At 51.6% G+C, this 121,896-nt stretch overlaps 3 protein-coding genes and 1 long non-coding RNA gene across 5 annotated transcripts in view; all 4 read left to right on the forward strand.

The window, feature by feature from the left end:
• Positions 1 to 6,640, forward strand: part of Sun3 (Sad1 and UNC84 domain containing 3) — a 22,462-nt gene extending 15,822 nt beyond the window's left edge. Inside the window, exons 7-10 of the mRNA XM_063233687.1 lie at positions 2,066 to 2,181; positions 3,312 to 3,479; positions 5,775 to 5,867; positions 6,390 to 6,640. Of these exons, the coding sequence (XP_063089757.1) occupies positions 2,066 to 2,181; positions 3,312 to 3,479; positions 5,775 to 5,867; positions 6,390 to 6,509 (497 nt within the window). The 3' untranslated portion in view covers positions 6,510 to 6,640. The remainder of the gene's footprint in view (positions 1 to 2,065; positions 2,182 to 3,311; positions 3,480 to 5,774; positions 5,868 to 6,389) is intronic.
• Positions 6,641 to 21,469: 14,829 nt separating this feature from the next.
• LOC134472392 (uncharacterized) lies at positions 21,470 to 22,171 on the forward strand. Its single transcript, XR_010042197.1, has 2 exons — positions 21,470 to 21,681; positions 21,988 to 22,171. It is a non-coding gene; the product is annotated as an uncharacterized LOC134472392 (long non-coding RNA).
• Positions 22,172 to 26,173: 4,002 nt separating this feature from the next.
• On the forward strand, positions 26,174 to 35,714 carry Hus1 (HUS1 checkpoint clamp component). Of its 2 annotated transcripts, none has more exons than XM_003465777.5 (8): positions 26,174 to 26,309; positions 26,765 to 26,892; positions 26,981 to 27,157; positions 28,697 to 28,804; positions 30,565 to 30,639; positions 32,366 to 32,465; positions 33,217 to 33,336; positions 33,777 to 35,714. In XM_003465777.5, the coding sequence occupies exons 1-8, from the start codon at positions 26,258 to 26,260 to the stop codon at positions 33,863 to 33,865; spliced, it is 849 nt and encodes a 282-aa protein (XP_003465825.1). In that variant the 5' UTR covers positions 26,174 to 26,257; the 3' UTR covers positions 33,866 to 35,714. The 2 variants fall into 2 exon arrangements, with proteins under 2 accessions (XP_003465825.1, XP_013003662.1); XM_013148208.3 differs by lacking the exon at positions 26,174 to 26,309 and adding an exon at positions 26,316 to 26,522.
• A 13,272-nt stretch (positions 35,715 to 48,986) lies between these two features.
• Positions 48,987 to 114,458, forward strand: Pkd1l1 (polycystin 1 like 1, transient receptor potential channel interacting). Its single transcript, XM_063233622.1, has 48 exons — positions 48,987 to 49,479; positions 52,123 to 52,293; positions 54,677 to 54,796; positions 55,056 to 55,224; positions 55,980 to 56,219; positions 56,910 to 57,042; positions 60,730 to 60,936; positions 62,660 to 62,841; positions 63,955 to 64,176; positions 64,435 to 64,595; positions 65,925 to 66,069; positions 66,377 to 66,687; positions 66,836 to 66,895; positions 68,135 to 68,320; positions 68,828 to 68,905; positions 71,117 to 71,259; positions 72,057 to 72,177; positions 74,940 to 75,051; positions 76,976 to 77,171; positions 78,321 to 78,377; positions 79,323 to 79,538; positions 81,275 to 81,517; positions 81,712 to 81,822; positions 81,927 to 82,084; positions 83,521 to 83,621; positions 83,912 to 84,104; positions 85,088 to 85,171; positions 87,583 to 87,790; positions 89,256 to 89,362; positions 89,755 to 89,971; positions 92,097 to 92,270; positions 93,234 to 93,353; positions 94,580 to 94,742; positions 94,861 to 94,996; positions 95,584 to 95,668; positions 96,130 to 96,318; positions 97,295 to 97,417; positions 98,671 to 99,065; positions 103,502 to 103,610; positions 103,852 to 103,935; positions 104,498 to 104,691; positions 105,420 to 105,779; positions 107,751 to 107,922; positions 108,334 to 108,474; positions 109,860 to 110,000; positions 110,903 to 111,139; positions 113,073 to 113,363; positions 113,980 to 114,458. Exons 1-48 carry the CDS (start codon positions 48,987 to 48,989, stop codon positions 114,214 to 114,216), a joined length of 8,496 nt encoding a protein of 2,831 aa, XP_063089692.1. The 3' UTR covers positions 114,217 to 114,458.
• The last annotated feature ends 7,438 nt before the right edge of the window (positions 114,459 to 121,896 follow it).

A 121,896-nucleotide genomic window follows, 5' to 3' on the forward strand; every position in this document is an offset into this window, starting at 1 on the left:
ACTCGAGAGGCTGAGGCAGGAGGATCGTTGTAAGTTTGAGCCCAGCCTGGGCTACAAAGTGAGCTCAAGAACAACCTGAACTGCACATCGAGACTCATACTTCCTTAAATTTCTTTATCTTTCTGGTAATCTTGGAGGGAGAAAAGTAGTAAGTCTCAATAACAAGGAACAAATTAGAAGTGGTTGTCCTCGAGTGCTTTCCAAAGGTGACTCTTGGTGCACACACTGCAATTTAGCAAATGTCTGAAAGAACCCTAAGGAGGCTAAGGTGACAGCCAGAGCCTGGGGAAGGTATAAAATCTTATATACCAATCACAGACTCGAAGGCCTACGCGTCAGAGTGAACTAAATGTATTATTCATGACTAAACAGCAGTCTTTAAGGCCTCATGTAAAAAGTCATTTTAAGAATCAAGTAATGTTCTCAATATTTTCCATTTAAAAGTAAGCCTTAAGAGCTTGGGCTGTAAATCTTGCACCTTAACCATCTCTGATGGGAAATTTACATTTATTAGGGAAGATGAATATATAGTTAAAATCTTCCTTGTGGGAAAAAAAAATGAAACTCTTAGGTTAGGGAAGTAACTAGCAGTTAGGGTTAGCCCTAACTACAACCACAGGAAACAACCTATTCCCTAGATGGGCAGCCATGTTCAAAATGGCCGCCACTATGAGGAAGGAACATCCAGTGCAGATGGATTTGTGGAGGCAGCACTGTGATTGCCTAGGCCCAAAGCAGGGGATTTTGGGAAATGTAGGGAACTGTTCATTGCTATGGGCTTCTTTGGGGGCTAATTAACTATTCTAAAGTTGCAGTACACTTTTGATGAGTTAGATGTCTGAATTATTTAAAAAGTCGATTTAACAAAACTGAATGAATAAAAAAGTTAATATGTTTAAAGTATTTAAAAACTTCATAATGAAGCTGGGCGTGGTGGCTCATGCCTGTAATCCCAGTGCTCGGGAGGCTAAGGCAGGAGGATTGTTGCAAGTTTGAGACCAGTCTGGGCGACAAAGTGAGCTCAAGGCCCGCCTGAACTGCATAGTGAGACCCTGTCTCAAAAAGACAAAAAATAAAATAAAAGCCTCATAATGCAGTATTTCGGGACAAGCTTCCATGGGGGTTATGTCTCCACATTAGTATGTGAAAAATTATTTCCTGTCCAATCAATTGAGCAGGAGTTTTAACTGGGTAAGCAGATAATACCAGTCTCGAAAAATAAGTATGTTTCATAGAGGTATTGTGTAAAAGAAAGAATGCTTCATTAAATTTGAATTTTAGATGAATAGCAAATAATTTTCCTAGGATACTATGTCCTAATTATTGCATGAGACTGGACTATTACTAAAAAGTTAGTCTTTATTTATCTAACATTAAATTTACAGGAGAGCCTAAAGACTAAATTTTTAGCAAGCCTGTGTTCAGATTTACTATTTCAGGCAATCTTACAGAAAGTTCTGGAAATCAAATTTTGGTCAAGTACATATGCTTTTAATATTATATTGCATTACTCAAATGAAATTTGAGGAAGTGGTTACTACTGGGGTATAAAACACATTTTCTTTCTAAAATAATCTGAAGGGATATTAATTATAAATATATTTTATATTTATTTGATTAAAATCATAGTTCAGTAAGTTGTTATCAATGTAACTTGTAGGTCATTCATGACATTTGGTTCACTGTCTGTTTTTAAGTGAACAGGGATGCAGGAAATCTTCTTTATCACATGAGCTGTGAAAATATAGAGTACCATATGTATTTTTTGATAATAATCTGTATACTATTTCCAGCTCCAAATTAATTGTTGCAGAATTCGAATTTTTATCACAATATCGATTTATGAAATTTGGTAAAATTGTGCAAGGCCCACAAGACCTGCTCAATATGACAGAATTTCTGTGGAAATGAATAGTCATCTTTTCCCTCTGATTCCGCGACTATGAATTTTGCCTCGTTTATAATTTTCCAAGCAATAATTTTTCCAAAGACAGCATTAAAACCCAATTGATATATATTGAGCTGTGTGTGTTTTTTAAATTTTAAAAAGTGTTTTATATTGTAGGGGCCTCCATTGTTGAATCTGAAACCTCGGAAAGTTACATAAATAATAAGACAAAACTCTATTGGCATGGGATAGGGTTCCTGAATCATGAAATGCCTCCAGATATCATTCTTCAGGTAAAGAATGAAATTAACTCATGTCTATTTTATGGTTTCATTATTATCTATCAGAAAATATTAATGCTTAAAATGCAGGTACTATAAGAGCATCCAAATATGAAATACTCTTGTATTTTTGTAGTCATTACACCATGTGGATTATTTCTTATTTGATGACCAGTAAACGGTGATTGGTTATTCTATCATTACTTACTCTTTAAAGATCTGTTTCTCAGAACATACACATCCCACACCTTCCATTTACACTGCTTCTGTGTCCTCCCTTATAGACTCAAAACTTCAGTCATTCTGCAGACACTGGAAGTGCTGTTCCTTTAAGAGCCAGTACTGTGTTAAGTGCTACTCAGGACATACGGTTTCATTAAGCCAATTATAGCAAGAACAATTTCCAGATAAGATTTCAACAGAACCTTTGGGTTCAGTGCCAAAGGAAGTGGGAAACACAACAGTAGAACACTTCTTAACTAACGTTGATGAATGTGAAATTGGTATGAATTTAGAAGTCACCATAGGGACAAACCCACACTCCTGTATCAGGTTGTACTCATAGTTTAGACCTGGAAAATGGAAGGGCTTGCTTTTCCTCCACCATCATTGTCAGCTCACACACCACCAGAACCATCCTCTCTATTGCCATCGCCATCACCATGGTTACCACCACCCAGCATAATCAGCACCACCACCACCACCATTATCACAACCATCTCATCACTCCCTCTACCATCACTTCCGCCGAGGCTATGATCACCGCCATGACTGTCACCATCACCACCACCATCACCATCGTCATTACCATCACCATTACCATCATGGTCCTCAGCAGCACCAACAGCCTCACCACCACACATATCCTCCAGCTGCACCTAGCAGCTCGGGGTCCGCTTCAAGCCATGAAGGAAAGCAGTGCTCACAGGATAAAGGTCTCCAGCTGACAGAGGCACAAAGCACTCTGGCAGATCAAAGCTAGGGTTATCATGGACACACTTCCTGTGTCGTAATGGTTCCAGAATACTGCCTGTATCTTGTAGGCACAGACAGCCCTGCCAGCAGTAGTGATTAGCTGACTAGTGTTCTGACAGTGGATTTGCAAAATCACGCGAGAGATTCATTCAGTCTTTTCTTTCCAGCCAGATGTCCACCCTGGAAAGTGCTGGGCCTTTCCGGGTTCCCAGGGCCATATCCTAATCAGGCTTGCCCGGAAGATCATCCCAATGTCTGTCACCATGGAGCACATCTCAGAGAAGGTGTCACCATCGGGAAACATCTCCAGTGCACCCAAGGAGTTTTCTGTCCATGTGAGACACTGTCTGAGTCGGGCACTCAGAGGGGTGGTGACAGGTGGTGGCCAGTGCTGGGAGCTGGGCCCTCCTAGTCCTCCACCACATGGCTACTTGCTTTCTTGGCCTTTGCTGTCATCTACATAGTGAAAGGGTTAGATGGCGGGGCTTCTGGCATTTAATTTTATTGTTTGCTTTTGTCAAAGTTTTATACACACAACACAAATGCTCAATATTCCTTGAGGTTTTAATGGAACAGAGGATCCTGTCTCCTGTCCCTCTGTCCCCATTGTCCCAGCACTTCCTCCAGAGACAGCTTTAGCTGCACGTTTAATATTTGCCTGCGTATTTGCTTTCACCATTATTGCTTCAGTGTTGGTGGAGACGCCCTCAGTGGCAATGAAGATGAGTTCCCTTCCGTGCCCCCCCCCCCCATATTCCTAATACCGTGGTAGCTTTTTCCAAAACCAGGCTACGGAGAGAATTTATGTAGCATTCTCTCACCCACATGAAGCGCACTGTTCAGGGCTCTGTGCATTTATCCCACCATCAGTTTGAGAATTTTTTATCAGTACCGGGGATCGAACTCACTACTGCACGCTTGCAAGGCAGGCACTTATGCTGCTGAGCTAAATCCCCAGCCCCCAGTTTTAGAACTTTTAATGTCTAGCACAAAAAGAACCCCAAGCCCCTTAGCCGTCACTCTTATTCGCCCATTGCACCCCAGCAGCTAGCAACCCCCAATCTACTTTGGCTCCACAAATATTACCCCGTTCTGCACTTTTTTTTTTTTTTTTTTTTTTTTTTTGGGCACTGGGGATCGAACTCACGACCTCGCGCTTATCAGACAGGTGCTTATGCCGCTGAGCTACATCCCTGGCCCTTGTTCTGCATGTTTTATATAAATAAAATCATCACGTGTGGCCTGCTATGCATGGACAGATCTTTTCAGTTAGTGTCATATTTTCCAAATTCACCCATACTGGAGCAAGCGTTAGTAGCTGTGTTTGTTTTTCTGTTATGAATAGATTAGCTTGTACATTTGCGTGCAATTTTTGCATAGGCTCATTTGTGTAGAGTTCTTTGGTGGAGTTATTGTGTAGCTATTTCCAGCTTCCTGCCTATTATGAATGATGGTGCTGTGAACATTTGTCCGCAAGTTTTTGTGTAGACTTGGGTTTTTAGTTCCTGGGGTTAAACACCTGAGCTCAGACTTGCTGGGCCTCATGCTAAACTATGCTTCCCATGTCAAAGGAGCTAGGAGCTTTATCTTCTTTCTGTTTCAATCATATTCAGCACTTCTGTGGTGAATGTGAACAGTATTGTTCCTAGTTGAGCCATAGGGTATATTTGAATATTATTTTTAATGTAATTTTTGAAGTTTTGGAAAATAGTTGCTTTTTTTATTTAATTTGCTCAGTTTTACTATATTTTTCACACTAAAACATTCCCAGTCTTTTCATCAAAAGTGTAAATAGTCTCACCTATGTCTCTTCTATCTTTTCCTATCTTTCCCTATAATCTTTCTTTCCACATTCCTGTCACTTACTGTCTACCTATCTTCTCTCTATATATTATCTATTTTTCTTGTATCTTCCTAGCACCCATTTATTACGTGTCTCTGTTATCATCCGTCTGCTTACTTACCCAGCTAGCTAGTTATCATCCACCTGGTTAACCAGCTGACTAGACATCACCTGTCCCCTTGGTCCTATGACCAGTCCTCAGTCTCACTAACCCCCAAAGTTCATGTCTTTGTGGTGTACTGGCCAGCCCTGGCTCTAGCACAGCCCTGGCTCCTGGTGGGCACACAGTATCATGTGAGCCACAACTATATCCATTTATATTTTGTTACAATTTTTTTATTATTGTACCAATTTTATTATTGATATAATTTTTTTTTGTACCAGGAATTGAACCTATGACCTCATGCTCGCCAGGCAGGCACTTATGCCACTGAGCTAAATCCCTGGCCCTTATTGAGACATACATATTGATCACATTCACCCCAGAGGATTTGCACCTGTGCATGAAGCATCTTGGTGCCTCTTTCCTCCCCCCCCCACCCCCTCCCCTCCCTTCAACATCCATTATTTTTTTTTTTTTTTTTGAGATGGGGTCTCGCTATGCAGTTCAGGCTGGCCTTGAGCTCACTTTGTAGCCCAGGCTGGTCTCGAACTTGCAACGATCCTCCCACCTCAGCCTTCCAGGTGCTGGGATTACAGGTATGAGCCACCATGCCCAGCTGACATCCATTTATTTTAAGTGAAAATTTACATATCACAATCTTGTTACCTGTTGGTTTCCTTACAGGGTCTTATGAAAAGATGTGAAGGAGAAGAAGTTTTCCTAGGTCGGTTCATCTATAACAAGACAGAAGCCACCGTCCAGACATTTGACCTACAGGTAATGAGCGCCCCCGGAACTGGTAAGATGTGATCAGCTCCCTCGCTGGGGCGATTTCAACCTCATGAGGAGCTGGGGAGGGAGAATCTGGGGAGGTTCCATACACACACTATACCATCCTGGACCCAGCATCTAAGGACTTGGCTATCAATGGGGGCCCTGGAAGTAATTCCTGCAGACACCAAGATGAGCACGAGTGTTAGAATTGAACATATCATCCAAGTGTAACATTTAATTGCCTTTCCTACACACTTGGGCTCACCCATTTGGACTCACAGTTGGTTTCATAGATTGCTCTCCTGTAGCATGGTGACCATGGTGGAGAGCAGCACCAGGGCATCTAGACCACTACTCTGTCTTCCCCACCACCGTGTTCCTGCTGGTAGTGCACTCACTCATCCTGTAGACAGGTGTCTGGAAAAGCCTGTGTTAGAGGAAGTTATGAAGTAAGATTCACTATCCACATTCACTATAATTCTCTGAGATGGATTCATTATCACTTGTTTCTTTTCTTCTTTTCAGCATGAAATTTCTGAATCCTTATTATGTGTGAGACTGAAAATCCTTAGCAACTGGGGACACCCACAGTATACCTGTCTGTATCGGTTCAGGGTCCACGGCATCCCCAGCGACCACACCTAAAGGAACCGGGCCAAACACAGTGGCCATTCGTCCAGCACACTGTAAGATTCCTAGTCCTAGACTAGACTGCGCCCCTAGGAATGGAAAATGGGGAGTGGAGAGAAACCTCAAAGTGGTTCCTATTTGCCAGTAAAAAGTAACCAATTTTACTAATAAAAATATGAAAGTAAATCCAACCTTCTTGCAGTTTGCTTTTTAAGGATGCAATCATGTGGTTAAAGCACTGAGAAGTAATTTTGTCCCTAGAAGAAGATGGTTTTATTTATTCAACCTTCATTCTCATAATAGCACCTGTACCTTCATTTCTGCATCCTTCAGTTTCATGGATCTTAGTCACTTTCTTCATCTCTGAGCATAATACCTAATACCCACAACTTAGAGGAGGAGAGGGTTATTTTGGCACACGGTTTCAGACCATGTTTGGAAGGCTTAAGCACAGAAGCAGCATCGCTGCTCACATCATGGTGGCCTGGAAGCAGAGTGAAGGGAGGAGTCAGGAAAGACCTTTTAGGTCATGCCCCCTAATGATCCACCTCTTCTGACCAGGCCCCACCTCCTACCAGCAGGTCAGCTGCAGGGGTCCCATGACCCAGCTGTCCCACAAGCCCTGTCTCCAAGAGCTGTTTGGAGGAAAGATCCCAGACCCAAACCATACCACTAGGTAAGGATGTCAACTGTCACCACTGCTGTTGACGGTAGTTTGTTGACACTGTGAATGCACACAGAGATAATTTTTCAATAATTCCTTTTAAGCAAATGTATTTAGAGTATATGCCTTAATTCTATCCACATAACCAATCATGAAATACCTTGTACTTCCTGCTTGTAAGTTGTATTTAAACTGAACCCCAAACTGCCTCAGTGCTGATGATTTGGAACTGAGATTCCCATCAGCCCACTAGCATAGTAAACAGTTGCCTTCTAGATTCCTTGGTGCAGAGTCTTCCATTTGGTTTGATAACAGTTTTTCTGTAACACTCATAGCAAGGGACATTGCTTTGGTTGCAGGGTGACCCTGCATTTTCTGCATTGGACTTGGAATCTGGCTATGTAGAGGTCAGGGTAATTCTCACCGTCCCTCCTCCCCAGGGAAATATCAGACATGAATTAACACTTCTGAGGCTGTGCTGCTTCTAGATTTTCACAGAACTGTGATATCCATGTGCTCTGTTCCTTCAGACTAACACTAATCCTGAGGCCTGCAGCTCAGTCAAGCAGATTGCAGTGATGATAAGAGAAAGGTGGTGTTGGAAGAGCTGAGTAATTACACACATCTTTCGGTGTGACCGAAGATTTTTTCCATTGGTGAGAAGTGTTAGTAGATGTAAAATGAGTGAATTAAATGTTTGCAATTTATCTATCACTGTTGTTATTTCAGAACTGGTGTGAAACACTGCCATGCAATATTTGAAAGTTTTTCTAATCTCTTTATTTGACCTTGCATTTTCCCTTCAGGTTAGAAGACTTCTGGAGACAGACATCCTTTCCATTGGGTTTTCATTGCCTACTTAAGTTTCTTGAACTGTTTTTATGACAACATATCTGCTATGATTCATATCTAGATATCCCCTAAAGCTGCATATACACTTACAGGTGGAACTTTCAGGAAGTGATTGGATCACCAAAATGTGACACCCCTCGGTGGGCTGGAGCACTGATGAGTTTATAGCTAAATGTGGTGTAGGGAAGAGAAGCCTGTGGAGGAGGCAGGTCACTGGGGGTGTGGCCTGGGCGGGTCCATCTCCCACTCCTGCTGCCCAATTCTCTCCCTGCTTCCTGTCTCCCATGCCATGGGCAGCTTCGGGCAGCTTCCACCTGCCATGCCCCTGTGCCACACTGCCCTTTCTTAGAGCCAGCAAGAACTGAGACTACTGAAACACGCAACAAAATAGACCTTTCCTCCTCTAAATTGATGGTGTTGAGTACTGTGTCTGTGTGACAAAGAAAATAGCTATGACTATGTCTTCATTCCAGAATTTCTCAGATTAACATTAAGTAGACACTGGATGTTCTCTTCTTTCTAGAAGCAGAGAAATTTCTAACCTTTGTGTATCCTTTACACTATTAATGAGGTGAGAGGTCATTAGAATTCCACACAGAACTTCAAAAATTATGAAGTGGAGCTGCTGCATCTACCTCAGAAGGTATCTGTTACTCATCCAGGAATAAAGCCAGCTAGTGAGAAGTCATACATGGAGTTCTGTTTGGAAATCCCTACATCCAGGAAGAAAACTCTGAGAACCTGGTGGTCTGTCATCAATTTAAAAGACCCCTCTGGACCATTCAGAATGCAGAGGATAAATAATAAACCCTGTCCACATCTTCATTGTGTCTTAATTTTTCTCACGAGTGACATAAACTACCCAGCACCTGAAAGTCAAAGGAAGAAAGGTTTATTTTGGCTCACAGTGTGTAGAGTTTCAGTCCCTAGTCAGCTGTTCCAGGGCACAGAGGGAAAAATGTCCACAGCAGGACAGGCAGCAGGCAGCAGCCAGTGGACCTCCCTGTCCCTTTTATTCCACTCAGGGTATAAACCTACTGGCCACACCCTGGACTATGCTACACCAATCAGTGGACTATTACAGCACCACACACCTTTAATCCCAGTATCATACTTGTAAGATCCAGCAACTCCCAGAAGCCCCACCTACTGCATGAGGCTTTGGGGAGACTACTAGATACAAACTGTAACAAGAGTGACAATACCTGCATGGTGTCAAGAGTGATAAAGGGACCAGTGACATATGAAACACGGACTTAGAGCTGGGCAAAGTCATCCAGGCTGTACAGCCCCATGCCGTGAACATAAATCCACTGCCTGCCTGCATGGGACACACCTAAAATCTAACTGCATTCCAAACAAAGTTATGAAACCCAGAGACATCTATATTCACTAACAAGCACTTAAAGGTCAGTGAAAATACAGTATTAAATCTGCAAATGCTTAGAAGGCAATGATCTCAATCTGTACGTTTTCTCACCTTTACATGGATCCTATAGAAGCTAGAATAGCAATCCTGTGTGTCTTGGTTATTTTTCTCTCACTGTTCAGACAAAATATCTGATGCCCAACAGGAAGGAAGAAAAGGTTTATTTCTTACAGTTTGGAGTGTTCCATCCATACTCAGCTGGCTCCAAGACAGGGTGGAATGACCAAGGGACAGCTGTTCATGGCCACTGCAAACAGCAAGGGCAAACAGGGCAAAAGAGAGAAAACATGCCTTCTTCCCGCCCTTACACTGTATGCTGGGTGGGTGAAACACATCACCAGTCCCAGTGCTGGACAACGAACCAATCATGATTGCTAGACTCAGCCATGTCCATGATTGCATGAGGCTTGTGGGGAGCAACCTAGACACAAACCATAGCACTGTGCAAAAAAAGTATTTTGGGTTTGTCTGAAACGTGGTTGTGATGATGTTTTTATCTTTATAGAATTCATCTGTAAAGTACTTTAGTTTAAAAGTAGTTTTAAGGGAATAGTAGTTGGTTACATTTGAACTACTGCCAAGGAAAATCCAGACTTAAATTCCTGCAAACACAATTAGACCTCTTCATACAGAAAAGTCTGTAAGTTTTCTGCAATATTGACCATCCTCCAAACTACTCAGGGATATAGATTTTTTTTTTTAGTTTTTTTATTAAAAATAGTAGAAATTGGCAGGTAAGTTAGAGTAACACCTGATCTTTCAGGTTCCTTTGGAAATTAGAAGAAAACAAATTATCTGTGCATGGAATACGAGAAGTAGTAGCAAGTACACAATGAAAGATTGTGATCATGAGGATTCTTAAATATCACATCAAAGAAAAATAAGCTTGACTTTGATATATCTTGAAAAAACTATTTACTGGGCCCTCAAGATGCATCCTGGAGAAGATTGCTCTCCACGCTTCTTGTGAAAGTTAAATACCTGAGGGTCGAGGCCCAGGGATTTAGCTAAGTGGCATAAGCGCCTGCCTGGCAAGTGCAAGGTCATAAGTTCGATCCCCATTACCAAAAAAAAAAAAAAAAAAAAAATACCTGAGGGTCATTCATCCGTGACAGCAACAAATGTCATCCCCTCTCTGTGTAGGGGACCTGTCTAGAACTGGCCAATGACAATGGCAAGAGGACCTCAGGCACACTCACCAAGGAGCCACTGCATGAAACAAAATTCAATTTCCAGTTACAAGATTTCCCATCTTCCACAACAGAATACTAGTGTGATTTTGGTTTGTGACAACTTTTTATTTCGTGTAAGATTCAAAAGACAAAAACAAAAATAAAGTATAGTTTGGAGGACACCATGTCGAAAGATGTAATGCTCACCAGTGGCCACATGAACTGGAAGCCGTACAGAACCAGATTGTGTGCAGCTGAGGTGGGGGAAGAGATCGTGTTCACAGGAGGCCTTCACAAATCAGACTGAAGGAGGGAGTGTGCATTTCTCTTTTGCCCTGAAGGGGGGATTTGAAACAAACTGGAGACTGGTCCCCATGCTCATGCTGTGAGGAGAGGGACGTCTACGTGCGGTCACAACTTTCCAGCGGACTTGGAGTCTCAGGCTGGCGAAGCTCCAAGGCCATTTGAGGACTCAAAGACAGTGTGGTTGTCACAGTAACACTGGATTGGACCCAAGAACCAAAAGCTAGAATCCAAAAGCTACCTGCTTTTATTACAGCATAAAATACGAACAGATACCTAACTATAGGCGAGAAGCTGGCATTGCTGCCAAGTCTGGCCCCAGGGAGAGAAGGAGCCGCCTGCCAGAGAAGTCCAGGGTTTGACATCAAAAGTCTCTTCAGTGTGGGCTCCTCAGGGTCAGGGTGAGGTGGCCTGGGGGAAACAGACCCATCATCTGGATTCAGAGGGACCTGGTGGCCACTGACAGTAGCCTGGACTAAGGGTAGAAAGAAAACCACTCTGGTCACTTGTTGCTTGTTGGGTGCCTTCTGCTTTGCAGCCCGCTGCCCAGCATGGACTGTTTACTTCTCCTTGGTGACCCCCCTCTGCCACGCCACCCACTTTGGCACCAGCTGACTATAAACTAATACTTGTGAGGCACAATAAACCTCTCTTCCTTCCACCATGCGTGTTGGGCTTGTCTCAGCAATGAGAAAATTAAGACAAATGCTAAGCATTTAGGAATTCAGCAAGGGTTTCCTGAGGGCTCTAGAAAACAGCAGTCTTAATTCAGGGTGGCCTTAAACTCACTGTCACCCCGGATGGCCTCAAACTCACAGAGATCCTCCTGCCTCTGCCTCCTAAGTGCTGGGATGACAAATGTGCACCACCTCGTCTGGCTCACAAATTTATTTTGATTATGCTATAATTAATGAATTATCTGTTCTTTCTTATGCACTCTAAATCATAGAATGAAGACATTCTGGGAGTCTTTTCTAGGTGTCTTTAAAAAACTAGAAAAGTTAAAAATTAGGGTTGTTTTTTTTTTTTCATTAAGCAAGCTCTCACAGAAGCTCAAAAATTATAAAGGAAATGTGAGGCATGTAGCTCTGTGGTACAGCATTTGTCTAGCATGGGCAAGGCATTGGGTATGATCCTTAACACCACAAAATAAATAAAAAGGGAATACGCAGACTCTAGGCTAGTAGGCAGGTCACTGAGAGGTTACAGGAAGAATATGTCTCGGGAAATAGTGATGGATGACCATACTGAGGACTGGGGAAATCTACCAAGGGGACTTCAGTCTCTGTGTGACTTCAAGGCCGAACTCTGCTCCCTTTAAGCAGAGGCAGATAGAAGGTGCCATGTTCCACCCCACTGCACTGCCTACATTCAGGTTACCGGAAGTCTTCTCACTACCAGCGGAACTTGAAACAGATGGCAGAAAAGGCCCAGGAGGGCAGCTGTAAGGCAAGGCTGCCAGCAGTAGCAGCCCCGGAAGCGTTGCTGTATTCTTACTCTCTCCCCTTGCTGTTTTCTTGTTCAACTTTACTCTGTGGACCAGGTGGAGAAGGATTTGGCCGTGAAGAACAGGGGTGCAGAGACCCAGCAGAACTGCCACACAGAGGGTATTTAGGAAACAAACCAGTTATTTAACATTCCCGCAGGTGCCTCCTGATCATGCTGAAGCTGGGCTGCTAACAGCACAACGCTTACAACACAAATGTACAGCCCTTGGGCTGGGGATTTAGCTCAGTGGCATAAGCACCTGCCTTGCAAGCAGGCAGTCATGAGTTCGATCCCCAGTATCGATTAAAAAAAAAGGCACAAATGTACAGCCCTTACACACCAAGCAGTATGTTAATAAAAATGACTCTTTTTAAGAACTTTAACTGCTGCCTATGGAGGTTATTCTGCTCCATCACCAGAGTTCTTGGCCAACCCTCATTCTATTTACAGATGTAAATAATTTGTATACAACTTTACCCATGTCAACATCTAGGCTCATCCAAAATTGAGCAGCTGAGTCTGTGCCATTTGCAGACTGCAGGGGAAGAGAGCAAGAAGTCAACAAGAAGCCAAGTCCTTTGAGTTGGCGCCATGCACAGGCTGACTGAAGGCACAGCCAGGTGCCAGCCTCTTCCGGCACACGGGCAGGGAGACAGGAAGAGCCAAGGTTCCCCACCCCACCCCCATCAGTGACCACTGAACCAGAGAACACAGGCCGTGATGACAGCTAGGGAGGTAAACTATAACTCTGAAGCTACATGTAAATACAGCTTGTAGTGTTTAGTGTTTCACTGACATTGCAGGCCTAGAGCTGGTAGTCTGATCATCTTTTCAGAGGATAACAATACGCAATGTACCCTACATTGCGTACCCTACCCTTGTGAAGGTAGTGATCACTGTTGATTGCCTATTATCTTGTTTTGTATCATTGTCATTGCTTTGTGTGGTTGGGTTTTGCTGTTTTATTCAGTTATATTTGAGGGCATGGGCAGGGCTGGAGATTTAACTCAGTGGCATAAGAACCTGCCTGACAAGCATGAGGTCTTGAGTTCAATCCCCAGTACCATGAAAAAAAAAAAAAAAAAGAAAGAGAAAGGAAGAAATAATAGCAAGGGCAGCTATTTAGAGATAACACGATGTATTATGTAGCCATTTTGGATTTACTATTATCTTGTTTTGAAGTCCTGTATTGCATTCACTATTTTGTTTTTATCAGTTCTATTCTGTTTGTTATGATTTTACTATATCTGAAAGTATGGGCAGCTATTTTAAAGAGGCATTACAAGAGGCATTACGGTAACTATTGTTGATTTCCTATCACCTTTTTTTTTTTTTAACTTTTTTTTTTAATTTAAGGAGAAAAGAAAAAAAAAGTGAAAGGGTACAACTTATACAGATTTACAGAAGAAAAAAATGAACAGTAGGAAATCACTAGTTAATGGATTACATATTGCCATCTTAAAAATAATTGTTCAAGTCACAAAATTAAAGCTTGTAAAGTGGACATTCCAACAATGATACTGCAAACAGTTCTGTTCAATGATCCAATAAAACTCTGTGATATCATTTTCTATCTTATACACTTAAATATACATGCAGTTATATAGTTTAGAGCACTTTCTTTTCCTCTCTTTTGTACAATGACTATTACACATTTTGGGTTTCATTGCTCCCACGGTTCTTACTGCTTTTTTGGAAAAGAGTAAAACCAAATGAGATATAACAGGACAGAATCGGTCAAGTCAAAAGGGTGGACATAATAGATAATATAAAAACATAATACAATATCACCTTGTTTTGAAACCCTGTGTCACACCATCTTGTTTTGATTGGCTTTGTTTTGTTTAATTTTGCTTTTTTTCTAAAATACATTTTTTAAAAAATTAAGTTCCCAAAATGTATGCTATTAAATCTATAATTCTTTTGTATAAAAAGAAATGTTGTTTATCCTGCAACAAAATACCAGTAGTAAATAAAATACATACTTTAGAATTTTATCATGTGTTTACTATAGACATGTACATACATGCAGGTACATGTAGAAGTGCATGTGCCTATGTGTAAATATACAGATGTACATGTACACACATGCACTCACATGTGCAATCAGATTTTTAGCCCTTTAAGGAGCTGAGTATCTCTAAGAGGTGGTACAGTCTCCTTAAGACTAGAGACAAGGTTTCACTGCATTTTTCTTTTCCTGAGGATACTTCATTCAACAAAAGCCCTGTCAACCTTTTGACAGCAAAAAGAGTGTGTCATTATCACTACAGAGCTGCACTTCAGTGTGTAAACTACAGTGCAGACTGAGGCATTCTGGTCTTAACAGGCAGACACTTCCCGCTCTGTGGGGGCCTGAATGTGCCCCCACAGAGCAAGCACTGGACATCAGAATGCAGTGTGATGGTGTGGGCTTCTGGGAGCATTGGTGGCAGGGGTCTGTCCCTCTCAGCAGCAGACAGAAGCCTCAGTCCAGAGGTCACAGGCACTGGCCATCACCATGGTGATGCACCAAGAATTCCCTTGCCGGACCCTGACACCCAGATACCGGACTTCAGAACCTTGAGAACTCTTAGGAAACACATTCTCCTAAGTACACTACCCAGTCTGCGGCATCCTGTTACCAGCAGTACAAACCAGACTAAGACACCCGTATAAGGCATCTCCTGTCTCACTTGCTGCAGGTCAGAGAACACTAACACAGCCATGAGATGCTGCTATCTTTAAAAAAAGATTAGAATTCGGAAACACTGAATGAACAAAATGAGGTAACAGAGTATTTTCAAAGAAGAAATCACCTCTTGGTTTCCACCACTGTACCCTTGACTGCTGGTAGATGTTTCCCATCCCGACCGTCCTTTCCTGGCCATTTCCCTCACAGGAAGACACTGACCTGACAGCACACGCTGCAGGTGGGATGTCTGTGTCCTACCGCCCACGTGGATGCTTATTCTCCAAGCTGACAGAACTAATGGGCAGGCAGGGGGCCTTCAGCAGGTGGCTGGGCCAGGAGGGCGCTTGCTGCTGCTGCAGTTAGGACCTCAACATCAAGGGTTTCCAGGGAGCCTCTGACACTGTGGCCCCTTCTCATTCTCCACGTGAGGACATGGAGGGCGCTGAGACCCAGCTCGCAGACACCAGCCTGCCTGCTGACCTTGGACTCTGCAGCCTCCAGAACATGGAGTGAATTTCTGCCGCCTGTGAATCACCCCGCTTTGGTGTTTAGTCATAGTTCAAACTAACAGAAGAGCCCAAAAGTGCAGTATTCCACCAAACCCTCACCTGTTTAGTGATCCCCCATGTGCCAAGGCGTAAAACACTCTTCCGAAAAGCACTCAGCCACCCCTATAAAACAAAGAAACACGGTCATTCCTGAGCACACATGACTGTGTTAGTAAAAATGGATGGATACGTGGTGTGCTGTAATTTTATGGAATCAAAACCATTTATTTCAGAATCACACCTAACTTTACTCCAATGTGGTTTTATTTTTTTGTTTTGGCTTGGTTTTTTTGGTACTGGGACTCAAACTCAGGATCTTGTGCTTGCTAGGCAGACACTGGGCCATTGTGCTATATCTCCATCGAGAGTTTTCAAAAAACACGACAGACATTAAAATCCTAGAGTGGAAAAGGTCCTTAGGGATAATGTGGTTTCTCAAACAAGTTTTGTTTCTGTTGTTGTTGAGCTAGGGTCTCTCTCTGAAGTTCAGGCTGGTCTCATACTTGAAGCAATTCTCCTGCATCAGCCTTCCGAGTGCTGGGATTACAGGCATGTGCTGACACTGGAAAAAGTTTACTTTAAAACTCACTCTGCTCTCATGACAAACCAAGTGAAAAAAAAAAAAAAACTCACTCTGCTCTAAGCGCCTACCTTGCAAGCAGGGAGTCGTGAGTTCGATCCCTGGTACCAAGAAAAAAACGAAAAAGACAAAAGAAAAAATAAACCTCACTCTGCTCATTTGAGAAATGTTATTTTGGAACTGTCTGGCTTAATTTCTTTCTGGACATGACAAAAAATGGAATGGTCGGATGGTTGGTTGAGTTTGTTTTTCCTAATTGTGGTCAACAAACCAGCTGGGAGTCTGCAGATGGGTACGACGCTTCTCCAGCACTGTACTGAACCAACATCACTCAGCACAGCGTAACCGTCACGGAAACGAGAACTGTCTTTTCTACAGATTGCAGATGAGGAAGGAGGAAGGTTAAATTCAAGGCAACTTAACCAAGATGCTGCCTCAAAATAATTCCTACTATAAAAATAAAAATAAAAAGGAGGGCCAGGGATTTAGCTCAGTGGCCTAAGCACTTGGCAAATATGAGGTCACAAGTTGGATTCCCAGTACCAAACAAATAAATAAGTAAAGTAAAATACAAAGGAAAAGGCTGGGGATGTGGATGAGTGGGAGAGCTCTTGCTTAGCTTATGCAAGGCCCTGGGTTCATTCAACGACAAAGAGATGCGCATTTTACTACCGTGATGCTAAGTAAACATGGATTCCATTACTAGCTAAAAGTTACAAAACTCTGTGAATAATATTTGATAGTTAAGTCCTTTGTGTTATTAAACTGGCTTGCTATAACTGAAACACCAACAAATGCTTACCTCCTTTAAATTATACTGTGGAGATGTTAATTTCGACAGCTATATTTCTAAATCAAAGAAGAAAAAAATCAAAAGAAAACAATGTGATCATTCAATCTAATGAAAGAAAAGTCTGATTATATTTCCCTTGCTATCACCTCACAATTATTTAAACAGTGATTTATGCTTTGAAAACAGTGAGTTTTTCTAAAGTAAGGCACAGCAGAAATGTTTCCCAAGCGGCTCTACCACTTGGTAGTCACACCATTGAGGTTATTTGGCCTCCATGTGTCTGTTTCCACCTGAGGATAAAACGAGTTGACTCACGTTAAGCAGGGATGGTCTCTAGCACACAGAATGCCCTTGATGTTATCATTATCATCACTACTCACAGATGACCTGAAATTGATGACTTTACATCAACTAATATTTATTCATACTTTCAATGAATGCAATAAGGCATTGAACTAGTTTGTACAAGAAATGCAAATATTTACATATTATCTGACACAGATAACCAGTTTGTCCCAGAACTCATACTCTTAAGGTACAGATGGACATACATAAGAATGACCCAAGACAGGTAGAAAAGTCTGGCAAGAGACAAAACCATAGTGTGGAATGAAATGGGTGGGAGATTAACACACTCAAAAAGCGTTTAAACAAGCTTCACTCTGGATGAAAGCAATTCCTCCTATCAACGAAAGCTGTCAGAACACAGAATAATCAGGAAGCAACAAAAAGCAGACTTGAAACAGACGATATTTCTACCTTGACTGACTAGGAATATGAAGCCAGAGATAGTCTGAGGCTTCCCACCTCTCCTTTGTTATTGTCCCCATGATTCCACAATTCCAGAGTTGACATTCTTCATCAGGAATGTAAAAGGGACTAGGAACTCACAGATGTGAGAGGCACTTTCTTCACTCCAGATCTAACTCATGATCCAAACTGGCACTCTGCTTAGTAGCTATGGTCGCCTGTCTACTGGGGTAGTATGTATTCAGTTACCTGCCACTTACAAGACAATCTCCCATTATCAGTGATAAAATGCTTAAGAGATTTACATTTTAGAAAATTTTTGAAAGTAATTGCTTCAAATTTCACCACTCTGTAAGATAGGCTTTTTACCTCCAAATGGCAGGTGAACTGAGAATAATGAATACAAAATCCTAAGCATCAAAACCGCATCCCTCCCACTAAGCTGAAGCACCTAACCCTGATTACTCTGTTCCATGTCAGAAAGTGCCCCTGTGACTTGCAATTAATTTAAAAGCAAAAGCATCTGGAAACAAATGAAGCGATCTAAGCGTGTCCCAGCTTTGTCTTTCCTCTAGCACCCTTAAAGACCCCATGTTTCAATTCCTTCAGGGATGCCATCCTAGGCCTCTGACCTTTACCTTCCTCTGATAGACTATTAGACCTCCTAATTACCCTCCATACTACTTAATAAGGTGGGAATTTACAAAAATATTGCAATCATTTATGAGTCTTCCCTGATTCTAAGCTTCATAAGAGAACTATTCCCCATTGTATTTGTTACATATGTTATATCCCTAACTTCTAACAGTTAATTCATGAAAAAAATAGATAAATTCTGGTTTACTTTTTTCCCCCACTTTTTAATACATGAATCATAATGAGTAACAATCTTTCTAGGTTGGCAACAAACATACTGTTGGTTTTGTGTTAAAGTCTTGTTCAGCAGAGCAGGACCAGAGCAGGCAGGACTCCCAAGATGTTTTAAGAGTGGTAATATGGAAAATACTGACAGCCCTAATGTCATAAAACACGACTAACTTAAACATAACATGGACAATACGGCTCTAATAATAATCTAACACCATTTGAAAATACATGAAACAAAAACAATTTAAACAAAGAGTATACATTAGTAATAATTTTAAAATCAATAAAGTTAAAATAAATGAACAAAAAATGTTGATAAAAATAATGCAACGGTTATTAATTAGGAAAATGTTATGAAGCGTTGTCATAAAATATGAGGCTTAAATTAAAACCAATTTATTACAGAAAGACACACTGCCACTAATCCCCCTCAAAATACTCCCCCTCACTCTGAACACACTTGTCCCACCGCTCTTGCCACTCTGCAAAGCAGTGCTGGAAGTCCTCCTTCGTGAGTGTGTCCAGCTGTGCTGTCACAGCTTCCTTGATGTCCTGAATCGATTCAAAGTGTTTGCCTCTCATGGCCGCTTTGACTTTGGGGAAGAGCCAGAAGTCACACGGCGCCAGGTCTGAGGAATACGGCGGGTGAGGACACACGGTAATGTTCTCGTCAGACAGACACTGCTGTACCAGGAGTGACGTGTGGTAGGGTGCACTGCTGTGGTGCAGGATGAAACCACTGGCCCATTTCTCAGGCCGTTTCACACACACATCGTTGATCAAACGCTCTAACAAGCCCTTGTAGTATTCAGAGTTCACTGTTGTGTTCCGAGGTACGAACTCAGCTAGGACAATTCCATCAAGGTCAAAAAAAACAATCAGCATCACCTTGATGCTGGATCCCGACTGCCGTGCTTTTTTGGCACGAGGAGCACTGGGTGACTTCCACTGAGAACCCTGAACCTTGGTCTCAGGGTCATAACCATAGACCCAGGTTTCATCTCCTGTGATGATGTACCTTAAAAAGTCAGAATCCGAAGCGGATCGCTCTAGCAACTCTAATGAAATCGACAGGCGCTGTTGCTTTTGTTCCTCTGTCAAAACGGGTGGGACAAATTTCGCAGTCACTTGCCTCATGTTCAAATCTGTGGTTAAAATGCTTTGAACAGAACCGTAAGAGATGTTCAGATCCTCAGAAATCTCCCTGATAGTCAACTGCCTGTTCGATCGAATTATTTCACTTACTCTTTCTACGTTCTCTTGGGTTTTCGAGGTGGAGGGACGCCCCGATCGCTCATCTTCAACCGATTCACAGCCACCACGAAATCTCTCGAACCACTTGTACACAGTCTTCCTGGTCACTGCAGCATCACCATAAACTAATTTTAGCATTTCGTGGGTTTCTTTAGCGCTCTTTTGAAGTTTGAAACAAAATTTCATGTTAATGCGCTGTTTGTAATCCATGATTTACAGCACACTTTCAAACACACTTCTCAGCTGTGGCTCACAGCTGGATGACTGCACTAACAAACTGGGACTTGTCACTCACTGTTACCAAAGCTCAGTGTGCCACTTCTCATAGTGAAGATTCCTGTCTTTCCATGGGATGACACTCAGCAGCGACATTCATTATATTTTTTAATCAAACAGCTGCACAGCAAAACCCTAAAATGAGAGCAAACATGAATTTCAACCTGTTACACACTTGTACAATATATTAACGGATCAGTGTACTGTGTAGGAGGGGCAGAGCCCGACAAAATTTTCAAATCATAAAGCTTGGTGAAAGCAAAATTCAAAGTCTAAAAAGCTATTACCTAAACTCCACACCCTTAGGTTTGAATCTTTTAAGGAACAAGGTAATACATTTTATCACACAGGTTCTTCCAAGACTCTCTTATTTAACAGAGACGCCAGAGAGTTACTAGTAATACGCCAAAGGGGCCAGCATATTTATACTCTTACTTCCGATGCTCAGAATAGCAGTCAGACATTGATTTGAATCTGTCTACAAAAAGTAAACCTAAGTCCCTGCTTCCCCACTTAGCACGGGCAGTGGACAATTCAATAGAATAATATGTATGAAATATTTAAGGTTTCCTAGGAATTCGGTAAAAGTTCTGGGACAAAAACACAGTAATGACTATTTACTCCGCAATATACTTTGTTACTGAAACCCACCGGTCTTAAACTTCACGCAGTCGTGGCTGTGATAAACCGTAAGACCTCTTTGTCCAGAAACATGCACACTACACTGCGCTCAAAGCCAGCGGCGTGCATCCAAGAATCCACCAGGGTCTCCCGATTAGAAATCAGGCAACCTCTCCCATTTTACACCACAGGACTGGTGCGGGGGCCAGGACTGAACAACAGTTTTACGAGATGAGATTGCAAGCGCGCACACATGGCGAAAGGTCACCATTTCTCACTACAGCGGGCGGCAAAGGCAGAGAGAGGGCGCATCCATATGGAGGGCCATAGGGAGCAGAGCCCTGGGGTCGCAGCTCTTCTGGGCCTGGGTCGGTGTTCCCAGGGAAGCCGTGACAGTCGCTGTGTCGCGGGGGCTCTTTCGGCAGACCCGCCGGCGAGGCCACGGTCTCCGGCCCCAGGAGTCACAAAGGCGTGGCCGCCTTGGGTCGCACGGCTCACTTCGGGGGCCCCAGCGGGACGACCCTTACCCGCCCGCCGCCACTGAAGATGACAGACACGTAGCACCTCCGCGGACAAAGACCCACCGGAACCGGAAACCGGCATTTTCCTACAGCCCGCCTATTCCTCCGTCCCATTGGTTCTTTCCACATGGACGTCATTGTGCACGCCCACCCTTCTATCTCATTGGCTCTTTTCTCGGAGGCGTAAGTGTGCAGGCGCAGCGAGCCGGTTGTCTTAGTAGCTCCGGAGGGGGCGTCTTGGAACCCTTGCTAGGCTCAGTGTTAGGCGTTCCTATTTTGTTTCAGTCGCCTTAGGTTCCTCAGCACCTCATCGATCTCATCTCACGCTGTTCACGTTGACAGCAAAAGCTCCCTCCGGCCCTTTGCAGCTTCGTTGTCCAATAGCGGCGTACTAGGTCAATCCCCACTGATGATGGATTTGCTGCTAAAGTTGCTGGTTCCTGCGGTCCGGCTTAAGTCTAGCTTGGGTCGTGTGCCGCCTTACTATACCTGCTCACTGCATGTGTATAATGCTGTTGGTCACAACGAGACTAATAAACGACAGAATTGTGAGACCGACCTAATTCACAATCGTCTACCGTGGCCATCCACTGTCCATCGGGGAAGATAGCAGGAATGGAACCCGTCGTCTGCATGTGGTTGGATGGGTCCTGGGGCATGCTGTCCGGTATTATATATGGTTTGTAACCTGTTCCTTTCAGGTACTGTTCTGCCCTGCTCCCTGACCACCATGAACTAAGCAGCTTTGCCAAGCCCTTCTGCCATGATGATGTCTCTGCCTTGGAGCCAGCCAATCATGGACTGAAACCATTAGCAAATTAGACCTCTGTTGTAAACTGTGAGCGTTGGGTGTTGTCTCAGCAATAAAAAATGCTATACATAAAATTGGTACCAGGAGTAGTATCACTACTGTAACCATTCTTGACTATGTGGTTTAGAAGCCTTTGGAACTGGTTTGCAGAAGGAATTTTGGAAGATTCCAAGATACAAGAGAAACCTTAGAGTGCTACAAACAGCAACTTAATGAGGGATTCCAGAAAAACTCAGAAGACCAGAATGCTAATAGGAATGTGGTCAGTACAAGCCAGACTCAGTAGATTTCAGATGGGAACCAGAGACTGCACTGGCAGTTAAATTAGAGGCCATATGTGTTATATTCTGAGGAAAAAAAATTCCCATAGCCTGCTTATATCTTGAGATTTTGGGGGAGGCTGTGATTCAGATTGGTGGAAAAATTAATCTGGCAGTGGATGTTTCAAGACAGTATAGCAGGCTGTAGGATGGTATTACTGGCTAGTTTTTGTGAGAGTGTAATGAGTATTAGGAATAAAATGCAGAGCAGGAAAATGTGAAAAACTTAGTTTTAGGCCCACAAGGAACAATGCAAAGTTGAAGCCAAAGGAGTTGTGACCACTAAAGTGATTAGCATGACTAAAAAAAGAAAAAAAAGTATTTTGTACGACCAGAGAGATGCCTTGAGGGCATCTCAGGAATCAGCAACACACACCCATTGCAGGCTCAAGGGTATAAAAGTATCAAATACAAAAGTGCCAGCATTTCATCTGAGAAGAGCATATCTGCCATACCTGTTTGAGAAGGGCTTTCTAATGAATCATAACCCCAGGATGCATTTCACAGTATTCAGCCATCCAGGTACTCAGAGGCCACTGCAGCCATAATCCAAGAGGACCCAGCTACCAGTCCCACTGACAAGACCATGGCATTGTCTATGTGATGCTGGTTTTATGAGCATGCAAACTACAAGAGTTGTGGAGGCAGGGAGGCTTCCACTCAGATTTCAAAGGAAGACCAGGTAAGGAGCCTCTGAGAGGGCAGTGAAGCTGTGGGAACAAATTCCAAAGTTCAGTGAAGCTCCCAGTAAGTCAGAGGTGCCAGGAACATGGAATGTCAGCAAGAGAATGCTACAGATCACAAATGAAGCTAGCACTAGAGAGAGACAGTGTGTATGAGGCCACAGGGTTGGGACTGACCAAGCCCTTTGGAACTCTCATCTCACTACCCTGTGCCTGACGTGCCAAATATGGAGCTACAGAACTTAACTATTTGCTCCACTGCATTTTATTCTTAATTTGTATATGCATACCACAGGTTTTTAACTCATTCTGTTGATAGACACATAGGATTCCATATCTTAGCTATTGGAAGTAGAGATGTATACACATGAGAATGCAGACATCTCTTCAGTATACTGGTTTCAGTTCCTTTGGGTGTATACTTAGCAGTGGGATTGCTGAATCATATGATACTTTTATTTTCAATCTTATGAGGAATGTCTATACTATTAGCTATAATGACTTCTGATTTACACAACTCAATATCACAAGAAAAAAGACTGATTTTTAAAATGTGCATGAGACCTAAATACTCAAAAAATAAGCCATAAATTGGGGCAAAGCATTGGAAAAGATCTGATAGTGGATTTACAATATATAAATAACAGTATTCATGATTAGAAAACAACTCCATTAAAAATACACAGCAAAAAAATTTTGCATGCCTTACAAAAAACCTATACAGATGGCAAATAAGCATGTGAATAGATCCAACATCACAAATAATGAGGGATTTGCAGGCTAATAAACAATACTAATACAAACCTATTAGAATGACTAAAATCCAACAACACAAAAGCAAATGCTGACAGGAATGTGGAGCAACAGAACTTCTGTTCCCTGTTAGTGGAAATGAAAATGGTACAGCTGGGCAGTTTCTTTTTTTTTTTTTTTTTTTTTTTTGTCTTTTTCCTTTTTATCGGTACCAGGGATCGAACTCACGACTGCCGGCTTGCAAGGCAGGCGCTTATGCCGCTGAGCTAAATCCCCAGCCCCAGCTGGGCAGTTTCTTAACAAAGCTACACACAGTTCTCCATGCTACCCATCTACTGTGCACTTTAGAATTTATGCCCACACAGAAACTTTTACATAAATGGCGAGAGAACTTTTACTCATAGTTGCCAGGATGTAGCCAGGATTTAGCTTAGTGGCATAAGTACCTGCCTGCAAAGCACAAGGTCCTGAGTTCAATGCCTGGTACAAAAAATAAATTTCTGGGGGCTGGGGATTTAGCTCAGCGGCATAAGCGCCTGTATTGCAAGCAGGCAGTCGTGAGTTTGATCCCTGGTACCGATAAAAAGGAAAAAGACCAAAAATAAATAAAATAAATTTCCAGGATATACAGGCAAATGATGTCCTCCAGTAGATGAATAAACAAATACTCAAGACAATAAAATATTCCATGCTAAAAAAAAAAGACTGTCGAGCCATAAAAAGGCATGAAAGAACAATTAAATTCTTTTTTTTTTTTTTTTTTTTTTTTTTTTGGTACTGGGGATTGAACTCATGATCTTGCACTTGCCAGGAAGGTGTTTATGCTGCTGAGCTAAATCCCTGCCCATAAATTCATATTTCTAACTGAAAGTAGCTGGTCTGAAAAAAACTGTTGCCAGGCATGGTGGAACACAACTGTAATCCCAGCTCTCAGGAATTTAAGGCAGGAGGATTGCTGCAAGTTCAAGGCCAGCCTGAACTACATAGCAAGACCCTATCTCAAAAAAATTAAAATAATGCGAGGTGATAGTGAGATGTCTGTACTTTCCCCCCTACTCCTGGTTTAATCGAGGTTTAATCCACAGAGGAGCTGACAGAGATGTTTGGGTGCAAAGTTAGAGTAAGTTGACATGTGAAGAGGGCAAGGAGTTCTGACCCCTTTATTTCATGTCCCAGAACATAAACAGAGAAACATGGCTCCTATGCGCCCTTCCTGTGCAACGTTTGATAGGAGCTGAGCTGTGTCCTCCAAGTCACCTGTTGAAGTCGCAATCCTAGCTCCTCAGAATGGGACTGTATCAGGAGGCAGGGTCTTCAAGGAGATGATTAAAGTGAGGCCAGTAGCACAGGCCCTACTCCACTACACTGGGGGCCTGATTGTTCTTTTTGGTAAAGGAAACTGGATACAGATGTGCCAGAGAGGCCGTTAGACCAGGGTTCAGGGAGAAGACAGCCACCTGCCTGCCCGGTAAAACTGAGCTGGTGTTCTTCCTCCAGGATTAAGAGAAAATACACTTCTCTGGTTGAAGCCACACAGCCTGTGAGTGCTTTGTTATTGCAAATCTGGTAAAGCTCATATTAAGACAAAGTTGCAGCCAGATGATCAGAGTGCTTCAAGCCCCTTGTCTTTAATGACTAATCAATAACATGTTCAAAATTTAAAACAATGTTCTGAGCCTTAATCAAACTTCTGAGGTACCAGTACCCTTTTATCATCAGGCTGATGGTGGTATAGAGCTATTTCACTTTAAGGAAATATATTTAAGTCATACTATTGACTGTATAAATTGATTTTTTAATAAAAGATTGATTTCATTGGGATTTTTAAAACGAGTGTGATCGCACACTCTGGTCATCCCAGCATTGAGAGGATGAGGCAGTGGACAAACCTGAGACTAACAGAGACCCAATCTCAAAATAAAACCGTAACAAGGGCTTGGGATGCTGCTCAGTGCGAAGGTTCTGGGTTCAATCCTTAGTGCGAAAAAGGAAAAGAAAAAAAAATGAACGAAAGCAAAACCCAGAACTTGAAGAGGTGTCAAAAAGTACTTGGGGGCTGGAGGTTTAGCTCAGCGGCATAAGCGCCTGCCTTGGAAGCAGGCAGTCGTGAGTCCGATCCCCGGTACCGATAAAAAGGAAAAAGACAAAAAAAAAAAAAAAAAAGTAATTTGTAAAGGTTCTGAACTTGAACCTCCGGCCCACACCCGGGGGTGCAGGCTCCATCACGGTCCAGAGGAGCTGGGAGGGGGACTTGTGTCCGCGGACCCCGGCCCGGAACCCCTAGCTGGCCCTACTGTGGCTCCGGGACCGGAACCTGTGGGCGCGCCGCCGCGTTTCCGGCCGGGACGCTCAGGGACGGACCGAGGCGGCCCGCGGTAGACGCGCCCCCGGGGCCGGCACCGACATGAAGTTCCGCGCCAAGATCGTGGACGCGGCCTGTCTGAACCACTTCACGCGTGAGCTGGGGTCGCCGGCCGGAGCGGGAGCACCGCGAGGAGACCCCGCGGGGCGGGTCTCGGGCGAAGGTGGCGGCGGCGCCACGGGCGGACCTGAGGCTCCGTGAGGGCCCCGCGGTCCTCACCCTGCCCCGGAGACGCCGTGTTCCGGCTTCCCGCCGGGCTGTGCCTCCGGGCTCCGATCCCTGTGCCGCAGCACCCATAGTTTGTGCTGTACGTGTGACAGCCTCACCCCAGTTGCTAGTTCTTCTCCGAGCCTCAGTTTCCCGGTTGGGCGCTCCCCGTGGGAGAATGGCCCGACTCGCGGGGTCGAAGCCTCCCCATCCTCCCCATGGGCGACCGCTGCTTTCCCACTGGGAAGTTGCACCTGCTTGACTAATGTGTTCTAGGTGACGGTGATATCTGGGACGCCTGCCATTCCCGCTGGTGACTCCCGGCCTTATTCCCTGCCCTAGGAGTCAGTAACATGATCGCCAAGCTGGCCAGAACCTGCACCCTGCGCATCAGCCCGGAGAAGCTGAACTTCATCCTCTGGGACCGGCAGCCCAGCGGTGGGGCCAGCACGTGGTGTGAGCTGGAGCAAGTGAGCCAGCCCCTCACCCCCATCCCCAGCCTCGGGCATCACCAGTGCCCCAGAAAGGCCACACAAGCCCTTCTCTTCCAACCCCTAGGAGAACTTTTTCAGTGAATTCCAAATGGAGGGTGTGTCTGCAGAAAACAATGTGATTTATTTAGAACTAACATCAGAAAATCTATCTCGAGCTTTGAAGACTGCCCAGAATGCCAGAACCTTGAAAATCAAGCTGACTAATAAACACTTTCCCTGCTTGACGGTCTCTATAGAGCTGGTGAGTAGGAGGAACAGGGTTTCTGAATGTTTCTACAAGTCCTGGCCTCAAAGAACCATCAAGAGTTCTACTCCTGGCTTTTAAACAGTTTTGTTGATAGCTCATTATTTTGTTAAAGACCTGATGGGTGACTCCTCATTTTCTGTTAAGAGTCAGTTTCTCCTCTTCATGATCATACAGCATTCAACTAGGATGCTGCCTTTTCCAAAGGGTAAAACTTCCAGTGTCAGAAATTTTTTTAATGGTATTGTTATCCCAGGTAGAAATCATGGTTTTTATCCATTTCCACTTTTGATGTGCTTTCCTCAAAACTCTGCTGCTGGGATGCCTTTAAATTGCCAGTCATGTTTCAGTAACATGACTGTCTTAACATGTTACTGCCAGATGAGCTTAGCACACAGCTCCCGTCAGATCTCTCTCTCTCTCTCTCTCTCTCTCTCTCTCTCTCTCTCACGCACACGCACATGATGAAGTTCATATTTCTTAGTGCGTTGAGCAGAACCTTTCACATATGGCCCAACCCATCTGGAAGCCAAATCGTAAGGTACTACCCTGAATGGTCTTCTCTGGTTATGCCCAGTTCTTTCCAAACTCCCAGACAATGTCAAGTCTTCCCCAGGGTGTCTGTCTTTTAAGCCAAAGCTCCTCCTTTACAAATTGCTCAGTGTCAGTACTGGCCCCTCCCAAAAGCTGCTGTCCTTACCTCTCCCCTGCCTTCTACTTTATACACACTTCACACATCTGTGGGCAAGCACTGTTTATGGTTTCAAATGAATTTCTCAACTTTGTAATTTCTGTGTAACTCCGTAGAGAATCTGTTCTTAGAGCTAACTTAGAACTAATTCACTGTCACAATATGAACCTGGAGTTTCTTTACTTTCTTAAGGCAAAGTAGTTAACACACACTTTCTGTGTAAAAGGGCCAGAGGCTTTGGGCTGTGGGGCTGAAAGGAGCCCCTGAAAATAGATGAGAATGGTTTATTCTTCTAGCCGTGTAGGGACCGCCACACACCAAGTGTCCTGTCACTAAAAGAGTGGCTTCTGGTTGCTGTGACAGAGAAAGTCGGCTTCTTCCCATCTCCTGGCTTCCAGACATCCTCAGGGCCATCTGCCTCTCTCATTTTGTTATCATCTGCACGGTCACCCACCCCAGGAGACTTCCCCTGACTTCCCAGTCCAAAGACCTGGTCACAACATGTTTTGTCAAGGCTCTAATGAGTATCACATGCATTTTGTTTAATTTTCCTTACTGGCCCCTCCGTCCCTCAGAGTCCTGGGGACTTTTGTTGCACAGCGCCCTCTATGGCTGTGACACACAGCTAGCTGTGTGGTCCTGCACAGCCTGAACTGATGCCACTGGCACATCAGCTGTGTGCAGAGCTCAGAGCCCAGAGCAGACGCCCTGAATGAATTTGGATAAATGAATGAAGGTCGTTCCATTTAGACTTAATATCTCACCTTGTTTGTCCTCGGGGTTTTAGTTTTATTTTTGCTGTTAATGAGGACAGCATGAAACATTTACCTGTCTTTTTTTGGCAGCTGTCTGTGTCAAACAGTAGTCGCATTGTGACCCACGATATCCCCATAAAGGTCATTCCTCGAAAACTATGGAAGGACTTACAGGAGCCCTCAGTCCCGGATGCCGACGTGAGTGACACTTGCCAGCCTGCCCTTCGTCACCCTGAAGAGCGGTTTCGGCTCCTATAAGGTTTCTCATGGTCTTGTAGTATATTTTATTCAGAAGCTGCATGAGGCCTGCCTGCTAAGAAAGCGATACACAGTTTTAAAGCATACTGAAAGGAAAGCAAACTGTGAAGCACACGGTAGAAATACTGCATTCTTTATGTGTAAGAGAGAGAATGTCTTGCTCAAAAGCAGCTGCTGAGCAGATCAAAACTGAAGTAGCACTGGACATCGGGCGTGTTTGTGACTTGGCCAGTGGCATCAGTTCAGGCTGCACAGGCCCACACAGCTAGTGCGTGTATCACAGCCATAGGGGGCGCTGTGCGACCTAAGCCGGGTGGACACTCCCCTGAGGGGGACCCCAGGGCCACTGAAAAGGAGGAGGGTACCAGGGAGTACTTTGGCTGTTGCTCAGAATTTAAGAAAACACTAAATGTACACTGGGTAGAATGTGGGCTGGACATTCATTAGAAGACATCTGTGGGGGCGATTAAAAATACAGTATTTGTAAAAAAATTTATTTCAGTGACTTGCCATGAATTCCCCTCAGAATATTTCCCTACTTGCTTCAGAAGCATCCCATCGTTCTTGCCACCTTCTTTCCTTCCTTTCTTTCTTTTTTTGTGTTTTTGAGACAGGATCTCACTGTGCAGTTCAGGCTGGCCTTGAGCTCATTTTGTAGCCCAGGCTTGGGCTACAAACCAACCATCCCCCTGCCTCAGCCCCACAAGTGCAGAGATTCCAGGTGTGCACCTCCACGCCTGTCTTCTTGCACTTTCTGAAGCAGCTCTGACGGCCTCTTTCCAGGGCATGATCACCAGTGTGGTGAGTGCTGCTGCCGAGTGCTGTCCCGCGGAGGTTGGCTCATGAGAACACAACGCTGTGTCCTTGTCCACTGGATCTGTCACCATGATGTGACTTCTGGCTCCTCCCCAAAGTCAGAATGACCATGAAAGGGGAAACATTTGAAATTGATTTAGGACACTGAGGCAGCCAAAGATACTCAGGAACAGGGAACTTCCATGCCCGGTGAGGTGATGTATGTCTGTAATGCCAGCTCCTAAGAGGCTGAGGCAGGAGGATCAACACAAGTTCAGAGCCAGCCTGGGCTACACAGCGAAACCCTATCTCAGAAAACAAACACAAAACAGTCAGAGGACTTCCAGACCTGCTTCTGAAAGTGGCAAGAACGACAGGAAAAGTGTGTTGCCAGCCAGGGAGAGGACTTTGAGAGGGATTCATAGCAGTGTATTACAGTCATTTTTTAAACTTTAAATACACACTGTTTCCATCGCATCCTGTCTAGAGACTGGGAAGGCCAGCGTCTTGGGAGCACTAGGAGTAATACAGGGTTAGGAGAGGGATGGTGACTCCCCCTGTGTTTGCACGGAGCAGGGAGAAGGTCCTTGGGTGAGTGTCCCCATGAGGGGCGTCCTGCTGGGCCAGGTTTAACCCCCTCCCCCCTGCTCCGTGGAGCCCTTTGCAGCATCCCAGGGCTGCCATGTGGAGCACCTGAGCCATGCACAGCCCTCGGGGTGTGGTCACCAGGGTAACAGGTGTGTCACTGGGGGTCAGTCCTTCACCTGCTCGGCTGCCTATGAGATCGCCTTCCTCTCAGGGCTGCATGGACCTCGAGTGGGACAGTTAGGAGTTGTACGTCGGAGGCCTCCCGCCTGTGTGCCAGCCTTCTCTCACTCTGCTGCTCTTTCCTATTGGTCCTGCAGGTTTCTATTTATTTACCAGTCCTGAAGACCATGAAGAGTGTCTTGGAGAAAATGAAAAACATCAGCAATCACCTTGTAAGTCATGACTTCCGGGAGGAGCGCTGGGGCTCCGTGGCTGTGGCGCCCTTTGGTTTGGATCTGAAGCGCCTCGTGCTGTGTCCCCAAGCCATAGTGTGGCCTGAGTGTCCCCACTTCCCCCAACGAAGGCCAGTGGGTTTCCTGGCCCACCCATGGGTACATGGTGAGTCTGGAGGCTCCCCCCATCTGGGAGCCCAGGACAAAGGTCCCCACGTCACAGCGAGTCCCACCGGCTCTCCTCAGCTTCTGGCACTTTGAGTCTCCTCAAAGTGTTAGGTGTGTGGTCTCCTGCTATTGTGCTTCACACTCTGCCACCCTGCACAGCAGTGTCCTCACTCACACCTGAGCTCACCCCAGATTCTCCCTTACTCGCCCCTCTTGAGAGGCTCAGTGCCATCCCTGCCCCAGGCCTCCCCACAGTGTCTGTCACCCAGAGCCTCGGCCTGTTCTTGGCCATTATGGGTTGTCCACTGGACAGCACTGGGTTACCGTCCTGTCCACCCCAGTCCATCCCACCCTTCCAGAGAGCTGCAGGGCCTGGGGCTCCTGACTACCTGCCAGAAAGGGGGGCCTGTCCGTTCTTCTCTGTCTGCGCCCAGGCTACTCAGAAGGTGGCATCTGGAAGTAGCTTCAAGGGATCTGTAACTCAGAGGTTTTGGAGCTCGGTTCTGGGCTCCCCTTCCTTGGGGCAGTGCTAGCTTCGGAGCAGGGCCGATGCTGGCCTTGTGGTCTCATTTGGATCTGAGCTCCTGCACCCCAAGTGTGTGCGTCTGCACCGACAGTGGCATTGTGTCAGCAGTTGGCCTGCTGCCTGTGAGCCCCGGGGACTTCCAGGGCTTAGGGGTCTTGACCAGCATCTCACTGGAGGATCCACTTGGTTGTGCTTGGAGTCTGAGGATCGGAGTGGGAAGGTGGCCATTTGCTCAGATGCTGGGAATCGGGGAGAGCACGGGGGCCTGCGTGAGGCTAGAACCGCTGTGGGTTGCTTTGCATAAATACCTACTTGTGAGCCACTGAATAACTTCCAGAGTCATTGCTTTTTACAAACAGTAGGAGTTTTTCAGATCATGCATGCACAGTTGCTTGAAGGCTATGACCCTGAGTCCAAGTCTGCTCTCCCGAGCCCACAGGAGCGGCCCAGCCCTCCCCGGCAGCTGTGTGCAGTTTGGTTTACTCCGGTAGTTTAGTTTAGAAAATGCAACGCTTTTTTCCTGGGTTAATCAAAGGGAGAAAACCTGTTTAAAATGGGTGCTTTTCATTCAGAGAGTTAACTAGCCTATGTGATGAGTGAGTTTGGGGGCTGTTTAATATCAAAAGCTCAGGAATAGAAACTTGCCCAAGTATATAAAAGAAAATATTCTGTTTTGCTTTGGAGAAAGACGCAGAGTTCCCAGTGGTGAGGATCGAGCCTGAGGATGGAAAACTGGCTTCCTGAGCGTGACACCCCAGGCAGGCGCCTGCAGCATCGGATACCCTTCTGGCCCACTTACGGGTCACCTGTGCTCCGGCGGCCATGGGCACATGGGCTTGTGATCCTGCGGGGCTCTCGCAGCGACCTCTGGGGCCATCCTGGAACTGTAGGGACACTGCACAGTGCCAGCCCCCAGGACAGCAGGAGTAAGGGGGAGGGCAGGAGAGGGGAGCAGCCGCAGCCCTCCAGGAACAGACCAGGGTCTTTCCTTTCATTCCTTTTCCCTGTTTTGAGAGACTGTTGGTTCCACAGGTTATTGAAGCTAACCTAAACGGAGAGCTGAACTTGAAAGTAGAAACCGAGTTAGTCTGCGTCACAACTCACTTCAGAGATCTCGGGAACCCCCCACTGGGTGAGTTTCCTCGTGTCTGATCCACTCTGGACAGTGGCCTGCCTGACGTGGAGTGGTGCTTTGGTGGGGGTGTTGGCACCAGCTCTGAGGGGCTGCAGGGCTCCCTGCTCTTCCGCTGCACTCGGATCACCCTGCGTCACCTGAGCCCTCACCCAGCCTCGGGTGTCCCTGCTCCTCCAAAAGGTTTGCTTCTCACCCTGAGCAGTCACAGAGGTGGCCCAGGGCCTCTGTCTCCTTCTCTTGTGTCCTCAGAGGCCTCTCACTGTCTCCTCCTCCTCTGTCCTCTGTGGTCCCACAGTGAGAGTGGCAGGACGGGCTGGGACTCGTGTGCACGCAGTGATAGAGACAGTGGAGGAGGAGGTGACGCCCGAATGCCAAGTGTGCACAGGGCACAGGGGGAGGCGCAGGACCTAAGAGAGGCAGCAGTGAGCGACTCGGGATTGTTTGTGATCTGCATGTTCCCACACTGCAAGGCCCTGGCTGCTCTGGGACTGTGGGTTCACCACTGTGGCCCTTAGTGTGTGTGGACATAGACACCAGGGTTATGTTGTGAGGATTAATCAAAGTACGCGGTGATGACTGAGAGGCTGCCACACTGTAGGCCATAGCTCTGCAGCCCGCATGGAAGGACAGTTTGTCTTGAGGAACCCCTCAGGACTCCCAGCTCGTGTCCCCAGATGTAGAAGGCTGTGCATTTCCAGTTTCCTGGTTACACCTAGGGAAGTCACACTGAGCCTGCATGTCCCCCTAGCCTCTGACGACGCCTCTCTGGACAGAGACCCGGCAGAGATGGTGGCAGTGCTTGTGGACATCCGGAAGCTCCTGCCCTTCCTCGCCGGGCAGCAGGTGAACCCCACCAAGGCCTTGTGCAGTGAGTGTCGCCTCTGTCCTGTGTTTCCTGTCTTGGGCCCTTTGGTGCCTCCCAGCCTGACCAGTGGGTGGGTGCCTGCTGGCTGGGGGCGGCTCCTTGCTGACTGCTGAGGTCACAATAGCCCGGGAAGCAGGGCTGGGCTCAAAGGGTGGCTCTGTGGAGGAGAGGACAGGATCAGCAGCTCTGTCCCAGCCCCAGCCCTGCTGAAGGGGAAGTGGAGAGAGGGGCGGTGGCACCAGGACAAGGGGCAGGTCAGCCCCAACCCCAGGAAGGACATACATCCTGGAAATATGGAGCCCACCTTCCAGTCTTCATCCGAGGCCTGGTGGCCAGATGCTGCAGCGTCCTCCTGGGGCAGGGGTGACCTCAGCAGGGGCAGAGGACACAACCAAGTGCCGAGCAGTGTGACACAGGACCTGTAACCACGTCTGCCTCCCCAGATGTCGTGGCCGGCCGGATGGTTCACCTCGATGTGCTCCACGAAGATGTGTCCCTGCAGTGCTTCATCCCTGCACTGGCCTTGGCCTGAGCCTGGCTTTGGTTGGTGCAGGCAGTGGCGGCTCTGTCGCCTCCAGCATTGTCAGCTCCACACGGTGCTCAGTTCATCCTCCGCGGGATGTGAGTGGCATGGTTGGGTCAGCGGATGACTGCAGATTGTCTGTTTTTTACTTTGGTTTGAAGACCTTGAGAAGACTATAGGGTTTGTTTCCTTGGTTTTTGTAGCTGGGCCTCTCAGGTGATGAGCTGCCAGTGCCTTCTCCTGGAGGTAGCAGGGTTGGGACACTGGGTGGGATGGTCCTCCTGCCTGTCCATCCTGGGTGCCCCCTGGGCCCTCCTGCAGCTGGAGTGATTCCCATCTGGACCTCTGTTCCTGGTCCAAGGCTGCATCCTCCTGGTGGCTCCTGCTGTCTCCTGGTGGCTGGCTTTGCTCTTAAATCACCGGGTGTTTTCAGGAGTGGAGCCCAGAGCCTCATGCACACTGGGCCACAGTGGCCCCAAGCCCAGTGGCCCTTCAAACAGAACCCCAGGCTGCAGTCTGGAAGGAGCCTTGCATGTGGGGGACCCCCCTTTCCTGCTGTTTCAGAGCAGCCTCGCAGTGTGGGGACGCTCCCCCTGTTCCTCGAGGGCGCCCCCGTCTCCTGTCCCCTAAAATCAGTGCCAGGAAGTGGGCCACACAGACAGCCTCCTGACACCACGTACAGAGCCTGACCTAGGTTTCAGGGTGATGCTCGGAAGTGTAAGTCAGCACAGACTGTGCTTCCCTGTGAGCTCTCTGCATCATAAAAACCAGTGTATTTAACTCTTCTGGAGTTTGATGTTAGTTTAACTGGATCTCGTATTTTGTTAAAGTAACATTTTGGAATCGCATTTGCCTGGGTCTGATGGCACCGCCCCTAATCCCAGCACTCAGGGGACTGAGGCCCAGAGGCCCTCTGTGAGTTCTAGGCCAGCGTGGCTCCATAGTGAGCACGCATTTAAATGTTGCTCCCCTCCTTGGCTTGACTTCCTAAAACCTGAATCACAGTCCTGCAGTCCTAAAACCTGAGTCACACACAGGATGGAGACATGGCCTGGGCGCCGGTCCAAGGTGGTAACTGGCTCTGCAGGGCCTCGGTGCACCTTGCGCTGGCCCAGCCCTGCTCGTGTCTGTCTGTCTGTCTCTGTCTGCCTGGGCCCTTTGTGAGGTTCCTGCACCTCACAGTGATCACCCTGTGGTTGCAGTGTCATGTCTGCAGCAACCCCAGTCTCCCAGACACCGTCTGAGTGGTTTCACACCTGAGCGTGGGCCGTGTGGCCTCTGTGCCAGCTTGTTTTACTTCCCAGTTTCGCTAGGCCCTGCATTCTCCTTGTTACAGACTTCCCAGTTTCTCGGGTTCCCTCCTCCTTGTTACAGATGATTGTGGTAGGTCACTTTAAACAGATGAGGGAGGCCTTCTGACGCGGTTCCACTGGGGACACACAGGCCCCTAGTGACGCCTCTGGCTTAACACAGTGTTTCATCCTCCTAAGTAGTGCTGGGAAGAGAGTGCTGGCGGGCAGAGCACAGAAGGCTGCAGCCAGTTGTAGCTTGGATGTCGAGGTGTCGAGGTGTTGCTGGGGATACAAACACCCCGATTCACACGGGCATCTCAGCCACCCTGCTGCTGGCTTGTTCCTAGTTCCTCTTTGTATACTGACGTGTTTTCTTTCTTTTTTCTTTTTTTTTGTCTTTTTCCTTTTTATTGGTACTGGGGATCAAACTCACGACTGCCTGCTTACAAGGCAGGCACTTAGGCCGCTGAGCTAAACCTCCAGCCCCCCTGACGTGTTTTCTTACAATTTTGTAACCAACTTTGTAAAAAGTATTTTTACAGGACTCAATAAATATTATTTGAGTATGGTTTGAATATTATTTACACACATTTAGCTGGAAATCTGATTTCTTGGACTCGGACTTTAGGCTTCCCTCTCAGCACATCCTTATCTTCACACATAGAAAATAAAATTTCCCATTTGTGGAGCTGAGGTCACACCAGTTAGGGGCTGAGCTGCTCGGAGGTGGAGGGAGATGGACTGAGCGGCAGGAGGGTTTGTTACTTCCCTCTGTGTTTGGGGGCCAGGGCAGAGCAGGGAGAGGGGGAAGGGGTCAGGTTCCCCAGCCTCTGAGGGGCAAAACCAGTGACCCAATACCACCAAGCCTGTGCCATTGGGGACCCACAGGAAAAGCAGGACCACAGAGAGGCGTGAATGGGACGCGATCATGAATAGGGACTCATCCCATCGACCTCTGCCTTGTGCCCTGCTGCATTAGTTACTGGCCGGGATCCTCAGGATGGGTGGGTCAGTTGTCTTTTCACTTAGGGAGGAGAAAACACCCCAGAGTGAAGGACCAAGGCAAGATTACATTTCCCATTTGTCGAGCTGAGGTCAGGTCTGAGGTCGAACTACGCTTGGGGGCTGGGGCAGCCCAGAGATGGAGTGGGGCCAGTGGCACTCTACCAACTCCCCTTGCCGTGGAGTCTGCACCAGCAGTGAGATTAAAGGACCAAGGAGAGGAAAGCAGGCAAGGTGGGGATGGGCACAGGCCAGGAGGACCCCAGAACTGCTCAGTAACCAAGTTAAAACTGACTGAAAAGCATTCCGGGGCAACGGGGGATGTGCCTGGCGATCTTGACGCCTGCATCTAACTTGACCACAGGATTGGCTGTGTGCTGGTCCTGTCAGTCCCCCTCCCTGGGACAAGGACTCCTTTCTCTTGGTGCCACAACCTTGCCAGTCCAAGTTCCCACTTCCAGTGCCAGGCGTAGTAGCAATGGGTTTTCTCTGACTTGAAAATGGCCCCAGAGGTGTCCCTGAAGTCCCTCCCTCTGCCAGGTACTGCAGGGCACCCAGCACTGCAGTGCAGCTACTGCTCAGCCTCTCCAGGGCTCCCACATTTGGTAGCAAATCCGTACCCTTTAGGACAGGTTTGCCTTCTAGAATACAGCCCTGGAGCATTCTGGGAGAGGACCCCAGTGCTCCTGGGGGAGGGGCTGGTTGGGGGAACTGTGATTGGCTGATGGTCCCCAGACCCAGGGCAGGGGACACTCCCTGAGTGGCCCAGGGGTCTACATGCCCAGTGTGCGTCTCCACTTGCTCATTTACCGGCTGGGACTTGGGTCTGAGCAGATGGGCCCATGGGTGCAAGGGGCCTGAGCCGGGCCTGGAAGGCACTAATGGGAGCCGTGGCCCTGTTCCACTTGATGGGGTCCACACTGGGGATCAGCGCAAAGGGAGGTGAGTTCCACATCCCGCCATTTTCGTCCCCAAAGCATTCCCCAGTGGGTGCTGTGTGCTCGGTGGCCCAAGTGTGGCTGTGGGGTGGGAGCCGAGGTTGGGGGGGTGCAGAACGGAAATCAGTCCAAGACTGTGGCCCCACAGGCATCCAGCCCTCCACCCCCCAAGAGGTGCCCACTTCATGTGCCCAGCTGGCCCCCTTCACAGGGGAGAGACCATGGCTGCCCTGCAAAGAGGCAGCTCTAGGGCTGCTCCAGCTGGGACTCTGCCCTGCCCTTTAATTTGGGGCAAAGCAGTGAAATGATTTCTTCTGCTCCTTTTTTCTGTCATTACAAAGATCAGAGGAGCAGACAGGAGCAGCCGATTGTTCACTGTCTCCTCAGTGGGGGGCCCAGGTAGTGGGTTCTTAACAGGGATGTTGTTAGAGGCCACTTTGCTGATTTCACCCAGCATATGCATACAAAAGGGTTCTTTGTTTATTTGCTTTTTTGGCAGTGGCGGATTGAATCCAGAGCCTTTGCTCTGAGTTACTTCCCCAGCCCTTTGTATTATCTTGAGACCATATCTTGCTAAGTTGCTAAATGGCCCATGCTGGGTTTGAACCTTCGATCTTCCCACCTCAGCTTCCCAGGGTGCTAGGGTTACAGGTGTGCACTGTCAGGCCTGCTGTTCTGAAGTTTTCAGAGCTCAGCACAATTTCCAGCTTGCTGGTCCTGTCCAGGTCTCATGCTGTCCTTTCAGAGGAAGGCAGTGTGATCTGGGCTCTGCATTGGACCAAAGGTAGCATGGACTCAAGGACCCTTACTGAGGAGGTGGGTGGCCTGGCCACTCCTCCCCTAAGGGCTGCCACTGCCCACAGTGCTACCCAGCCCAGCCAAGCCACTGGTCTGCTGTTGCTGGGATGCTGAAGCCCTGGGCCAGGATGCCCAGAGCAGGGCGGGGCAGGTCCCTGGGTGGGAGCACAGGTGTGTTTGCTCACCACCTGCTGTGCCAAGTGGAAGGTGTCAGGTGGCCCAGGAGCTGAGAGGCAGAGCACCACTAAACCCCAGCTTTCACACCCAACAAACACAAGGGCTGGGAGGAAGGGGGGTCAAGCCGAGCACCTCATCTGAGGAGGGGCTGCTCCCCAAGCCTTGCCTACCACTGGTGTCTGGCTGGCCTGCAGCCCAATATGAGTTCACAAACAATTCTAGAGTAGAGAGATTCATCTTTGTGGCAAAACGCTCAATGAAAAAAGTAAATGAAACCAAGTTTCATAGTATCTCCAGTATTTCCATCTACATTAAAGTGCTGAAGCAAAAATTAAAGGAACTAACAAGTACTGGTGGTACCCACCTGTGATCAAGCACTCTGGGAAGCTGAGGCAGGATGGTCCTAAGCTTGCACTCTGCCTTGGCAATTTAGTAATTTAGTAAGACCCAGCCACAACACATTCTTGAGCACTGGAAGCTGACACAGGGTGACTGCCTTAAGTTTGAGGCCAGCCTGGACTGCATGGTGAGACACTGCCTCAAAAAAAAAGACAACAAAAAAAACCAATCTCAAAATAGTAACAGGTAACAGGAGGATGTAATTTAATGCAGAAGCCCCGGATTGATCCCCAAGACTGTCAGGGGAGGGTGGGGGGTCTTAGGATGGAGAGGACTCGGCCCAGCCCCAGCTGCAGAAGCACACAGGAGGAGGCCGGGAAGAGGACCAGACAGCTACCATGGGCCAGCACTGGGTCGCCCTGTGGCCTCTTGTGATGAGGGGCTGGTGTCACAGGAAGCCCCCTCCTGGAAGGCACAAAGGACAAACACAGCTGCTGCCAGGTCCCTGGAGGGGAACTGTCCCACCAAGTGTGGTGTTTTCTCTGTGTGCAGCAGGACCTGAGGATGCCTGTGATTAAATAACAAAGGAATCCCTTCAAAACCCTTCCCTCACTAGGGTTGAGGCTGGCCTCAAATTTACTGTGTAACCCAGCTGGCCTCAAGCTCTTGGCAATTCCCCTGCCTCAGCCTTCTGAGTGCTGGCTTTGTGCAGCAGCTCTGGAGTCCTCTGTCCTGTGTGCCCTTAGCCGTGCTGGCCTGGCTGTGCTGAATGGATGCAAGTGCCAACCTTCTGCGCCCTGAGCCCCGCCTCACTGTCTTGCAGGAGGCTGCTGTGCTGCTGACCGCTGCAACCCACCGGCCTCAGGAGTCTGCAGGGACCCAGCACGGTGAGCAGGTCAGGCGAGCAGGTCAGGCACAGGTGGAGCCGTCCCTCCTGGAAGAACCAGCCCACCCTCTGGGTAAAAGAGAAGGGACCCATGGGGGAGGAGTGCACAGGAGTTTGAAGTCTAGCATGGAGCTCCTATGGGGCGGGCTGCAGCCCCTGGATTTGTTCTTCCAGAGGGTCTGCGCCCTCCCTCCCTGAGCTCCAGGGTCAAGCCTGGAAAAGTCACCCTGGGGTTGCCCCAGGGGGCGCCTTGGGCCAGGAGCGAGCTCTCCCCCTGGCCACAGTGCCTCCCTCCCCAGACTGTTTTGTTTGTTTGCTTTTTCAAAATTTCAAAGCCTGGGGGCAGCCTACTTGACAGTCACTCCACTCCATGGGAGAAGGCAATGAGCTGCCTCTGTGTCCCTTGAACAGCACTCCTGTAATCCCAGCAGTTGGGAGGCTGAGGCAGGAGGATTGCAAGTTTGAGCTCAGTTTAGGCAATATAATGGCTTGGCTAAACCCTGTGTCAAAATTTCAAAACGGATGTTCTTTTATTGACACATTGTATCTATTTATTCTCTCCAATCAAGCTTTATTGGTACCTTTCAGATCTACACAATAAACATATTCATTGTGGGGAGTTTGGTCCTGCAGGCGATAGATCTTGATCCCTCTTTTTTCCCATCTCCTCCCCTCCTGTCAATAAAAGCCTTGTTCCCATTCCCCGTTTTTTTAATCCTGCCCCTCTTCCCTTTCCCCGTCCTCCCTGTCCCCTCCCCATTTGAGCACTTCCTTCCCCTTTCCCAATGTCTGTTAAACCTTTTGGTCCTTGCTGACTTCACTTGCACTTTTTATACCAGAGAGACAATGTGGTGTTTAAATGTGTGGGCCTAATTTATTTCAGTTAAAACAGTAGCCTTAAACTGCATCCATTTAGCCAGAAATGTCTCAAGCTTTTCCTTCTTTAAGGCAGAGTAGTATTCCATGGCATAAAAAAAACTCATCTTTTTTTCCCCAGTCATCAGATGATGGGCATTTGGGTTGTTTCCAGAATATGGCTATTACAAACTGTGCTGCTATTAACATGGTGCATAGGTTGCTGTTATCTGATGATTTTAATTCTTTCAGAAGATACCAAGAAGGGGAACAGCTAGGTTGGATGGAACCTCTAGGTTTAGGGGTGTTTTGTATTGTTTTGTTTGCGACCTCACAGGACCTCACCATGTAGCTCCAGCTGACCTTGAATTCAGAGCAATTCTCCTGCCTTAGTCTCCCAAGGGCAGGACTTACAGGGATGGGTCACCCCCACCTGCTATGCTGTTTCTATCAGAGTAGCTCTTGTAGTATAATTTCAACTCAGGGATTGTGATGCCTCCTGCTTTGCCTTTGTTGCCCGGGACTGCCTTTGCTATTCTAGGTCTCTTTTGGTTCCAAGTGAATTTCAGGGTTGTTTTCTCTAATTCTAAATTGGTATTTTGATTTGAATTGCATTGAATCTGTATAACAATTTTGGAAGTTTGGCCATTTTCAGTATATTGATTCTTCCTACCTAAGAATAAGTGATATCTCTCCATTTTCTAATGTGCTCATCGATCTGCTTTTTCAGAGTTCCATAGTTTCCAACATAGAAGTCTACTTTATTTATCCCATCAATTTCCTGGAATTTGATTGTGAAAGGTGTTTCGCTGACTTCTTCCTTAGCGAGTTTGTTATTTGAGCGGAGTGATGCCGTTCACTTCTGAGTGTTCACTTTGATTCTGGCTACACTACTGAATCTGGTTATTAAATCTAGAAGACTTTTTTTTGGTGGAGTTTTGGGGAGTCTCTATGTAGAGTATCATATCATCAGCAAGTAATAGTTTAACCTCTTCCTTTCCTATCCTTATTGCTTTTATTTCTTTCTCCTGTCTAATTGCTCTGGCTAGTGTTTCCAGAACTATATTGAACAGGAGCGATGACACTGGACATCCTTGTCCTGTTCCTGATTTTAGAATGAGAGCTTTCAGTTTTTGACCATTTAGTATGACATTGGCTGTTAAGTTTTTCAGAGATGGCTCTTACCAGATTGAGATAGACACCGTCCAATCCAATTTTCTGCAGGGTTTTTATCATCCATGGGTTCTGGACTTTGTCAGATGCTTTTCTTGCATCTACTGAGATGATCATATGGTTTTGTCCTTGGCTCCTTTGAAATGGTTATTGCATTTATTGGTTTGCACAGTTTGAACCATCTCTGCATCCCTGGGATGAATCCCACTTGGCCATGCTGATAATCTTGATGGTTTGCTGCATTCTGTTTGCCAGTATCTTACTGAGGATTTTTGCATCTGTGTTCTTTAGGGAAGTTGGCCTGTAGTTCTCTTTATTGGTTGGGTCTTCTCTGATTTTGTATCAGGATAATACTTGCTTCCAGAAATGAATTTGGGAGTACTGCTTTCTTTTTAATTTCATTAAAGAGTCTGAAAAGTAGCAGCATTAAATTCTAAATTTCTGTAAATTTTATTTTGTTTTGTTTTGTTTTGTTTTGTTGGTACCCAGGATTGAACTCACAACTGTGCGCTTGCAAGGCAGGCACTTATGCCACTGAGCTAAATCCCCAGCACCCCCAAATTTTTTGTAAAATTCAGCAGTGAATCCATTAGGGCCGGAGCTTTTCTTTGTTAGTAGGTTTTTAATTACATCTTCAATATCACTGACTGATACTGAGTTATTTAGAAATTTTGCATCTTGATTCCGCTTCGGTAATCCACATGTATCTAGGATCTGTCCATTTCTTCCGTGTTTTCCATCTTACTAGAATATAGGTTCTCGAAGTATTGAGGGTCCTCTGGACTTCTGCAAGATCTGTTGTGATTTCCCCCTTTTCATTCCAAATTGTATAGATTTGAGTCTTTCCTTTCCTATCTTTCTTTCTTTTTTTTTTTTTTTCTAAATTAGGTTGGCTAAGAGTTTGTTAATTTTATTTAATCTTTCAAATAACCCACTCTTCTATTCCTTCTTTGTATTGCTTTCTTAGTCTGTTTTTCATTAATTTTTACTCAGTCTTAATAATTCCCTCTCATATGAGCTTTGAACTTATCTCTCTCCTCTTTTTCTAGAAACCTGAAGTTCAATGTTAGGTTGTATATTTGAGCCAACTCTGGTTTTTGCTGTGAGAATTCACTACTATAAATTTCCCTCATAGAACTGCTTTCGCTGCACCCTGTAAGTCCCAGTATGTGGTACTGGCATTAATGTTTAATTGTAGAAATTTTCTAATTTCTTCTTTAATTTTGTCTGTGACCCATTGGTTGTCAGGAGGATGCTATTTAATTTCCATGTATTTATGAAGTTCTTCTGGTTTCTTTTGCCATTGATTTGCAATTTCACTGCACTGTGGTCTGATATTGTGCATGGCATAATTTTAATCCCTTTGCATCTGCCTAGGCATGTTCTGTGAGCCAGTATGTGGTCTGTTTTGGAGAATGTCCTGTGTACAGCTGAAGAGAATGTGTATTCTGATGTTGTGGCCTAGCATGCTTTGTAGACAGATATCTACTAAGTCCATTTGTTCAAAAATTTGGTTCCGTTCTGATATCCTTTCTTGATTTTTTGTCTGACTGATCTATTTGTGATAGTAGGGATATCGGAGCCCCCCATTACAACTGTATCTTTTCATGTCTGCTCATGTTTGCTTTATGTAGTTGGCTACGCTGGCAGTCGGTGGCTGTACATTTCTGACTGTCACCTCTTCCTCTTGGATTGTTCCCTTTACAAGGACGTAGTGATCTTCTCCGGCTCTTTCACCAGTCTTGCCTTGGAATCCACTTGGCCTACAAACAGAATTGCTACCCCTGCTTTTTTCCGGGTTATTTTCACATGGGGTGCTTTCCATCCTTTGATTCGGTTCCACTTCACCCTGAAACTGGGGGTCATTAGATGGAGCCCACGACTGTTCTGATTCTGAGTTCTGTGCTCTGAGCTCAGCTGGTCCCTGTCCGAAACGGTCCTGGCCAGTCCCCCTTCCCCAAGAGACCTCTGAACTGGATGACTCCGCCACCACTGGGGTTCACTGCATCCCTGTTCTGTTCTCCTGGTACCCTTCTCTGTGGGGAGCTGCGGGGTCACCAGCAGTCACCTGTAGGTCTGCAGGTCCAGGCTGCCCCTCCTACACAGTGAGTCAGGGCTTGAAAGGGCTGCTCGGCACCGCCATCTTCTTTGTTGGTGTCTCTCTCCTCGCTCCCCGACACTGGGGGCTTTACTTCTCACTTCAGAGCCTTGCTGGGTCCCTGGGATACAGTACCCTCTCCCTCCTCCTCCTCTTCCTCTTTGCTTTTCTGAGTACCCCCATCTGGACACAGATCTCATAGAGGCCATTTCTCTGCTGTCCACCATTCTACTACTTTCTCCCAGCAGTGGAACCCTCATTTCCTCTTCCATTCCAGACAAAGATTTTTTTTTTTTTGGTCTTTTTCCTTTTTTATGGGTACCAGGGATCGAACTCACGACTGCCTGCTTGCAATAAAGATATTTTTTAAAGAATAGGAATTTAGTTCTGTGTGAAAGGGCCGAGTTCAATCTTCAATACTTCAGAAAAAATTAAAAAAGAAAGTTGAAGAGCAGTAATTGTTGACTTCCAATCTTTTTGCCCATACAGTTCTAGAGCAAATCTGCGATGGTTCTGGAGGTGTGGCCTGCTTGGCCTCCCAAGTCACTGAAGATGACATAAGTGGTCTCACTTGTACAAACAGAGGAGAGTGTGAGCTGTGCTAGGCTCTGAGTCATGGAAGTGGTCTCAGCACGGGTTGTGTGTGGTGATTCAGGGTGTACATGTTGGGTCGTAGCAGCCTGTGAACCTGGCATGCCCGGCATGCATGGTGGATGTGTCAGATCCTCCACCTCCTCTCCATCTCCTCTGTCCCACAATAGGGCCACCATGTAGAGGCCACATGGCTCATAATTATGATACTTGCTCTCTAAGGCTAATGTCGATCCATCAGATGGAGCAGTAGCATTTGAAATTCTGAGATACTTAGACCTTCCTTCAGCCTGGTTGCCTTGACATCAGCCCTGAGGATGGTGGGGAAACACCCTTCTAGGTATGTCTGAGTGGGTCTTGGAGACATGGCCTTGGGGTCCACATCTGGTCCCTGGCTACTTCCTGTCTGACTCTGTGGTCCTGCCCTGCTTCCCGGCCACCCCTTCCATGCTGCTGTTTCTGCCTTGGAGCAGCTGACCATGGACTGAACCACCCGAAACCATGAGCCTATTAAACCTCTCCTCTTAGAGCTGCAGGGATTGAGTTTGTGCCCAACACAATGAACCTGATCATTAGAACTCCTGAAGTAACCACTGTGGCCTAAATCAGTAATTGGGATTATAAAAAGCACAGGAGGAAAGTCAGATGCCACCACACAGACAGCCATGCAGGGCTCTTTCCACCAGGAGCCTGGCATCAGGGTCCAGCCCTGGGCACAACAAGGGCCAGGCTTTGGTGCACACCCGTGCTATCACCTCAGATCTCTGAATGGAAGCTCTCTGTGAGTCAGTATTTAACTGTCGATGGGACTCAGCAAACGGAAGAGGCGGGTGGCCCATCCTTGTGTGCTGTGATCCCTCCCTGCCTCCAGAGCCCAACCAACTGAGGAGTGGCTCCACTTGTCCCCTCAGGGCACAGGGTGCCCCGAGGCCCAAGCATCTGAGCCCTGCAGCCTTCCCCAGAACAGTGTGCTGCTGGCAAAGGCCTCAAGGCCCCTCTGTGACAATACTGCTGAGCCAGGCCTGCGTCCCCTCAGCAGCACAGGGAGAAGGAAGTGGCCGAGTGCTGAAACACCCTTCCGCTGCCCTCCTGGACCAGGTCATCAGAACACACCCCAGGCCTAGGAGGAGCCTCGAAGCCTGGTTCCCTGTTGCCTGTGCACAGGGAGGGGGTGGCCTGGCTGGGAGTCATGGCTGAGCCGCAGGACCCTAGGGTTCAGTGGTCACCACCTGTGTGTCGTGGGGGCATTCAGAGGACCAGGACTTTGTCTAGGCTGGGGTTAATTCACCTTGTAAGGCCTGAGTGGTGGGCTGTGGGGTCTACATGATGCACAGAAGTCAGGTTGGCTCTGTCCGCCATTGTGTCTGCCTTCCAGGTTAATCCTTTCGGATTTGAAAAACATTTATTTATTTATCTGTCTATTTTACTAAGGATGGAACCCAGAGCCTTTGCCCTGAGCTATACCCCCCAGCCCTTTACAGTTTTTATTTTGAGACAGGATCTTGCTAAATCACTGAGTTGTGCAAGATGGGTTCAAGCTTTTGATCCTCCTGCCTCAGCCTCCCAGGGATGAAATGCATCTGCTGCCATGCCCAGTTTAAAATCCTTCAAGTTTTGTAGTAGGACATGCATGGTTCCAAAGCTGTCTCTTTTCTATTTTTTATTTTCTCATTTTTCTGGCCTTTGGAAGAGAAGCACAGCTAAGGATAGACAAGAAATACAGAATTCTCCAGTCGCTGACAGCAGCTTGGCCCAGCTGAGGCCTTCACCTTCGGACACAGCCTCCTCTGCCCTGGTTGCCTCTTTCAATACTGGAGGCCTCATCTGCCCTGCCGTGGCAACCCTGGTATTCCACCAACAACTGGGCTTGTGACTGTCTCAAACACCCAGTTTTACCTCTTTGGCAGCCTTGTGTGTCTGAGAGTACACCTCAGGAGATTTCAGAGATGCCCAAGAGAAGCCAGGAGGCCCACAGAGCCCACCACATGTTCCTGGGCATTACACAGCATGTGGGCCCGAGGCTTACCCCTTACTACTGGGCGACTGCAGTGGGTCCCTGTCACTCAGAGGTGGCACAGAGCCAGCTGGGGCTGCTGCCCCATCCAGGAGGAGGCAGATGTGGGCCCTGGATTCCAGCTGTGTCAAGGCCCTGCGCCTCCACACAGGGCTGGGGCTGGGGGACTCAGGGAGCTGAGGAGTGGGGAGAGAACCACGTTGCTTCATGGGAACAGGTCCTGGAGCTCTGTGGTGTGACAGGCTGATTGTCAGCACACCACTGAGCCCAGCTGTGATTCTCCAGTAGCTAGGCGCCCCCGGGCCAAGCAGGTAGCCCCATTCTTAAAGGCAGCAAGGTTCATTTCAGCACACAGTTTGCAGGGCTGGATTTCCACAGTCTGCCTGCCTGAGGCAGAGTGCTGGGGGAGGAGAGACGCAGCCCATGGCAGCGTGGTGGGCAGGAAGGACTCAGCATTTTTTCTAGCACGGGCGGAGCCATTCTGTCCTATGCTGGCAACAAGCAGAGAAGAAGTCCGCTGTCTTCCATCATACCTAATGAAAATACAAGTGGGGGGCCCTCTCTGGGCTGCTCAGCGCCGGCTCACCTGGGCTGCAGGCACTGAGCACTGTGTACTTGCCGGAGCTTCGCCAGTGGGATTCACAGGGTGTGCGTTCTACCTGTAAGTCCCAGGGTGAGCTGGCTTCTGAGGGCACCACGAGGTAACCTGGGCCCTAGAACAGCACGCAGGTGGGTGGGCCCTGCCCAGGGCCACCCATCTGGGCTCTGAGCCAACACTTGCAGCGGAGCCACAAAGCCCCCTGTGCCCCTGCTCGTGCTGTTCTGGCCACAGCCCCAGTGACCCCCAGACCCTGCCTCCTGCCTCAGCCACTTTCAGGACACTTTAGATCAGAAAACAAATCTAACAAAACAGACGCTGACCATCAGAAGCATATCACAGCTGAAAAGCACTCCTTCCCCTCTTCCCTCCCTTTCCCTGCACCTCCAGAGCCCGCCGAGAGACATCTGTGATGATCATGACTGTCGCGAGCAACAGGGATGTCAGCTCCTGTTGCTGGCAGCAGTGTGCGGCTGGGAACACAGGCAGCACGTTCTCAGGGACACTCGAGGTTGGTGTCGGTGCCCCGATGCTGGGGAGTGGGGTAGGGACCCCGGCCTCTCCTAAATCCCCTGGGCCTGTGCAGGCCTCCGAAGGCATGACTGAAATTTCTCGCTGCAGTAAGGTGACAGAGAGAAAGGGCTGTCCACGAGGACACTGGCCCTCAGTGCCCACTTCAGGGACCTCTCATGTCTGTTATGGGGCCTGAGGGCCTTCGTGTACCCTTGGTGATAAGCCTTCTGGCATTCCTGATGGCAGTGCCCAGGTACCAGCTGGGTGCTCCTCTCACTTGATGGGATGCTGGAAAATGCACAGGTGTGATGAATGTTTACTTTAAAACTTGAAAAAGTTGATCCCAGTAAACCATCCATTGCCATTCCCTCAAAATCTCCCCTCTCTTCGAGCACTCATCCCATCCTCCTTGCTGCTTTCTGCAGCTGCTCTGGAATCCTCTTTCCTGAGGGTCTTTATGAGTTGTGATTAAAAAAAAAAAAAAATCCCCAGTGCTGCTGCTGGGCATCATCCAGCGAGCCTGTAAGCCCATGCTGCATGCTCACCGCCCGATCACAGGTTTGGCACTGTGCGATTTCTGGCTCTTCCCCAGTCAGGATGATGATGACAGGGAAATGTTTTGAATCTTTTAAGACACTGAGGCAACCGTGACAGCACAAACAGAGACATTCAGAAAAGAGGACTCCAGAGCTGCTGCTGAGAGTGGCAGGAACCCTAGGGCGAGGATGCTCGAGCCAGGGGGAGGATTTTGAGGGGACCCATGGCAATGCGCCCTTTCCTGTGCTGTGTACTTTTCTACCACTCCTCATAAGTGACCTCAGTCTCAACGTGGTGCCATCACTCATGCCACAGGAGGTCACGAGAGTGACCCCTGGTCACTGAGCTGTCCTGTTCTAGGAGGCCTCCTCGGCAGCGGCCCCCTGCAGCTGGTGGATGGAGGTTTCCAGCTGTGACTCAGGAAAACTCTGCTCTGCAGAAGACACAGCCAACACCTTGCTTCCTGGGACTGTCACCACAGAGGTCCCCAGTGGAGCAGTCGGATCCCCCCAGGCCAGCACCCAGCCAGCTCTGCTTGAGGGATCATCTTCCAGTCTCCCCACTATTCCCAGGAGGTAGGGGTGCTGCAGCCCTTCTCACCCCAACGTTGCCCCATCTGCTGGGATTTCCTGTCTTCCTTGTTCACCATCACTAGAGCTCTCACGTAGGCCAGTGCTTTCTGAGTGACCACCATGGAGACCATGTCATCAGTATCCCAAGTCACATGGTTCCCACTATTTTCAGATTGGCCGGCGCTTCAGACAGCAGCCCTGTCTGACTGTGTCTCTACAGGGGTGGGCACGGCATATGCACGAGAGGGGGTCAGGGAAGTGAGGCTGGGCCTCGAGGTCACTCAGGTTAACTGGGCATGGTGTGCTCAGCTGGAATTGGCATGCTTAGGAGGCTCAAGTAAGAGGATCACAAGTTCAAGCCCAGCCCGGGCCACTGCATGACCTAGTGAGCCCCTGGCCCCAAATAAGAAATAAAATGGAGTTGAGACATAGCTCAGTGCGAAGGCCCTGGGTTCAAGCCCTGGTACTCAAGGGGTAAAAAGACAGTGACTTCCTGGGCTCCTGGGGAAGTATTTCTCTCTGATCTGAGGGATCTCAGTTGCTTTCCTCATTGCCAAGACAAAATACCTGCTCCTCCGTAACTTAAAGCCTGTCTGGCTCATAGGTTCAGTTCATGGCCCACTGGCACCAACAGAAACGGCCTGGGGAAGGAGCCACTCACACCATGGAGGTGAGGAAGCGGAGACGGGGGAGCTGGGAGGGAGATGAGTCCTTTCAGGCCACCCCCAGAGCCTGCCTCTTCTGCCCATGGCCCTGGTTCTGCTCAGTGGGCCCCGGCGCCAGGCACCCATGGGTGCTGGTGCCACCAGCCAGGGTTCAGCCACCCACTGTGCTTCTCCCCACAGCTCAGGCCGGCTGCTGGCTCCCACGCCTACCCCGTCTGGTGACACGCCTGGGACCCCGACAGATACCCAGAGACTTAGAGGCTCTGCCTCCCCCCGCCCCTGCCTGGGCCTGCAACCTGGTGCCACCCACACCCTCAGCCCCTGTGGGTGCCCATCTGGTCCCCAGAGTCCCCACTGTCCTGCTCCGACTCTGCCTGGTGCCACAAGCTGTACCATCCTCAGCTCCCGGGATGTAGGGGCTCGGGGCCCACCAGCCCTGGGGTTCTGTGTGCAGCTGGCTTTGGGGGAGGCTCTCCACCTGCGCGTGGACTTTGGGGACACTACAGGCACAGAGATAAGACTCCAAGATACAACCGAGGCTGTGGCGGTGACTGCCTTCCACCAGTACAGGAAAGGTAGGTGCCCTGTGCTTCTTGGACTCGAGGCAGAAATACAGGCCTGGGGCAGAGGAGTCGGGCAGGAAGAGGGCAGAGGTCCATTGTCTTTGGACCCCCAGCAGCCTGGTGACCCCCCACACCTAAAAACCTCTGCTTGGGGTCAGGGGTCAGGGGTCAGGGGTCAGGGGACATGGGCCCCTTCCTACAGGCAAATACCTGAAACCATCGCCATTGCAGGGGGCTCCTCGCCGGCCCTTCAGACACACAGCACTGCACACAAATCCTTCTGTGCTCAACTCCCCACATTTCATTTCATGAAAGAAAGACAGGAATGAAGGAGCAGGGGAAGGAGGGGCAGAGGAGGCGGGGAGAGGCGCAGAGAGGGAGAAGGGAGGGTCTCTCGTTACAGATCTGTGGTGGGGACCTTCTGCTTGACCATAAGCCCTGCAGTTGAGAGCTGAAGGAGAATTTGGACGCTGTCTTCAGCGTGGGCAGGGTTTCAGTATTTCTTCTCTTTTCTAATGTTACTTCTGGGGCCTAACCAAGCCTGGCCTGCCGGGGCCAGGACCACACAGCAGGTCTGGGCCCCTGCCTTCCATTTGCCTGGGAGCTCTGGCCCTGCTTCGACTGTGCAGGCAGAGTGTGACATGCACAATGCGAATGAGAATCTGCTGTAATGAAAATAGAGGTAAAATTCACAGTGCGGTCACAGTAGAAATAAATGTGCAGTAAAAGTAATGCGCCCGAACCATCTCCAAAGCACCCACCTGGAGCGGCCTGTGCAAAAATTGGCTCTGATGCCAAACAGGTTGGGGACTGATGTCTGGATTAACTGGGTCTGTCCAGGAGGGACCTGGCAGCAACTGATGGCTTGCGCACCATTTCATAGAGTGCCTGTGGTCCCGGCATGTGGGAGGCTGAGGCAGGAGGATTGCTGTGAGTTCAAGGCCAGCCTGGGCTGCATAGCGAGACCTTGTCTCAAAAAAATAGAGAAAGAAATCGTTACCCCAAGTGCTCCGTAAGTGATCCTTTGCAGGCTGTCGCTAAACCGCTGTAAGCAGGGCCACTGCTCTGCTCTGTTCTGCGTGGCAGGCATCAGCGTGCTGAGGAAAACAATCTGCCCGCGGTTTTACTGTGCATGCCCTTCAGTTCCCCCGCGTGAAAGTGCTAATATGCGGCATATCCAACCAAGGAAAGGGGCACTCTTCTGGACGCTTGGAAATACTTATGTTTCTCTGAAGAGTTTCTTTTTCAGCCCTCCAGGACACTCATTTTTTTATTGCCTAGGGCCTCACACCCACCTTCCCTCCTTTCATCTGTATAATCTTTCTCCTATGGTCAGTTCTTTTGATGGGCCATATCTGTAATCCCAACACTGGGGAGGCTGAGACAGAAGGGTCGTGGTGATTTCCACACTAGCCTCAGTTACGTGACCTGCACAGCAAGATCCTGTCTGAGAGGCAGAGAGCGAGAACTATTATCTCTTTAATCTATGTTTTCAAATTTACTTGTATAGAGACTGACATAGAGTAGGACTTAACACCATCTGCGATTATTTGCTTCTACTTTTTTTCTGTTTTGTTTGTTTGTTTTGAGAAAGGGTCTTGCTGTGCAGTTCAGGCTGGCCTTGAACTCACTTTGTAGCCCAGACTGGCCTCAAACTTGCAGTGATCCTCCTGCCTCAGCTTCCAGAGTGCTGGGATTGTAGGCTTGTGCCGCCACACCTGGCTACCTTTTTTATTTTGTGTTTTATTATTTCTCCACTTTTTCTTGATTAAGCTGAGAGAATTTTCATTCGTTTCTTTCAAAGCTTATTTCTTGATTTTAGGGTTTTGTTCATTCTGTGTTTTCTCCTAGTTTATTAATTCCTACTGTGATCTTTGTTTTCTCCTCTGTTTTGTGTTACTCTTTCCTTGTTTTCCGTGTTGAGTTGGATTCTTGACTTTTTAAATTTTCCTTCTTTCCTCCCCTCCCCGTTTAATGTTTTCCTCTATGTCAAAGTGCATTCTGGCCCTTATTTACACTTCCAGTCCCTCACACCAGAGTAAAACACGGTCAACACTCACATTTGTGCCGATTTATTTCCCTTACGAGTGTAGATTCACGGTGTTGGGTGCTTACTCGACCATTTCCACTGAGGGTCTTTCTTGTGTCCTGGGTCCATTAGTAATTTCTGCCCCTCAAGCGGCGTGATACACAGGTCTTTTCTGTACTACTGTTAGTGAGAAATTCACACAAAAGTCCCACTGTGTGGCTGTGACACGGGGTGAGGGCTGAGGCCATTTACTTTAGATCTGCCAGTCATTCGTGGTAGACCTCTTCTGGCTGGTTCTCTCCCTCCCTCCATGGTTATGGGATAAATCCTGTATTCAGCCTGTGAATATTCATTTCCTTCTGTGCAGGGCTGGCTACCTCATTCTCAGGGACTGGTGGAAAATATTCAGTGCTCCTTGCTTGGAAAAGACAAAACAAAACAGAACCAAACAAAACACCCTTTATTGATTCAGAATTTCAGCCTGCAAAGTACGGGGCCTCCCACGTCCCAAGCAGCCTGTGGGCCATGTGGCCTCAGCTGGCCTTGATGCTGCAGGGATGGGAACCCCTCCTGGCTGCACCCCGCACTGAGAAGCCCTGGGGCTGCTCTCTGTCTCTCCCTTCCAGAGGGCGTCTACACACTCCGGGCGGCTGTTCGTGGGCACCAGGGACATGAAGTAGAGCTCGGGCCGTACTACGTGGCCGCAGGTCACAGGGCTGTGTCTGTGCTCATGAATTCCAGCAGCATCCACCGAGATGAAGTCCTTGTCCTCGTGGGCTCCCACCCCAGGCAGAAGGGTAAAAGCAGGTCTGGGGTGGGGTAACCGGGCAGACACGGCCCAGCTCTCTGTCCCTCTGCTTTGGTGACGGCGGCCACGTTATCCCGATCAGAGCGGGGTAGAGCTGTCGCTGCTCGCTCTTCCCAGGTTAGAAAGTAGTTCTCGAGTAGCTGGGACTACTCGGGAGGCTGAGGTGGGAGGATCGCTTGAGTCCAGGAGTTCTGGGCTGCAGTGCGCTATGCCGATCGGGTGTCCGCACTAAGTTCGGCATCAATATGGTGACCTCCCGGGAGCGGGGGACCACCAGGTTGCCTAAGGAGGGGTGAACCGGCCCAGGTCGGAAACGGAGCAGGTCAAAACTCCCGTGCTGATCAGTAGTGGGATCGCGCCTGTGAATAGCCACTGCACTCCAGCCTGGGCAATATAGTGAGACCCTGTCTCTAAAAAAAAACAAAAAAAAAAAAAAAAAAAAAGAAAGTAGTTCTCACACAACACTGAGCTCGTGAAGGTGCAGTCCTGTGAGGTCCTGGCCTGCAGGACTTTGTCACCTAGGGAAGGTGCTAAGCCACGCAGAGGACAGACAGGACGCAGGGCTGCAGGGTCCTGGCCCACGGCTGGGAGTCTCAGGAGAGGGGCCTCGTGTGCTCTGGGGATGGCAAATGACCTGAGGTAGGAGGTGGCACACGTGGCAGCCGTCTGCAACAGATGTCCTGGACGTTCTCAACAGATAGAGAAGCTCCACCAAGGCCTCGAGGGGTATCAGGGGTCTCCTCCCACCTTGTAAGGCTTAGATCTCAGATGTTCCCAAGAGCTACCTGTGCTCCAGGCAGGGCTGGAGAAGGCAGGGTCTGACCTGCAGCTGGGGGTTGCTGGGCTGTGACCTGGAAGGGTTTGTCTCCCTCCTGACTCCTCTCTTCTCTGCTTTCTGGCCTCCGTGACTTCCTGACCTGGAGCAGCTGGCCATGGACCCAAACCATGAGTCAGCAAACCTCTCCTCGTTGAAACTGCGGGTGTCCGATGTGTTTTCAGTAACAGGAAGGTGACTAAGATGACCTATCCGCCCCTGCCCTCGAGGCTGCATGCGGGTGTGCCGCTCCCTTCCTGACCACCTTGTATCAGAGACCCAAAAGTCAGAGGCCAGTGGGAGGCAGAAGAGGGACTGGACCCAAGAGTTCTAGAGGAAGAGTCTGAATGCCAGAGCCAGAGGGACGTGGTCAAAGATAGCCCCAGAGTGCAGTCCAAGGGATGGGATTGTGGGTAGCATTTCCCAGACACGAGAGAGGAGCGGGGACTGTGGCCTGGGGAGCTCACATCTTTGGGACGAGTTCCACGTGCCACTGGCCTGGAGAGAATCCTGTGCCAAGGGAAGCTTGTTAGCCAGTCCACATCTTAGCAGCCCTGTCTGGCTGAATTTGTCCTCTCTAAACTCTGCGCCAGCAAGCCGCTGTGCAGCCAGGTTCCTGGCCAGGATGCAGAATCAAAGGGTCTGGTTTGCAATCCTGTCCGATAGACTGGAAACTGCAGGAGCTCAGGCAAACCCACAAACTGCACTTTATTCATGGTTCTTTAACTACCAGGTTGGAGCCAGGATTAGTTTTTATTCATTGTTAATGAGATTCTGCCGCTCTTATTCATGGGATAGCTTTCAAAAATTATGGTGCAAGCTGGGCGTGGTGGTGCATTCCTGTAATCCCCGCCACTCAGGAGGCTGAGGCAGGAGGATCACTGGGAGTTTGAGGCCAGCCTGGCCTACATAGCAAGATCCTGTCACAAACAGACAGTTAAACAAAAATTCTGAGTGCCTCAGTGAAGAACCGAATAGTCATTCTACTTTATCTCTTTGTAAATAGAAAAGCTATATAGGAATATTCCACCTCCTTTCCAAATATCCCTGTGGGATAAAGAGGTATCTCCGATTGCAGCCTTCTCTCATGGTCTAACTCAGTGTGTAGGGTCTGCCTCCCAGTACATACATGTGCATGTGTGGTGTGGGTATATGTGTGTGCACACATCCACAGGTGTGTGCAAACTGCAGGGTGACATTTGGAGCACTTCAGTTCACGAGGCTGCTCTTTGGACAGCCGTTGAGGCACCCTGGGGATAAACTACCGAGCCATACCTGGAAGCCACCTGGCAGAGCAGTGAACATGTTCCAAAGGTGTTAACTTACTCACAGCCGGGAGTTTACAAAAAACACCCCCGGGAAGTCTCAGTGAGGGAATTCTGGGGGAAGCCCCTCTTTCCCGAGCCTGTCTGGATTCAGGGCCCATGCACCAAGCTTCAAAACTAGAATAGAAAGCAGGGAGGTTTTTAAACGTTGCTGTGCTGTGTGTGTGATGTGAGGCCTGAGAAAAGTCAATTTTGAAGTTCTTTTGGGCTTCCTATGCTTTCTGTCATTGTAGGTACTGTGGTCCAGCACTGCGTCCCTGGGGTCGCTTCCTATAACGTGTCCTTCCTCTCTGGGACTCAAGCGGGCTGCAGCCAGGCTTGGCCTAGCGTGACCGTTCGGTACCAGATGCAGCGTACGTGTCGGTGCTCACAGGAGATCTGTCCCCTGAGCCCCAGCAGCTCGGCCTCACCTACAGGGATCACCAGGCCTTTCCTGCTCAGCTTCTGGGGAGGGGGTGCCCTCTGCCTGGAAGCCCTTCTGAGGGCTTTGAGCTCCACAGCCCCCTTGATTCCCCCCTGTGGCTTTTGACTTGAGGGGGTCAGGGGTGCTGAGACACACAGTGACCCCAGCCCCACCACAGGGACAAACCTGGGCTTCCCTCTCTGTCACAGCTGTCTCTGTCTACACAAATGGAACCATGTTTGCCACAGACACAGACATCACCTTTGTGGCTGTTACCAAGGAAACTGCACCCCTGGAGTTCACATGGCACTTTGGAGATGGCGCCCCAGTGAGGACAACCTCCAGGAGCATCCAGAGGCGGCTCAGCATCCCCCAGTGGTCAGTGAACCCAGGTGTCATGACACAGGGTCCCACAGTGGTGGTGCAGAGGGCACGGATGTGAGGGCACCCTGCTGCCACTGCTGTAAAGCTAAGGGCATCCTGTCCACTGTGTAACAAGCCACCAAGTACTTCTGCAACCTGGGCTCGAGCGGGAGAATCAGATGCAGAGGCTGAGACACAGTGATATACTCCTGTCATCCAGCTGTCTAGGAAGCTGAGGCAGGAGGATCGCAAGGGTGTTTTTTGGTTTTTGGTTTTTTTGAGACAGTGTCACTGTACTTCAGGCTGGCCATGAACTCACAGTGATCTTCCTGTCTCAGCCTCCTATGTGCTGGGATTACAGTTTGCCACTGCACTAATCAACTGCAAGTTTTAGCTAAACCTAGGCAATTTAGTCTTACTGAGACCCTTTCTAGGACTTTTTTTTTTTTTTTTTTTTTTTTTTTTGAGTCAGGGTCTCACTATGTAGCCCAGGCTGGCCTTGAACTCTTGGCAGTCCTCCTGCCTCAGCCTCCCAACTGCTGGGATGACAGACACATGCCGCCACGCCATTTAAAAAAAAGAAAAAAGAGATTTCAAGCACAGAGCCTTGCTTCTTAGTGTCCTTGAAGTCAAAGGGTGCGGGCAGTCCCATCGGGCAATCCTGAGTCCTGTCTGGTCTCCTCCAAGGTGTCACCCAGAACACGGCCTCCTGCAGAGGACCCAGGCAAGTCCTCTGCAGCTGACTCTCCTGCACCATCTTCCCCTTGCAGGTACCGGGTCACAGTCACTGCTTCCGGTGAGGTGGGCAGCGTGGTCTCTGAGCCCCGAGTCCTCAAGGCCCAGCGGCGGATCGAGGCCAATCGGCTGGTGTCGGCATCCACGGCGCTCGTAAACACCAGCGTGGCCTTCGAGTGCAGGATCAACTTCGGCACGGACGTCGCCTTCCGGTGGGACTTTGGGGATGGTGCTGTCAGCCTGGGGACCAGCTCCACCAGCCACATCTACAGCAGGTGAGGCCCTGGGCGGGGCACATCTGGGCTCAGGCTTCACATGGAGGCTAGACAGGGATGTGGCAACCCAGAGTAGCCGTTGGGGACCTTGTGACCAGGGAAAGTCCAGGAGGGGGTGAGGCACCCGCTGTCTGGGGTCGCCTATTAGGATCAATCTGCCAGGCCTTGAGCCAAGTGTGTGCCCTTTGGGCAGCACTGTCTTTCTGTCTTGGATCCCAAAGTCTGGAAAGATGGTCTGTTTGCCAAATTGATGCATTTCCTTAGCGAAACAGAGCCCCCCAGCGGTGGCACTGCCCGCTGGAATCCCATGCCTCCCGAAGGACTCAAGCCAGCCTGGGTCTGTCCCATGAGGTGGTCAGAACATCTGTCCCTGGGAGCCAAGACCAGAGCAGGATCCAGCAGCCTCTGGGCCGGGATCCCTCACAGAAGGAGACCCTGGACGGCCATGGGGCTGGGCTGTGGCTGCCCGCCGCCCTGTGCCATCGTCTGGGTCTGTCTTTTGGAGTAGGTGACATCCACCTGGGCTTGGCCCAGCGGGGCGGGCAGCAGCAGGTCCACTGACTGGTCAGCCAGCCTGCTGTGCTCCTCTTGCTGGGGCTGGCCTGCTACCAAGGATTGTGAAGACACTGAACTCTGATATTACAAACAAGGCACAGCACCCACCTGACTCAGCCTCCCTGTGCCCTGCAGGGAGGGTGAGTTCACGGTGCAGGTCCTGGCCTTCAATGGTGTCAGCGCGGCCACTCTGAGGACACAGCTGTTCGTGGTGCGCGAGCCCTGCCAGCCGCCACCCGTGAGGAACATGGGGCCCCAGAAGGTGCAGGTAGGTGGGGACCTGTGTCAGGGCAGGGAGGCCTTCAGGACCGGAGGACAGGGGAGCGGCGCAGAGGAGCCCTGTTCCATTCCACCCAGGACAGCGGGGAGGCCTTTGTCACCTTGCACCTCCCGTTCCCACGCCATTCACTTCCAGGAGCTGGCGGCCTCTTTTCTTTCCTTTTCTCGCTCTCTTCTTCTTTTTTAATGGCTTTGAGACCTGCAGTGTTTTCACTAGAAACAAAAACAGCACCAAAATGAAAAGAAAGGGTCAGATGTTGAGTGCGAGCTACAGGTTAGAAACCAGGGGAAAAGGGTTCTGTTTTGCATTATTAAGTTTCTTACATTGCTTGGATTGAAAGTGCCCGAGTCCTCCCAGGGTACCTCAAGTCCAGGCTGCCTGTGCTGGGCAGAGAGCCCCAAGCACTGCTGGCCAGGATTTGGGGTGTGCAGGCAGGCAGAGTGGGGTGGAGACCGGAGCACCCGAGCCCTCAGGACCAAGGCCGAGGCCGCAGCGCTGGCCCCCTGGGGTGCAGGAGGGACTGAGGTGGCAGAGGATGTAGCCAGGCAGGACAGGCACCCACTGTGAGGCTGAGCCTCAACCCAGCCTTGGTTCCTGATTCGTGAGATTTTATGAGTCCAGGTTTGTGGGGTGCCATGGTCGCCCGCATCACAGAGGGCTGGAGCTGGCATGGACTCAGCTTCGTCCTTGCAGCACCCCTGCCCTGCACCCCGCTCGTTCCCTCCCTGTGGAAGGTCTGCCTCCCCACTGCCTGCCGTCTTTTACGTCACTGTTTACCTATGATGAGTGTGTATCTAAATTATGTGTATCTAAAATGCCAATAATATCAGACTTTGTTTTGCACTGGGAACTGAACTCAGGACCTTGCACTTGGCAGGCAGGTGTTGCACCAGGGAGCTAAATCCTCAGCCAACTCTGATTGAAAACACAGTGATTGAAACTGTGGATTCTCTGTGTTGGAGAAACCATGTCGTTCAAAAGTGAGTGTGTGTGACGTCTTTCACCCAGCAGAGTGGTTTCCAGGTGCATCCTTTTAAATCTCGTCTGAATTTGTTTCTCAGCTGATACACAAAGACAGAAAAAGGGTACCTGTCCTGAGTTTGGCTTTTTAATCTATGCAGTGGTTTCATTTGAGTGTTCTCACTTATGAAACCAAGAAAACATTACTGATAACTCGTTTCTTTATATTTCGTTTTATACATTTCCTAAATTCATAAAGAAAAAGGCTGTTGGACGTCTTTATTGTGCCCATTTTCTCCAAGGCTTTTTGGGTATGGGGTGTGTGTATTTGTGCTTCCTGAGAGGGTGCTTATAAAATCCAGAAACACTGCTGGGTTACAGTGTGACAATTTACTCTCTGTTTTAAGTATATATATATTTTTTACTTATTTTATGGCCCTGGGGATTGAACGTGCAGCCTTTGCACTGAGCTACACCCAGCCTGTTTTATTTGTTATCTTGAGACAGGCTCTCTCTAAGTCATTAAGTTGCCTAGGCTGGGCTTAGACTTTCCATCCTCCTGTCTCAGCCTCCCCGGATGCTGGGATCACAGGTGTGCACCACAACGGCCAATGTGGAGGAAGGGCAGGAGGTATTAAGTGAGGTGCACAAATCTGCATCCTTTACCTGGTAGTTTCCCATTTTCCGTGTCTATGAATACCAGGGCAGCACCGGTCTCTGCGTCCATCTCTCCATCCTTCTGCTCCCTGTGGCTTCCCTGCAGGGTCACTGCCAGGTGTCACAGGGCCAGCAGGCGGGCAGCGCTCCTGGGCCCCCAGTCTGGGGATGCCCTCTGCCGTGCACTCCTTAAGTGATGGCGAAAGCCACCAGGGAAGTGCGAGGCTGAGACTCCTGTTAGAGCCTTGAAGCCCTATTTCCTGACTCCTGCAGTCCTCCCCTTTCTGATGTTTATGGAGGTTTCAGGGGACAAAGGTCTGGGTGGAGGCAGGGTGGGACGGGCCCCCAGCCTGGCCAACCTCACTGAAGGACCTCTGGCCCGGCTGGGGGCTTAGGGGCTAAGAGGATGGTGTGTGCCCTGTAGCAGTGCCCTCTTTACACTGCTGTCTGCAGTGCGTTTCACACATCCATGAGCTAGAATCTACAGCCAGCTTTCCATTAAGGAGGTTCTTAGGTGTGAACAGAACCAGAGCAAACCTATCGCCTTCTAACTCTCCACGCGCAAGTGGGCACTTTGAGCATCTAAAGATGAATATCTAGTGGGGCGTATTGAGGAATACCTATAATCCCAGCACTTGAGGGGCTGAGGCAGGAGGGTTGCTGTGAGTTCCAGATCAGCCTGGGCTACATACTGAGTTCCAACCCAGCCTGAACTGCAGAATAAAAAACCAACCAACCAGGAGTGTAGACTGTTGCAACTACTGTGGAAATCAATGTGTAAATTCCTCAGAAAACTAGGATTAGAGATCTTATTTCACCCAGATATTCCCCTTCTGCGTATTTTTCCAGAAGAATGAAAAACATTGTATCCCAGTGATATATGTGCACCCATGTTTATAGCAACACAATTTACAATAGCCAGATCTTGAAAACAACTTAAGTGCCCATCAACTAAGGAATGGATAAAAAAGTGGAGTATTACTCAGCCACAAAGAAGGATAAACTCGAGGCTTTTATAGGTAAATGGATGCAGTTTGAGACCATATTTACTAGTGAACTAAATGAGGCTCGCATGTGTACCTGTTATATTGTCTCCCTAGTGTAAAAAACTGAATGAGTGAGTAAGTTCCGAAATGCACAGTAGGTATTATGAAACTGAAAGGGGAAGAAACTGCTCAAAAGGAAAGAATAACTAGGATGGGGGAGAGGAGAACAGAGGGAGGGATAAGATTATCTATGTATACACAAGACAGATAATTCTGCTACTGATCTCTGTTCATCTAAAGAATGGTTTGTGCTTTCACTGACTGATCATTATTTCACTCTATCTTGTAATCTGAGCAGCTGCTTTGAAGATAACAGTACACAGGTATTAACCGTTGTCAATCTTCTATTATGTTGTTTTGAAATTCTCCATCATCATTTTTGTCCTTTTTTTGTAAAAAAAAAAACACTGAAACACTAAGTTTTTATAGCTACATCTTTGTGGTATTTGGAGGTTAAATGTCATGATTTCTGAGAATGAGTTTAGAATATTTTAGAAAAGAAAAATCGAGTAAATCTCATATATACTGCAAATATTTTTTTTTTAATTTCCCTTCTCATGGTACAGGGGATTAAACCCAGGGTTCTGAGCTGTGTCCTCCAGCTCCCCGCCCCCCCCCCCCCGCAAACACACCTTTTTTGAGATGAAGTCTCACTGAGTAGCTTCCGGTACCCTTGAACTTGCAATCCCCTGCCTCAACCTCCTCAGAAGCTGAGATTACAGGCATGCACCCCTGCACATAGCTAAGTTTTACATTCTTGACATTCAGAAGTTTAAATTTTTATGTAATCAGATCTACTAACACTCTCTTTTGATATTTTTCGATGACCCTTATGCCTGGAAAATGGTTTTCCTTACGTGTATGTAAGTGTAACTGCTTGGCTTCCCCACTGTTGCTTTTGTATGTAAAGTGCACATGGTCTTGGTTTGGGTGCTGCCCTGGCGGGGTCAGCTTGGGGCCTGTCCTCGGAGAGCACAGGCCTGGCTCTGAGCCGCCATCCTGTCCCCCTCAGATGTGGAGGACTCAGCCCCTGCGGCTGGGGGTGACGTTCGAAGCTGCTGTCCTCTGTGACATCTCGAGAGGCCTCTCCTACGCCTGGAGCCTCGTGGATGCCGAGGGGTCCCCCGTGGCCCTGCCTGCTGCTGTCAGCACCCACAGACAGATCCTCGTGTTGCCGGGCTATACACTGGTCAGCGGGGATTACACGGCCATCGCCAAGGTCAGCACGGGGGAGCTCTGCTCCCCTGGAGAGTGTGTGGCTGAGTGTGAATAAGTGTGTGCTGAGTCAATGTGAGAGAGTGTGTGTGTGTGTGTGTGTGTGTGTGCATGCGAGTGTGGCAGCCTGTGTGAGTGGTGTGTCCTAAGAGCCCTCCAGCTTTCCCGACCAAACCCTGGCAATAACCCAGCCCCGTCCAGCTCGCCCAGCAAGGCCTAAGCATGGCAATTCCAGCTGAGCACACCATGACCAGTTAACCTGAGTGACCTCGAGGCCCAGCCTCACTTCCCTGACCCCCTCTCATGCATATGCCGTGCCCACCCCTATAGAGACACAGTCAGACAGGGCTGCCCTCTGCCGGCCCAGGGTGTCTGGAGAGGATTTGTCTCTGTGTTGGGGTTCCAAGCCCCTAAAAGGCCTGGGGCATCCACCAGGGGCCAGGGCCACACGAGAGCCCCCCCCCAGCACTGTGGCATCCCTGGGGAAGTGGAGAGGGGCGTGGAGGTGCGTGTGTCCCAGGGGCAGGCTGTGTGCAACTGTCCAGGCCGAGGGGAGCAGGGTGTAGCCTCCGCCCCAAGTGGATGGGTGCAAGAACAGTTCCTTGTTCCCGTCCCAGGGGCCAGATGGGAGGGAGTGGGCTGGACCTCGCAGCTCCAAAGCATGCAGGGATTCGCTGTCCATCCGTCCGTCCGTCCATCTGTCCATTGTATTTAAGCTTACCGTAAGCAGTGCACAGTGCCACCCGTGGTCTTCTCCTTTGCTGTGACACTGAGCTCTGTCCTCAGCGCTGTCTGTGCTCCAGTCAGGGCCTCCCTGAGTCACTCAGTTACCTAAGCTGGGCTCCACCCCGCCATCCTCCTGCCTCAGCCTCCCAGAGCCCCGGGATCACAGGCCTGCACCACCCTGCCTGGCTAGGTTTCACTGCTCTTCAGGGCTGTTCCTGACCCAGAAATCAGGAAGAGGGGCTGCCAGCATGGGCACGGGGTTCCCCTTCCTCCACCTGCTTCCCGGGTGTGAGGGCACCAGTGCTGAGGGAGGCAGGGTCGAGGGTTGGGGCTGGGCCTGAGCCCTTGGAACCCTTGGTGGTGCTCGCCCACCACCCACCTCCTGGCATGTTTCTGATAACCCCAGCCCTTAGGCGTAGATGGGAGTTTTGATGTTGTGGTTGTTCTGTCATCTCTGTTCCTACGAGGACACTGGCAGCAGGGAGTCATGTGCATCGCTAAGAAAGAAACCTAGAATGGAGCCAGGAGTGGTGGCACCGGTCTGGGATCCCAGCAGGCTGGGAGGCTGAGGCAGGAGGAGGGCAACTGAGCCATAGGTAGACCCTGTCTGGAGGTGAAAATGCTAAAAAGTAGGTGGGGACATAGCCCAGTGCAAAGGCCCTGGATCCAACCCCAGGCCTTAACAAAAATCAGAATGACTTCCACACCCCAGCACAAACCCTACACCGTATTTTTTCAGACTGCATCAAGCTTCTGAAAGACCATGCCAAAAGCCTTCTTTATAAAGAGTCCCAAACATAGAAGAGTTTGTCTTAAATCACATGCACCTTTCCTTGCGTGCACGGTGGGCTCAGGTGTGAGAGGGAATTGGGCCGAAGGAAAGTAAAGAAGCTGAAGGAACAACCCGATCTGGGGACCGGCTGTGGTGGAGCCTGGCTCCGGCCTGGGGTCTTTCCTGGACCGAAGCAGAAGCTGAGCCGACGCCCCTGTCCCCCCCACAGGTGCAGATCCGGGGCAGCGCAGTGCATAGCAACTACACGGTGGGCGTGGAGGTGTGGGCCCAGGCACCTGTTGCTGTCATCTCAGAGGGCACCCACCTCTTTGTCCCCAGAGCTGCTGGGGTGCCTGTCACCCTCAGGGGGACCCTGTCCTACGACCCTGACCACCCAGGGGCCGCTCTCAGGTGAGGCCACCCGGCGGGGCAGCTCTGGGTTCCTAGGGCTCCAGCCCCCCTGAGGGACTCTGAGAGGGAGTGGCTGTAGCATCCCCCTGAGGTACCTGGACGCCCTCCTGCCGGCTCCAGTCACCAGGGCAGGCGATGGCACAGCCATGCCTGTACCCCAAGGGTCAGGGCCGCCCAGCAGCGAGACGCACAAGTGACAAGCCACCCGTGAACGGGTTAGAGGTATGAAAGTGCTTTTGCTTTCAGAAGCTCAACTGTTTGATTTAGGGTCAGATTGCAGGTAATTTAGGAAGGAGGAAAGTGTAAATGGCCTTTTCAGGTAGTGTTTAATGTATCTGTTAAATATTTGGGGCAGGGTGTGGTGGTGCAGGCCTGTAATCCCAGCACTCCTAGAGGCTGAGGCAGGAGTATTCGAGTTCCAGTCCAGCCTGGGCCACCTGGGGACTTGCTGAGACCCTGCTCAGGAAAGCTGGGGTGACAGTAGCAGAGCCCAGTCAGTGTGCAGCCTGGCCTACATGCCCAATACTGCTGTACGGATGCCATTTGGGATGTGAGGTGTCACTGCCACCGTCGCAGGGTCTGGGGGTGGGGAGGACAGTGTCGCACCCCTGTGGGGCCCCACTCCTGACCACATCCACGCAGGCTCTAGCCTTGAGCCAGGCCCCACCCGAGCTATCCTGCCACCCCACCCTGCAGCCCCTTCCTACATTCAGACCATTCGGGCCGTAGACCATCACACCTGAGGTGTCTGCTCCAGACTTCTGGGCCAGTGTACCCGATCATCGCTGCACAGCAAGGCCCGCTCTGGGCTGGGGGCAGCACTGCTCACCTTCCATCCCAACCTGGTGGGCGCACATGTGTCCTGCACTGTCAGACACAGGACAGGAACAGGGCTGCTCCCCAGGTGCCCCAGATGCATCTCCTTCCTGTCTGGGGAGGGCCCAGGGATGGGGCCGTGTGACCCTGGTGAGGACAGAACTGTGATCAGAGAGGTCACATGTGCTGGGAAAGTCCAGTTCCAGTGTACAGTGGTCACCCACATCTCAGGTCCCAGACCCCCGGCCTGCGCTGGAGAACAGGGACCACGTCCTTATTGTACGGCTTCTCCCCCAGCTACCGCTGGACCTGCACTGCAGCCCGTTCGCCCGGGCAGCCTTGCTTTGACGGCATAGGCCCACATCCGCTGGACTCCAGGGCCCCCACCCTGACCTTCACAGCAGAGCAGCTCAACAGGTGCTGTGACCAGTTCCTTGTGACACTGACCGTGGCCAGCAGGGGCCGGAGCTCCTCTGAGGCCCAGGTGTTCCTGTCCACCCGCGAGGACCCGGCCTTCAGGTACCACACCCCGGGCCCTGCAGGTCGCTACCAAAGGCTGCGGGTGACGGGCAGTACAGGCCAGGTGATAGCCAGGTCCTGGGTGGTTCAGGTGACACAGTGTCCCCTGTGAGGCCCTGGGTCACACTGGCCAGGCCACTGCTGTGCACTCACCCAGTGCCAGGCCAGCTCGGCCACAAGGGGCACACAGCACACTCGATGCAGCTAGAGCCCCGATCACCCTTCCGGGCCTCAGACCCGCCCTCCCTGTCCTCCCAGGTTCCTGCGCCTTGACCGGGGCAGTTTCAGGGACACATCCATTAACTGGAATGAGGCATTTTCCCTCCGAGCCGTGTGCGACTCCTGTGGTGAGATGCCGGGGCTGACCTACTCCTGGGAGCTCTTCCTGGTCAACGCCACCGAGAAGAGCAGGGTCACAGGTACAGTGACACAGGCTTCCCCTGGGAGCTGGGGCTCACCCCCGAGGGGCCGAGGTGGCATCGCGATGCCCTGGCGACCACTTGGGCTCACCTTGAGCCTTGTTCCTGCCCTGGGGACAGAAGTGGGGAGCTCCTGATGCTACCCCTCCTCCACCCCTAGTGTGCTGGGGGGGCTGAGTCTCTGTCCCCCAACACCGTAGGGCGCATGTCCAGTCCGGGCTCCAGTTCTTGGCAAGCAGGTTATAGTGTGACTGGTGGCTTTCCATGGGCTAGTGAGCTGTAGGTGGCGCCCCCGCTAGCTCCAGGGTGGCCAAACCACTGACAGACAGAGGCAGCACTAGAGACTGGGGCTTCCAGTCCCTGCTGATCACTGACACATATGGTGTGGTCGGTGGTACCTGTATCCTGAGGGCTTCAGGGAGACCCCAGATGGGCAGGGCTTGGATATGTGGACAGCCGAGGCCCTGGGACCTGAATACTGCCCTCCTCCTGCCTCTCCCCGAAGTGTGCCCTGTCTAAGTGCTTCCCCAGCTCTGCCTCTTTAGGACGTTCCCTAGACCTCCAGAGGTGACCGCGGGGACCCTGGGTTACAGCTGAGTGGGCAGCAACCCAGAAATCCACGTGGGGAGTGGGGACAGTCGCAGGGACCCAGCCCTGCCCAGGGAACCCATGCCGTCTCCCGGAGGACACAGCAGGGACCAGAGGACACAGTGGGGCCTGCAGGACTTGGAGGCCCCTGCTGCCTGTAGCTTGCTGGTGGGGTCAGAGAAATCCCACTCCTTGGGGTCCCAGCCGGGATCTGTGGGGTAGAGTGGAGTGGAAGGCGAGCTCCCCTGTTTGCCTGATCCCAGCACTATGCCAGGCCTCAGGCAGCAGCGCTGAGCAGCCGGGCTCTGAGCCTCGCTTCCTCTCCACGCCCGTTTCCTTGGGTGAGAGACAGGGAGTCTGTGTGCCTCACCCAAGTCCAGTGGAGAGGAACTGAGTCCGAGGACAGCTGATTCAGACCTGAGTCAGAAAGTTCTGGTTGCCTAGAAAAAGTCCAAGGTGCCTGAGTTTGGTTTTTTACATTTATAAAAAATTTTGTTTGAGACAGGGTCTTACTATGTAGCCCAAGCTGGCCTCGAGCTCATGGCCTCCTCCTGCCTCAGCCTCCCTGGTGCTGGGACCACCGGGGTGAGCCCCCATGACCAGCCTGAGCTGTCGTAGGTTACACACTCCACGGAGTGGGTGGCCACAGTGCAGCCTCGGTCAGGTTGTGCTGGCTGAAGGGACGCAGGGGCACCCACCCAGACGAGAGCTGCCGTCCTGGTCCATCCGCTGGGCCTCCAGGTTCTGAGCAGAGGCGCACTGCAGAGGGTCCGGCCTGGTGCCCTGGGGACGGCAACGGTGCTGTCTGCCCACCCCGTGTCCCAGCTGGTTCTCTCCTTGCTGTGGATCCTGTTCCTCGCGTTTCTAACAGGCAATTACACCGGTGGTGCGGGAGAGCCTTGGGGTCAGGGTGAGGGAGGAGTCAGGAGTAGGGAAAGGTCCCAGGTGATCTGTGGGGCACACCTGAGCGGCCCATGCTGGATCCAGGGCTGCACAGAGCCTGCAGGTAGCATTTCCAGGGGGAGCACAGTGAGCCCCTTTACCTACATGCAGACATTGTTGGCCTCACGCGGCCAGCTGCGATCATCCCGTGCCTCGGCAGAGCACTGTGTTTGCGTGAACCGTAAACTCCGAGGACGAGCTGGTACTTGGAGCTAACGCGGTTGCGCATGCGTCTCAGCTCCCTTTTGCAGCACCACACGGCTGCTGGGTTCCGCTGCTCTCAAGGCCACTCAGGAGTCGCCAGAGCCTGAACTGCTGGGTGCCCGGCCCAGCCAAGCCTCCCTACCGGACTCCCTGGCCGCAGCCCAGCACAGGGCGGTCCTCAGCATCCCGGGGAGCGCGGCCGTGGGACCCACGGGGGACCGTGATTGGATCCCCGCTGCTGGTGATGCTATGGCCCTGGAGGATGCTCTGGAGAGTGCCCCCTGGGGCCCACAGCCGGCCACGAAGAGCCCCTCTGTGCAGAGCCAGCCCCCGCCCGGCTCCTCTCCTCCTCTGGACGGTGAGTGTGACATACCTGTCCCTGTCCTTGTCCCCGCACTTCAGACTTCCCCAGGAACAGAGCTGCACCAAGAGGTGGGACAAGCCTCCTGAGGTTGCCCCTGCTCCCTGGGTGGATTGCAGCAGGTCCCTGGTCTTGTCTCCTACAGACTTTGAGGCCTTTTACAGCGACATCCAAGAAGCAGAGGTAGCAGGAGGACGACGTCCAGGTGACTCCGCCCCGTCCAGGCTCCTGTACCCCATCTGCCCTTCCCCCCCACCACAGGTCCACCCTTTGCCCCTTTCACACCCTGCTGTCCATTCCCCACGGTGGCCCCAGCCCTACGGGGACATACTGGCCCCTGTGGTCTCTCAGGAACACCCTACAGCTCCTCCCCTCCATTCCCACTTCTGATGGCTCAGCCTCCCCTCACACAAACCTGCTCTACCTGTATAAGGCGCGGCCCCCAGGTCTCGGGGAAAGCGCCATGGCCAGCTCACCCAAGTCCCAGGAAACGGCACAGCAGCGGCACAGGGCCCACAGAGGACACTAGTGAGTGACCGGATGGTCAGGGAGCCATGCACTGACCCCTAAGGGCCCAGGCAGCACCTCTGGGTGACCTGTCCACCAGGGAAAGTGGACAGTGAGTCCCCGGCAGTCCCGCTTCCGTCTCCTTCTGCACACGCAGTGTCTACCTCCCATCCCAGCCCTGCACACGCCCCTTCCCCCGGGGTTGGCCTCCTCCCCTCCACATGCCGGTGGCAGGGACACTGCTGCCATTGGTTCTTAGATCCGGATCCAGAGGGGCGAGGAAGTAAATACCTTCGGGAGGAGAACAAGGGAGGGAGGTGGAATTAGGCCAGGGAATTCGGAGAGACCGCGCACCCTTGCTCTGACTTGGGAATGCATGTTTTGGGGCTGCTTTATCATTTGTTTGTTTATAAATCTGAGATCGAATGTAGGGCAGGCGAGCCCCACACACCTGACGCCCACTCGGCTCCTGGAACCCAGCGAGGCTGGAAAGATCCCCAAATCTGGAGCAACTCTGTGGGCGCCAGGGCGATGCCTTCTCTCTCCATGCGCCCTCGGGTGCCAAAAGGAAAAGTGTCCTGGCTGCTGGGACACTGCGTGGGCCGAGTGGGCACCTCTCTTACTGTGAGCCTGGTGACATCTCGGTCCCTTCAGGAGCCACACCCTAAATGCTGTGCCCCTTCATGCCCTCACCCCGGCACAGTGCGGACAAGCAGAGTCCAGCAGTGTAGGAACAGTGACTGACTTTAGACCAGATCATCACACACGAACAGGACTTTGCCACCTCAATCTTTACAGCAGCTGTGTGACACGATGTGGGATCCCCTGAGTTGTGTTTATCTCCCTCTTTTTCTCCTTGTCTCCCCACCTCTCAAACCCCTCCCCATTCCTGCCAAGTCCCCACTAGCTTCCTAACAGGGCTTTTTTTCCCCCTTAGGCAACAGCAGCCCCTTCCCGGGGTCAGGACCCAGCACAAAAATGGATACTGCCCAGGGCAGCCCTGGGGACGGGGACAGCCTGCTGGGCCCCTTCTTCTCAGTGGACAGAGCCCCACCAGTCCTCGACATCGACTGGCCCAAGGCCCCAGTCAGCCATGCAGTCTTCCAGAGCTACACCGCAGGGGGTAGGTGTGGGCGTGTCCTTTTGCAGTTGGGACTCTGAGGTGGAATCCTTACCTCCTTCCCTAAGGACACCTATGGCCAACACCTGTGGCCAGGCTGCCCATGGGCCTCCAGGGAGGCTGAGTTTCACACTATGGCCCAATGGCCCCTGCTCACCCTGTCCTGGAGTTGCATCTAGGAATGCTGGTGCAAAACTTCGAGGTATAAAACCTGTCCTGTTCCTGTCGCTGGGCTCTGCCCCGGCTTCCTCCTGATTCCAGGGTAAAGAGCTCAGGGTCGGCTCCTGCCCAGGAGTGACTGCTCTGCAGAGCTTCTCGGGGTACAGATAGGAGCCCAGCGCTAAAGAAGGGGACCCACAGACCAGTGTCATCCGCAAGCAGGGATGGGATGTGGAGCCGGGGTGTATTTGACTGTGGCCCAGAACAAGGGCAGAGGCTGCTCTGGGACCCGCCTGCCCCAGCCCTGGAGCTGCTTGACCGAGTGTCCTGAGGCCACCTCCCTCTGTCCAGGTGTCAGCGAGCCCACCATGACCATAAAGCCGTACTCCCTGAGCAGTGGGGAGACCTACGTCTTACAGGCATCCCTGGGTGAGTATCTTGGGGGTTGGATGGCACGTGGGGGAGCCCCTGTGTCCTGTCTCACTGGTGTTTTTCCCTGAAGTGGCGCCCTTCACCCCAAAACACCCCTGCCCTGGTCCTGGCTCTACCTCACCCCTTCCTCTCTGCCGGGGAGGATTCGGAGGGGGCCTCATGGCAGGGTGTCTGTTACTGTGATAATGCTTAAAAGTTTGTTTTAAATTTTATTTTAAAGAGAATAAACCAAACAAAATAAAACAGAATAAAGCCATTCAAAACAAAACAGTGAGAGCGATATAGGACCTCAAAATAGGATAACAGGAAATCAACATTTCTACCACAGTGCCTCTTACTATCTTCAAAATAGCTGTCCACTTGACCACACATAATAAAGTCCAAAAACAGAATAAAACCAATCAAAACAGAACTTTGAAGAAAACAAAACAATAAAATGGAATAAACCATACAGTGAGAACAACGTTGGATTTCAAAAACAAGACAAGGAAACCGCCTCAGATGCTGTGCTGCGTGTTGTTATCCTGTAAACAGACACTCAGACCGCCACCCAGGCCTGCAGAGTCCAGCAGAGAACATAAGCCTTAAGTTGCTTTTGTCCCTCAGCTGTGGTTAGCTCAGCCTGTGATTCTCTGAACCAGCCCATTGCTGGGGTGGGGGTGGGGGTGGGGATGGGGGTGGGGGTGGGGGTGGGGGTGGGGTCTCTTCTTGTCTCCCAGCCTGCACAGTGGTCGCCTCTTGGGAAGGGCAGCCTGGCTTCTTGATTCTCTTTCCAGCCCTGCATGGCCACTGCTGACTCACAGCAAGGGTTAATTCTAAAATTTGTATTTCAGCATTCACTGTATTTTTGACCATACCTCTTATCTAACCTCCTACCAGGTGTGCCAGCTGGCGTTCTGTGGGTGGTGGGTGTGAACCCAGGCCCACATCCACCTCCCACTTCCACAGCTCAATCTGCGATGGTCATTTGGATGACTTCCAGAGAGGCTTTTGGTTCCCTTTAACAACCACTGAAGAGTCAACCTTATGTCTCTACCTAGATTTGACCTAACAACCATGTTTTTGCATTCATTAAAACCCACCCTGGAGGGGCTGGGAATATAGCTCAGTGGCATAAGCACCTGCCTGGCGAGCACAAGATCCTGTGTTTGATTCCTGGTACCAGAAAAAAAAAAAAAAAAAAAAAAAAAAAACCCACCCTGGGGAAGCTGAGACAGGAGGATCTCGAGTTTGAGCTCAGCCTGGACAACTTAGCGAGACCTTGTCTGAAACTACAAAATCTTACAAAAGATAGGTGATGCAGTTCTAAGACAGCACTTGGACCCTGGCACTGCCCTGAGCGCCTCCTCCTCGGGTCGGCACAGCGCTCACACAGTAAGCCCTGCGCAGCTACCTTGGGACATCGTCTCACTGTGTAGCCCAGGCTGCACTCAGCGATCCTCCTGCCTCATCCTCCTGAGTGCTGGGATCACAGGCATGCCCCACCACACCTGGCTGGAAGTACTTTCGGTAGTAATGCAGTTAATGAAAAGTGAGATTGCGTCCATGGCACAGGTCCCCTTAGCTGTCCTATGTGCGGCTGAGGCTCTTGCCTGTATTAATATGCACACCTTACCCGTGCTGTGAGGTTGGTGATGCGCATAACACGCCTTGGTTCTTCCTGTGCCTCTCTCCTCCACTCCCTCCATCTGGCAACCCCTGCAGAGGTTTTGTCTCCCTGTCTGTCCCCTGTCACCTGTCTCTTATCTTGCTCTTGAATGCCTTCATATGTCAGGGTTCTCCTGTGAGAAAAACCACGTGATGTCACCTGTGTGTCTGATTTAGTTCTTTTGACACGATGGTCTCCAGAGTCCAGCAGATGATGTCCGATGAATGGGGTGACACCCAGGCGGGTCTTTCCTGTCCACCCTCGCTGTTGGGCTCTGAAAGCGCCTGCTGCAGGGTACAAATCACTGCACCCTTCATCGCGGGTTCTCCCACCCCACGGGCACAGCACCCCTGAAGGGCTGTGGAGGCACCTGCTGCAGGGTCTCAGTGTGGGGTGAGCCCCAAGGAGCTGCCCATCTGACCAGCTCCCAAGGGACCCTGAGGCCGCCGGTCTGGGGACCCCACTTCCAGACCCTGCTGTAAGATGGGAGCTCTGAAAGTGTAACCCATTGCCCTGATTGGGGTCCCCTGTGGCTGAACACCCCACCTCTTCTCTCCCAGCTGCAGGGCCCAGTGTGTGGGGCCGTGCCCAGCTGTATGTACCCGTCCGCCCTGTGCCCCAGGGGGTGAACTGCCAGCTGCAGCCCCACCACGGTCTCGAGGCCCTCACTGTCTTCAGCATCTTCTGCATGTCTGGGGCGCCGGTACGTGGACAGCCTGGGCCACCCTGAAAATTTCAGCCCACTCTTTGCAGGGCAGGCTGAGGCAGGAAAGTTCCCACCCTGGAAGGACTTGAGACAGCAGCCGAGTGCTGAAAAGTTGGGGTAAACGGGGGTCCCCTCCTTTCCTTCTGACGAGGGGAGAGCAGGGTGCCCTGTGGGGATGGGAAGGAGAGGAGGGCAGCTCCACCGGGCCTCACAGGGTGCTCGGTGCTCACTTGCAGCTGTGCTGGAGGGTGAGCAGGCAGTGCCCCTCCCGAGTGTGAGGCAGGAGGCCAAGACACTGGTCCCGGGCACCTTCCCACTCTCACAGTGGACCCGGCCCGCCTGCCCCCTCACCACCCTTGCCGCTCCTTCCCCAAAGCCTTCACTTGTCCCCATGCGGGTCAGGGCCGTGGCCTCCCCTCAGGACCTGGCCCCAGTGACTGCTACTCTGGGCGCTGTGTCCCCACTGTGTCACTGCAGCTGGATGCTAAGATGCAGCCCAGGGGCCTCAACGGTCTGACTCCTGAAGGTCAGAAGTTTGCAGGGCCAGGAGAGCTGGTTGGCACCAAGTGAGGCATCTGCTTTCTGCAAGAAGCTCTTGGGCAGTGGACAGGGGAGTCCCGCAGGGCAGGAAGCCGCAGCATGTGCCATGTAACCAAGGCCCATGTTTTGCCATGATTCACCCTGACTCTGCTGCAGAATGTGCCTCTGGGTGCCATGAAGGCTGCAGGTGCACTTGCACTTATCCAGGATGTTATCCACAATGTATTCAACTCTCCTGTCTCTGCTCCTCCTAGGATTTTCATTATGAATTTAGTTACCGGGTAGGAAACGCCCCCAGACACACCTTATACCGAGGGAGAGACACCCAGTACTATTTTGCCCTTCCTGCTGGAGACCCCTTGGATAATTACAGAGGTAAGTGACTGGAAGAACTGGGGTGATTGATTGTGCCCAAGGTCACAGACCTCTCCTGGTTTCCACAAACTAGAAGTCCTTAAAACTACATCTACATCAGGTGTAGTGGGGCATGCCTGCAGTTCCAACACTTGGAAGGCGGATGACGTGAGTTTAAGGTCAGCCTAGGCTACATAGTGAGTTGAAGACCAACCTAAACTACATAGCAGGACCCTGTCTCAAAAAGCAAAAGCAAGAACCAAAAAAATCCTCCCCAAAAAACCCCACTATTTGTTGAAAACTTAAAATTATGTAATCACCTTGGTAAGTTTAATACTTTTTAGTGTAGTCTAATAATCTAGCTTTTCACACAGAACATTAGGAATATCATCTGTAAACTGGTTTTATATTTTAAATTGTAACTAAAATATAATATGAGAGATAGAATGCCCAGTACTGTTTTTGTGTATAAGTACACGGGATCAAGATGTCCTTTGTTTACTGTGAAGATATGCTATCTTGGTGAATCTTGCATTATCTGAGATAAAACCAAATCAAGATACTCCGTCCCCCGAAAAGAAAACGTGGGGTAAAGTGCTATTGAGTTAGCTATAGTGCTCGTGTTAGCCAGTCTTCCGATCCTAGAACGAATACTAAACCAGTTTCAAATGAGGACAGGTTTGTTTTGGTTTATGGTCTCAGAGGTTCTATTCCATAACTGATTGGGACAATGCTAGCACCCATCACCATCCAGTGTGGAGGAGTGTGGAGGAGGAGGCCTGGTTACCTATCGGCTGAGTGTGAGAGACAGACGGAAAGATGGGGAGCCAGGATCTTGAAATCCATTCAAGGCCACGCCCCCAGTGACCCACAATCTCCCATTAGGCTCCACTTTTTAAAGGCTCTCCACCTCCCCACAGCAGTACTCTGGAACCAAGTCTAACACGTGGCCTTCCTCTGGGGGACATCAGGTCAAACTGAGCGAACTTCTTGTGAGCTTTATAATCATAGTCTGCTTTTTTACTTTTTTTTGTCTTTTTCGTTTTTATCGGTACCAGGGATTGAACTCACAACTGCCTGCTTGCAAGGCAGGCCCTTATGCCGCTGAGCTAAATCCCCAGCCTCCTGTCTGCTTTTTTAAAAATCACCATCACTTTGCATTCCCAGCTGATCTCAAGGTTTCTCTTTAAGTCAAGCGTCGAGACTGAGAGGCTGATGGGCACAGCCAATGATGGCTGAGTAGCTGGAGGCACTGCCCATGGGCCTGACGGGTAAATCCTTGTGTCCCCAGTCTGCACTCACCCCATCTGCCTGGCATCTCTTCCGAGGCTAACCCACCCGTGTGGCCAGATCCCGTGAGCTGAGTCCGGATGGGATGGCCTCCACCCAAGGTGCCCACCGCCGTGGGTCCCTCCCAATGTCCAAATGGAACACCTCGGGGAAAAGCCTCTGCTCTGCCTTGGAAGAAAGGAGATTTTTTTGTTTTTTGGTACCAGAAACTGAACTCAGGACCTCGAGCTCACCAGGCAGCTGCTTGTGCTACTGAGCTTTATCCCCAACAAGAGAAATTTTTGACAAATTTGCAGAGCCAAACCTCAGGTCCCAGTCCAAGAGCAGTGCAGGAGAGTCAGTGATGTGACTTAGTTCCTCCCCTCATGTGTAGTTGTAGATTATTGCCACTGTGACCCTGGTCCTTTCCCACAGACCTCTGGGTCCAGGGTTTATAAGGGACAAACGTGAGCCAGACGTGCAGCATAACCAATGTGAAATGTGCTGTCTTCTCCTGTCTTTGTGTACAGGGACGAGGTGCAGGCTCCTCACATCCCATTAGCGTCTTCCCGAAAGCTGGCCTGCCTCTCACATTCCCAGTCTCCATTCACAGGCTCAGCAGTGCCTGCGTGGGGTCGCTTACCCCAGGGGACACGTTACATCTGCCAGCTCAAACCTCAGGGAAACATAGCCCTGAGTTCCCTGTGGGTAATTTGGGGTGCAGGCATCCAGGATCCACGCCCCAAGAAGCTCTGAGCTCCTGATTCGGTCCCAACACTTAGCACAGGGTTTTGAGTGGAAGGTGTCACACAGACATCTAGTCCTCCCTGTAGTTCACTGACCATGCCTGTGACCCTCACCAGCTACCTGTCACTCACACCTGAGCTCACCTACAGCCTGCCTCACCCCCATCCACCCCAGCCCTTTATCACAGGAAGGAATTCCTAGGTCCCCAGCATGGCCACTTCTTTCCAGGTCCCTGTCTCCGTGCAAACTTTCCCCCAGTCAGAGTCCCTCTGTGCCTCTAAATGCCTTTTAAATCCGGAATTCGTTAAATGGTGCCCTAATCCCTGCATCTGGAGTTCATGCTCTAGGCTCCCCCAGGGCTGATGTCCCAGTTCAGCATTTCTCTTTGTCTCTGGAGGGGATGCACCAGAGGGCAGAGCTGTCCTGGGGGACAGCAGCCATCTCCCCCTGACTGGCACTCATCCCCTGTGTGGGTGCTCAGATTTCATGTCCAGTATAAGTTCTCCCTGGAGACAGGGACAGCCTGAACTCCTCCTCCCTTTCCTGCCAGGTTTCGGTGCCACATGAGACACAGACCCACAGGTCGGCAGGGGTTCCGTACCTAACTTGCTGGTACTCACCATGTGGCACCTCGGGCAGGAAGGCAGTTTGAGGTTCCTTCTCCTCCTGAGCCTGGCCAGGATGGCGCTGCCCTGTCAGTGTGTAAAGAGGCATCACTGCAGCCTGCATGTGCCAGGATGGCTCTCCTGTGTCCTCTTTCCTTACAGTCATGGTTACCACTGAGATCACAGACGGCCAGGGCTCCAGGATACAGCCGTGCTCCTTGGCGGTGACAGTGATGCCCCATTACCATGGGAACAGCTGCCTCAATGAGGACCTGTGAGTAACCACTCATGGCAGCATTCAAATTTCCCTGGAAGCTGGGGACAGGGTGCAGAAAGGGGTGGCAGGAACTCTGCATAGGGTGGTCAGGAGAACAGGTCAGGGTGATACCACAGGAATCCTGCTGCCATGACAGACCTGCCACCTGACATCTGCGAGGCACTTGTACTCCTGCTCCAGAGCCCACAAAGCCCTTTCCTCATCTTAGAAATCTGTATTGGGGTGTCATCTGCAAACTCCCTCCACTAAATGTCAAATAGTTGGTGTTTGCTTTTGCATCCAGTGTTGCAGTCTTTGTCTTTTGGTTGGATTGTCTGAGTCCTTCATGTTTAATGTTATTAATATGATTGACTTTATAAGTGCCATTTTACTTTGTTTCTACATGAGATACTTTGTATCTCATGGTCATTCTGTTCTCTTCCTCCTTTACAAACCTTTTTCTCTGAAGTGCACGTTTTCGAATGGATTATTTCCCTCCTTTAATGATTTTTAAGTACTTTTTGAGGTGCTCGTGTAATGTTTGCGTGTTAGCTCCTTAGAAACTACTACAAACTAACTGTAACTGAACTTCAGTAAGAAGTACAGCCTTGCCCAGGACCCTTACCAGGCGACCATCCACACAGCCTGGGTTCACCTCACCAAACCCAGGCCTTTGTCACATGCAGCAATTCCTGTGTCCCCAGCCTAGCTATTTCCTGCCATGTAGGAACTTCGCTCCAATATAGCTGTTTCCTTCTCTTTTCAGGGAGGGGAGTCATTATTACATTCATAATGTCTCTATATATTATAGACCCAGTGTTACAATGTCATGATTATTCTTTATGTAATGATCTTTTTCAGAGAAAAACTAGTAAAGAAAGTGGGACACAGTGTTTTTTAGGAGTGCTTTAAAGTGCCTTAACCTTCTAGGTGGCATCTCTGCATCTGCCCGTAGGTTCCAGGCACTGCTGGACGTCACGTGTTTATTCTGACGTGGCATCACTGCTGCCCTCTTGGTCACACGGTTATTGTCACACCACCTTGCTCTGAATCATAAGCCCCACAATAACAGTTCGTAGATACTTGCTTATGCAATGGATGCTAACATTTTTAAAGTAACTGTCATTGGTTTTGTATGCCTGTCCTTTCTTGTTTATTGACTTGGCAGAGCTAACCCTGTGAAGTGTGTTTCCCGGGCACAGAGCCTGAGGTGTTTCTGCTGCAATTTGTCTGCAGGTTTTTAGCTTTATCCCAGGTTCCTGTGGATTTTTTTGTTCTGTTAATCGTACATTGGTCAGATGTGTGCCTAGGCATATGTGTGCCTCAGTGCCTATAATGCATTGCTTGATTAACTGGAATTTTTGTTTTACATACATTGTTTGGGTATCTGGGCTCAATATTCCTGCTAAACCATGTGCTTGAGGTGCCAGCACAAGAAAATTTCTGAGCAAGGAATGGAAGTGGCCTTTGGATTCAGGCACAGGGTGACACCAGTGTGCCCTCCCAAAGGCAAATAAGTGAAGCACAGTCTACAATAAGTAAATAAATATGCAGCCATTGAAAGAGGAGGTCGTCTACTCATGTGCCCTCCATCAGGGACCTGGGGTCTAAGTCCCACCTCCTGATTATTAGGATGCTCGTGGAACATCAGCCAGCGGCAGCCCCCATGGCTGGCATCCTGGATTTTGGACTCTGGGTCCTCACTGGCGATGGTGCTTCTGTGCCTGTCTGTCTGGGTTTTTGTGCCTTTCCGGCTCAGAGCTAAGGGGCTGGACTGGACTTGGGTGTAAAGTTAGAGCTTCCTCTGCCCAGACCGACTCCCAATTGCATCTTTCTCTTCTCTGCCCACCATGAAGATCAGACTGCACCCCCGTCTCAGCAGGTGGGGTGAAGAGCTTAGCAGTGGCGGTGACAGCCGCAATGACTCTTGGGTTTCCTTCAGGTACAGCTCCAGCCTGAGGAACCTGTCCACCCTCCAGCTGATGGGGAGTGACTCGGAGAGCAGGAACTATGTCGCCATGCTGACCAGCATCCTGAGTCGCTTGGCTAAGGAGGACACAAGCACTTCCTGTGACTGGTGGTCACCGATGCAGGACATGCTGATTTCTGCAGTGTGCCAATCAGCTGTTGCAGATCAGGTAGGGCCTGGAGCTAAGGTGTCTGTGTCTGTGAGCCGAGACCTGGTCAGAAGGCTTGGGCTTGGTTGGCTCATGTGCAAGGGGTCATGGGTAAGAACCACAGGCAAGAAAGGACACTGGGTTGGCACCGGTGTGTCTCCCACCCTCTCTCCCCTGTTGATACATCTCTCCAATGAGTGCCGCTGGTTTAGGAAAGAAAAAAGTCCATCATTATTATGCATAATTCTGCTACCATTTCTACAAGGCAGAGTAACATAAATCTAATCTGTTCTTGTCTTGTTAGCAGCGATGTCTTGGCTTGCCTGTTGTTGAGACGCGATACCTTATACTCACAACTTAGAAGCAGAGGTCTAATGGGTTCACAGTGCAGGGGGTTTAGTCCATGGGCAGCAGAAGAAGCATGGCGGAAGGGCCTCAGGGAGAAACGCTGCTTCCGTCAGGGCAGCCAGGAAGCAGGAGAGAGGGGAGGAGCTGGGAAAGGAGATGCATGCTCAAAGGACACAGCCCCCAGTGACCAACTCTGCCAACAAGGACCCACGGCTAACTGTGGGCTCGTCACGGATCTGTCCATTGCCAAGTATAGCACCCCATGATCACCTTCCATGAGCCCCAATCCTGCACACTTGGGATTTCAATGGGAACATCCTAGACCTAAACCATAGCAAACAGTGTCCTAGAACATCAGTCCTGACTTTGCACAGCTTCGTAAGAGATGGTCATGTATTCTGAGGTAGCTACACCTGCTCGTGACATCTCTGCAGCTGCCTTACTGTGGTCACTGCAGACATTCACCCCCACAGAGGTCCCTCCTGCTCACTGTAATTGCGAGGATGCTTTGCTTGAATGGATGGTTTTCTTCCCGCCTCGTCCTCTGCTGTTTTTACGAAGTTTTCCATAGTTCTGTTCTCTCGACCCCTCCCACTTATGTCCATACCTTGATGGGGACACTGGTGGGCACAGAAGGAGGACAGATGCTAGGCTGGGGGAAGCTCAGGATCAAGGTCACACTCTTGCTTGAGAAAGTCACTCTGTGCTCTGTCTTCACTGGGAAGCATGTGGTCTGCTGCTTCTGCACAGCAAGCCACAGCTATGCTAATAATTCATCTGTCCTATTTGTTACTATTTTGTTTGCTTGTTTCTACCATTCAGGAAGAAATGATTGACTCTGTGCTTACACTGAGGAACCTCATAAGCCTTCCAATCAAGGTACATGCTACTTCTTTCCAGAGAATCTTCCTCATTTTTTTTGCCCAATCTTGAGGCCTGTGATCAGTTCTTGTAAAACAGATTTACAGTCTATAGTTATGTTGTGATACTTGGATTAGAAATGCAAGGTTGCCTGAAAAATAGTGTGAATATTTAAATCGTAAAAACAGAGTCAGAGCCACATCACCATGAATCCCCCTCAAAATCTCTTCTCAGTTCAAACACACAGGTCCCATCGTCCTCGCCGTTTCTAAAGCAGCTCTGGAGTCTTCTTTCCTGAGGGTCTTTCCAAGGTGGGATCACAAATACCCTGAATGCTGCTGCCAACAGAAAGGCAGCTTGTAGAAATGAGCCCCTGCATCCTTTTTCACCTCAGTCACCAGATCTGGCACTGTGTGACCACTGGCCGTACCTCAGAGTCAAAATGGCCATGAAAGGGAAACGTTTTGAGTCAGTTCAGGGCATCGAGGTGGCCAGGACACCCAGGAAAAGGACTCCAGAAGGATCCAGAAAGTGCAAGAAGGGAGGGTTAGTGTATCGAAGTGGAGGAGGCTTCTGAGGAAGATTCGTGGCAAGGCAGCTCCTACTGTAGTGATTTTTTAAACTAAGCATTCCCCGTATTTTCTCAGTCACACCTTGTAGCATGTTCATGGGTGATGGAGAGAGGCTGGGAAAGGAGGTCAGGGCCGATTTGTGACAGAGTTTGTGAGGTGACTTTGGGTTCAAACCAGGCAGTGTCTCCCAGCACCGGGACTTGGTGTGAAGGACCTTCACTGTCCTCAGTCATCAGAGCATCGGGGAGCAGAGCATGGGAAACCAGACCAAACGTGGGGTCGGCCTCTCTCTCGACCCTGAACTCAGCAGCCCACCTGCTCTGTGACTGTGACTAGCCAGAGCATCTAACCCAGGCTGGGACATGTGTCACGCATGCCCTGTCGCCCACAGCTCAGGCTTCCAACTGCAACGCGCATCCTCAGATTCACCCGGATGCTCCTTCAAGACCCAGCCCAGCTCACAGGGAGAACTGTGGGTGACAGAGGCCTGGGGCTTGAGCTCATCCTTCTCATCTCCGGAGTCCTGGAGGCCTCCGAGCCCGGGAAATCGAGGCATCAGAACTATATGCGAGAAGAAGGCCTGAAGGTCATCTCGGAGGTGCTGCTCGTAAGTGAGACTTTTTCTCAGGCCAGAAAAATGAAGTCGTAAAGGGTCAGAGGTATGGCTCAGGCCTGTAATGGAGGCTGAGGCAGGAGGGTGGCAAGCTGGAACCAACCTAGGAAACTTGGTGACTGAGCCAGACCCCATCTCAAAGTTGTACAAGGGGGCAGAGGTGGGTGTGTGTAGCTCAGTGCAAAGCCCCCACTTCAACCCTTGGTACCAGGAAGATTCCTCCCAGCTGCAACTGAGGCTTGGCCCAGGGGCAGAGAGTGCAGAGTATGTAAAGGCCCTGGTTCGATCCCCAGCACCAAACCACAGACAGACGCAACAGCAGCGACACTGCCGCAGTCCGCCTCCCCTTTTGAGCCCATGTGGAATCATGCCCCACAGCCGGAAGCAGAATCAGTTTCCGAGGAGCTGTGTTCAGGATTCTGGGAAGCAGCTTGCTCTTTGGAAGCTTCTGTTTGGGACTTTCAGTATGTGTGTTCAGTGTCAGGTCCCCAGTGATGACAGGTTTTTGTTTGAATATTTGGGAAGGTGTGTGAGTTTGAAAAACATCATTTATCCCATCATTTATTCTGTTTTTTGAGTGATGGTGAAAATAATGCAAATGATTTCTTAGGCGCATTAATTTAAAATTAATTAAATTTTAATTAATTAAAATGCACACCTGTAATCCCAGCACTCTGGGAGGCTGAGGCAGGAGATCCAAAAGTTTGAGCAAAGCCAGGGCAACTTAGTGAGATCTTATCTCAGAACAAAAAATAGGGAAAGGGCCAGAGGTGCAGCCCAGTGCAAAGATCCTGGGTTCGATTTCCAGTATGAAAGAGAGAAAGAAAGGGGGGATAAAGGGGGAAGGAGAAAAGAGAGAGATGGAGGGAAAAAGAAAGAAAAGATACAGAGAAGGAAAGAGAAAAAAGAAAGGAGAGAGAGAGAGAAAGGGAAGAAAAGACAGGGAATCCTGCTGATCTCTACTAAAAATGTGCCTTACTTGTGCTCTGGTTACAGGAAATTATCTCAAGTGTTTTCCTCTTCAGCCTAGGAAACAGCCGACGTTTTTCCAGAGCAGTGATTAGCACACAGCTTCCTCCCCTTCCCGTGGTCCCGGCCTGCTGGTTTATTTAGGTGTTGATTGCCCAACTACTTGGGACATTAGATGGCAAATCTGTGTTCTGTGGGAGTCTGTGGTGCTCAGGACACACTGGCGCGCTGAAAAGCATCACTGGGTATTTACCATCCTGGGCCGGGACTTGAGCCTTTGGGTTTAAAAAATAAGCTCGTCATTAACACTCTCTACAGATGGGCTGGGACTCCCAAGAAGCAGCTGTTTAAACATGAAGATGTCACAGTGATTGTGCCAGGAAAGAGAACACTTTCCAGTTATCTGTTATCTGCTGTTGTGTTCCCATATCAGGTTCTTTGCTCGGGCTGATCTAACTTCAGACAGGCCACCTTGACAGCTGGGTGTGTAGCGGGGATTGAACCCTGGGTCCTTGTACTGAGCTGTACCCCAGTCTTCTTGTGTTTTTTATTTGGAGACAGCATCTCACTCAGTTGCGAAGTTGTTCAGGTTGGGCTCAAACTTGAGACACTACTGTCTCAGCCTGCCAGAGTGCTTGGATTACCGGCATGCACCCCCATGCCTGGCACCATGGGAAGTGATTCCCATCTCTCCCTTAGCCTGCATTCAGAATGACCCTCTCCTCTGCCTTGCAAGTGTCTGATCCCATGCTCTGTGTTAGGGTGTGCTGTCTCTGAGCCCCGGGCAGCAGCTGTCCCTGAGTGCTGGGCAAATAGAGTTCCGGGTCCTTCGTCATCATGATCCTCGAGGCTCCACGCAGAGCCTGGGCCCCATCCTGGTGCACCTGCCTGGGGACCTGGCCGGGCTCAGTCCTGCCAGCAAGGAAACACAGAGTCCGTGCTACATCAGCCAGCTCATGCTCTTCAGGAAGAGCCCGTACCCCGGGGGCCCGGCCGCCAGCCAGGTACAGGCTTTGGGGATGCAAAGAGCAGCTGGGTTGAGTGTGTGCCCACAGCAGGGCCCCTGGCACGAGCTTTGAGAAAATCTAAGCAGGACTCTTTCCTGGTTCCTGGGTAACAGGACCGTTTCCTGGGAGGGGACCTCGGTTCTCTGAGTCAGTGGCTGCCTCTCTTTCTTCGATGGCCTCTGCTTGCCTAGGTGGGCAGCGTCGTGGACCTGACCCTCTACAGCTGCCTCAGCAGAAGCCCTATCCCCAGGCGACGGCTGGAGACCCCCGTGACCGTGGAGTTTGCAGATGAACAGGTGAGGGTGGCCGTCCCTGCTGTTGCTGCCCCCTCAAGGCGGGTGGCTGCCTTCTGAGGCATTTATCTTTCCAGCAGCTCTCGCTCAGCTCATTTTCTCCTCCATGGCAGGACCACAGCACCTGCGAAGGCCCCTTTGTGCTGCATCAGGACCGGGTAAATGTGCACCGGTTTGCAGGGCTGGCTCAGCACCCCCACGAGGTGCTGCAGATACGCATTGAGTTTGCCGAGCCTGAGACCAGAGCATTTCCTGTGCTGCTGCTCCTCAGGTGCGCTTGGGCACTGCCACGGGGAGAGGGTATGGCAGCAGGACGCCCTGTCCCTGAGGTCACCGTGCCAGCCTCCCTTGGCCTCCCAGGAGCCCCGCTGCTCCCTGTAACTCAGGTGCTTTAGAGCCTCCCAACACCGGGCCCTTCCCCAGGGCTCACTGTGTGAGGCTCCACATGTGGGTGCGAAATTTCTTGCTAAAAAGAAATGTTTTATGAACAAACCAGTGAGGTAAACTGTTTTTAAAGTATTAATTAAGCAGGTTATTGTCAAAAGAAATTACGTGATATATTTTGTTATTTAGCAAAGCAGCCTTTTTCCTTTGTGAGGTTTAATAATGAGCAGGAGGCTTGTTGCTAGTCTGTCTCTGAGTGCTGGACAAATGGAGGTTGATCTCCATTTGTGATCATGTGTGATCTCATTTAGAATCCATAGGGGCCAGAGGGTTTCTCTTATTTCCTTTCTTTTCTGAGTGGAGAATGTGTTTTCGAGTCTATCCACATATATTGATCCATTGGTGTGTGATCCATCTTCCTCTCTGGGGTCCCTGGGGCTGTGGGAAGGAGCTCTGGATGGGTACTGGGGCTCATCATTGGGGGGGGGCAGGGCCACTATTGTAACTTCTGTAGCAGGTTTGGGTGGCTGAGTCCCCCCGGGACAGGCAGGCCTGCGTCACCTCTGCTCTGAGGCAGAAAGCTCGGCTATCCACCTGCGCCTGCTGGTCTAGATAGGTCCTCCAGAAATCCACAGGGGACTCCAGGGCTGTTGTCACACACATGCCACACAGAAGCCTGGCACATGGACTAATCCTGCCCACCGGCCACTCTCCATCTGCCCTGAGCCAGGCCTTCACATGTCCAAGCCCAGGCCTTTGCACTCAGTTGCCTCCTGGCCCTTTTTACATTCCACTTTTGTTCTGAGACGGGGTTTCACTGACCCGGCCAGGCCAGGCCAGACTTGGGCTCACCATCCTCCTGCCTCGGTGCCTCAGAGCACTGGGATTATAGACATGCACGGCCCGGCCTAGCCTGGAGCCCTTGGGCCTGTTCCATGCTGGTTCTTCTTCCTGTATGAACTGATGTTTTAATTTTTCATTGCAAGTTATGTAGACATTTTCATCACGAGGCCAGTTGGTGCCATGGATGAGCACATCCACCATTTCTGTTTCTTTTATGTAGCTCTGTTTTTGAGTCAGGGTCTCACTGTGTAGTTCAGGCAGGCTTTGAACTCGTTATGCAGCCAGTCTGGCCTCACACTCATAGCACCCTCTTTGCCTCAGCCTCCCGAGTGCTGGGATGCCAGGCAGGTGCCACCACATGCTGCTCTGGTGTGTTGGGCCCATACTGCCACCTTGCAGTGAGAAGAACGCCCATTGTGTGACTCAGGCGCTCAGGGCGAGAGGGGCAGAGGCGAGACCACCGCTCCACTCTGTCCCCAGCTTCTCCAGGAGGCCCAGCCCCTCGGACTTCCTGGTGCAAAAGACCCACTCCTGGGATGCTCGGAGCCTGCGAGTTTACGCCCCGGCCGCTGCTGGGCCAGGTTGGTGGTCGGGACGCCTTCTTGTGCTGAGTTTCCTTAGTTGGTGACCTGGACATCCGTGTGGACAGACGCTTCCCACAGACACTTGTGAGGTCCCCAGCCCCTCGGCAAGCATAGCCCCTGTCAAGCCAGGTCACCGGGACCCCTCATGCATGTGGCCCTGTGCCCTGCCTGGTCCCACCTCTCCCAGGTTCTGCTCACGTCTTCCTGGGCTGTGCAGAGTGTGAGTCCCAGTGGGCCCGCCTCTCGCAAACCCCCGGTGGCCCCTTTTTCTATCTTTTTTCCTTCAGGAGCCGATGTGGGATATCTGTCCTTACTGGACGCTGACTATGACAAAAGAGCCCTGAACAGGCATTTCATGGGCGCAGTGAACTACACCCTCCGCTTCCAGTGGCTCCGGTGCCTGTTTTGGGATCAGAGAGACTGGCAGTCGGGGCGCTCCCCACCTCGGGCAGGGACCTTTCCCGACAGAGTGAACTGCAGGTGCGGGCCGCTGGGGAGAAAAGGGGGCTGAGGTTCAGCAGGGACTGGAACCTAGAAACTTGGGCAGCCAGCGCCTTTTGGGAGGCAGAGTCACGGGTCATCGCCACCCCACCTCTTTTGGGGGGACCCACACCCCACCTCAGGGCCAGGCTCACAGACTGTGAGCTGTGGGCAGGAGTCATCTTTGCTCAGACCCCAGCCATCGGCCTCGCCTGTGTCCGAGTCATGGTCCGAGCTGGGAACTCTTTACTGTCAGGAGCAAAGTTAACAACTCTACCAGAGGCTTGACTCAGGGCTTTTGTTGACCTGACTCTTGCCGAGACAGGGGTTAACAGTAACAGGCATCTGAGACAGAAATCATGTTAAAGCACCAGGGGTTTCCTGTAGGAGGGCATGAGTGCAGAGGGCGCCGTCTCGGTGACATCCATCACTGCTCTTGGCTTCCTCTGTCTCCCGTCTGTGGCCACATGGTGCCAGTCACGCCAGTGGGTCCCAGCCCAGTACTGCAGTGGGTCCCCCTCAGTTGCCCCCCCCCCCGAGAGCCTGGGGAGGAGGTAAACGCTCAGGGAGCTGCTCTCAGGGCAGCAGGGTGAGAAGGCTTTACCTCCCTTGAGGCTTGTTGATGGCAGTGGTCGTGGTCACCAGCTGCAGGGCTTTGTCCCTGAAGCAAGATATAGGCCAGGGCAGCAGTGTGAGGCCCTGAGGCTGTGCCCAGGGTGTCCAGAAGGAGCTGTCCCCACCCTGAGGGGCTGCCGGGCCCCGGGTGCCCTCTGACATCTGGGTCCATAGCTGGGACATAGCTACAACCTGGTCCCACAAGTCAGAAGGGCCACCAAGGCAGCCCCTCCCCCCCAGGTTAGACACTGTCACCCCCCCCCCGCAGCTGGGGCTTCAGATTGGAATTCACCTTCCTTTGGAGCTTCCAGAGCCCTGTGAGAGCCCCTGGGGCCACCTCTGACGATGTCACCCACTCTCCCTCCCAGCTATGATCGCTTTGCGCCCTTCTCCATCCTTCGGAGGCCGCTGAACTCCAGCTTCGAAGTCAATGACGTCTCCCAGGGGCAGGGGTGAGTTCCCTCATGGTGTGGCTGCCTGCTGAGACTCCAGCGCATGACCAAGGAGAGGCTCGATGTCGGAGTCCCTGCTTTGATCTGTTTTATCTTTATTTTACAAGTACGTGTTTGCCTTCCGTGTTGTGTGTTCATCTCCATCCTTCCTGGGGTCCTGCCCTCCTCCCTTCCCACTCTGCCATCTCCTGGTCCATTTGCAGAAGATCCTCCCTGTTTCTTGTTATCTGCCTTTTGCTTTGCTCTGTTAGTCATTGTACTGGAGGTTCCTCAGGTCCGTGTACCGTTGAAACCTGTGTATCTGGTGTGTTTCCCTCAGCGTCGTGGGCTCGGGTGCAGACAATGCAAGCGTGGCCTTCTTCATAGCTGAGTAGTACTCTGTGGTACCACCACGTTTTCTTTAGCTGTTGAGCATGACTGGAAGGAGATCGTTGCCTGTGACTATTATACTTAGTTGTCAGTCTGTATTTCCACCTCCCAGCATGAGATTCATAAGCAGAAGAAAATCAGCATTCTTCTGTGAAACCTAGCTTCAGTCCAGCATGAATCTGGTCCGTTGTTATCGCTCGGGTCTGCACACACAGTGATGCCACCCAGTCCACGTGTCCTGGTTCATCCTTAGGGTCATGGCCTGCTTAGTGACACCTCCCTCCTTGTCTTTCAGAAGTATCCCATTTTATTTATTTAGTTATTTATTTAATAGGGTTTTTGTTTTGTTTTGTTTTGTTTTGTTTGTCTTTTTGAGACAGGGTCTGGCTATGCAGTTCAGGCTGGCCTCACTTTGTAGCCCAGGCTGGTCTCAAATTTGTAGCCACCTTCCCACCTCAACCTCCCAAATGTTGGGATTATAGGCGTGAGCCACCACGCCCAGCAGAAGTATCTTATTTTTTTAAATTTATTTTATTTTATTTATTTATTTTATTTTATTTGTACCGGGGATTGAATTCACAACCTCGTGCTTGCCAGGCAGGCACTTACACCACTGAGATAAATTCCTGACAATACCCTATTTTAAACAGTAGACTTTAAACACACCCTGGTTTTGTAGCAGCTGTGCTCCATGGTATGACAGCACTCAGAGTTTGAAATGGGGGTGAGTCCAAGGCCACCTCAGGTATTGGGCCCTCCCTGTCCTTCCCTCCTGCCCCCCCAGGTTTGACACCCAGCCCGGCCTGCAGGTTCTGGCAACATTTGCCGTGTAACTCACAAGGTCAGGTCTGTGTTTCCCGGGGTGTCAAGCACTAGTTGTGTCCCCACCCAGCCTCGGCAGTATCTACTTGTTGGGTCCGATGTTGGTGACAACTCAGGAGAAGCCAGCCCCAGGATGCTCCTGGCCACCGAAGGTCAGGGCTAGAGGGGTAAATGACGGGGCAGGGAACAGCTCTGGGCCATCCAGGCGGAAGTCCAGCAGAGCAGGGACAGGGACATTGGGCCTGACCCTAAGAGATTCCTGGCGAATGGGGCAGCTGGAGTTTAGGGATGAGCAGGCACCCATGGTAAGCTCGTCCTGCCTGACTGAAAGGACCAGGGACAGGTAGTTGGCAGCCGGGCTGCAGCCAGCACCAGACGGGGTCAAAGGTGAGTGAGGCAAGGGACCTAAGTCCCCTGGGCAGCACAGATCCAGGGCCTCCCGAGGGGATCTTAGCAGCAATCTAGAGGCTACAGTCCAGAAGGACACCTTACCATGTTAAGGTCCCAGTGCAAGGGATACATGGACACCATTCTGTGGGTCCTTGCATGTCACTGGGTCCAGGGCAGCTTAACCCGCAGAGGCCAGCAACGGAGCCATGACCAACAGCAGGTAACATGAACCCTGCCAGCTGTCGGCCCCCAGCTGGCTCTGCTTGGATCAGGCATCATTGCACCCTCGGGTCAGGGGCACCCTGCCTGTGTCGTGTCACTGGTTCTCCATCAGCACAATGAGACCAGGAGCTACAGAGACTGGTGCACAACAGGCCCATCCGTTCTAGTGTACTGGCCATGAGGTGTTGGTCACTGACCACAGGTAGCCATGTCTCCAGAAGCTCCTGCTGCCTACTCAGCCTGTGGCCCACATTTGAAAATATATCTCGACCCTGGGCACCATGGCACACCCTGGGAGGCTGAGGCAGGAGGATTGCAAGTCTGAGCCTAGCCCCAGCAAGTTAGGGACTCAAGGTGACCCTGTTTCAAAGCAGAAAATTAAAAAAGGACTGAGGAGGTTGTTTGGTGTGAAGAACCTTGTTTAATTTCCCGTACCCCAAGAGAGGAGAGAGAGGGGAAAGGACAGAATAGGAAAAGGAAAAGAAGAGAATGGAATGGAAAGGAGCCCCTGAAGGCAGGGAGGGCCGTCTTGTGGTCTGGTAGCAGTGATGTCCCCCAGGTGTCCGTTGCATGACCAGCGTTCCTTATTTCTCTCCCTTTCTCTGCAGTCACCCAGGAAACCTGCTTCCCGGCATGTGTGTGGTGGTCCTCATGGTCCTCTGTGGGCTCACAGTAGTGAAAAGCAGGCTTGCAGCTCTGCGCTCGGAAAGGAAAGCTGACTGCATCTTCCTGCAGGCAGCCATGCCGCCCGGACACCTGCCCTACGCGGTCGTCGTGGACACCAGCTTCTGGGCGCCAGTGCAGTTCACCTCCAGGGTGAGTGGGGCTCCTGGGGTGGCCATGTGATGATGCAGCTGTCCAGCTGATTGTGTGGTCACTGTCACCAGCAGGGCCTTCGTATTCCTGGCTAAGACGGGGCCGCCCTTTCCGGCACATGCAGGACCTCATCTGTCACCAGCTCCACCCCTCCCTCTTCCCAGTGTCCCCGTGGAGTGCAGCCACAAGGCTATGGTGGGAGGAGGCAGGGCTGAGACTGGCAGCAGAGCCACCCAGGGCTCTCCCTGACCAGGGGCAGCTCTGTTCTCTGAGGAGCTGTGTGGAGAGGGCCTGGGGTGGTGGAGAAATAGGTGGTATCCGGGACCTACCAGCGCCCAGAAGCCAGTAGGTGGTGGCTGTCTGAGGTTCTCGGGTCACTGGGCTCATGAGAGCCACCAGGAGCACCTAGGAAGCTTGGTAGATGCTCAGCAGGAAAGGTTGCAGGGTCACCCTGTAAAGCGGAGGTCCCCTCTCTACCAAGTAACCTGGGACAAGATGGTGCCATCACTGCCGCAGGCTGCGGAGCCTCGCAGTAAACTCATCAAGCAGGCCCAGAACCTCCATGGCAGCCGGGTATGGGCCTGACGCCTGTGTCCCAGCACTCTGGGAGGCCGAGACAGGAGGGTTGGAAGTTTGAACCCAGCCTGGGCAACTTAGCAGGATTCTGCCTCAAAAATTTTAAAACCAATTTTTTTAAGGGCTGGAGATGTAGTTCAGCATGCAGGTCTTGGGTTTAATCCCTGGCACCAAAAAATTTTAAAAGTGAGAAATGTCGCTAAAATGTCAGCACACATTTATGGATCCCAGCCTGTATTTCTGCGTGGCCTTTCTCTCAGGTTGACCTATAATAGTTACGATAGTCATGTGAAGTAAGTCTCATTCATATGCCCATGGCTGGGGTGATGCTCTATGGGAAAGCATCCTGTCCAACCTTGCTTCACTCAGACACAAACCCAGACCCCAGTGAACTAAACACAGCGAGTGAGGAAACAGGGCGCACAGGTCACTCAGGGTAACATGGTGGTGTCTTGGGATGGGAGAGCATTTCAGAAGCCAGCGGTGTCTGTCTGCGGGGGAGGCAGGGGACTCCACAAGACCACACAGAGATCATGTCCCCGAGGTGCACCCCATGGTACCCCCTCCAGGGCCACAGGGCCAGGAAACTGCCCCACCCTCATCCTTCCCTCCTGAGATGGGCAGATGCCCAGAGGCACCTTGACTTTTGGGTCAGATGTGTGAGGAACCACCTGGCCCAATTGGGCCCTACATCTGGTCTCCTGGGGTCCCTGGAAAGGCCTTGTGGGGACTCCGGTCCCCTAGCTCCACAGAGGGTGGCGCATGGGGTCTGTGGACAGAGAAGAAAAGGGAGTGTGGGAAACTCTGCCCAAAGGGGTCCTATGGGAGGTAACCACCGACCTTTCACCCTGACCTTTCACCCCTGACCTCTCACCCTGTCTGTTTTGAGGTTTTCATTGTTTTATGTGGCGAGAATGGACTTTCAGAAACCAGAGAACTCTGCTGTCCAGAGAAAACCCTGTTCAAAAGGAATTCCAGGCACACCTTTATCCTGAGGTATTCTAGAATATTCCAACCCGTGACTCGGTAAAGAGGCCATCAGGACTGGGGTGATTGTCACAAACCCTAAGCCAATAACAGAGGTTGTTATTCTGCCGTGAGATCCCAAGCTGTAGATACTCTAATGACCGGTACTGTGTCCCGAGACCCCCGGGAACAAGGTAGCACTGAGCTCTGTCCCTTGGCTGTGTGTCCTGAGCACACATAGCTGGGCCCCTACAAGATCAGTGACCAGCAGCACCCAGAGCACCCACAGCCTTGTCCTGCCCTGGAAATGCATGGCCTGTCCCTTCCAGAAGTTACCACGTGGGCGGCTGTGCAGGGTCGGCGAGTTGCCACCCGCCCTGCGCCGTGCTGCCTGGCTGACATGATGCTCTTGGTGTCCCCAGCGCCCCTGCCTACCTGGGCCCACTCCGGAGGGTCCGCCTCTGGCACGACAGCAGTGGGCCGGCCCCGAGCTGGCTCCTGGACAGCGTGATAGTGAAGGAGCTGCACTCCGGCCAAGCCTGGCTCTTCCCCGCGCGGTGCTGGCTGGCAGCGGGTCGGGGGGATGGCCGCGTGGAGCGGGAGCTGCCCTGCCTGCGCCAAGGCCTCGGCTTCAGGAAGGTGGGTGCCCGGTGCCCCCGCGCCCCGTGACTGAGGATGCTGGACTGGCCACAGCTGAGTCTTCACACCCCCCTAAAACCCAGGGTCCTGGTCTTTTCTGTCTTCATCTTTTGCCCAGTAATGAACCCAGGGCTTTTGCACCGAGCTGCATCCGTAGCCCTTGTCATTATTTTATTTTGAGACGGTCTCTCAAAATTACTAACTGGCCCAGACTGGGCTTAAACTTGTGATCCTTCTGCCTCAGCTTCCCAGGGTGCTGGGATTTCAAGCTTGCAGTACCAGGAAGGCTTCGCTCTTTTCCTGGTTAACCATCAAGATACCCACGGGTGCAGCAATGCGTGCTGTTCACATGCGTTACCTTTGCAGCACTGCATCCCCCTCTGAGGGCAACAGAAGTGACATTTCGAAAATAAACAGGCTCAGGGCCTCAGAAGCTCCCGTATAAAGGCTTTTCAGTGCCTTGTGCAGATCTAACCCACTAAGGTCATAACTATCCTATGTCGCATCCCATTGCCAGGTGACGAGAAGTACCAGGGTCTGTGATGGGGTGTGTTCAGGAGTGACACTGCTAACTCAGTGAGAAATGGGGCCCAGTGGAGCATGGGTCTGTGGTCAGCCACGGCATACACAAAGTGTGATCAGAAAATAGGGTGAGAGCTTAAATTTTAACCCATGTGTTACAGACCAAGACCCATGGCCAGGGTCCCCTCAGGCTCCCCCTTGCTTGAGCACACTCATCCCAGGTTCTCGCTGTTTTCGGCAGCGGCTCTGGAGTCCTCTTTCCCGAGGGCCTCTAGCTGCCATGTCCTGACTGCCTCGATGTCCTGGACTGATTCCAAACATTTGCTTTTCACAGTCAGTTTGACTTTGGAAGAGAACTGGAAATCACGCAGTGCCCGCTCCAGTAGATAAGGTGGGTGAGGACCCACTGGGCGGCGCTCGGTGGTGACATTCACTGTGTTTACACTCTCACCTCACAAAGACCCTCAGGAAAGAGGACTTCAGAGCTGCTGCAGAAAGTGGCCAGCCCGATGGGATAACATGTTGGAAGCAAGAAGTAGGGTTTTGAGGAAACTGGTGACAATGTATTTTTTCACTGTAATAAACGTTTTAAATATTTTAGCACACACTGTATGCTCTGATCCCCCCTTTGAGAATCCTTTAGCACCTAAAGCCGCAGGCAGGCCTGCTTTGCCTGGGACTTCCCTGTGCAATCTCTGCCACATAAGAGCCCGCCTCACCCGTGACAGCAGGGCAGCCCCACTGCTCCCTGGCCAGCCGTTTTGGTGAGAAACCTGCACTTTGCTCCTCCTTTATTTGTGAGCCGTGTGACTGTGCCCAGGAACTAGCTCACTTGTTGATCTGCACACAGATCACACATTCTCCTCCCATGCAGACTGGTTTACTGGCTCTTGCTTCTCCCCGACCTGCTTTCCCAGCATCCACACCGTGGATCAGTAGATCAGTGTTTTCTAGAACAATGTGCAGCACCTGCTGTTCTTGAGCTGTACTGGTACTTTCAGAATTCAGTGCGGTCCTAGGGGCAGCAAAGGACCTGCTGTGGGGGCGGATGCGGTGGGGCAGCCACCTCGTGGTGCACGCAGGGCCGTGCAGATTGCGCTGGACGCCAAGGACATGGGTGAGAGACCTCTCGGGAGCTCGAGGAAGAGGAAGTCTGACTGCAATGCTGCACACCCGAAACCCCTCTGGAGGCTGAGGCAGGAGCTTGTGTTCAGCCTGGGGAACCCAGTGACTCAGACTTTGCAAGACTGTCTCAGAAGAGGGAATGACAAGGGCCGGATGTAGCTCTGAGTGAAAGCTCTGGTTTGCTCCCCCATATAGGCGTTGGGTGGGGGGTTCGCACACAGCAAGGAGCCAAGGTGGAGGGGTGTGGGGGTCAGGCCTGGCAGGAGGAGTGGGGGGACTGCACATAGCAAGGAGCCAAGGAGGTGGGGGGGAGTAGGAGCCAGCGAGGGGCCTTGTGGGGTGGCCACCTGCTCCTGCTGGCTGTGTGTCACCTGGCCGGCCAGCCAGGACGGAGAAGTCCAGAGGCAAGGGGGTCCCGGCTGTTCCCTACCTGATCTCCTGACCTCAGGGACCTGCCCGATGTCTGCTTCTGTCCCAGCTCTTCTGCACCAGGTTCTCAGAGTCCCTGGAGAGCAGCCACACCTGGCTGTCGCTGTGCAGCCCGCCCAGCTCCCGAGGCCCCCCACGCATGCAGCACCTGGCTGTGTGCTTCTGTCTGCTGTGCACCCACATGGGCCTCACTGCCCTGGCCACTGCGGGAGGACACGGCCAGGTGGGTTCCTCCCCGTGCCACAGTGCTGTGCCCAGAGAAGGGCTGAAGCCACCAGGATGCAGCAAGGGCTGCAGGGCAGGGTGTGGGCCTGCACTTGGCCAGGTCCCAGCATCCCTGGGGTGACCTTAGGGGCAAAGGGTGCAGACTGGTTTCTCAGGTACACCATGGCCTCCCCTGGGATCAAGAGTCCCTGTGCAGCTGGAGAATGTGGCAACAGGTCTGTCTCAGAGTCAGAACTCAGTGATCCAGTCCATCACAGGACAGCAGGACACAGCTTTGTGCAAGGTGCCAGGTGTCAGAAGGGTGGGGGGTGGGGACATTGTAGATTTGTTTTGTTTTGTTTTGTTTTGTTTTGTTTTGTTTTGTTTTGTTTTTGGCAGCGCTAGGGATTGAGCCCACAGTCGCCACACTGGGACTTCTTTCTATTTTATATTTTGAGACAAGGTCTCCCTAAATTGCTGGACCTGAACTTGCAATCATCCTGCCTCAGCCTCCTAGGGTGCTGGAATTATAGGTGTGCATCACTGCACCCTGCTCAGAATGTTTTTTTAAGAATGTCATGTTGAAAAAAAAAAAAAAAGAATGTCATGTTGGTAGAGTTTATAAAAAGATGATAAAGAAATTCGATAAAGTGGCAGACAGGAACCACCCTACTCGGGAAATCTCGGAACCTGGAAAAGCTGTGGTGCCACTGCGCACAGCCGTGGAGTCTGGGGCCATGTCCCCTCCCCTCTGCCAGTGGCATAGGGGACTCCTCCTTGGATCCCAGCAAGGATCAGCCCAGCTGCACGTTCTGAAAAGCAGGCTTGCATTTGCCCAGGCGGAAACCCAGTGATTTCCTCTGCTCCTTTAGCCTGGGGAGGCAGGAAGGGGGCTTGGTTCTACACATGCATCTGTGTGAGAGCACCCAGGGCCGGAAAGGGCTCCTTGTGGTGACGCCGCCGCCCCGTGACTCTGTCGCAGCTCCTACTGGACATTGGCCCCACGGACCTCACCCTTGCAACGCTTGGCCTGGGGCTGCTGTGCGCCCTCACTGCCTCCTGCGTGGCTCAGCTCCTGTTGCTGCTCTTCAGATATGGCCAGGTCCGAGGGTGACCCTTCTGCTCGGGCCCCGGGCTGCAGGCAGCACCTCCATCGCCCCTCTAACCAGCGCCCCCATTCTGCAGGGAGCTGAGGAACACCCAGCCGAGCCACAGGGTCCTCCCAGGATGAGGACACAGATGGAGGCACCTCCAGGTAACGTGTGGAAGGGCAGAAGCTCCCAGCCGTCTCAGGATCCTCGAGGGCCCTTGCGCTCACCCCTCCTCCTCCTCCTCTTGTTCTTGTCTTAGCAGTGCATGTTTGCAGCACACAGCCATGGTCTCCCTGCGTACTGCCCATCTGCACTCTTGTTTTCCAGGGGCTCCCGGTCCCTCTGCCTCAGTCTCCCTGGCCCTGTGAAGCCCTTTACCTGGGTGCTGGGTCCATGTCAGCCCCTAGGATGTGCACGGGGCTATGCAGGCCAGGTTGGCCTCAGACTCAAGATGATCCTTCTGCCTCAGCTTCCCTTAGATCACAGGTGTGTGTCACCTACCTGGCTTTCTTTTTTCTTGTTTTCTAATCAGGTCCTAATTCCCAGGGAAGGATGCCGGCCATCCAGGCACCCTCCAAGGTAACTGGTAGCTCGGGGCAGCGGCCACTCTATAGCATGAAATGCTGGCCACTGGATCTGTGTCCTGTCCAGTGGCCAGGGTCCTTCATGGGGGGGAGGGTGAGGAAAGGGTCCAGGCCAACCCTGCTGTGCGTCCGCCTATTCTCCAGGTAGAAGGCCCATTTCCAAGGGTGTGCACCATGGGCGGGTGGTCCCACGGAGGAGTTGGTGGAGGCAGGAGGCAGGAAGGGGTTGCAGGAAGGTTTTCAGGGACCCCCCCAGAGTCCTCTTAGGGTCCAGTCTCCTGGGCCCTGCAGCTCTGGAGCTCCAAGGTCTCCGATGTTGGGTAGCGGCGTCCTGGGGAGTTTGGTTTGGGATCTAGTGATGGTGCCCTTCCCTGTGGCACCCAGGATCACTGGGCTTTCTTTCCGGCTCCTCCTCGGAGTGCCCTGTCCAGCCCCCCCCCCGCCCCAGCACTGGGCTGCCCCGGCCTCCACCATGGGCCCCCATGCAGCCGTTGCTTCTCCTGGCTGAGTCCCCTTTATTCCCTGGCTGAGCAGCCCCCATCTGGCCACCAGCCTTGTCCCCATGTGTGCAGAGCCCACAGCCTGTGGATTGGCTCCGGGTCTGACATTTGTCCTCCCTCCTCACTCCCCACCCCGCCATTCCTGTCCCCCAGGCAACCATCAAGGACACAGATGACCACCTGGGCACTGAACCCAGCCTAACCTTGTCCTTCCAGCAGCCTGCAGCAGCCATGGACTCTGGGAGCAACACAGCCCTGGAGCAGGAGGCCGGCAGGGTGGGCAGCCAGAGCCGCCATGGACCTCTGGGTTCCCAAGGTGACACTGCTGTGTGTGGGGTGAGCTCTGTGGGGCCAGAACTCCCCAATCCCAGCCAGGTCCTAACCTCACAGGAGACCCAGATTTCTTAACACCCGTCCATCCTGCTGTCCCGCAGCCCCCAGCCACAGCCGTGAAGGACTCGTAGCCCTGGGGCACAGGGCTCGTCCACCGTGGCCAAGAGCAGCAGCCTGGACCATCTGCGGCTTGGTGTCCCTGGCCAGCGGACTGGGGACAGGCTTTCTGGGCTACAGGTGCATGGCAGTGGTTTCGGGTCTCCTCCAGCACCGGTATCACCGTCACTGTTTTCTCTTTCATCCCCGCTGCCTCCTGGAGTAATGGTGCCCTGGGCCAACCCCAAGGGTCAGCACCCACCACCCGGCCTGCATGAGTCCTGGGTACCAAGCCGCCCCAGGAGGCAATGGCTTCAGGAGCACAGCCCTGCAGTGCAGGGCTTGGGGACCCAGCTGTCCCCAGGCCACGGGGAGATGCAGCATCTCCAAGGCTCCGTTGCCGGCTCCTTCCTGCTGACTGCAGGTGCCCAGTGGCCTCCGTGCCTCCACCATGTGTCCATGGACGCGGATCCACAGGGCTCGGGAGCAGAGGAAGCTCCAGTCACGCCCACTCCTGCTACTCTGCCACCCATGTGCCCCCACACACCCAGTGACCCTGACACCAGCTTCCGGTCCTGCCTCTCTTATCACCATGGTGACCATCATGCCTCCCTCTCCACCTGTGCGCCCGGCCCCACTTCCTGCCAGGGTCTCCCAGAGATGATGGGGGCCGGGAGCCACGCTGAGGGGCAGGTTTGGCCCCATGGCCTCTCCCGTCCTCCCCGCAGGTTCCTTCCAGTGCAGAATATGGGGTGGCTGCTGCTGTTGTCACTGTCCGTGGTCTTCTGTGCCTTTGTCACCCAGCCGCTCCTGGTGAGAATCAGCTGTGTGCTAGTTAGGTCCTCATGAAAAAGCCTCAAAACCAGGTGTGGTGGTGCACACTTGTGGTCCAGCACTCTGGGAGGCTGCGGCAGGAGAATCTCAAGATCAAGTGCAGCCTGGGCAGTTTAGGAACACAGGAAGACTCTGCCTCACAATTTAAAATGTCAAAAGGCTAGGGGTGGAGCTCGGTGCAGAGGCCCTGGGTTCAGTGGCCAGGATGGACTAGGGGGATGTAAGGAGCAGACCCCTCTCACCGCCAGTTTTCAGCTGAGGGATCAAGCCTCGAGTTTGCGAGTCTGATGAGGGAGGCAGTAGCCGCTGCTGAGTGGCCGGGCCACGGGGGAAGCAGCCCCTGGTGTCGGTACCGGGGTGGGAGGGGGAGACCAAGGCAGCCGGACGGGCAAGTGGCCATGAGGAAGGGTCACCCTCGGCCTGGGTCTCCCCTCCCCCAGATCTGCTGTGCCGCACTGTGCTTCTCTTGGGCAAGGAGAGGAGACAGCCAGTGCTTTGCTGCGTCTGTACACGAAGCCACCAGGCACCTGGGCTCGGGGCAGGAAGAGTATCTGGGACAGGGACCAGGACCTCGCATCCTGGCTTCTCCAGGCCCCTGCGCTACAGACTGCACGGTGGGGCTCGAGGAGGTGAGACACTGGGGTGGGGAGCCCTGCGGGAGGCATCCTGTGTCCCGCAGAGGCTGCGTGTGGGCTGGGGGCATGGGAGACCCCGGGCACAAGCTCCCTGCTGTGTGCCTGACACACTCGGGGTGAGAGTCAAGTGCACAAGCCTACTCCCAGCCTGAGTGAAATCGGAGCCTCCGAACTTAAAAAAGGAAAAAAGGCTCATTTTAAGATACCAATGCAAATGAGAGACAGAGCTCCTGGCCTGGACTTTGGAGAAATTTAGGCTGTTTGTTTGTGTGGACTCCAGAATTCACCACTTCCGCCCCTCTTCCCTTCTTTCCTTTTCTCCTTCCTTCCTTCCAAACCTCCTGACCTCTGACTGCTCAGATTTCCCCAGGCTTCGCCCCAAATGTGTATTGAATGAGCAAACACACAACTGGGAAATGAGTGAATTCATGTTTCTGATGGGCTTGTTTGGCTGTGGTTACCCCCTGAGCGTTAGCAGATGCCGTGTGAAGCCATATGCATTCTTGGGCCATCCTGGACCGCAGGGCCTTTGCACTGAACTGTGTCCTCAGCCCTTTTTTATTTTATTTTGAGACTCAATCTTATGAAGTCACTAAGTTGTCCCAGGCCGGACTTCAATTTGTGATGCTCCTGTCTCAGCCTCCCAGATTATAGACATGTGAACACTCAGCCTGATCACAATGATACTTTAAAAAGTGGGAGGATCATTTTTCCCTAAGTCCATACCGTACTTCAGAGTGGCCCCCCAGACTTTGAAGATCTTCCGAAACCACACAGATACCAGAGATAACTGCTGGGCTCCTTCACCAGCTGCGCCCTGGCCCCTGGTAGCCTCACTTCCTGCCAGAGTGCTTGCCTGTGACACATTGCCCGGGGACTGTCCCTCCCCAACACCCTGTGTCCTGAACACCATGCAAGACGCAAGCCGGGTGTGGCAGGAGCCTCGAGGCTCAAGGCACGTTGTCCACAGGTCCTGGCTGCCCGGCAACGAGAGCGACGCTTGCGCCGGGCACAGCCACCACACAGAGCCCAGCTGAGGGCCGTCAGGGAGAGGACGCGCAGAGAGTGGCATGCGCACCTGGCCCTCAGGTGGGTGTGGGTGCAGGGGCCCCGCCTGCTCTGGGGCCTGTGCGGGAACCTCTGTTGGCTGCCGTGAGCGTGTCGGGGTGTGGAAGGCTCTTCTCCCATACGTCACCCCGCGGCCCCGGCGTGTGAGATGCAGGGGAGGAAACTGGATTTGGGAGCGCGGACCTGGGGCATCATCTTAGGGAAAGGCAAGGACAGCTCGTGCTGCAGCTAGCAAGTTCGAAACACATTACATGGTGCGAGGGAGCAACACTGAGAGATCTGCAGCTGCAAGCGCCAACTTCCACACAAGCAGAGCAGAGCAGAGCAGCCAGAGGGAAGAAAGGAGGAGAGCCCAGCGTCTGGAGCTGTAGCTTGGCCGTGTCGGTGTCCTCGGCATGGAAATCCGCAGGATTAGTTTAGACACGCCCAGGACGATCAGTGGAATCAAACATTCCTTCATGGAAAAGGAAACTTCCCAAGTCAGCAAATGAGAGCTGGAGAGCTGAGCTCCCGTGCTAACAGTGGAGTCCCTGAAAACCCCGCACGCCCATCATCGTGGAGATCAGCACCAAAGAAGCCGTAGAGCGCCTAGCAGTGGACGACCCGGCAAGTGGGGTTGGCAAGAAAAAGAAATAAGAACACACATTTGAAAGGGAGAAATAGGACCATCTGCTAACAGATGACATGGCCACAGAGTAAGTTCCAAATAATGTACCGAAAGCCTTTAAAAACTGCTACGTGGCTGGGGATGTAGCTCAGCGGCACAGCACCTGCCTGGCAAGTGTAGGGTCCTGAGTTCGATTCCCAGTAGCCACTAAATAAATAAAGGAAGGAAGGAAGGAAGGAAGGAAGGAAAAAAAGGAAAAGAAAATTGAGTTTAGCATTTTTACAGGTTCCAAGTCAGTATAAACTCTGTTCCTTATATCGACAATAAGTAGTTGAAATTTTAAAATATCATCTACCATGGCACCCAAGAAATGAAGGACTTAGATAGGAATTTCAAGAAACAGGCAGAATCTGTGTGCTGCGCCTACACCACCCTAGTGAAAGAAACTGAAGGAGACGTAAGTCAGTGGAGAGATGCACAGCGGTCACAGCCCAAATCCTGCCCGCGCTTACACACAGCTGCTGACAACCGACTTGAAGAGGGCTGTGGAGAACAAAGAAAGGCCCGCAGCAGCCACAACGGGGCAGTGTCGGAGAGCTGACCCCGTCGGGCCTCGGATGTGACAGGAAGCCACGGAAACCACGACCCTGTGCCATCTGTGGACCACATAGACCGCAGAGATCAATGTGCAGAGCAGAGCGCCCGGAGACAGACACTCGCAACTGTGCGTGAGCGGCTTTCACGGCAAAGACAGCTGGACAAGAGAGACCGGTCTTCTTCAGAAGTGGTGGGAGAGGGGAAGACAGGGAGTCCCTGCAAAAAGAACAAGGAGGGGAAGCAGCCGCAGTGCTCCTCGCGCCTGGTACCAAGCCCCGCTCGGGGATGGGAAAGCCTGGCTCCCTCAGGACCGTCCCGCTGCATCCTGGGGGATGCCAAGGCTGCCATCTCTTCCCAGGGACATCGCTGTGCACGTCCTGTCGCTGCTGCTGCTCTTGTGGCTGACTTATGTGACCTTCTCCGAGGACGCACATTCCCTCAGCCGGGCTCTCCGGAAGGAACTGCAGAGGTAGGAGACCTGGGGCGCCTCCAGGACTGCAAACGCTCCCCCTATTCCTGGCCAAGACGACCCCAAGGGAAGCAGGGCTCGGGAGTCCTTCCTTCGGTGACCTTGCCTGGGTCCTGTCTGTCTCAGCAGGGGACCCACCTACCCGATAGGCCCCTCCTGGGTTGCACCTCACCAGGAGGAGGCCCAGACGAGGGTCTTTGCCACATCCCACTGTGAAATCTGGAAGCGGCTGCCATGGTGACTTGGCAGATGCTATTTCCCCAGTGTTAATGGGAGGCTTCAGCCAGGTGTGGAGACGCACACCTGTTACCCCTGCACTCCGGGAGGCTGAGGCAGGAGGATAAGTTCAGGCTGCAATTTTTGGACAGAGACCCTGTCTCAAAATAAAAATGAAAATGAAATGTAAAAGCGGGTGATGATGTAGCTTAACGCAAATTCCTTGGGTTCAATCCCCCCTACCACACACATACACACACACACACACACACACACACACACACACAGAGTCTACTCACAGGCTTGGGCCTGTTCCTACATCTTATTTGGGGTGAAGATTTCCTGGGCACTTGAGGACCCAGACCAAAGTAGCCTCTCATAGATTCCTTTCTGCAGGAACATCAGCGTTCTTCACCCAGAGGCCACGGCTGGGCTTCACAACAGGTAACCCCAGCGTCCACCACCCACCCACTCCCCCAGAGCCCGGCCATGTTACAGGCACTGGTTTGCTTCTCTCTCCTTTAAAGTGGTAGCGTTTCCTCACAGTGGACATGGGGCCAGAAAGCACAAAGCAGGAAGGCTCCATGCCACCCAGGCAGAAGCAGACAGGGCAGCGTCTGCCAGGCCGTATTCCTTCCTGCGTCCCGGTGTCTGTGAAATCTCCATCCTTTCTTACTATTGAGTTTGGGGGAGCAGTTAGGTTTGGTTTGGGTTTTTTGGTTTTCTTGAGACAAGGTCCCATGATGTAGTCCAGGCTGGTCTTGAATTCAAAAGGATCCTCCTGCCTCAGCCTCCCCAGTGCTGGGATTACAGCTGTGCACTGCCAGGCTGACAAAAGTCATCGTCAAAACCAGTCAGACTTTTATTTCACCTGTGGAAAATGCCCTGATAATTCTTTCAGGGCAGCTTGGCTTTGAACTCTGAAGCTCACAGTAGGAATTGATGTCAGTCATTTATGTGTTTTCAGTGACAAAAGGTGAAGTAATTCGGTGTCTCAGGGTTTTACTGTCTTTCTCCAAAGAGTATTTTAAAGGCTATTATTTCTGGAGAACACTTCAACCCTGGCAACTGCACAGATTTCACCAGTAGGTGGAGCTGTGGGCAAAACAAAGACAATTTGGGCCACGGTGCCTGGGAATGGAAAGGAGCCTGAAAGCCTGGTTTAGCTGATGATGATGGTAGTGATGATGGTGGTGGTGGTGGTGATGGTGATGACGGTGGTGGTGGTGGTGGTGGTGATGGTGATACCTCACATTTCATAGTCACCACGATGTGACATTTCTCTTGGGAATCGATGCATCTTGATACTCAAAAAATGTGGCAGCTGAGATAATGCTTGTGAGATCTTACCAGTCATAGACCCTTAGGTGGGCTTCAAGGAACCACTCCAGTTCCGCACTGCAGAAACCTTAGGCTTCCTTCCCACAAGGGCACAAATCCACACCAATTCTGGGTGCCGTGACCAACAGCCAGGGGTGTAGCTTGCTTTGCTTTGCTTTGTTTTGTTTTGTGGTACTGAGGAGCAAACCCAGAGCTTTGCACTGACCTACCTCTCCGGCCCTTTTTAAACTTTGGAGGCCGAATATCACCAAGTTGCTAAATTGCCCAGGCTAAGCTCAAATGTACAATCCTCCTGCCTCAGCATCCCTGAGTGCTGGGGTTATAGGCACACACCCCTGTGCCTGGTAGAGAGGTGTTCATGTGTCCTGGTTCCTAATGGGGTGTTTAGAGTGGGCTCCCATTGCTCCCCCAAACCCCCAGTCCCTAACCCTGAAAGGTCGGCAGCTCCTGAAGCGTTGGTCGGTAGCATCTAGAGAGAGGGGCTGAGCCCTGCCCTGCAGAGGAGATGGGTAGAAAGGGGCCCAGGGCCTGGGCTCCTTTGGCTCTGAGCTGCGGAATTTCTGTGGAGCAGAGAGTTGTGCCACAGGATTTCTGCATCTTCACCGGAGGTCACCCCAGTACTGGAGCCTGTCCTGTTTGAATTGTGCTTGAAGTGTTTCTGAACTCAGTTAAAAGCTCCTTGAAATTCCAGGTCAAACAAAACCAAAATAAACTATAGAATGAAGCTCCAGTGAATGAAAGAGGCTCTCCAAGCCGCACCCATGGAAAAGAAGTGCTGATTTTTATCTCGGCTCTGGCTTGGCAGCCTCAGCCTCCGGCCCTGATTTGTGTAATTGCTGTAATTAGCACAGGCCAGGATTCTCCTGGAGAGAGAGGGCTGTGCTGCCTCTGGGCACGGGACCTGGGTCCCACCTGTCCTTCCTGACTTTCCCTCCTGTCACTCCCCGCAGGCAGGTGGCAGGTGCAGGAAGGGCAAACCTTTCTCCAGAAGCTGCGTGAATGTGGGTGGGGAGTGCAGCTCGGTGGTTAGAGCACCAGCCTGCGGTACACAGAGCACCACACATGCAGGTACACACACATGTGCATACAACACATGCATGCAGGGCACGCACACACTATTGATTGTGCAAGCCCAATGTGGCTAAAATATTTTTTAAAATACATACAGTGGAGCACCATAAGCCATAATGTAAAATCAGCTTTTCTGTCAAATCATCTCGCTCCAGAGAGCAGGTACTAACACTTCTCCCGGTGGGAAGCGAAGTCTCCTCTCCCTCCCTCTCTCCTGTCACCCTTCCCTCCAAGGAGGGATTTCCGCTTACTCTGTGCTTACCCCATGTGCCCCCTCCCCTGCCCCATGCCTCAGTTTCCTCATCCCATTTTCTGGACACCTGAGCAGGGCTCCACTCCCCCCCTCCCCCGCATCTCCCATGCTACCCCGCTGGGATTCGAAGGACGCCAGCTTCCAGCAGCAGCCTGCATAGATGAGGTGCTAAAAATACAAAGCCTACAGCGAGCAGATTCCTGAATGCTCGGGAGAAAAGCGCTCTACAGGAAGAGGAAGTCGAGCCAGCCAGATAAATCGGCCCACAGACTGTTATTCACTCCCGGGTGCTGTGGACATGTTCTAGCCACATTGAAGTTCTTCATAAGTTGACTGAGGTGTCTGCATCTATTAACTTGTATATTACCACCTTTCTTTGTCCTTGATTTCTTTTTCTTTTGCATTCTCTAGCTTTGGCAGGCCTGTAAAGATGTGGTGGTTTCCAGTCCTGGGGATGGAGCCCCGGGCCTTCCCACTGAGCTACAGGCCCAGTCCTTTTTTATTTTTATTTAGGGTCAAGATCTTGGTAAATTGCCCCATGCTGAATGTGTGAATGTGTGGCTCGGTGATCTTCTTGCCTCAGCCTCTCAGAATGCTGTGATTTTAGGCGTGCACCATCATGCTGGGCTATCTGTAAAGGCTTTAAACCCTTTTTCTAAGTTATCTCGAACAGCTGCTCCCACCCGGGCCGTTTGCTGGGGAGCAGCAAGCATCCCATCTGTGCGTGGGGACGGATGCTCTGACGCCCAGCATGTGCTGCCAGCTTCCCCGGGGAGGTTCCTGTTCCCTGGGTGTAGGCAGAGTCCGAGGGACCAGAGGCCCTGGATAGCTCCCAGGCTGGGCTGGGCTGGGCCTTCCAACCTCTGCAGACCAACCGTCCCGGTCTCTTTCTCATGACTAGGCCACTATACCAGCACACCACTTAGAGGAGAGGTTTGTCCTGCTGCACGCTTTGAGCGCATGGACAGCTCCACGCCCAAAGGGCAGCGCACAGGGGCCTGTGGGCAATGCTGCTCAGGTCACTGCGCCCGGGAAGTGCAGAGAGAAGGGAGGAGCCAGGGAGGGAAATGAGCCCTCCGGCCCGCACACCAGCGTCCTCCTTCAGCAGATTAATCCTCCCACGTGCCTCTCACACCTGCCCCTTAGTTCCTGGGGCTTTGGGCACCACGGAGATGTGAACCACAGCGCCAGCTTTGCCCCCAGGCCTGCTTGGCAAAGCCGCGGACAGCCCCGAGGTTGAGGACCCCTTGTGTAGTGGGTTGGTTATTTGCTTCCCCGCCCAGGCGGAAGACTTGATTCTCCGTTTCCTCGTGCCAGGGGTCTCAGCCCTCGCATGGTGACGTTTGTTGATTGAGCAAGCGAGAGAACGAGTGCTTTTCCCACTCTTGTTCCTTCTCTCTGGCCAGTGAGGGGCACAGTGAATTCTCGGGCTGCACCTCACGTTGGAGATGGGTTTAGTTTCATTCTTGCAAAGTGCCTGAAGTTTAGACAAGCGAGATCCTCTGTTGTCCCTCGTCCCTGACCACGGGCGTTTGTTTTGTCTTGGGTGATACAGGATCAGGTTCTCGCCAGGTGCCGGGGATGGGGGCAGCCGGAGGCCGAGCTCGCTGCGGGACGGGCTGCACGCAGGAGGCCCCTCTGTGGCCAGGGCAGCCGGGGCTCAGGTGGGTGAATCCCGCACCCCACCTCCCGAACCCTGCGCTTCGCTTCTCTGTGTCTCCTCGGGTGGCAGCCTGGGGAGGCGTCATTTGACACCGGGTGCTGGGGGCAGGCTGCGCTCAAGGCAGGCCCTGGGTCCTAGGAAGTCGGCTGCACCCTTGGCCTGGCTTCCGGACTCAGGTTCAGTGGGTGCGGTCACCCCACGCGCCGCCCAGCGCCCCCAATGAGCCAGTCATCTTCTCCCAGCCAGGAGCTCTAGAAGGACAGTACTACCTGCTAGGTGCTTTGGTGACTACGCAACTGACCAGCACCCCGGGAAGTTTACACGAGGTATGCGCGCTCTTTCTCTGAGGCAGGGTCTCACTGTGTAGTTCAGGCAGGACTTGAACTCACTGCATAGGGCAGGCTGGTTCTGAGGTCTCAGCAATCCTCCTGCCTCAGCCTCCCTGGTTCCTGGATCACAGGTGTGCACCACCAGGCCTGCCCTGTTCCTGCTTTTGAAATAAATCAAGTTATCAAGTTAGTAATGCCTGGGAGACAGTGGGGCAGGAAACCCGCAGGTCATGCTAGCTTCCTGGAGGACGGGGGGCCATTTGAGGTTGCGCACCACAGGTCTTTCTTTCTCCCTGTTCCAAGCACCTGTCCTGGGCTTGGCCCTGACCCTGGCTGTGGCTTTGTCCTGTTCACTGTGTGGCTGTAAGATCCCTGGGGATCCAGGGCAAAGCAGGAGGTCGGACACCCCCGCTTCTCCTCTGGCAGGCTGGGTGCCCCAGACAGACCAGTCCTTGAATCCCAGGATGGGGCAACTGCAGGGTGTCCAGGGCTGGCCTCCCACAAGCAGAGCCTGGACTCATGCAGCGTGCAGAGTGGCCCTGGGAGGGTGCAAGGCTAGGTGACGTCCTCTGACTTGTGGTTTGTTCCCCAGCCTCTCTGGCCATCTCCCACACTCCCGGAAGACTCCCGTCCTCCATGGAGCCCCAAAGCTAAAGGCTTTGAGGACCGGAATGTGACGCACAGTGGCCCCCGAAGCTGCAGGGTGAGGAAGGAAGCCAACCGGCCTGGCCTGGGTCAAATCAAGTCTGTGAGGTAGGGGCAGCACTGGCCCACCTGGACCCACTGGGCAGCGCCAAGCCAGGGACTGGGGGTAGTGATGTGTAGCTGGCATGGGAGGGGACAGGTCACAGCCAGGCTGAGCAGGACATGCAGGTCCCGTGAGATGACAGAAGTGTCCTGCACGTCAGGGCCAGGAGAGTGGCAGGCCCTCAGCCGGAGGACAGTGGCCACACAGTCACTGATGGCACAAGGGGCAGGGACGTCTGTCCGTTGCTGGCTGTGGCCTTCAGGAGCTGGGGTGGAGGCTTCCACCAGGAAGTAGCAAATGGTGCCAGGCCTGGGTCAGGTGACCTGGCCGTCTTGTCCTGTCCACTGGGCGCCTGCTGCTGCAGAGTCTCTGCTCACAGCAGCAGGGCGTCTGTGCAGACTCTAGGGACACAGAAAATAGTAACAAGGACACGATGGTGTGAAATGTGGGTTAGGAAGACACGGTTTCCACTGCCCCAAGGGGAAAGCGCGCGGCCCCGAGGCTGGGGCGGGCTGGGCAGCCTTCTTCATGGCCCGGCCTCCGTCTGCCCATTAGGCCTCTGCTGCCACAAGGACAGCAGAGCAAGGAAGGAGGCACAGGACCCTTGCGTGTCCTGGAGGCAGAGGGTGCCCTTGCCCAATGGAGGCTCACTTCTGGTGTCCTTCTGGGTTGTGCGGAGCTTGCCAGGAATCCCACAGCCTCTCCTGACCCCCTGAGAATGGGCTCCCTGCAGGCTCGAGGCCTACATGGTGCTGACCGCTCTGAGGGCCAGCGGCTGGCTGGACAGCAGCACCAGGGCCGAGACTGTGCACCTCGCCCTCTACCATCCCGCCACCCAGCTCTTCACCAGCATAACCCTGAGCGCAAACACCCCACCCGTTGGGCGGCCGGTGCCCTCAGCCTGGGTGGAGTCCTTCAGGGTCTTCCGAGGCGGCTCCACCACCTGGTACCACCGCACAATCCCTGAGGTGAGTGTGATGCGGGGACTCGGGGCTCCCCCTGGGCACTCCCATGTGGGAGTCTGCTGGCCACTCCACCACTGTGGATGTCACCTCCCGTCACCCCCTGGCTCTGTACCAGGTGTCCCCTGGGAGTGACAGCATAGAGCTTTCTCCTGGTGCCATGTGGGCTGCAGGAGAACTGGTGACATCAGAGAGCACACTCCGGCATCTTTGTGGGCTTTGGCTGTCACCTGAAATCCAGCCACACCACTTCGGGGGCTTCACAGATGTCAGATGGGGAATTCTAGAAACAAACATTTCACACAGCTGTAAATAACTGTCACAGCACATGGTTATCATTGTTCTACTTTATTGCTAGTTGTTATAGTTTTTTTTCAGTACTAGAAATTGAATCCAGGGCCTTTCTGAGTTGCCGAGTTACCCCGGCTGGGTTCAGACTCAGATCCTCAGCTCCGGCCTCCCTCAGGGCTGGGGTCATGGCATGCACCCCAAGCCCAGGTTGTGGTGGTCTCTTACTGTCTCTCATTGATCAGGTAGCCCTATCGTAGGTGGGGTCAGTGGCTGTCTTCTGGCTGGTGGCTTTGAGAATGGCGTCTGTCTGACCCTGTTCTGGAGGCCGAAGGTCCAAGATCAAGGCTCCCAGAAGGTCAGGTTAGTGTGAGGATCCACTGTCCCCTAGGGTCATGGCCACTGTCCCTTCCGTGTCCTCAAGTGAGGCCCTTTGCAGCCGAGGACAAGGGGACCATACGGGCTTTCAGGTGTTTCCACGTCAGGACCCCTCGCCCTCAGTTCCCCTAGTCCCTTCTTCTGAGTCACCTCCTTCAGGTAGCTGCACACAGGGACACAGGACGTGGCTTCAGTCTCCCCGCTGGTACCTGTTGGTGGGTGACAGGGCAGCTCATGCACCTCCAAGAGCATCAGAAGCCCCACAAGTCACCTCAGGTCCCTGTGACCCTGCCAGGTTCAAGGCTCACTGAGCACCTCTGCAGGAAGAACCTGGTCACTCAAGGTCACACTCAGGGTCACATTCGCTTTCCTGCAGGGGTGCAGAGGGGGCCACCAGAGCTCCGAGCTGCCACTGTAAACTGTGCTGCTGTAAACATGGGCACACATGGATCACTGCAATGTGCTACTCTCAGTGCTCTCAGGAAGACAGCAGAAGGGGAGGTTTTATTTGAGGAATCTCCACACTGGTTTCCATAGCAACCATACAAGTTTACACTCCAACAATGAGGCAGAAGGGCTTCCTCTTCCCCAGGGCCTCGTCGGCATTTGTCATCACCAGTTGCTTTTTGGGGGTGGGATTACAGCATTTCCTGCACATTTTATTGATTTATTTTTTAATTTTATTTTGAAAAGCAAAACAGAAGAAAAAGATAAGAATGATACAGAATTTCAAAACCATAGTAGAAAATTAACATTTGTTAATATATTGCATATTGTTATCTTAGAACTAGTTGTTCAGGTTACCAGATCTAGGCACAAAAAACGATCAGACTTCCCTATGAGCTGGCAAAGACTGGTAGTGTAGTTACCCGTCCTGCGTACACACAATCACATGTGTGTGCCTACACACGTGTTACTGAGCTTTTTGTGACTGCCATTCTTTGTGGAGAAGGGTGAAATCTCAGTGGTGTTTTAATTTGCCTTTCCTTGGTGGCCAGAGGTCGTGAACATTTTTTATGTATTTATTGGTCATCTGTGTTCTTCTGAAAACTCACTTCAGTTCCTGGGCAACTTAAACCCTCAAAACAAAAAAGAAAGGCCTGGGGCGTAGCACAGTGTGAAAGGCCTGAGTTCAGTACCCAGTACTTGAAAAAATGAAGAAATCTTGACTACAGAAGCTTTTAAAGGCTCTGCTTGGCCGAGATATCAAATGTGTGGGAGATGAAACCCATGAGCCCGAGCTCCCACGGGCTGAGCGCCCCTGTGCGTAGCTGGAGGCTGTGGGCCATGAGGCCTCAGTGCGCAGCGTAGAGCTGGGCTCCGGAGAGTTTCCTGCACACAATGTGCAGGACTGTGGGCACGGGGCAGGGCGAGTGCATCCTCAGATCCAGCAGAGCAGGAAGTGGCCCATAAGGGTCAGCTAAGGGGCCTGTCAGGAAGCCGCAGGACTCTCCGAATGGTTTGTCTGAAATTCTGTTTCTGCCGCCCACCCGTGTCCACCAGCTGGCCTTCCTGGTCCTCAGCTTGGCTCACCTCAGTCTGCAGCTCTACGAGATGGCTGAGGGGGGCGCCCTCTGCTACTGGCGAAAACCACGAAACTGGCTGGAGGTAGGACCTGAGCTCACTTTCTTTTTTTTTTTTTTTTTTTGGTCTTTTTCGTAGCAAAGCATCGGGGCCTGGAGATGCAGGCTGTCATCACCCCAGCACTCTGGGAGGCTGAGGCAGGAGAGTCACAAGCTGGAGCCCAGCCTGGGCCATGTCACTCAGCAAGAACCTGTCTCAAAATAAATACTAAAAGAGGGCTGGGGACACAGTGCAGTGCCAAGGCCCTGGGCTCCACTCCCCATCCTGGGAAAACAATGTCTCTATCTGAAAAGAAATAATGCTAGCTACAGCGCTGCCCGCCAGCCACATGTCCTCCTGGGGTGGTGCTGGAGCTCTGACAGCCGCCTGGGGTTCCTGTAGTTGTCCTGGGCGCCCGCTGGGCCTCCTGGGCAGCGTCTCTCCTCTGTGTCACAGCTGCCCACAGTGAGCATGGCCCTCGCCTACTATGTGGCCACCGGGATCCTCGCTGGTCTTGCTGCAGATCTCGCTGACCAGATCCGCCAGGGACCGTGCCGGGCAGCTCTGGACCTGCGCCCCATGGCACTGTGGAACTGGGTGAGGAGGTGATGGGCCCCAGCAGGAAGCCAAGGCCCACAGTGTAGTCCTGAGCAGAGCCAACCTGAGCCTGGGCCACCTGGGGCCCCGCACAGTGGCTCAGGTGTGACGGCTGGGGCTGGGGACAGGTGGGCGTCGCAGTGGGTGAAGTCCAGCCTCAGTCCTGCCCCAGACTCCTTCACCTGCACCCTGCACTGCCGGGAGGTTGTCCACCTAGTGGTCTAGGAGGCCCAGGACACTGGGCAGAGCCCTACCTGTGGTGGGGCACGGGACACGCAGGAATCATTCTGAGCACCGCACCTGGTGACGCTTAGCAAGGGTCTTCTGATGCGTCCCGTGGGCCAGCACCCCCTCTGAACCTCCCTGTACCCACAACACTCACTCCCTGGGGGTCCTGCACAGCCTGGGCTGATCCCCAGTTCCTCCTCCGGGTAAAGCCACATACGTTTGCAGTACAGGCAGTGACACTGGCTCTGGAGAATCAGTCGCTGTGGAAATCATAGCTCAGCCGTCTGTGACTCCTTCTAGTCTCCCCACCCCTCTCCTTAAGGGAAGGATCCCCGTCCCCTCAAGTCTGCCCCCGTTTCCAACTTCTGCCCTCTGTTTTGCTCTTTGTTTATATTTTGGCTTCTCACATTGGAGAAACCATTAATACTAAACTTTCCGTGTAGCATCATGGTCTCGGGGTCCCGCTGTTCCCCTGCAAATCACGCGGTTCCATCCTGGACGCCACTCTTCTTCCTGCATTCCTGTGTTGAGGGCCACCAGGGCCTCCAGAGGTGGCTCTTCTGAGTCGTGCTGCAGTAAACCTGGAACGCATGGGGCACATGCCCAGGAGAATACAGCTAGGTCCAGTGGGATTTCCCCATTTAGCTTCATGAGGACCCTCCATGCTGCTCTCCCTCAAGGTCTGAACACCAACAATATACGAGGGCTTCTTTTGCCCATGTCTTTGCCAGCATTGGCATTTTGTGGGTTCCCGATGACAGCTGTCCTGGCTGGAGTAAGACGGAATTTCAGACTTGTTTTGATCTGCATTCCCCAGACTCAGCTGGCTTCCAAGGGGCGCCAGCCTGAAATGGCCAGTGCACCCCAAGCCACGTCTAAACACTGTATATGATCAGCTACAGGGCTGTGTGGCAGTGGGCCTGGCATCCTGCGAGGCCATAGGCCTGTTGTGCAGGTCTTGTAGAAGCAGCCGAGGGCTGGGGCTCTGAACTGTCCTCCCTGCAAACATCGGGCTCCGTGGCCCCCAGGGCAGAGGTCACAGTCCACAAAACGCCATCAAATCTGGGCATTCACCACACATGAGCTCAGATGTCCTGAAGTCCCCACGCCTTGTGTCCTTTGCCGTCATTCTGACCTGCTCTGTTTTCCTGTTACAGAGGGCTCGGTGCCTCCAGGGACTGCTCTTGTTCCTCTGGATGCTGAAATGCATTTCTCTCCCTGGTCTCCTGGACGTGGCGATGTCCTGCTGTCCCCGGGTGTGGGTGCGAGACTCAGCCTCCAGCACCTCCACAGCCGTGGTAGGAGTCCCCCTAGCTGCATCCATCCCGGTCCAGCTGCATGGCAGCCTGCCTCTTGGATGGGAAAAGAGCAGATGTCTCCAGGAGGCCCCATCCTGGGTCCTGGTCCCCAAATCCATTGCAGTGTGGCTTTGGTCACTGAGCTTGGGGGCCACCTGCTGCTCCACGGTCATGGAAGGAATAGCCGTGGTTTGTTAAGTACGGGCCGAGTTCCCAACTGCATGGGGAGTGGGAACCTCACCTCCAGCGTGTCCTCCGGGGGTCAGAAAGGATGCATGGCCTCTCATAAACTACTACCTCATTAACCCAGGGGTTCAGGGGCTCAGAGCAGGGGCCAGGGCTGCCCTCAGGTTGGACGCTTGGGATCTTGGTTGCTGCAGCCACTTGCTGCCTTCTAAGGCCCCGGCCCGACCCACAGCTTCCCGCTCACACATGAGCTCGCTAGTGCAGCCTTGGGGATCAGGGAAGAGCAGGTTGCCCTTCACAATGTGTACCGGTGCTCTGCTGTAAGGGAGAGGAGCCTGGCGCAGGAATAAACACACAGAGGGCACAGAATTCAAACCACGCGGACAGTACACATGCTGGGGCCCCAGGGTCCCACCTCCCGCTGCGTCTGTGGCAATCAGGACCCACGAACAGTGCCTGCTTTCTCCCATGGTCCCCTGAGGCTGGGTGACTCCAGAGTCGCTGATACTCAGACAAGCTCAGGGGAAGGACAGGACCTCTGAGTGACAAGTAGATCCAGCGGGGCCAACATTGAGATTCTCCTGCCTCAGCCTCCCCAGGTGCTAGGATGCAGATGTGCAATGCCACCTTACTGCTTTCTTAATCCACTTAGGGAGCCCCAAAGAGGCCTCAACCCACTGCAGGGAGCTCAGCGTGTGGCTCTTCTCTCCCTGCAGCTGGTGGGGGTCCTGGTGCTGGCCGCGCATGCCCACTTGCACCACCTTCTCAGTGCAGCCTGGGCGCTGCCACCCAGCACCTTTGCACGCTTGGACACCAGGCTGCTGCTGCCGTTGGGGTTTCCCAGGAGAAGCCAGGAAGACTCAGTCCCGGCCCTGTCCACCTCCCATTGGCCAGCCGTGGCCTGGTATCTGGGGGCCCTCGCCATAGTGATGGCCACGCTGTGCCTGGGAACGGTGGGTATAGATGCCTGGTCATGGAGTCAGGGCTGGGGAAGTGCCACCTGCTGCCCCAGTCGGGTGAAGGCCCCCGGGAAGGGGCTGCGCCCCGCTGGTGGAGTCTTCCTCAGTCCAGCAAGACAACGGCCTCCCGGTGCTGCCTCCTCCAGGAAGCCGGCCTGGGTCTTGCTCTGTGCTGAACAATGAGGTCTGATCAAAATACATGCAAATGTTTAGACTTTTTACAAATCATGGTCAGAGATGCATTGCTGTGAACTCCTCACGTCAAAAGCCTTGTTCCTTTTTGTCTGATAAAATTCTGCAAGTCCTCTTTCCTGAGCACCTTCACGAGATGCAATCAAAAACACAGTGAGTGCTGCGGCCGAGCACCATCCAGCAGAAAGGCAGCTCCTAAAATGCAAGGCTGTGTCCTCCCCTATCTCGTCTACCAGCTCTGGCACTGTTCGATTCTGGCTCTTCCCAAAGTCACAACCACCATGAAGGGGAGGTGTGTTGAATCCACTCAGGACACAGAGGCAGCTAGGACAGCACAGCTAATGTACCCTCAGGAAAGAGGACTCCAGAGCTGCTGCAGGAAGCGCCCCGGACAAGGGGCCGAGTCGCTGTGAATTTTCAGTGAATGAGTAATAATTAATGCTAGCACTCCCCTGCAGCTGTGCAGAACACTTACAATGAAACCACAAATGAAAATAAAACATGACATCCTGCATCGCCCTGGCCCCTGCGGGCCCCAGTCTCAGTGCTCCTCCACCCAGAACTTCCCCCCACAACTCCTCACACCCCAGGCGGTGGTCCTGCAGCTCTGGTCAGGCAGCCCAGCAGGTGCTCAGCGGAGAGCTCGGGTGTGGGAGCCACCCGGCCCTCCTGGCCTTGCTGTGAGTCCACCCTGCACCCACTCAGGGTTTAGCACTGTTCACTGTTCCCAGACAGTGCCCAGCAGGGAGCCTTCCTGCACCCAGTATCCAGCGGCTGGACCCTGAGGGCCCGGGCATGCCTCGTCCTGCACCAGTGCCCTGACCAGCACGTCCCTCTTCAAAGGGGCTTCTGATCCGTGGAGAGCCCAGTACGTGCAGGAGGAGTTGGTAGTCGAGCTTCATAAGCAACTTAAACTCTGCAGTTTTTATAATTTGGACTGAATAGAGTGATACTGGAAGGGACCCCACATCCTCACACCCCGCAACAACCAGGCCTGAGTGCTCCTTCAGCTGCTCCTAACTCCCCACTCGCGCCCGCTATCTGTTCATCCACCCATCCGTTCATCCTTATATCCATCCTCCCATTCTTTCATCCATCGGTCTATGCGCTGTCTACCCACTGACCCAAACAACTACTTCTCCATCCATCCACCCATCCATCCTTCTACCTCATCCCACCTAATGATTTATCACTACCTCTTCATCATCCTTCCCCTCCCCGCTCGTCCTCCCACCCACCCACTAACCCCTTCACCTTTGGTCCCACCAAACTGTTTATCGTTACCTCTGCACATCTGTCCATCCATCTACCCATTTGTTCATGTATTCAGTCAACATCCGTGTCCAGAGTGGTTGTCAGAGTGAGGGAACAGTGAAATAAGGTACCAACATCTAATTCCTGCTGCCTGAGGCTCGCAGTCTATGGGGGGGACATGAGTATAAATCATAATAGCAATTTTTATATTTTAACTACAATGCCTTTATTATTAGGGGATTTGAAAATATTTTCTCTCAACTGTGGCTTCTCTTTTCATCCTCTTGACAGTGTCTATGGAGAGCCGTAATTGTTAATTTTGGTAAAGCCACTTTTTCTTCTTTTTTTGTATGTGTGTGGCTTGTGAGTCTGGGGTCCTATCTAAAAACATTTCAGTTTTGCGATTTTGAGGCTCCATTTTCTACTTTAGCAAACTAACAAAACCAATTCTGATGCAGAATTTGCTTATTCTCTTCTCCAGCTGAGAGTTTCCCTCCTGACTTGTTTCCAAAAGAGAAAACCTTTTCACTGCAAATCACCGGTGAGACTTGAAGAGGTCGCCGCATTGGTCTGGTGGAAGACGCTCGCCCTCCTGGGGCTGGAAGAGCCGGCAAGGGCAGAGGCTGGGGTGGCCCTGGAGCAGGTAAGCCACCACGGAGTCCTGGGAGGATGCTGTCCCTGCAGGGTTGTGCTTCCTACGATCGCAGGGGTGTTGCGATTCTGTGCTAGGCACCATGGCAGCAGCCAGGGTCAGTTCTCATCCAGGGTGAGTTCCGAGGACCTCCCCTTGAAATCCTAATGCACTTTACAGTTTCCCAAGTCCCTTCTCCTCCACTCAGTCTCTGCGTCCTCACAATGGCCTTGTGTGGCTGGAAAGGTGAACTCTGATCCTCCCTGGACACACATGCACGCACACACACATGCACACACACACACACTCGCTGGCATCTTTAGACCAAGTCACTTGCATTGGTATCAGACGCAAGCTTCTGCCTGACACTTGGCACCCCCTCTATGAGCTGGGTCACACTCACGTGCACAGCTGACGTTGTCACCCTGAGTGGCTCTGAAGCCCATCACCACACTGGTGGTCTTGGCCCTCTGCACAGGGCTTTGAGTCTTCATTGCTTCCTGTCTCATCCTTGCTACTGCGTCTGTCCACTCATCCTCCATGTGGCCTTGCACCCTTAGCATTGATACGGGTGTCGGGAGGCGCAGTCTAGCCATCCTGGGGTACAGAGACGGAGTTCGAGGCCAGGCCAAGCCCAGCGCATCTCCTAAGGCAGCTCTGTCTTTCTCACGTCAGGGGCCCACAGTGCTTCAGGTGATGGGGTGAGGGAAGTGGATGTCCTAGAGCACGTTTACCCATGCACCTCTGTGCTCCTCAGAACCACTACCTGGACGAGTTCTCCGGGCTGCTAGATGAACTTCTGCTGAAGATAAATGCTTTGTCTGACGGCCTGGAAGCCCCTGTTGCAGAGGAGCCCAGGGCCGCGGGGCCCAGGGCAGAAGTTCCCCCCACAATGCCCATCTCTGGTTACCCATCTGGCAGGGTAAGACTGAGCACAGTGACTTGTGTCTGTTGCTTCCTTAGAAATTTTCTTAGTTCTCTGAAGTTGGCTTGAAGTAGTTGCTGCTCCGGAAACGTGAGCCTATTTGCAGGAGCATCCTGCACAGGGCCAAGGACTGTGTGGGGCGCTGGGACCCTTCATGGGTAAAAGACGTCCTGCTTCGCCCCACTACCTCGGCAGTTGCCTGTGCTGTCACTTACAATTACAGCTGGAATCCAGAGAGAGACCGGGAGCAGAGATGCACATGCCATGATCCAGAAACATAAGTTATCTGTGGCCTGGATAGCGATCAGTAACCCGGGGCAGAGCGGGGTGGGGGGTGGGGAGCCTCTTCTAGGAGCTCAGGGCTCCAAGGCTCAGCATGGACTGAGGGCTTCCTAGGAGCGGACCAAGGAGCAGAGAGGAGTCTTCTGAGACCCCAGAGCCACAGATATCGGGGCCAGCGGTGACGAAAGAACAGGGCACATGGAAGTCACGCTGGAAAGCACCGCTCCTGGATGAGGCCACTGATGAGGCCATGCACGACTCACGGGCCTGAAGCCACGCCACAGGGCTGTGGCACAGAGGGAGGGTGGCTAGGTGGACCAAAATCCATGCTGTGGTGCCCAGGTTGCTCCGAGGCAAGGCAGAATCCAACCAGTGCCTGAATCTACCTGCAAAGCCAGAGGGCTAGGCAACTTCAGCAACATTCACTAAACAATCCGGAAAGATACAAAACGCAACTGCCCAGCATGCCTTTCCGCAGCAGGGCTTGTTTTATGAAACAAGCAATGATCCCAGCACTGGGCAGGCTGAGGCAGGAGGATTGCTGCAGGTTTGAGGCCAGCCTGGGCTGCAGAGTAAGTTCTAGGCCAGCCTGAACTGCTAGTGAGACTCTGTCTCAAAAAGCCAAAGACAAAAAGAAAGAAAGAAAAAAAAGCAATGTATTGTTACTCAATACATTGACAAAAAGTATCCCACATTTTAACAGAAGACACACCAGTTTTACTGAGGTTGATACCAAAAATCTAAATAAAATATTATCGAATACAATCTATGCACAGACTAAAAGAACAATATCCCACAATTGTAAGTTTTAAATCAAGAATAGAAACATGTTAGTATTAAAAGTATATATTAGCAACCTTCACTGAAAAAGGAGGACCCATCATTTGAGTTTTTCCTGCATGAATGCATTTGAAAAAATTTAACATCCATTCCCCTCATCTAAAACATACTCTGCATGAATTGAGGTAATTTTTAAAATAAGAACCCATCTCTAAAGGTAGTAATGTAGCTGCTGATACAATATTGGAAACAGTCTTCTCGAGATTAAATAAAAAGAAAGATTGTCAGCTTGAAAATCCATTGGCTTTTGAATTTGCAGTTTTTGTTTATTTTTCATTTTGGGGGACTACTTTTTGTTTTGGGGTTTTTTTTCCTTTTCCTTGTGCTGGGGATTGGACCCAGGGCCTCCAGCACCCAAGAGCCCTGCTGCTGGGCAGCAGCCAAGGCCCTGGTCAGCATCTTGAAGGGTTCCATCCCTCTCCTCCTGTGAGTGTCTGCACCCCAGCTCTGCATTCCCAAAAAGCTTGAGGCCAGCAGGACTTACGCCCTCAGGATGGAATGGAATCCGTACTCTCTTCCTAGGGCTTAGCAAATAACTCCTCAGCCCCACCTGAAGCTGCTTCACCATCTGTGCCTATGAGGTTCCCATTGGTGCAGTCCCCACGCTGACTCTGCTCTCTAGAAAGCTCAGCTCTTTTCAGGGCCATGGCTTCAAAGGCATTTTCCATTTCCCAGAAGCCTCTGCAGCCAGGTCCCACCTCCTCAGGTCCTGGGGGTGAATGTGCTGAAGCACCCAGTTTGTGCAGCACCAGTTACTGCCCTGACAAGGAGACCCTGGTGCTGGCACAAGTGGGGCCAGCTGGATGTCGCAGAACAGACCCCCTTTGTGCAGGGGAACCCAGGAAACAGCCCATCTGAATGTTCTAACTTGGGCAGTGTGTTTTTTCATCTTAGCCATTAATAATTAAGATTTGTATCTTTGTAAATGAGAAGGACTGGTCCAGGGCCATCTGTGGCCACCTGCACATGTCATGTGGCCAGTGACTCATGGCTGCCGGACACTGGGGCTCCTGCTCGCCACCCCTGCTCATCAAACAGCGTCCTCTGTCTACCCGAAAGGAAAGCGCCCACCTGGCTCCCCAGGGGCCCAGGTTTCTCACTCCCGGAGCTCCCCACCCTGCAGAAGCTGGCCAAGCCACTATGCAGATGCTGGGGGCATCGGGGCATGGGGGCATGGCCCTTAACTCCTGCACTCTAGGAGGCTGAGGCAGGAGGATCAAAAGTTTGAACCTATCATGGGTAACTTAAAACATAGCAAGACCATGTCTCAAAACATCCGGAGGTTAGGATGTAGCTCATTAAGCCATGAGTTCAGTCCCCAGTCCCCCAGTAAAGCAAGCAGAGAGTTTCTGCTCCTTGACTTCTGTTCTTTTCTCTGGTGAGCACAGAGAAACCAGGCAGGGACAGCCCCCCAGAAGGAGACCTCAGAGCTTGTATCGCTGGGCTAGTGCCCACAGCTTGGAGCGTGGCTGTGGGTGGAGCCTGCATGCACCTCCCCCAAGGCCTCTGCTCTTGGTTTGGGCTGCAGACTCAACTCTGCACACCACTGCTCGTGGGCACTTGGGAAGCGCCCTATGGGGCAGACTCTCTGGCATCTCTTCCCCTCCCTGTGCCAGGGCGGGGGGCAGTTTGAAGGTGGGCCGGGTCGCTTGGCTTCCCGCAAGTTGCCCAGCGCCTGCCACAGCAGTGTGACTGCCTGGGGATGGGTGCAGCTCTGCCCTCGTGCCCTGTGGCATCAGTGATTACAGGTGGCTTCTGTAAGAGTCTCGGGGTGGGGGGCTGGGGATTTAGCTCAGCGACATAAGCGCCTGTCTTGCAAGCAAGCAATCGTGAGTTCAATCCCCAGTACCGATAAAAAGGAAAAAGACAAAAAAAAAAAAAGAGTCCCAGGGTGTCAGTCACCCGAAGTGCTTTCTGCCTGGTGGGTCTGAACCCACTGAGCTAGCTCAAGGTCAACACCTGCTGGCACCAGTGTAGTTGCTGGGTCCCCTCCCTGAGGCGATGCAGCTGTGCACAGGGGCTGGTAGCTGTGGGCTGGAAACTCAGCAGGAAACTCTGCACCCTTCTGTCCTCTTCTCTCCAAAAGGGCACCAGGGAACATCCCAAGGGTCCTCCGGGAGCAGTCCGTGAATGAGTCTGCATGCTCTAGGATTATGAAAACTCCCTCACCAAGTGCTCACGGGCAAGGCATGGTCCCACCACTGACCTGGACGTGACCAGTGAGCACCACTGACCTGGACATGAGCTACAGCCGACAAGAAGACATGGGGCTGGCAGAGCCTGGGTGGCAGGAATCTCAACCGGCCAAAAACCCGGCCATGCGGGGTGCCCTTGCCTCTGCATCTGTTTCTTCCTGTGGAATGGAGAGTAGTCGTTAATGATGCTATGGAAGGCTGTGCCCAGCCACCTGGGAAGGGCCTCGGGGTGTTCTCTTTCCGATTGCTCCAGACATCGCCATGCTCCTGGGTCTGACCGCTGTGACCTCCCAGCCCGGCTCCCCCGGATGGTGGACTCTGTCTCCTCCGCTGTCTTCCACAAAGCCCAGAGCTTGGCCAATGTCAAGTCAATCGATTAACGGATGATGTGCTGGCTTAAAATAGGGCAAATTATCAACCAGGCCAGGCAAAGGATTAATAGGCGTCGCTGGCAAAAGGACTTGTGTGAGCTCTGTTTAATGTTTTCATAAATCTGAAGTTCTTTCCCAACGAAAAGCCTTTTTAAAGGGTAAGAGATGACAAGATGATGTAGCTATAGTTGAGAGAAATGGCCACTTTTAATGGTTCTTGTTGCTTTTTCTTAACGTTTTCCATACTTCTAAGTTTGTCTTGGAATTTTTTCCCCTGGATAGACATCACAAGAAAAGTAATTCAACTCAAAAGAGCTGTTTCAATGTGATTTACAAACGCAGAATATATTCGAAGTCAGTGTAACTCAGAGCCCCAGCAGACAGGCCGGAGCCCACGGCTTCGGAGCTGCGTCTCCTGTCTGCAGATGGCTGGGAGCCCGCAGAGGGGGATCCACAGGCACTGCCACCGATTCAGCCGGCCTGGCAGGCTCGGCGCCAATAGGCTGAAATCCTACTGTCTGCCCCCTTTATCTGGATGCGTACCAGACTGGTGCTGGTGACACATCAGAAACCAGCACCTCCGTGCTGCTCTAAGGATGAGCTGTGTTCACTGGACCTGAATTATCTCCCAGGTGCCCAAGGCTGCTGGGTGACCAAGACAGTGCTCGGTCGGCTGGCTTCTCAGAGATGGTGCTGTGTGTGCTCCGGGCAGCACAGATCCAGCCGTCGCTTCCCAGAGCAGGAGGTCAAGGGCTGCACAGCACAGCGTCAGCCACAGAAAGGCCTCACTTCCATCCCGGTACTGGTGGGCCAAGGTCCACATGTGCAGGCTGGGGCTGTGCTCTCCCAGCTTCCTGCAGCGCTTGGCTCCTCTCACAAGTCCGCCCGTGTGTACTCCTGGTTGTCCACGCGTCCTCTTCTGTAAGGGCGCGGCTGTGTTGGATGACAGCCCCTGTGATGACCTCATCTTAATTTCATAAAGTCACACTGACAGGCCCCGGGGCCTGGCACTTGGACTGTCTTCTTCGGAAAAGGACAAAATTCACCACTTCCCAAATCTGTGCACACAACTGTGGCTGTCTGAAAACAGGAGTTGCCTGGTTTTTCATTCGTTCTAATGATCAGAGAAAGGCTACTAACCCGAAAGTAAAATGAAGTACTCAAAACATTTTGCACTGTCTTTTTTGCTGTGTATGGATCTTTACTTTGGGGAACGCCTTTCTAAGAATGATGAGTATGTGTTAGTGTGTGTCCTAGAAACTGTCTAATAAACGGGCGTCTTGGATTTCAGACCCTGGGGAAGATCAGGCAGTACTCTGAGAGGATTTTTTTTTTTTTTGCCTTTTTGGGACAGGGCCTTACTACGATTCAGGCTGACCTTACACCGACTTTGTAGCTCAAGCTGGTCTCGAACTCACAATGATCCTCTCTCCTCAGCTCAAAGAGGAATTTTTTTTCTATTTAACACACAAAAAAAATTTTTTTCTTTCTTTTGGATTTTTTCACAGCAACCCTCTTGCCTTGGCCTCTCAAGTGCTATGGTTCTAGGTACGCAGTGCCACACTCAGCTAAAATAACAGTGGTAAGCAGGAATAAATATAGTGGGAGCTTCCCACACACAAGCACACAGCAGACCCCCCAGCTGGGCTCCTCAGCACCTCTTCTTTGGAGACTCCTTTCAGAAGGATGAGCAGTCCCACACACACTCTTCATACCATAGTACCTTCTGGACAATATCGAACCTGTGTCCCAGTGCTTTGGAATCCCCAGTACAACAGCTGTGACCTAAGTGATTTGCTACCCAGCATCAAGCCAGAGGGTTGAGCAGTTGATGGGTTATAATTAGGAGCAAGGAGAGGGGTCTCCCCAGCACAGCCAGCACCCTGCTCCAATCCATACAGCGGGGCCACAGCCCCCCACCTCACCGGCCACTGTATCCGTGTGATAACGTATTTTATCTGCTTTTTGGAATCCAAAGGAATAAAGAACAAAGTTACGCAAACCCGTGGGACTGTAGGAAGGAACCGCCTTCCTCTGACCACCTCCTCCTCCTCTCTAGTGTAGATTTCTGTGCTCCGGAACCAGCAAAACATTACAGATTTATTAACCCGAGGCCTTGAGAAAGAGCAGACCTCAGAACAGCTGCCTTGGTAATTGGTCTGAGCTGAGTAATGTTCAAGAGACCCAAGCTCATCAGGGCTTCTTTCTTGCAATCTCTACTTTCTAAAATTACTGGTGTTTGGGGGGATATCTTTTGTCTTGGGGTTTGTTTTGAGACAGAGTCTTGCTATGCAGTTCAGGCTGGTCTTGAACTCATTGTATAACCCAGGCTGGCCTCAATCTCATGGCGATCCTTCTGCCTCAGCTTCCCAAGTGCTGGGGTTACCAGCCTGCCACCACCACACTAGCCTTGTTTTTGTCTCTTTTACCATCATTCTGGTCCAAGTAGGAGGAAAGCAGTTTGATCGTGAAAGTTGAGGAATGTGTGCTGACTGCAGGGCTGAGTCCCTTTTTCTTCACAAATTGAAAGACACAATTTGTGACTCTTGGACAGTGAATCAGAGTGGAGAGGGGGGAAGCAAATCTGTGCCCAGCACAGGCTGTTCTGGGCATGGAGCTACAGAGATCAGGATTCCATGGCCTGCACAGGGGAAGACACAGATCACAGAACAGAACACAGGTACAGGAACAGAGATACACGGTGTCTGTGTCGGGAACAGAACTATAGGCGCTCTTCAGGGAGCAAAGGCGGCTTCTCGGACAGTGGCGTGGTTACAGTGAGCCATCAGGAGCAAGAGAGAAGGACAGACCTGCAGCCAGCGCCTCACACCTTGTGTACAGAAACCCAAAACAGATCTTAGACTTACATGCTAATCTGAAAACTGAAAATGGTGGAGGAGGAAAAAAAAGGGAGATAATCAGACATTTATAAACGATAAATAAGGGCTGGAGGTTTAGCTCAGTGACTTAAGCACTTGCCTGGTAAGCACAAGGTCATGAGTTTGATCCTCAGTACCCCCCCCCAAAAAAAATGATAAATCATCATGATAAATAAATCTCATCATGATTAAAAACTTGTTCAGAAAACAACCCTGCTGAGATGAAATGACAGCTCACATCCTGGAAAAAACTATTTACAAAACTATTTACAAACTGCGTGTTCTTCAAGGGACTAATATGCATGATATATAAAGAACACTCAGAGCTGGAGTAAAAAGATGAAAAAATCCAGTGAGAAAACAATCCAGAAGAATAAGTGGACATTTCACTGAGGAGGACGAGCAGATGAAACACACACACACACACACACACACACACACACACGCACACGCACACGCACACACACAAGCACGCATGAGGAATGTAAACAGAAACACCAGCTGACACAGGACACTGTGTGGTCTAGACCTTGCTGGTGGTTTCCTGTGAAGTGAAATGTGAACATTTCACTTTAGGGCCCAGAAATTCCAACTTTGATTTTTTTTTTTTTTTAAGATTTTTTAAAGAATGTTTCCCTTTTATTCTCAGTGCTTATTACTATTACAGAATATTGGACTCTGGTGCTTATAGTATATGTAGACATATTCGTGCCCCTATTACCCACCCTGACACCCCCTTCTTCCCACTGCTTCCCTTTCTCTTGTCTAACGATAGTCCCCCACTCTAGTTCCTTGTCATCTATTTTACATTCTCCATGTTAAAGAGAGCATGATGTATTTGACTTTCTGATTCTGGCCAATTTTGCTCAACACGGCCATCACTAGATCCATCCATTTTCCTGCAAATGACAAAATCTTTTTCTTCATAGCTAAATAATATTCCACTGTGTTCTTTTCCTCTCTCTCTCTCTCTCTCTCTCTCTCTCTCTCTCTCTCTCTCTCTCACCAGGGGTCAAGCCCAGAGCCTCATGCTTGCCAGGCAGGTGCTGTCCCACTGAGCTACATCCCCAGCCCTGTGTTATTTTCTTCAGCCACTTGTCAGGTGATGGGCTCCCACATGGTTTCGTACCTCAGCTACTGTAAATCATGGCACAGTAAACACAATGTTAGATGTGTCCGTCG

This window comes from Cavia porcellus, unplaced genomic scaffold (genome assembly GCF_034190915.1).
Source record: "Cavia porcellus strain 051 isolate PalLab524CR breed Dunkin Hartley unplaced genomic scaffold, mCavPor4.1 scaffold_23, whole genome shotgun sequence".
Taxonomy (NCBI): domain Eukaryota; kingdom Metazoa; phylum Chordata; class Mammalia; order Rodentia; family Caviidae; genus Cavia; species Cavia porcellus.

Coding starts and splice junctions, on each gene's coding strand:
- Hus1 (XM_003465777.5), top strand. CDS start 26,258: ATGAAGTTCCGCGCCAAGATCGTGGACGCGGCCTGTCTGAACCACTTC. Junction 28,805..30,564: donor CCTCAGTCCCGGATGCCGAC/GTGAGTGACACT, acceptor TTGGTCCTGCAG/GTTTCTATTTATTTACCAGT. Junction 33,337..33,776: donor CCCCACCAAGGCCTTGTGCA/GTGAGTGTCGCC, acceptor CTGCCTCCCCAG/ATGTCGTGGCCGGCCGGATG.
- Pkd1l1 (XM_063233622.1), top strand. CDS start 48,987: ATGGCCCTGGTTCTGCTCAGTGGGCCCCGGCGCCAGGCACCCATGGGT. Junction 84,105..85,087: donor CCCGACAGAGTGAACTGCAG/GTGCGGGCCGCT, acceptor TCTCCCTCCCAG/CTATGATCGCTTTGCGCCCT. Junction 94,997..95,583: donor ACAGGCTTTCTGGGCTACAG/GTGCATGGCAGT, acceptor TCCTCCCCGCAG/GTTCCTTCCAGTGCAGAATA.